At 42.9% G+C, this 144179-nt stretch overlaps 6 protein-coding genes across 20 annotated transcripts; 3 read left to right on the forward strand and 3 right to left on the reverse strand.

Annotated features, from left to right (window-relative positions):
- The first annotated feature begins 995 nt into the window (after positions 1–995).
- On the forward strand, positions 996–16921 carry rcor2 (REST corepressor 2). Of its 4 annotated transcripts, none has more exons than XM_030075656.1 (14): positions 996–1217; positions 4562–4687; positions 5734–5790; positions 6766–6843; positions 7104–7156; positions 7796–7957; positions 8168–8292; positions 8590–8656; positions 8907–9149; positions 9618–9695; positions 10577–10634; positions 12292–12359; positions 12973–13134; positions 13670–16921. In XM_030075656.1, exons 2-14 carry the CDS (start codon positions 4564–4566, stop codon positions 14063–14065), a joined length of 1671 nt encoding a protein of 556 aa, XP_029931516.1. In that variant the 5' UTR covers positions 996–1217; positions 4562–4563; the 3' UTR covers positions 14066–16921. The 4 variants fall into 4 exon arrangements, with proteins under 4 accessions (XP_029931516.1, XP_029931514.1, XP_029931515.1 ...); XM_030075654.1 differs by lacking the exon at positions 996–1217 and adding an exon at positions 2664–2684; XM_030075655.1 differs by lacking the exon at positions 996–1217 and adding an exon at positions 2664–2684 and having other exon boundaries at positions 8910–9149; positions 13670–14065.
- Positions 16922–20468: 3547 nt separating this feature from the next.
- mark2b (MAP/microtubule affinity-regulating kinase 2b) lies at positions 20469–78102 on the reverse strand. 8 transcript variants are annotated; one of them, XM_030076740.1, is made up of 21 exons: positions 77127–78102; positions 59739–59909; positions 56402–56455; positions 55618–55666; positions 55230–55295; positions 54239–54309; positions 53844–53900; positions 50831–51067; positions 49876–49995; positions 48580–48679; positions 48030–48142; positions 47194–47232; positions 46817–46868; positions 45769–45920; positions 43376–43470; positions 38390–38539; positions 32086–32352; positions 28756–28782; positions 24863–24901; positions 24054–24163; positions 20469–22788 (listed from the first exon to the last, which is right to left on the reverse strand). In XM_030076740.1, exons 1-21 carry the CDS (start codon positions 77175–77177, stop codon positions 22439–22441), a joined length of 2370 nt encoding a protein of 789 aa, XP_029932600.1. In that variant the 5' UTR covers positions 77178–78102; the 3' UTR covers positions 20469–22438. The 8 variants fall into 8 exon arrangements, with proteins under 8 accessions (XP_029932600.1, XP_029932597.1, XP_029932596.1 ...); XM_030076737.1 differs by having other exon boundaries at positions 24863–24898; positions 47158–47232; XM_030076736.1 differs by having other exon boundaries at positions 47158–47232.
- A 7236-nt stretch (positions 78103–85338) lies between these two features.
- krcp (kelch repeat-containing protein) lies at positions 85339–93385 on the reverse strand. 2 transcript variants are annotated; one of them, XM_030076746.1, is made up of 13 exons: positions 93158–93385; positions 92673–92834; positions 92486–92567; positions 91825–91884; positions 91232–91466; positions 90655–90753; positions 90077–90208; positions 89093–89280; positions 88723–88919; positions 88539–88633; positions 87601–87655; positions 87378–87475; positions 85339–86139 (listed from the first exon to the last, which is right to left on the reverse strand). In XM_030076746.1, exons 1-13 carry the CDS (start codon positions 93217–93219, stop codon positions 85904–85906), a joined length of 1701 nt encoding a protein of 566 aa, XP_029932606.1. In that variant the 5' UTR covers positions 93220–93385; the 3' UTR covers positions 85339–85903. The 2 variants fall into 2 exon arrangements, with proteins under 2 accessions (XP_029932606.1, XP_029932605.1); XM_030076745.1 differs by having other exon boundaries at positions 90655–90756.
- A 2283-nt stretch (positions 93386–95668) lies between these two features.
- cct7 (chaperonin containing TCP1, subunit 7 (eta)) lies at positions 95669–102219 on the forward strand. The gene is made up of 12 exons (XM_030075832.1): positions 95669–95764; positions 96807–96890; positions 97004–97073; positions 97615–97721; positions 98165–98343; positions 98460–98631; positions 98807–98971; positions 99210–99398; positions 99912–100009; positions 100138–100270; positions 100447–100653; positions 101201–102219. Exons 1-12 carry the CDS (start codon positions 95759–95761, stop codon positions 101429–101431), a joined length of 1641 nt encoding a protein of 546 aa, XP_029931692.1. The 5' UTR covers positions 95669–95758; the 3' UTR covers positions 101432–102219.
- A 328-nt stretch (positions 102220–102547) lies between these two features.
- Positions 102548–127595, reverse strand: hspa12b (heat shock protein 12B). Of its 3 annotated transcripts, XM_030075829.1 has the most exons (16): positions 127177–127595; positions 126150–126540; positions 122792–122874; positions 118940–119003; positions 117984–118066; positions 116752–116876; positions 116321–116507; positions 116051–116155; positions 115023–115139; positions 113146–113323; positions 108578–108664; positions 106653–106757; positions 106304–106562; positions 106068–106171; positions 105483–105673; positions 102548–104644 (listed from the first exon to the last, which is right to left on the reverse strand). In XM_030075829.1, the coding sequence occupies exons 2-16, from the start codon at positions 126307–126309 to the stop codon at positions 104177–104179; spliced, it is 2316 nt and encodes a 771-aa protein (XP_029931689.1). In that variant the 5' UTR covers positions 126310–126540; positions 127177–127595; the 3' UTR covers positions 102548–104176. The 3 variants fall into 3 exon arrangements, with proteins under 3 accessions (XP_029931689.1, XP_029931690.1, XP_029931691.1); XM_030075830.1 differs by lacking the exon at positions 127177–127595 and having other exon boundaries at positions 126150–126981; XM_030075831.1 differs by lacking the exons at positions 126150–126540; positions 127177–127595 and having other exon boundaries at positions 122792–123211.
- Positions 127596–129110: 1515 nt separating this feature from the next.
- On the forward strand, positions 129111–141312 carry paip2b (poly(A) binding protein interacting protein 2B). 2 transcript variants are annotated; one of them, XM_030075839.1, is made up of 4 exons: positions 129111–129339; positions 136872–137038; positions 138635–138817; positions 139071–141312. In XM_030075839.1, exons 2-4 carry the CDS (start codon positions 136883–136885, stop codon positions 139125–139127), a joined length of 396 nt encoding a protein of 131 aa, XP_029931699.1. In that variant the 5' UTR covers positions 129111–129339; positions 136872–136882; the 3' UTR covers positions 139128–141312. The 2 variants fall into 2 exon arrangements, with proteins under 2 accessions (XP_029931699.1, XP_029931698.1); XM_030075838.1 differs by lacking the exon at positions 129111–129339 and adding an exon at positions 131008–131168.
- The last annotated feature ends 2867 nt before the right edge of the window (positions 141313–144179 follow it).

Consider the following 144179-nt stretch of genomic DNA (forward strand, 5'->3'; position numbering starts at 1 on the left):
CAAACCATTTCCTCCTCTACTCACACACACACACACACACACACACACACACCCAACAAGCTGCACGTTCTCTCTCTCTCTCTCTCTCTCTCTCTCTCTCTCTCTCTCTCTCTCACACACACACACACACACACACACACACACACACACACACACACACACACATGCACACTTACACACAAAAAGAGCCAGGCAGATAGAGAGGCACAGAGTGAAGCATAACTCACTCTTTGAACTGTAGGCATCTTAAATAAAATATAAATAAGACAAGCACATTTGGGGCTATTTATCTGTTTATCTGAGTCACTGTCAGTTCATGGACACACACACACGCACGGGCACGCGCACGCGCACGCGATCCAATTGTACTCCACACTCTCCTGCCCTTTTCTCCACCATGCATACATCAGTGCAAGTCTGGACAGCCAGCCTCAGCACAGAGATGCACAGCTGACGAATCCCTCCGCCGACATACTGGCAAGTAGTCCTTAATTTATGGGATTTTGATAGATGGCGGATTATGAGACTAAAGAAGCCACTGTGGCCATAAAACATCGTCGCTTTGCTGCTTCAATGAAATAAACATTAAATAGCAACCACTGATGTGAATTTGTAGGTAAACGATCCATAAGGTGATTTTCTGGCTAAAGGCTTCCAATACAGCGCAATACACAAAAATGCCCCCTAACTTGTGTAATCACGTGCTGTCCGGCACGAATCGTAGTTAATTTATCCAAAATGAACAACACAATTAATAGTTTTACAGGACTACTTTTTACCAATCCAAATGGAGTAGGCTACTTGGGAGAGGCAAACGGATCGGAGCGGATGTCCACCTCTCTTTCTCGGGGTGTTGTCTGTCTCCCCGGCTCTCTCTCTCTCTCTCTCTCTCTCTCTCTCTCTCTCTCTCTCTCTCTCTCTCTCTCTCTCACACACACACACACACACACACACACACACACACACACACACACACACACACACACACACATACACACACATACACACACGCTCACACTGAGACACGGCTGCTTCCATCTATCCATGCAGTTCACTTCATTGTACACTCGAGACGGGTGAGCATCAATTAGGCAGAAATTAAACCGCTTTAGATGCCCCAATTCTCTTTTTTTTATAGTTTCGAGGAGGATTATAAGCCGCGGATAGAGCCGCAGAGAAGTTTTGAGTGCGGGGAAACGGAGAGAAACGACACGCAGGTACAGTGTGACTGTTATCTCGACTTTCAACTATTAACGTTACTAATGTAACGTTAGGTACTAGCCGCAAGCTAACCGGCTAACGTTAGCATCCCTACGACCAACTGAAAGGTCTGACTTCAGTATGCTACCGTGTGCACTTTGAGGGGGGGCATGTTACCAGATAATTCATTATTCAGCATCTGGACATTTTTATTGAACAGCAAATTCAGTTAGCGTTTGCGGCTAAAGGTCGATAATACAGAGCAACAACTTGAGTTATGATCCAGAACGAGTTTTACTTCATGCCAGCAGTCAGTCAGTAGTGTTAGTGGTAACGGCAACGTAAGCGTGGGGAAAACAAAAGGACTTCAAAGTGTGGAAACGGAAGGAGAGCACACACACAGAGGACACATAGCACTGTTCACTATGGGCTGAAATTATTGATTTGGCTATTACTACTAAAATGAATAAATACATAAATAATATAAAAAATAAAACACACACACGCGCCTGGTGCGGAGCCACGGAGGCCAGCCCTTATTTTGGATGACTGAAAGGAGCTAACCCTCAGTACTAGTTAATGGAAGGCACATACAGATGTCACAGTTAAGAAGTTTCATTTTGTTGAATATATTCCAGTGAAACCATGTCAGATAAAACACAATAATGCAGCCGTACTATAGGGTTACTATAAATTGATTTGAATACCATACTACTATACTCTATGACAATGTACTTTTATTGTATTTTTGTGAGGCGTGTGTGAGTCATGATGCTTTAATGAGAAGCCTGGAGAAAGCTTCCCTTGGCGGAAAACATTGTGAAAAGCTATTGTGCACAGCGCGCATTTAGTTGGAACTTAAACCAAAAAGGTAATATTAGCACATGTTGTTTTTTTGTGTGGCACAACACATGATGATATCAGATCCCCAAAGATGGTTTGGGGCCAACTTTACAAAGGGTTCGAGGTCGACAATCTTGTTAGGCTATGCTGTTTAAATGCTCTGAAAACTGGTTAAAATGTGTCAAATTGAACGACATTTAAGTTTAGAAATTGATCCTCTTAAGCCGGATAAGTGTTTTTGGTCTTTACTTGGTGTAGTTCATAACCATTTAGTTCGAGTTTCTTGTTGAGATCGAGGCTACCGTCACAGAGTCCGAGGCTACCACAAAACCCTTAAACTCTCCCTAAAAGTGAATGGAGCGGTATGATGTGGCTCGTCCTCGTTGATCAGCGCGAACATATTCCCGGATTGACACAAACGATCACATGTTTGTGGCGTTTAGAAGGGGTTATAGTGAGTTTCCTGTGAAGTTAGACTGTGTAGGGACAGCTGGTGGTAGTTTTGGGGGGTTTGTGGGGCCACCGGCGTAAGCGAGAGACAAAGACCCCCAGAGAGCCTCGGTCACTTTATTGTCTACCGGAGTTTGGTAGTCACGGGGCTAGTAAACACCGCCTAGCAGCCACTTAAAAAGCACAAATGGGTATGTTTCAGTTAGGGGGGAGATAATGCTATCATTTGAGGAGTGATCGGTGTGTCTCAGTAGCAGAAACAGTAGCACATACAACTTTGAAGCAAGGTGAGAGCGCTGCTTGCTTTGTTCTGGTCGCAGTTCAACTTGTTATGAAACTGTGAATCTAGCTGGTGACCCAGTAATGTTTCAGCTGCTAACTTAGCGTTTCAGCATCGGTTAGCGAAGTTGTGTGTGTTCTCTGGTGTGTGAGTGTGTTTGAGGTCTTTGTCGACACCTGTTCTTTGTAAGAGCGGCACCGTGTTGGCTGAAGAGGAGGGAGTTTGGCCGTGGCCCTCACTCCAGTTTGACTAGCTCCCGTGCAGAGCCGTGTCCTGAGTTGACCGTCTAGTCTTTTGTGCTGCCGCTAGACTCGCTGTCCCGGAGAAACCCGGAGAGAGAGAGAGGAAGAGAAAAAAAAAACCAACAGAGAGAGGGAGGAAGCTAGGCTTGGCCACGTAATAACCCAGCACGACCGTCGATGACACTTAAAACGAGAGCTCCCCTCGTGCAGGAGGGCTCTCGTGCCATCCATGGCGTGAACTCGCCACTTTGTTTTGGACGATGTCGCCACTTGTGAATTATTGAGCGCCCGTGTGTTTGTATGCATACGCGTTTATGTGGGTAAAGGGCTTTCCCTTGCTTTTAGAAGGGGGCTGATGTCCCTGTGTGTGTGTGTGTGTGTGTGTGTGCTGCTTTGAGTGCGAATCAAAGTGTTTTGGTGAGGCTGATATGATGTAAAAGGCTTATGCAAACATGATAATGTGTAGCTTACACTACAACTTGGTATCAGTAAGCCAGGGCTGCTCTTGCTTTGTTTGAGAGGATACACTTTGTCATTCTGGAGATTAGAGATTGGACATTTGAACTGAACAACTTCCCAAACAATCAAATTCAAAACATGTATACCATATTTATCTTAGAAGTAACTTATTGGCCTTTTCACATATAAAACATGTTACATCACTCAAAAATTGACTTTAATTTCTCGTACCCCAGACCAGGTCAGTATTGTGTATTGTTCAGTAAAAGTAGTACTCTGAGTTGGTTTATCAGGTTGCCTAATTCCTGTATTATTTCCTGCTCACTGTCTACAGTGTCTATCAGTGTGGGTCAGTGTTGCTTAAACAGTGGTCCAGGACACAACATAGCCCACCAGTCTGTTTCTGGTCAGTGACCATATGACAAGTGCTTTTTAATGAGGCTGAGCAATAAAACAGAGACACAAGTTATACAGTTTGGGTGACAGGAAGAACAACTTTATGTGTTGTTTTAGTTCCATGGCTGATGCTTATTTGAAGTGGATCAGACCTTTACAGAATGCTAAGCCCAGATTCTGCTTTTGGGCAGGTCCTGATGCAAGTTGAAATGTGTGTGTTTTAAAGGTGCACTTCCCCAACCAAATAGCACACGTATTATGGCACCTGCTTCACTAAATGACTTGGTAATAGTGAATGGTCAGGGTGGTTTGAGTGATTTGTGAGCTATAGAGTAACACTGAGAACTTTTTGGGTGATAGCATGTAGAGATATTGGGAGCTGTTGAGTGTGAACTTGTTCTCAGAGAGAAAACCAACCCTTGAAAAATAAGCATAGCTCATGGGAAAATAATGGGAGCGCTTCCAAGGTGGCAGCATAAGGTGTTTTTTTTTTCTCCTTTAGAAGAATGAATATGGTTTTATAGGGTTTCAAATGAAAAACAGACATCACAGCCAACTGTCTAATGAGAAAGGAAAGGCTGAACTGAATGCATTTCATTGAGATTCTATCACATTTATAGATGAAAACAGAATTGATGGTATGTGTAAGTGGTGAAATCACCTTTTATGAATCTGTGTGTCCTGATTCCAGCCATGCCCTCGGTGATGGAGCGCTCGGGGGCTGGGGTCCTGTCCAGGAGCAGAGCCAAGACTGTAACCAACGGCAACAGCCAACCACACTCTGAGGAGGAAAGCAGTGATGAGGAGCACGCTCACGGTACACACACACATACACACACACACACACACACACACACACAGAAAGGGCACTCAAACTGAAGAATATTAGACTCACTTAAACTGAGTGAAATTCATTCCCAAACTAAAATCTTGAGTCAATCTAGTGTGTAACTTTCATTTACTGGTTTTCTATTGTTGTGTGGACTTGAAATTTGTAAAGAGCAAATTTGCGATAGGTACACACATACACACTGGACTGTCTAGTTTGCACGCACTGCAGCGCTGCAGTGCTTAGCTAATCCCTGCACACCTCCCTCCTCTGTCATCCCCTCATCCTCTCCTCCACCCACCTCCCTCACTCCTACCCTTTCTTTCCATCCTTGTCATCCTCTGCCCACGTGCATCCTCCCATCCTCTATTCTCTCCTTCACCCACTGCCTTCCAATCCTCTGCTCTCTTTTCACTTTTTAACCTGTATTTAACCAGGCAAGTAGACTAGGAATCCAAATTCAAGTGCCTTGCTCAGAGGCCTTCCTGTCTCTCTTGCACCCATTGCCCTCCATCTACTCCACTTTCCGTCTGTCCTCTCATCTGTCCCTCCCTCCTCACTTCCTGCCCTCTATCCCTGAGGAAAGAGTAATCTCTCTTCCTCCTCCTCCTCCTCCTCCTTACTCCTACTCCTCCTCCTTGCCTGCTTCCCAGCTTCTCTTGCTCTCTCCCACTCCTTTTCCACACTCTCCATCTCGTTTATCTCCGTGGCTTTACCACAGCACTAATTACTTAATGTCTGCCATCCGCTCTTGCTCTTTCTTTTGCCTTCCCTCTCTATCCCCCCATTTATGACTGTCTGCATATCTCTCACTGCCTTGCAATCAGAAACTTGTCTTTGTCTGTCTTATCTGTCCTCCTCCTATCTTGTGTATCCAGCTCTTCAACTTTTGGGGAAATTTCTGCCCTGTCAACACTATACTTGTCACCCATTTTCTTCCCCTTCCCCATACCAGTCATCTGTTTCTCTTTACCCCCTCATCCAGCCCTCTTGGATGTTGAAACTCTTTTCTCTCTCTTGCTGTCTCTCCACAGACAGTATGATCAGAGTGGGAGGAGACTACCAGGCCCAGATCCCAGAGTTCAAACCAGGTAAGGCAGGGTGGAGGAAATCAAGAGACAGAGAGAGAAAACAGTGGGAAATGAAAGGGAGGGAGCCGAGGCTGAGTGTGAGGCACAGAGGTGAGGAGAAGCACGGAGAACATTTAAATGGAGGAGGAAGGAGACTACAGATAAGGAGAGTGATGAAGGTCAAATGACCTGCGTCACAATTCACATCAGGAAAATGGAAGGTACTGGCTAGGAGGAAGGACAAGGAGACAATGGTTATGGCCATTCAAATGAGCAAATGAATATGTGGAGGGTCTGAAATGAATATTTTGTCTCTTCTGCCAAGGGCTGGTTGACCCGCTAGGAATCATTTTTACCTGCCAAAATAATTCACATGTAATTTTCCTGGGAATATGTCACCTTACCTGTTTTGATGATGTTTTATGAATAGATTCGGGACAAAGAGTCATGAGCAGATTCACAGTTTAATTTAAAACTTCCTCATTAACTCATGAAATGGATCATGTTTTTAATTCAACATGAAGTCATTTGCCACATGGGAACGCTGTTTCGCAGAATGTTAATTAGATAGCCATCTAAGCAGCGGCGAAGCAGGAGGACAAGTTTGCACGCGTTTGAACGTTCCTTACAGGCAGCCAATCAGCAGCCATTTTGATACAGAGCCATATTTTTGCTTTGACTTGATTGGCTCACAGTCTACGGTGGTCAGGAGGAAAGGAAAAGAAGGAATGGTGCAAAGGAGGGTGAGGAAGAAAACGAAAAAGAAAAAATATGTGCCAACAGTGACGAGGGAGAGGAAGAGAGAGTGATAGAGGAAGAGGCAGATTAGAAAGGAGGAGAGGCAGCACACACAGAGATGGTGTGACTAGCGACTGAGAGAGAGGGCAGAGGAGTATATAAATACTTAATGTGTGTGTTTTGTGTCATAAACAGATGGTAAGGAAATGTCTCGGCCTGGGTGTTTGTGTGTGATTGTGTGTTTGTTCTCATTACCAGACAGTCCAACCCGTTATGAGAAGGACCAGAGGAGTATGTTGGTCTGGCGTCCCAACAGCCAGATCTCTGATGCTATGTGTAAGCTCACACACACACACATCTTACCATTGATTCTGTATTACACACTTAACAACTTGACCTCAATATGCCTTCATTATAACAACAATTCAAGTTTTTACTTTTTGTCTTCCTGTCCACTCTTTCTCTCTCGTCACTGCTTGAACTTTCCATTCTCCTCTTTTCTCGTTTTCTTTAAAAATCTGTACAATCTCTACCTTTCTTCTCCCTTTCTTTCTGTTAATTTCCCTCTTTGAACCCCTCTTTCTCCTTGCCTCCAGTGGATGAGTACATCCTGATGGCGAAAGAAAAACATGGATACAATATGGAGCAGGTATTGAAGACTTCAGATTAATTTACTTTAAAGAAAGTGGACTCTTTCACTCTGACTCTACACTCTCACAAATCACTTTTTTATCTTCTCATAGTTTCTCTGTGAAATTTAAGTACCCAGTACAGGCAAGTGTGCATTAGCAAAGCTCACAAAATCAACATAATGCATATACAGCAGGACCTCGATTATTCAACGCCTGATTATACAGAATAACCGGTCTATTACTCATTGAATCAGGTTGTTCCTGCCTATATGTGTGTGCGCTGCAGCCACAATAAGTGATTTCGTTCATGCTGCTGTTTGGACAACTGTAATTTTACTGCCAGGCCTACATATTTGTTATGTGGTTAAAGAGTATTTGTACCACAGAAGTGTTTGGAAACACATTAATAATATATTTCATGGTGCATTTTTATGCATGTTTCAGTTATCTGAAATGTCAACTATCCAAAATACCTTAATTCCTGACAAGTTTATATAATTTGAGCTCTGTTGTATTTATTTCTTAATCGCATTTTCTCACTTGTGCTTTCCTTTGTCTGTTTCACTTCACTCTTCCTCCTCTCTACATGCCTCTCTGTCCATTTGGCATTGCTGCATGCCTCCCTACCTCTGTCTCTTTCTTCTCGGTCCGTCCAGGCGCTGGGCATGCTGCTGTGGCACAAACACGACGTGGAACGTTCGCTGGCCGACCTGGCCAACTTCACCCCCTTCCCTGATGAGTGGACGGTGGAGGACAAAGTGCTGTTCGAACAGGCCTTCAGCTTCCATGGCAAGAGCTTCCACCGTATCCAGCAGATGGTGAGGGGATGGGAAACATGCGCATGCACACACACGTACACACACACACACCCAAAGACAGCATCCAGCACAGGAGTAGGCAGTGAAAGCGGTGTTAAAACAAGAAGAATCATGCACAGATAATTTGTGACACTTTGAATGTTTGATTTCACTTTACTAATTATGCATTTTTGTTTGTGTGTGTGTGTGTGTGTTTGTGTGTGTGTGTAGCTTCCAGATAAGCTGATCTCCAGCCTGGTGAAGTACTACTACAGCTGGAAGAAGACCAGGACCAGGACCTCAGTCATGGACAGACAGGCGAGGAGGCTGGTCAACAAGAGAGAGAAGGATGATAGGTATAAGATGAGATGAAACTTGATTTTATCGTGACATGAGCGTTAAGATTTACAAAATTGCTTGGACCTATCCCTGCGTCAGGCTAATTTTGTGACACTTGATGTCCATGTTATCCTGGGAAACAAGACTCATCAAAATGCATAATCTCCTTGTGATGTTTCTTATCTCCCAACATATTGTATTGGAAGTTTTACACTGAAATTTTAATTGTTGCCAGAGGGGGCACTGCATCAGTGGTCAAAGACATCGTGTAATGTGAGCTTGTGTCATTTGTTTCTTTTTTTTCTGGCTCACAGTAATGATGAGATCGAGGAGGGAGATCCTGGCAGTGACAGTGACTTTGAGATCGACACCAAGAAAGAGGTGAGGCAGTAAACGACTTGTTGGAGAGTATTGGGTAGTCTCAGAACAGGTGTGTGTGTGTGTATGTGTGAGCATCTCACAGGCAACTAGCTGCCAGAGAAGATCAGCCTAGCCGAATCAACCTTTTCCTTTTTCTCATATTCAATAGCTATGTTAATTAAATGTCAGTGTTGTCTTCTTAAATTGGTATGCCAGCGAAAGCTGATTGGTCTGACGTTGCTTCCTCACGCGTGTGGCTGTTTTCTTCAAGCAGGCAGTGAAGCCGAACTCCAGCAGCACCAGCTCTGAAAAAGGTCCCTCCAGTCGCTCTGGGCCGGTGAAGAAGGAGAACATCGGGGCGCAGTACCGTCACCACCCGCTGAGAGCCCGCCGCAGGCCCCCCAAAGGCATGCACCTGGACCAGTCAGACATCATGGCCCTGTCGGCCTCCCACGATGCAGGGGTGCTGTCTGTACGACAACTGGACACACACCTGGTGTCACTAAAGAGACAGGTATGGGTATATGTCTCTCTTTAATCTTAGCATGTGTTCTGGGCAATCAGATTGTAACTGTAGTTGAGTGAAAAAGTGTAACTGCACTGCAGATGCATTGAACATCTGCTCTACCAAACCAGCTCCTGAGGTGTCAGAGACACATTTTTCCATATTGACAACAAATAGTTAATGCAGCGTGTCTCCAAACCACACACAGCCACTAGAGAAGTGGATCAAACCAGGAAGCGTTTAGCCACATTACCCACAAAGCGTAAATGCAGTATCTTCACTCCACATATTGCAGCTGTGGCACACTGAAACAGGTGGCAGATAGCTTTAACAGTAACATGGTAGACAAAATTTAATTGACATGACAGGAAATACTTTCAGGGTGCGCACAAACACACACACGAACACTGTTACTGAAGAGGTAAGAGAGAAAATGTAATATGTCTCCTGATTTCCGTCTTCCTCTCCATCTCTCAGGTCCAAAGTATTAAACAGAACAACAGCAGTTTGAAACAGAGCCTGACTGATGGCGTCAGTGTTTTCAGACCCACTGAGGTAGGCTACTGTTCTCTTCACTCTTGACCTCCTCTTTTGTTCAGTTCTCTTCATTCTTCCACCTTCCACTAGAGCCTGGCGGTATGCTGAATTTTTACAGACACAGAACACTGTGCATCTTTGACCAAGTTACTTTGTAAATACATTCCGCCGGTGCAGTCTAGCATGTATCTTTAGTTATCTTTAGTTTAAAGCAGATACCAGCTGAATTTGAAAGCTGTGGAAGAGACAAATGTATTTTTGCAGATTCAAGCTCATATCGCCCAGCACTACCTTCCACTTCTCTGATCTTTGTACTCCTCATTCTTTTTTATGCTCTTTTTTTCCTGAATTCACACCAACCAGACGGTATCTTTATTCCTTATTATGAATAAGGTCACAATACAAAAAAAAATAGGGTTAGGGTTAGTGCAAGTCTCCTTCAGAATAAGCTAAGTCAAAGTGTAGTGTTTGTGCAAAATTAAGATGCCTTTATTTTACATGGCAGGATGCATTTAAATGACCCCTTTTCCTGTTCTCTCATTCCTGCTCCTTCTGTCTTTTTGTACTTCTTTCCAACTTTTCACCCCATCCTCTATCCCCTTTGTTTTCTTTCTCTGTCCTTTCCAGACTTAATTCTCCATCCTCTATTTCTGATCTCTCCTCTCTCGAGTTCAGTCCTCTGTGCTACTTTCATTCATTCACTCCGTCCTTCCTCAACTCCCACCAGATATTATTTCACTCCCTTGTGAGACTCAGATTAGTTTTAATCTGCTCTTTGCTCTCTTGCCCCACCCCACCCCCCACTTTCCTCCCTTCTCTCTTACCACCTATCTCCCCTCCCTCACACCCTAAATCTCTCCCTCTCACTTATCATTTCTCCTTTTCTCTCCATTCCCCAGCCTGCCCCTAAGATGAACTCTCGCTGGACCACAGAGGAACAGCTCCTGGCTGTGCAGGGTGAGCGAAGGCCACAGCATGATCTTTTTTCTCTCCTACCAAGCCTCCTCCTCACACCTCACAGTCACAGCCAGAGCAGCCGGCCTGTTAGACACGTTCACAGTCACATTCCCCACGCACAGGAACTGCATGTACACTGAAACTCTGTGAGTGCGTCTGTCCTGAATTATCACTACAGAGGCCACCACAGACAAGTGAATTTGAACACCTGACAGCAGAACAATCATACTGAACATTTGTGTTTGACAAATGATTATTTGCTAAATTCTTATGCTGGCCGGACAAAGGAGATTGAGTTTTTCAGTGTCCTGGATCTGTGATGCTGTGGTGAAGCAGCAAACACACAGTAAAACAATTAAAAAGTAAAAAATGTTGCTGTATTTCATGCACACCCAGACCACAGCTGGATTAGTTCCTCAACCCACTTGAAAGGGAATCGGTATCAGTGCGCTTTCAAGTACTTCATTGCACTTTTACAATGGGGAAAATCAACCAGTATTCCTCCTAGATTCTGCAGGGCACTGGTGGAATAACACATGAAATAAAAAATGAATGAAAGGAGCAGAACATGGTCTTAAAAGCATTTTGATTGGCTAATCTTCTGTTTTTATATATGCTTGTGCAGCATTGCACCTTTCAGTGTTTCACACAGATTGAAATATTGATCACAAGGACTCGAAGGGACTTGGATTCCAACTGTAATGATAATTAATTTGGCAGAGGTAAACATTCTTAATGTTGCCGCTTAATGTGCATACCACTTACTCAATTAAAGACAGTTGTTTCACAGAAAAGGAGAGGTATTCACTAGAGGAGGGTTCATGAATCACAAGGATAGTCTTTAGAGTGTTGTTGCTATGGACACTGAGCTCTGAATGCCATTGCAGACTACAGCCTTAATTGGTCCATAATTCAGAGTGACACCGTCTTGACATGTAAGTGGAATCGGAACGATTTTCAATGTACATTTTTTCAGCTTAGAATCGCACCAAGGGAGTCAGACTCCCTTGTGGAAAGAATGGAAAGAGCATGATAAATTGATGCTTGTGGAAGTTGGATTATTTAGGTTTATATTTAGTTTTTCCGTGGCTAAACACCCTGCCCTGTGAGTTTAGATCAATAATGCTATGACTTAAGCCGATTGAGTCGCATAATCAGATGATGAGTTAACATGTGGAGACAGGTTGGAGTTAAAGCAGCAGGTCTGTGGCTGGAAGCTCAGTTCAATTCCCAGACGGGAGGGTCAGCACTAATGCTCCCTGTCCCACAGCAGCTACTGCCAGGGTGCCTTTGCATCCTCTTAAATCCAGTGTCAACAGTACAAGGCTGTGGTTGCACTGTGCAGCTGCAGGGTCTGACTGTGTAACAATCTGAGCATGAAGCAGAGCGCTGCTGGAAAAGAGCAGGTGCACTCGGTCAGCTGAACTTGTATAAAGGTTAAGAAAAAAGAAATACATCAAGAGGCCCACTCTCACTCCGTCTGCATCTTCCTCTATTCCCTCTCGGACTTGCACTGAAGTGAAATAAAGCACCAAGCACTCTGTTTTTATAGCCTTTTGATGGCAATGAACTGGTCAGGCATTAACCACTTTTTTCCTTGTTTTTCTCTTTCTCCTCTTCTTTCTATTGTCTCTCCCTTCCCCCCTCCCTTCCCCAGCCATCCGTCGTTATGGAAAAGACTTTGTAGCCATTGCTGAGGTGATAGGGACGAAGACAACTGCTCAGGTGAGTTTACCTGCCTCAGCTGGTTCCTCCGCAGGTCTTGTATGCAAAAACATATTTGAAGGTACCTTTTGTTCAGATGAAACAGGCCAGATGTTCAGATTTGTGTAAAAGCATCAAAATTGATGTACATTATACAATATATAATATATTTACAATATTATACAATTCTTCAGCTGCAGATTTACAATATAATACTTTTCACCACTTTTCCCTAAATCAGAGTAATCAGTGAACATTTGGCCTGGGCTGTTCTGCTTTATGAACCACTAAACAGTGAAGTGGGACAGGAATTGATGGGAGATGGTGTGAGATAGAGACCATGAGTCAGATTCACAGCCCACAGTGTCCTGCATGGTCTCGCTTCAGACATTTTGTCAGAAATCTGTTCTTTGGATTCCTTTGTGTTTTGAAGTGAAGAAGTGATTTAAATATGTTGAAAGAACAGGCCTCCTCCTTTTCTCTCATCTCTTGACCTGACTCAAACGGCCCAGCTGAGTTGCCTCCATCTCCTCTTTCTCTCTCCATCCCTCTGTCTAGCCGAGCTTCTATAATCTCTACTATCCCTCCTTGTTTTCCTGTTCATCACTAACTCCTCATCCCTCTCTCCATCCAGGTGAGTTCTTTTTTTGTGAGCTACCGGCGTCGGTTCAACCTGGACGAGGTGCTGCGGGAGTGGGCCGCAGAGCAGGTGGCCACCAGCCGTGACCAGAGAGACCACAGGAGGAGCACTGAGGAGATGGCAGGAGCGACGGACGGCGCAGCGGAGGAGGATGAGGTGGGGATTGGTAGAAACAACACACTTTAATGTGAAGACCACTTTTTTAACATTTCACCGCATCAACCATCAGAAACCACAGCTTGTGGCTATGGGTCAAAGGGCACAGGGTAGGTGAGGGACCTGAATTTTATACAGTGTGTTGATTGGGCTGAAAAAACAGGGCAACATCGGCAGCTGGCAAGATTTTTATAACAGATCCATGTCATTATCAGGTGCATCTTGTGAATAATGACTTGCACAATCCATGCCTCAGACTCAAAGCTGAAAATCTCTCTTAGACCTTTCTCGTCCTTATCTACATGATTTAAGTGAATGTTAACGAGTAAAATCCATGAGATGGTAAAGAACAGTTGATCCTAATATTTGACTCTGTATTCTGCTATATACTAAATGGTTGAATGTTTGCATTTTTGATTTAACATGTCTTTCCCTCCTCCTCCATCTTCCCCCCTCATCCTTTATTTTTGTCTCTTCTTTATTTTCTGTCTTCCCCCTTTCTCTCCATCTCCGTATTCATCCTGCTCTCCTCCAGGTCAAAATGGAGGACTCCCCCCCTGACTCTGGTGGCAGCTCCTCTCCCCCCTCCTCCACCCAGACACCTCCCTCCCTGTCCCAGCCTCCACCGCTGCTGCGCCCCGCGCCTCCCTCTGCTCCCCCTAGCCTCCTCCGCCAGCCGCCACCCCTGCAGACGCGGCCGCTCCAGAACCGGACCCCCCACAACCACCCCCCGCCTCCACTCATACGGCCTGCCGTGTCGTCCTCTGGTCAGGGTGGGAGCGCCAGCCTGAGGGCTTCCCTGGGAGGGAGCAACGGCTCCTCCCCTCCCATCTCCTCCTCCCCCTCCTCCTCATCTTCCACTGCTGCTGCTGCAACTCAGATGCCTCCATCGCTGGTGGGGCTGAAAGTGGAGCAGCCCAACTCGCACTGACACACACAACCACATGTAGAAGCACACACACACACACTCACACAGACACACACACACACACACACTCACACAGACACACACACACACACACACTCACACAGGCATGCATTCAAATGTGCACACTCACATTAGCATGCATACAGATGCACGCAAACACATGATCCTTCCTCATTCCCCAGGCATCATTTCTTCAACCTTTAATCTGTCTTTCCTAACCTGTTTTCCTGGGACCATCACCCTTTCCCTCAGGTTTCTTAAACCATGGGTTGGGATCCAAAATAGGTCAGGTGCTCCTCTTTTGTGGGTTCTTAAGGTGAGATCACCGCTCTGACAATGTATCTGGAAGAGTTTGAGGACCCCTTTTTCTTTTTGAGGGCCCTACCCTGCTACCCCTTTACTGTACTAACAAACACCTACCTCCAAGACCATAGTTCCCTAGTGAGTGCACAAACACATACACACACACACACACACACACACACTCTAAAGACACACTAGGAACTCGAGCCAACACTACCTGAACACACCCCGCCCGCCCCTCCCTCAAAACCCACAGTTGTGAAGAGACACTGGATCGTCAAGACGATGAAGAATGCCATGACAGCAGACAGAAACCGCCCCCCATCCATCCCGCCCCCACCTGCCTGTCTCCATGGCAACTACTGAACATCTGGATTGCGGAGGAGTGTGGTGAAACACACAGATATATAGGTTTCCACTTGGCAGGTATCAAGTTGTGAGCATCCACACACAGCCTTCAGGAAAAATAAAAGGGAAAAGAAGAAAAGAGGTAGGAGGCAAGAACATATTGCCCAGGTCTGAACCAAACCCTGGTACTCGTAGATTAGAAAAACTATTGGAATGGCTCGGAATGATGTGAAGTCATTTCGATGTCAAATTGCCCCCCTTCTTTCCCTTTTCTAAGCTTTGCCTTTGATCTACTTTAAAACTTATAGCCTCAAAGAGGAGCAGACAGATACTTTGTGGAGAATTTGGACTTTGTAAATGAAGCTTTGTTTGAATTGTTATGGCTTTTGATAGTTGAGGCTGTTAATGCATCCCTTCCCATGTTTTCACAGCTTTATATTGCTGGACAGAAAGTGGAGTTGGTTCAGAATTGGGCAAGAACAAAAGATAAAAAAAAGAGGAACGAGAACAGAGATTTTCTCTCCCCCTCTTCTCTCATAGCCATGAATTACTAGTATTAACTGGAGTGATGTTTTTTTTTTTGACTAGGTCCTTTAAGGGTGAGCCCTAGATAGGCAGTTAGTTATTGTAAGTAGCTTAGATAGTACATACTTTAATATTATTATTATTGACTGAGCACTAAGGAGAAAAAGACCCTTGTAAGATACTTCACTGGACGTTCTCTCTCACATTTCACATGTTGTCACTGGACCAGTGTTGGAGGTACCACTCCTCCCTCCCTGAGCCAGACTCCCCTGCTTCATATGAAGTGATTTCCACTTTTTAGCTACAGCAGAATTAAGAAGCAACTGCAAACTTCATCTGATTTTGCTCGTGTGTAGAAGGGGGGTTTACATTTTCTGACCTTTTATAGATGTTGCGACAAAACTGAAAATGTTCTGCCAAAGTCAGATACCGCTTTTAAAGCACATTGTCCCACAGACACATTCTCTCTCAAGTTCACTGTTCTGCAGTAGATGAAGCAATTTTGACATTATACAGGGCTTTTCAGGGTGTTGGCTTGGTTCCACAGCCATGACACACTATTTACATGTCAGAGATAAAACAACTGTAAGACTACTTGTTACTTTCATCGGCATCATGTGGATTATTATGACATTATGGAACTCAATTCACAAACAAGGTGTGCTGACACGCCCCTGCAGTTGGGCTAAGGCAGTTTTCTCTCTGGTAGCTGAAAAGTCATTCCAGTCTGCATTGTTGTTTGCTGACAGATGACTGTATGGTTAAGAAAGTCTGTCAGCAAGCCTGGGCTTCAGTGAGCGGCTGGTACAGGCCTGGTGCAGAGGGCGGAGACAGCTGGGTGACTCAGAGACAACACCCCTTAAAGACAGGAGGGAAGGTGAAGGAAGCTTCTCTTGTTGAATTCAGCCATTTGATTTCTTTAGCCAACTGGCCAGTGCTTTCCTTGGCGTCACATGCAGCATCTTGCTTCTCAACCTTCCTTTGGATTTGAACTGCGGTGCTACAGCACTGTCCCTGCCAATGAACTGTTCCCCTACTTCAGTCACTTTGCTTGTGTTCAGGGCTTGTTTGTGTAGCGCTCCCTAAAATAATGAGGCCAGGCAACTTCACCAGGTAGTATGGATGAGTATTTTTTCAGCATCTGCGAACCACATTACTTTTTAACTTATTTTTGATTGTTTCACCTGAGTTTTGGATGACGTCACTTGCTTGTCCTTGCTGAAGATTGTATTGTTTATCGTCTCCAGTTGTTGCCTGTGCACTGACTCCATATAATGCAGATGTAGGATCACAGGTCTGGTCAGATGCACCTGTGCTGACTTTTCTTTAACTGTATGAACCTAACTGGTCAGCAGGTCTCCGTTCAGTGCTGCTGTTCTTAATGCGTACCGGCTGACCCCTCCTACTTTACTAATGGCAGGATTCAGCTTCACCTTGTTCCACACGGAGCTGACAGGGAATCAGTGCCATTTTAAAGTGGCGGTCCATCACTGAGTTTGGCTTTAAAGTGGCTTGCCTTTTTGACTGTGCTTGGAAAAGTGACTTTTGTTAAACTTGTTCCTTCCTCCAAAAACTACTTTAATTGTGTGTATTGTATGTGAGAAGTTGTTTACATTGTGGAAATTGTTTGTGTTTTTGTTTGAGAAATGTTTTTTTTTAGAATAAAGAAATGACCAAACAGCACTATACATCTCTCATTGTCTACCATATATAAATAATTATCCATACAAAAGGAAAAAACCTATGATATTGGGCTGGATTTACCCACACCAAATATCTTTGTTTTAGATTTTTTTCTTTCATGTTTCAGGAATTGGATATAAAGGCAGCTTTACGTGACAGAACTATAGGCAAGTGTTTTTCAGACCATGAGCATGTGATTGTCAACACACAAGTCACATTAAGCCAACTAGAGAATAATCAGCCTTTCTCTTGTCTTATTTGGACAGTTTGATATCAATGAATTAGACCCTAACCCTAACCCTCCAAAATGGCTGGTTGTCACTGTTAGTTTCATGTGCACATCATCCATTTTCAGATGCCAAGCCTTTTCAAAACACCATCTGTTGACTCCCAACAGGTTCGGCCACCTCCAGCTCTGACATTCCTGAGGACAGGCGGGGACAAGAGCAGTGGGTTTGTGTTCATGTGTGCACGAATAAACGCACCGCATTTGTCGGCTGTGAGGGAAACAGGTGTTAATATGAATGTCTGCCGTCTTCAGCCTGAACAAATGAATTCACCAGGCATCAGGAGTGTAGTTTTCTATTTATAAACCTGAAAAGGCTATTGATGGGTCAAACCTTGATTCTAGCTATTTTAATTGAGCTGCCGAGGGTTTGCTGGGCAAGAGCTGCACAGAGAGAATTACAAGCACCTGAAACAGCAGTATGGTTAGTGGTTTCAATCTGACAGAGTTTCATGCCACTGTTGTCAGATTCAGGGGTAACAGCAAAGCTCAGTGTCTGGATTCTCCATTGATACTGTCAAAGTGGAGGTTTGAAGTGGTTCTGCTCACACTGTGCCTCAGGAAGCATTTCAATAAGATGGCACTAAACACGTGCACACCAATCCTGTTGTCCGCTTTAAAGAAACATTACTGCATCTTTGGGCATCTAACTGCTAGATAAACTGGCTGCACATGGCACCTACTCTATAGATACCTTCAGGAAAAATAATATTTAGACCTGATTATGATGAAACAACATTCAGTCATCGAAACCCCTGCCTTAGACATGACTCATCAACAGTTCTGAAGCTACAACAAACAAAATTTACTCTGTAAATTGTGATACAGACACCTAACCTGAACCTTGTGCATTAACAATGAATTAATAAATATTTGTTAACTTGAAGACTATTTCTGAGGCGTTAAAAAAAAAAAAGGATGAACAACAGTGTTGGCTAATTCTGAGTCTCTGGCTGGAGATAAAAAGCTGATCAATCTTGTATGTGACAGCTGCTTCAGAGCCATTTCTTTTCAGGCCATTTGTACTTTTTGTATTAAGAGGTGATTACCAGGTAAAGAGGGAAAGGGGGAGTGACATGCAACAGATTGATGGACAGATTGGTAACTGGTCACATAACGAGGGTTTGGGGTTTCTCAGACAACTTCTATTCTGGGTTTTGGGCAGCATGATGAGTCCTTACCGGCTCCAGGGTGGCTGCTCTGTATCTGCGCCTGACCTCTGACCTCCCTAAGACAAGAGATGTCAATCAAGAATCCTCCTCCACCACAAAGTTACACTTTACATTTTCAGTTGCAATTCTAGTCTTAAATTTCCATGATCTGTCACTGGCAGGTAGAGTGGGATTGAGCATAACAAATGACAGAGGGATTAGTTCGTCGATTCTTGTTCCCCTGCCTGCTGACAGGTAAATGAATAGTCCCGTCTGAATCTCACTGAATAGCAGTGATGTGACATTATGGCGCAGCATTTCTTTGCTGAACATCAGCGATTTGCCGTCTGCTGAGTGTGACTGGTAACAGTGATGGTCTTGTCTCCTTACTGGGATTCCCTGAGAGAGGAATGTCTCCCTCCTGCCTGACTGCAGCAGCTGATCTGTTCAGGGCCGCAGGGGATGATGGGACGTTACAGAAACCTGCCGCTTTCCTACGCAAATTCCCTCAAATCTGCAAGCAACAAGGACATGACATCATTTGATATTTCTGCACGGAGAACTCACTTGCTCCCCTTGAATTGTCATGTTGCTGTTCACTGTACCAGCTTGGATGTTTCTGGAATCGTTGCTTGTTTTGTTTTGTCGGTGTTTCAGCTAAATCCTCGAGGAATACAAGGGAACAAACTCATCAATTTTCATTTTCAGGTGGTTCCAAGAGCCAATACCTTCTGCTTTGATTAGGTAAAACACAAAAAGCCCTGGCTCATGCATTCAGCTGACTAGTGGAACTCAAACTGTATTTTTCATCCCCTCTTCTTTGCCCGCTGGGCACCCGTCTGGCAAAACCAGACTGCACACCTCCCCCCGTTGAACGTGGCAAGTTTTAAAATTTTTAATGTCATCGTTTTTATTACTATCATTGTAATTTCTCATCATTTCGTCTTTGCACAAAAAAACAAACAAACAAATAATACATTTTTCAGGAGTTGATCACCCCTCCCAACCCCCAATCCCACCACTACAGTTACAGTTTGCTCAAAACACATTTAAAATCAATGTAAATTACAGCAATGTAAAACGAAATAATGTAAAATAAAATCAACCCTGAAAAGAGATAATAATATAACAGCAACAGCCAGAATAATTAGAATCCAATACCCAGCACCTTAATACAATGATCAACTTTTTAAAGAAAAAAAAAATCTTGACGTATTAAAAACTTAAAGAAAAAAAAAACGACAGTGTGTCATTGTGATAGAAAGAAAGAAACAAAAAGTGTTAAGTTAGGTACATCCTGCTTGACGGGACTTGCACTTGTGACCCATCCTTGTCCTGATCACCCCTTTCTCTAACCCCCGGTGTGTCCCGAACTTTTTTCCGTTTTGACTTTTTTTTTTTGTCATTATTTTTCCTATCTCCATAATCAGCCAGCACTTTCCACGCCGGCTTCAAGAAACTGGAGCAATGTGCATTAACACACACACACAGAGTGAGAGAGAGAGAGTGAAAGAGAGAGAGAGAGAGAGAGAGGAAGTGAGGCTCGACCTGTCCAGGTTGTGGTCTGGTTTTGTATGTGTGCTCTGATATGACAACATTTATTAAACAGCCTGAGGATAATAATGCAGAGATAAAAAAAAAAAAAAAAAAAAGTCTCTCCTTGCCTGTCCTGCTTTTCTTTCTTTCCTTCTCTGCCTCGCCAAATGTCTCTCTCTCTCTCTCTCTCTCTCTCTCTCCCTCTCAGTTTCAAGCCATTCTGGACCGGTAAGGCCTTTAAAAAAACATAAAAGTAGATAAAAATAGAAACAATGGCCAAAAGTGAACAAGCAGTAGTCATCACCGCCACCACTACCTCAACCATCATTATACATCTCCAGGTCTCCTGGGGTCACTGATCTGTGTGTGTGTGTGTGTGTTTGTGTGTGTGGGTGTTTGTGTAAAAGGTGCACTACACCAAAAGGCAGCAATGATATGATCCGACACAACCGTTTAGCCCCACCCACCCCTCCCGTTCAAATCTGTACAAACCCAAAATTTTAAGTGACACAAAAATATAATATTATCAAATCAAAAGTAGAAGAGAAAATAATTCACCATTCATTGTTGTTGCTTTTTTTTCTTCTTTTAGTTTTCCAGTGATCTGTAAGATACTCACGCACACACACTTTTTTTCTTTTTTTATAAATACTCCAAAGATAGCTTGTTGTGTGTTTTTTTTTTTTCTCTTTGGGAACACATGAGAGATGGGGGAGGAGGAAGAGGAGTGGGGGAGGGGTATGGGTGAGGAAAAGGGGATGGGGGAGGAAGGGGGGTTAGAAAGAGGAGGAGGAGGAGAAGATCTGGGAAATCCATCGTTTCCAAGCATCAGGGTTGACATTCTGTGTATGAAGGCATGATGCCACCCAAAACATAATTTAAAAAAAAAAAAAAAGACAAAAAAAAAATCAACACTTTTCATTCTCATTTCATTTATGTGCTGACGTAAGCGACGAAAACAAAAACCTAAATTTCAATTCTTCAAAAGAAAGGCAACATAAAATCCGTCGACAGCCCCATCCGTCCGTCCGTCCGTCCTTCCCTCCCTCCCTCCCTCCCCATGTCCCATATCCCCCTCTTTTCCAGTGCACAACTCTTTTTAAAAGCAATCAGCGATAAAAGAGGAAGAAAGAAAAGAAAAAGAAAAGTACAATAACCACCAGTGCGGACTAAAGGTGCAGTCCGCAGGATCGACAACATCAAGTCGAACTGGCCCGGGACTGGATGGCGGGAGCGCTGAGAGGGACAGAATTAAAAACTTAAAAAAAAAATAAAAGAGGGAGTGAAGAGGAGAGCAAGAGATGGATGTGTATGTGCTGGGTTCAGTTTGAAGTTAGCAGGAAAGGGGGGGTGGGGGAAGTGTGTGTGTGTGTGTGTGTGTGTGTGTGTGTGCATGTGTGTAGGGGGGTGGTGGAGTGTTGTGTGTGTGTGTGTGTTTGTGGGGGAGGATCTCAAACAGGTTAATTTTAGGGGGGTTGGGGGCGGAGGGTCCTTTTACCAGCAACAGCTGAACAACCGGAACCAGTTGATCATTTCCTGGAAGAGTTTGTCCTTTCAATCCATCTGGTGTGTGTGTGTGTGTGTGTGTGTGTGATATATGGGGCTTCAGCGACGACAGTCCTGGCTCAGTCCGAGTCCGCTCAGTTTAGGAAGAGAAACAACAAGCTCACAGAGACGAGAAACGTCCTCCAAATTCAACCAAAACTCCTCGGAAGGAGTTCCTCCAGCAAAATCAGGCTCCGTATTTGGGACCTTTTTACAAAGCATCCCGAAGAGACTCAGAGCAAGTTAAAGTCTTTTTTTTTGTTTGTTTTTTTAGGAGGTCCTGTGCTCTCTTTCTCTCTACCCTACATCCTCTTATCTCTCCATCCTCGCAACCCTTCCCCAAAACCCCCAGAACCCTGGTATAGCAGAACCGTGCCAAGAAACTGAATAAATAGCAGGAAGTGACAAGAGTGGTCAAAGTGATCAAAGTGTGACTCCTTTAAAACAGCGAGAGCAGGTTGGACATGCAGAGAGTGGAACGTCTAAAGTAGAACGTGACAAAAAAAAAAAAAAAACCCCGCAGGGAGAGAGAGAGAGAGAGGACCCCGGTCTCTCGTGTGTCTGCAGTACTTCACAACTCGGAGGAAACTGACGAGTTTCTGATCCCAGGGCCTCAGGAACTGAAAGAAGAAAAACTTCTAGAAAAGGAACATTTTCTAGTGAACCGACAGCCCTACTTCAGAACCTTCTGTAGACGTCACCAACTTGTTTTGTGGGTTTTTTTGTTTATGTTTTTTTTTTTTTTAAAGTGACCCCATCCCTTCTCTCATCTCCACCCCTCACCTGTGCCTACAATACTTTCCCAGACGGCCCTGCCCATCCCCCAATCCAGCCTTCCTCAATCCAGCATCATCATCCTGACAATCCCACCTGGCCAGCTGCGACCCTTACGCTCGTTCCTCTTGGTAACTCTCACTCCCTCCACCCCCCCCACCCTCCCCACCCGCTGGTCTCCACCCCTCTTAATCTCATCTCTCCCGTCTTTCTCCTCCCCTGCGCTCACAGTTTGAGCTCGTTGGCGATCTTGGAGGCGATGTTCTTGAAGGCAATTGATGTGCCCGAGATCCTCTTGAAGCGTACGCCGTTGAGGGAGAGGCGGGGCAGCTTGCACACCTCCATCTCCCACTGGACGAAGTCGTCACGCGCCGGGTTGCCCGACACGCACAGCAGCATGTAGCGCTCGCGCAGCTCGTACTCGCAGCTGTTGGAGTCGAGCACCTTGCGGATCTCACGCATCATCTCCGAGGGCTCCATGGACGACGTGGTCTTCATGGACCAGGTGAAGCGCAGAGAGCGTGGCTTGGACGAGTCCTTCTGGCCGGCAATGGCCGGAGGTGTGCCAGTACCGCCTGGGAGGGAGGAAGAGAGGGAGAGGAGAGTAATGAGAGGTTACATGATGAAAGAGTTGGAGACGACAGAAGGGAGGAGGAGAGGGGGGGCAAGGAGTGGAGAAAGGCATGAGGAAAGAGCAGGAGGAGAAAGAGTAGGATAAAAGTGGAGTGATGAGAGTTAGAAAGGAGAGAAATGAGGAAAGAGGAGGGAGAGGATGAGAGAATAATAGCAGGGAAGAGTGAGGAGAGAGAGGAGAGGAAAGGATAAAAGTGATGGTGGAGGAGCACAGGCAAAAAACGGAGTGGATCAGAAGGCAAAAGAAGGGACAAGAAAGAGGAAGGAAGGGAAGTGAATGAGGAGAAAGAACGAAACAAAAAGGAAGAAGACAGCAGACAAGTGAGGGTAGAAAAAAAGGTGAGAAAATGCATGAGCCGGGAACAACAAGAACAGAGCAACAACAGAGATAAAGTGGGGTTGAGAGGGTTTTTCCAATTCAAAACAAACAAAAAAAAAAAAAGCACAAAAACGGATGTTCGGTAATTGATTACCTTTTAACATCTTGATTAATTTTAAAAATTCACTGGTATAAAATACTTTTGAAAAAATAACATCCGGTAGCTAACCTGTCTCATGTCTTCCACTCATTTAACTCTAGTAGTGCAATACCTTAATGATGAAGCTGTAATATATGATAGGATAAAGGCAGAGGAACTGGTAGCCTATTATTTTGCTTTAGATTTAACCTGATGACACTGGTGAGGTGTGTGTATATTTACACTATTTCTGTTTGCTATTATTTGATACATTTATGTGTATGATAATTGGCTGAAAAAAAATCTCTGAGGGGCAAATAAAACGTACCCAATCCTATCCTAATTAATGTCAACTGGATAGTATAATTTTGTATAATCATGATGAACATCAGTGTGTAAGACTGATAAATGACTTCAATGCTGCTCTTAATTAATGTAAGTTTGTCTTTGTAAAAGATCCAAGGAATGGGCAAGTGTGGCAATATGTGCAACACGGCTCATGAGATACTCTTGGATGCCATTTTTATGAATGAACTCCCGCCTCGATGCCCTCCTTTTATTAATTCATTCATTTTGAATCTGACATGGCAGAATTACATCAGAATCAGAAATACTTTATTGATCCCCAAAGGGAAATTGGGTAATATGAGCCCAAGTTAAGATAAATAACACAAAACAGTTCAGAATGAGGCCCATAGTCATGTTTATTCTGCTAACTGGTCAATTTCTCCAAATTAAATGCAGCGTACCAGTGTTACCAGATCCTGGTGAGGAGTTGTTCTCGTCGTTGTTGGAGGAGGAGGAGAGAACGCCACCGGATGTCTTGTCCGACTTGTCCACTGTGCTGCTCAGCATGGACCTGGATGAAGGGATGGAGGGGATGAGGAGAGGGAGGGACCGAGCGAGGGTAAAGAGAAGGTGGGAGGGTTTGGAGAGGTGAAATGAGAGAAGATGAGAGAGTGAGGAGGAAGAGTTGAACAAAGAGAAAAAGTGTAAGAATCGAGCAGGGAGAATTTAGAAATTTTTAAAAGTAGAGAGAAGAAAAAGGAGGGGAAACAACAGAGAGGAAGAGTTGAGAGGAAGAGGGAGACGATGAGGATGTGGAAATGAAGACAAAGAGCAAAATTTTAAAGTACCCCAGTGTGTGTTTGTGAATGCATCACTTAGGTTTAGCTGTGTTTGAGCGTATGTATGCGTGTGTGCATTATGCATGTTTCAAGTCTACTTGCACACAAACACACACTTGGGTACTGGAAGATTTTTGTTCCCCACACACACCACCATGCACGTCAGCCTACCCACCGACACACTCACTCACTGGAATGCCGTCATTCGCTTCCAGTCTTATCTCCCATCCCCTGATTGGTTAAAACTTAGGCATTAGCATCAGCACCAACCAATTACATCCCAATTAAGTCCACCTCTCCCAGCCACTCACAACAAGCACGGGTCAGATATCATCTACTGATTGGGTCTGCTCTACTGATTGGCAGGCGGTATGGGTTGAGTCTGAGATTTTGTAGATTGTTTTTGTTTCAGAGTCTGGTCTGTGTCTCACCTGCTCCCCTCATCTCGACCCTCTCCCTCATACGGACTCCTCGAGAAAAATCAACACAAGTTTAGTCTTTGAGGGCTAGGGACGACATTTAACTCGACAACAGATAGTGCCACTTAATCAGCGAGCTGAGCACAGTCGTGCCACTTTCCATGCCCGCCTGACAGTTCCAATCCAAGCACATTGACTCTGATGTTGAATATCAAATGAGTTCCACTCAGGTTTTCAAGAATCTGCTCCAATTTCATTCCAGACGTCTGAACAAGGCCACCTGCTACTACACCATCCACAATGCACTGCACTGGATGGCTGCATTACTACGGCAACTGCTTCATGCCCCAGTGCCAGTCCACTCTGTGCAGCCACTTCATCACAGCTCACCCATAGAGCAGGAATTCACTGCTATACAGTCAGGTCAACACATGACTGAAGAGCAGGGTAAAATGCCATGGATCTGACAGGAGGTAATGGTCATGGAAACCACAGAATGGCTTACAACAAAATTGAACGCTCTGGACCAGAATGGAGCGGTCTGGATCAAAAGGGAGTGATTGTCAACCGTTTACAACATAATACAATAAAGTGAATAGCTCAGAGGCAAGTGGAACAATTTTTGCCAGGGATACGTTAGGAGTGGTTTGGACTGGACTGAATGGTTTAAAGAAAGAATGGAACAGCTTTGAACAATATGGAATGACATGGGCCAAAACTGAATGGCTTGAAACAGAATGGAATGGGTAGCAAAATGGAAAATGTGGAACACTGTGAAGCGACCTAAATTTAAAATGCAATAATTTGGAACACAATAGGATGGGTAATTTAGAACCATATGCAATGGCTTTGAAACAAACGAAATGAGCGTTTTGGAATCAGATGGAATAGTCTGAAACCAAACGGAATGGTCTGGACCAGAGAGAACTGATCTCGATCAAAATGGAACTGGTTACAAACCAATACAATAAAGTGAATATACAACGGAACGGCCTGGGATAAAAAGGAGCGGTTTGGAACTAAACTGAACCTTTCACTTGGACAAAAATTCAATGGCTAGGTATGGAATGGAATGGAATGGATTGTAGCAAAATAGAGTATCTGCGACAAAGTAAAGGGGCTTGAATTGAAATGCAACACTTGGAACACAATCGAATGGCTTGAATGTAACAGAATGGGCATTTAAGAACGAAATGTAATGGTTTAGAACAGAGTGGAATGGTTTGGAACAGAGTAAATATTCTGGAACAGAGTGGAATGGTTTGGAACAGAATGGAATGAGTATTTTGGAACAGAGTGGAATGGTTTGGAACAGAATGGTCAGAATGGCATGTTGAGGGCAGGTCCTGTGGCTAAAGGAGGCTAGGAACATTTATAGTCCCACCACCGGGGTTAAAGGCTGGTTTTATTAGTAACAATGGACCTACAACACAAGCTAACTGCTTATGACACACATATATACAGACACACACACACTCACTCACTCACTGACAGACCAACTCTCACAACCTGAACACAACGTACAGGCAAACACACAAATATTCTCACTCACACAGACAGATGACACAGAAAACAGACAAAAACAAACTTGAGAGAAAAGAAGCACAAAGACATGAGGACATGACAACAACAGCAACAGCTTGACAGTAACAATCAAAAGCTGACATGCAGACATTGAGGGGGAAAAAATATGACAGACATAACAAATTCAACAATTTCTACTCTTGCATTCATTCAACTGAGGGAAAACACACATTTCCAGTTTTGCCCCATAAAGAAAATAATGAGAAATAAATCCTCCTGCAACAGAAACATGGTTAACATACATCATTAAATGGCATGTGTTAAGAGATGACAAGGTAGTTTGATGAACAGGTGAAATGCTGAGTTCACTTGTGCCATTTTGCATGCCTAGTATGATTTATTTGAACATGGAGATGGGATGCAAAATGACTACCACAATATCGCCACTGAGGGACACTGTGGCATCAAGTGAAAACACTGAGAGAGTATGACCTGGTGCCACATACATATACCTTATCTACATATTTGGTGAGCATGTCTACAGTCCACTACATGAATCTCAAAGCATATGACTTCAACATAAATATATACCTATGTAAACAGCCCAACTGATTCAATTAAGTATATGTTACATTTAAATATAGAGGTAAATTACTCTCCCTCACTTCAATAATAAATCCCCCCTGTACTCACATAACAGTGCAGAAAAATTTGTGGTAGTTTATCATGGACCTGTGATATTGAGATGCTGTTACATATTCTAACCACCAGGTGGAGTAGTAATCCATGTTTAAAAGAAAAACTGCTCTACCTGCTGGTAGAAAGTAGCAAGCACACTTGATGGTGTGCCAAGGCCTTTTGTGTATGTGTGTAAAATGTGTTTTCAAGTGTGTACATACATTTAGATCATCAGCACATTTAGCATGTGCTTATATGCACATAAGTGTCAATGTGAAAAAGGCCTTCGTTTGTCTAGGTATGAGTATCTGGGTGTGCGTCAATGTATGCAAATAGGAAAGCAAGAATATGAAATGGTCCATTTGTGTGTGTGTGTGTGTGTGTGTGTGTGTGTGTGTGTGTGTGTGTGTGTGTCCACAGCATAAAGGTCTTTTCCAGCCAGAGTAGGTCAAAGCCATCCAGTACTGTTGCTGCTGCTGTTAGAGAGAGCCAGTGCCAGAGTGGAAAACAGCGATGGAAGAATGAAAAGAGTGCAGCTTCCAGAAAAAGTGCAGCCTGAGAAACACTGCAAACCCCATCCCTCCTGCATCCTGTCCTCCTCTCTACCTCCATCCAAAACAGACCAACAAAAAAAAAAAAAAAAAAACAGCCAGGCTGGTTCGTCCTCTTAAGAAATAAATGTATACTTCCCTCAAATAAAATAATTCTGTTTGTAATGCTAATGAGATTGTTTCCAGCAACCCAAGAACAAAGGTCTTGGGCCTGAAGTCTGAGAAACCAGAAGGGTGAGATGGGTAATTGTTAGGGCTTGGTAGATGGCGTTAGGCCAGAATAACGGTTAGCAATGTTATATAACCCTGGGATGTAGGTTGTCCTCAAGGTGACACAAAAAGCTGAACAGGATAATGACACTTGATCAAAACGTCTGCCCAAACTGAAAACTCCCCCCATCCTTGTGCATCATCAATAGCACCGAACACTAGGTGTTTTTCTCTGTTGCTTCCTTTCTCTCATATCCTTTCCAACTCATCTTTACTGTGACGTATGGGGGAATTATGGGACTTAGGATGAAGACATCGCCTTATGAGAAGATCTTTTAATTTTGAGAAATTCACCACCAGTGTTTAATATTAGATCAAAACATCTTGAGTCAGCTCTCAAGTAGGACATTACCTGTTTTTGAAGCTGGGGCTGCAATGGGTTAAAAGGGGGGGGGGGGAGCAGCTTGATCTATTGCACTATTAAGATTTGACCTAAATCTAGGACGCTACCGGGGTATGACCTCACACACGCTACCTGGTAAATTAATGGAAAGAGGGGGTGAGGGAGGGAGGGGGTGGGAGGGAGGAGGACTGGGATTGATGGAGGAACGGAGAGAAAGGGGGTGAGGTGTTATTGTGCCGCATCATGATGGAGTGAGTGAGCGAGTGAGTCAGTGAGTGAGGGGAAGTTAGTAAAAAAAATGGGCCAAAACACGGCACTCAAAACCAAAAGGCTCAAAAAATGGGGCCAACCACAGAAAAAAAGGGAGAGAAAAGATAGGGCATAGGGATCAAGGCACAAGGGAAGATTTCAACAAAAAGCTGCACGAAACACCAAAAAAGGAAGAAAATATATATACATATATATATATTTAAAATATATATGAAGAGAGGATATATAAATCAAGGGGTTATATATTTAACGTTGGGGATATTGCCTACCTTCTCGGAAACCTGAACGAGAGATTTCTACAAAAACAAAAAGAGGGATAAAGAAAGAAAGAAAGAAAGAGAAAAAAGAAAATGTATGCATAAACGTATATACTGATGACTGATTACTGTGAGAGACAAGCTGCCCCCATCAAGAGCAGACTTTGAAACCAAGAACCACAAAGTAAACTGCCTAGAAAACTAAGAAAAAAAAAAAAAAAAAAAGGTTCTCAGCATGAACAAACCCCACTTGGGATTCAAGCAGCATTCAAAAGTAATGACAAAAAGAAAAAGAAAAAAGAAGCTTTTCTCAGTGTTATTACAGTCCATCTTGCATAGAGTTTCAATCTGATGAATGGAGAGAGTTTACATGTGGAGAAAGTGTTTACGAGTCAGAGGAATTAATGGCCTGAATGTGTGAATAGATATCATTAGGTACACAGCAAAACACCTTGGAGGGATTTAAGAGGCTCTGTGGGGAAATTCCATTAAGAGTGCCTGAGATGGATCGCTCCATCACACACACACAACGGTCCTGGCAGACCTGAGTGATCCTGGAAAGAAGCGGAGGTTTGTGGGGTGAAATGGTCAAATGTGCCAAAATGAAAAAGCATAGTTTAATCAACACAATCTATCCTCCTCTTGCATGCGCTCACACACACACACTCACACACTTTAAAGAGTTGAGCGCAGGTTGAGAAACAACTTAATCTTTAACGCAGGTTGGGAAACTTAATCTCTCACACGGCACTGACTGCAAACACACCTATGTGTGTGAAGGACGAGAAACGTCACTCTGCAGTCCAAGCTGTGTTGAGGTTATGTGATATATTAATAAAACACTTCACTCACTGCGTGCGTGTTTGTCTTCGATCAAGCTGTACCCCTGCAATATGATCACTCTGTCTCTGCCACCTCTACTTCCTACCAGTAAGCCAGACTGGTCTGTGTGTGTGTGTGTGTGTGTGTGTGTGTGTGTGTGTGTGCATGTGTGTGTCAAGGTGTCCCCACTAGCAGTATTTATAGTTGAGGGAAAAGTGATATCTCCGGTGTAACCATGGATACTGTCGCCACGGAGCTATCTCTGAGTGGGAGGCCTGGAGAGTGACTGTCTGTGCCTGTGCCTTCTCCTCCACACACACACACACACACACACACACACACACAGCAACTATACACCAACACCCACGCATGCAGGCAGACACTTGATCATTCTCAATTTCTGCCTGTCTTCCACATAAAAACACCAAAAACATAACCGTACTTGAACATTCAGAGGCAAAAAACACACACTAAATCATTCTCTCCCTCTGTCTTTCCCTCCCTGTCTGTCTCATGTGCACAGATAAACACACACACACTTCATTGCTCGTATTCATAATGAACCCCCGGGGCTGCCCGATGAGTCAGAGGGAGTGATGCCACCAAGACTTAAACCTGATGACGAAAATCTCTACCTTACCTGCTCTCTCTCTCTCTCTCTCTGTATATGTGCGAGTGTGTCCTGTCGTTGCTCACTTGCCCGCTCCTCTCTCCCTCCCATCTTGAAAGCCTCACTTCCTGTCCTACTCCTCCACATGTCAACCTTTTGCTCTCTGTCAGCTCCGTCCTTCCTCCGTGCTCTGACCGGCGCCTCCCACCCTCTTCCTCTCATCTGGTAAACAGTCCGAGCAGCCCAGTCGGCCAGCCCGCTACACCTCTCTCCTTCTGTCCATCTCTGTCATTCCTGACTCGCCTGCTAATGGCCATGATGTGGCAGTGCCCCTCACCAGAATAGCCACCACAATGAATTTTATTCTAGTGACACTATTACTCACTGTAATTCATCATTATTATCCAGGCTAACAATTGCCTATCTGCCTATAACCTACTTAGCTATGATGATTTATGTTTGGTGATGTTACTCATCACAATGTATTTGTTTACTTTTACACGGACAATGCACATTAATCCACATTACAAAAGGAAATGTAAATGTGCCAGAGCTGGCAAAAATGGCTTGACTAATTTTCATCTGCAGTCCCTGTAAAACAATTAAAATGTCAACGTGTAAGAGCCACTGAGAATCAGTGACAAAGGCACAAGTCATCATAAACAGCTATCATAAATATGGCACATATTGAACATCTTGACTATTTTCAATACATTATGACACTTCATCTATTATCATAACCTTTATTCATTGCCTGCCATTAACATTACTGCCTGTTATAAATATTTCTCAGCAGGGTTAACCAACATAATCATCACTGTAATGCTCGTTCAGCACTGCTTCCTGCTCAAAGGCCTCGAGTGGGTGAACATGACAATAATGAAAACTCAATGGTCATTGTGGCAATATGTCTTCTATACTGACTGCATTTGTACATGAATGGAAATAATTTCCATACTTTTCTGTGAAAGTGCAGTATCAGCTGATAAAAACAGCTATCCACTCCCTTTTCCAGATGTCACCAGTTACTGATGTCAATGTGAGGTGATATGGTTGTCATGGCTTGCCATTTAAATAGCCATGATGCCCTCTACATCCTTTTTATTACTACATTTACTCAGCAATGGTAGATCATCACAGCCAGGAAATTGCCACCACTTCCAGAGAAAATTGCTTTTATTACAACCAGGTATCCATATGAAAGCTGCTTCAGTGCTGCAACCTGCACTAGACTGAAGTCTGGGACCAAAACTGGACCAGACGTGGAACCAAAACCAAAATTATTCCTCAATCACCGCTGCTCCACACAAAATTATAGGGAAGACACAGCTGTGCCCTTCCTCTCCCTTTTCTACTCTCACCAGAGTTACAGATTGGAAAGAGCCTGGTGAACTTAGTGATAGGGATGAGAGCGGCCCCTGCAGAGGAATACTTTAAAAAAAAAAGAAAAGAAAAAAAAAAAAAAAGCGATGACATGGACATATGTTGTTCCAGAGAGGGAATGAACACATAAAAGAACTTGTAATAAACAACTAGTAATTTTCTCTTTCAAGATGATGTACTTCTACAGAGAAAAACCTCACTACATGCAAAAAGTTAAATTTATTCTTGTGTTACAAAGTAGCTGGATGAATAAATGGAGCACCAGTCTCAACGTCATATCTATGATGAGCTGTTCATTACAGTTTGGGCATTTTGCTGACGTTTCTGTCCAGAATGAAAAAGAGGAGTAATTCTGAATCACTTCTCCTCCTACACCTCCCACCACCCTTGCACATGGAGGTGAACTCATAGTCTGCCATTTTTCTCCTCCTACCCACCTCCTATTACTTTTCCTAATGCTACTCCCCTTCTCTGTCTCCTTTCTATTTATTAATCCACTTTTCCTCCCTCTCCTCCCCTGCACTCACCTGCGTACAAACTTGGAGGTGAACTTGCTGAAGATTCCTGTGGCGCCGTGTGTCCTCCGGGCCTGGCTGTTGCCGTGCGAAAGCGACGGGGAGGCGGGCCCGCCAGGGTAGGCGGAGCCCTGCTGGTCCCTGGCCCCCCGCTGCTGGCCTGCGTGGAACGTGCTGCGGATACCCACCCCTCGGGAGAAGTTGGTGCGGTCCGTCACGGCGGCGCTGCTGATGTTGTGGGCCGATGGAGAGGCGCCGGGTGCCCGCTGAGGTGGAGCACTATGGGGAGGAAATGGGAGACAGAGGAGGAAAATGGAGGGAGGGATGTGGGGAAAGGAGTGGAAGGGGTACACGAAGAGAGAGGTCATTGAGAAAAAGCCCAAAGAGGGGAAAATAAGCACAGACAATTTGGGAGAAGAGGACAGGATGATTGGAAAAAGGAAGAAAAGAGAAAGGTAAAGAAAGTGAAGATGTGGGTGGGGTGGGGGTGATAAAGAAACGGAAAAAAGGATGAAGGTAGAGGGAGGAGAGACAGTGGCAGGGGAATATAGGTGATTAAACTATTAAAAGAAATGAATTCCTCCTGATGGAACTTACCTTAAAGCTAAGTCATATACATTATGAATGTTTCTTTTCAGTGCCTGCGAGCACTGATGTTTCATATAATCCCTAAAGTCATCCAAGTCAATATTTAGGGGCAGATCAGGTCAATGATACACACACGCACACACACACACACACACACACACACACACACACACACACACACACACACACACACACACACACACACACACACACACACACACACACACACAGTTAATCCTCTTAGCCTTGGCCATACTGTAAAGCATCACAGCCCGCTCATTCTCTCTCTCACACATAAAAACACAAATGCACTGTCACTCTTCGTTGCAGTATAAGCTTGCACTTGTATTTCAAGTGCATGTGTCTGTGTGTGCATGTGCATCTTTGGTGCACCTGGCGGTAGCAGACCTGCACCAAAGGAAAAAGACGAAAGCACAAACACCAAACACACACACGCACACAAACAGGCAGACAAAAGGGAGCGAATCGAGAAAAATAAAAATGTCCACATGGGCAATCCACTCAACACGCTACAAACAAAAAGAACAGAGAGGCTTTTCAATCAAGTCTCCAGTGCAACAGTGTGATGAAGAGCTTAAACATATCCCCTAATTTCAAGTGAATGCATTGAACTTGTTCACTGATGACAAAAAGGCCAGCACTGCACACACAAATCAACACAAACAGCACACACAGGCCTTCTACGGATACAGAGGCAAGGAGAGAAAAGCTGGATCAGGCAGATTAGGGGATGAGTGTGAGCATATCAAGTGTTGAATGTGATTGTCTTTTGGCAGCATGGAAACAGAGGCAGGTTTTGCCAGGGATCCATAAAACTTTTGCAAGGATTCTCAGTGTCGGCTAAAAATTTTTTAGGAAAAGGAAGAGTGACCACAAATATGGGCCCTGCCTTCTGCCCTGTCTTGCTAAAGCTCAGGTTTTGGTATTTTTCAACCAACCCAGGCTGTGCAGACATTTCAATACCTATCATTTTTCAACTGTACACACTGCTTTAGTGGCAAGACATTTACAACTTTGCTGCAGCTTCTTGCTACCCTTCAACATGACCTTTGATAACAGGAAACTCATAGTAAAGTCAAACTTCAACACTGAAATAATGGTTGCCCGCGATGCTTTCTAACAAGTCTTATGTAGGTTTTTACGAAAATACATTGCCACACACAAACACCATTTTGCTGCTAACTCAGCTAATGCTGTATTCACCTGAACTTGTGCCTTGGAATTTGTCTTGTAAATTTCTGTTTTGTGACAACATGGTATTGATGGTCTCAACTCAAAATAAATAAATGCTTACAAATACAAGAATCTGAATTTTCTGTTATGGGAAAAGAAAAGCGCATCAATCACTGTGAACACGATGTTGTTGCAGGTTAAACATACAAACATACAGGCAATGCATTATTATAAATACTATCGAACCTATTAAAAAGCACTATTTGCAGCCATTTTTTGGGTGGACAATTTCAATATGTATTTGACTGTGCTGTGAGATTCCTGTTCTCAAAAAGGACATTAATGAAGCTACAACAGTGCAGCAAGCTTCTCCTCACTCAAGTTAGCTCTGTGCACTGTAATAAATGATAGGTATCAAAATTTTTAATTTCTACAGACTAGACTGAAAAATACCAAACCTATACTTTTAAAATTTGTGTAAATTATTCTGAGGCACTGGTGTGATGAATAACGTACAGAGTATCACTGAGTCACACACAAACACGTACAACTGTGCATGAATACGAGGAGGAAGGTATTCATTTGCCTAAAATGTTGAAAATGTTTTTGAATTGGAGTTTAATTGACTTAAAGGAATTCTATAGTATTTCGGACAAAACACCCTTTTTCCAACTTACCCAGAGTGAGACAAGATGTTTGTTTTCTATGTGTAGCATTTCGGGTTAGCTTAGCATAAAGACTTAAAGTCTATAGGAGCCATTAGCCAGTTGTGTCAAAGTGAAACTACAACCTTACAGCATCTTCACAGCTGTCTCATTTACACAGTGTGTGATGTGGATTTGACACTGCAATCACTGCCATGGATGGAAGGATAAATGTGTTCAACTGCTCCAGCTCCACAATCTAACTTCCCCTGAAACTGAACTCGTTTTTTTTTTATAAAAAACAATTCCAAGATGTGTATTTCATATACACATGATACACTGTGTAAATCAGACAGCTTCAGAGTTGCTGTAAGGTTAGGGTTAGTGAAATTTCACTTGCATGGAGCTAGGCTAATGACTCCCATAGACTTCAAGTCTTTATGCTAGGCTAACACAAAATGCTACCCATAGGAACGGAGCCACCATCTTATCTCAGTCTGGGAAAGTTGGAAAAGGGGCATTTAGAGTATTTGGAATTATTTGGAAAGTGACCTTGTAAAAGGTGTTTTCAGGGGCAGGGCTACATGCTGGATAAAAGAGGGATGGACGGGGCATTAAGGGCACAGACTGTGTGCTGAGAAGAGGTGCCTGTTCCTCACTCAGGTTACAGTCTGAGAGTTGGAGCGGTACCTTCTGTCCAGCGTTCCCAACCAGGTTCTGAACAGCCCAAGCTCACTGCTGAACGACGCATGCAACAGAACAAGACTTCAACATAGAGCAGACAAAACCACATACAGGCAGAGGGCCACCTTGATATCTCCAATGGGGGAAACATTTAAATGTCATAATGGGGGAAAGTGGCACTTCAGCTCACCCTCAAAAACTAAATCACAAGACCTTGATAAAGGTAGACAGATGGGCAGTTTTTAGGGTAGCTGAAGGACGTATTTAGAAACTTTCTGCCCCATACTGTGTCAAATTACTGGCGGGAAAAGAGATGACTAAAACTCAAAATATCAAAGTAGCCCTTGAAACAGACACTGATTTAAGCAAGCAGTGGAGCGTGCCAGCAAAACAAAATATGGTAAATAACAGACCGCAAAAAAAAAACACACAGAGCCAACAGAGATCACACAGACTGCCACCAAGACTTTCAACTCAGGGCATTCACTCATTTATTCATCCACTCAGCCAGGCACACCGCAGTATAGAAAATGAAAACAGATGGAGACAGGGTTTTCCCAGGCAACATCATAACTGAGGTGGATTTTATATGGCAGGTAAAGACTCTCTAAGAGCCCTTAACAACCTTGGGGAACAAACATGAGGCTGCTGGAACCCGATCAAGACCCAAATTAGTGGAGAAAACATGACTGAAATTCGTTGAAAGAGACTGTATACAAAGCCAGGACACAAAACTGAGTTTACCAGGCAGGGAAAACCCTGAACACCATAATGTCAGAAATATAGATGGCAGACAAAAAAAAAATGTTTTAAAAAAGTAAACCCTCCCCTATTGCACAAGGCCTGCAATAGGTGACAATTTACACAGTAACATGCATTCACACAATAATCACATCAATGTTTTTTTTCCCCAAGTCTCTCCAGGGCACCCACATTTCTTTTTACATAATTTTCCCCATGATCCATACTAATAAAACATTTATAAGTTTTTCTAACACTAACCTACTTGCACTGCCTGTTACTGAGGGGACTTAGGGAGGCAAGTTTGTGCAACATAACATTGTTATTAAAAGGGACATTTCACCCTTATTGTACATGAAATCTACTGTGGCCAAACTGCTGGTGTTATCAGTTCAAGACAGACTTAGCAAGATATTTGCCTGTTAGGGATATTTTTGTTTGCGTATGAATTGCTACAAATGTTAATCATGGTACCAAATAAATAAAGAAACTTATTAAGTCCAGTATAGCTAGTATTTAACAATGACATATGAAATGTGTGTTAAAGTCAACCAAATTAAACAACTTTCAAACCAAATGCAAAAATCTCATTTTGAGATATTTCAGGAATAAGAATAATTACTGAACAGTTTTATATGAAGTTCCCTGAAAAAAGAAGAATAAAAAGAGCTTGTGTCAGCTCATCCAACTAGTTCCTCTGATGTTATTCCACTGACCTAGAAAACAGACTTACAATCAAGCGATCCTGTAAGCAGGCTACAGCAAAAGGCTGCTCTGCACTCAGAAGGTATATTGGCTAAGAAGACCCCTGCTAGTGGAAACACATATCCCTGCTGGTCCTGTACCTAACCGCCTGCCTCCCTCTCAGCCCTCTGTCTCTATAAAAGGAAACAAAGCAAGTTTACAAAAAAAAACACCTCTGATCTGTCAGAGGCATTGGGGAAAACTTGTTCATCTTGTTTGCATGCTGTAGCTGCTCGAACAACCACTGTCCCCTGGGTCATGTGATTTAGAAGCGACTGATAGGCCAGAGACAAGGTGTGTCAGCGTCACGCTAACTGGAGCCTTCTATAGATCAAGTTTGGCTAGTGCACTTTGCTGTGGTTGTCGTCTCAGCTCCACAATCCTACTTCACGGCTGTTGCTAGGTAACTGGTGAGTCAATACCAGCTGGTCTTAAAACTGTTGGGAATCTCACTATGGTAATGCTATAGTGGTGTATATATATATATATATATATATATATATATATATATATATATATATATATATATATATATATGTATAAATATGTGTGTGTGTGTGTGTGTGTTGATAGCTTTAGTTTTTATACCTTATGGGCTTCTCTAGAACAAAGTATTCACATCTATATGTGTGTGTGTGTATACACACACACATATAGATGTGAATACTTGCAGCCAACACTTCTTTGTTCTAAAGAAGCCCATAAGGTATAAAAACTAAAGCTATATCTATGGCTATGAGTTCAAGTAATGGCACGGTTTTACACTCTTTGCTAATACACTTTTGCAGAACGTCAAAATATTATTGTTATTATCATCATAATCATCATCATTATTATTGCTATTATTTCCATTTAGCATGCTGTGAGCTCAAAAAAAAAAAAACACTGAAAACACTAATTCCTATGTAGTCTGATCAATGCAGAAAAGAGAACTGGAGAGGTTTGGTATATAGACAAAGTGTCAACTTGGTGAATACATTTCATCATGCTTGATTTTTCTGCTCAGCAGCAAGCAGATGTGTTTGATAAAAACAAATAACCAAAAAGAAAATTTATAAAACGTTTGAAATATTTCATACTTTGAGTTGAAAATTGTGGAAATGTATTCTATTTGCTCATCTTCTGCTTGTGCGTGCGTGTGTGTGTGTGTGTTGAGGGGGTGGGGGTGGTGATGATGGAGGGGCGTTAGTGAGCAGAACAGCACGTGTTAAATGAGAACACCAACTGTTTGGTAAATCACCTTTTTGATCAGCTTCCCAATTTTGGGGCGAAAAATTGGTAATGAGTTCCCCGCTGTGTGTCCAATCTTCTCCTTATTCGATCAGCTGATCAAGGCGCTGCTTTTGCCAAAAAGTGGGTGCTCTCCCTTTAAAGTTAAGCTGGCTGTGGCAGAGCGTTTCAAAACAAAGGAGCCGGTCTTCTATGGTTTTTTATCTTTCTGAACATCCAGCTCTTGAAGGATGGATTCAGAAGACGTGTGCAGAGTTAAGTGGTGTGTTCAGAAAAGATGAGTGAACATATGTGTGTGTGTGTGTGTGTGTGTGTGTGTGTGTGTGTGCAAACGTGTGTGACTGTGATTACTTGTCTGTATGCATATATAGTAAGTGTTGTTAAGTGGATGTATACATAAAAATAAGTGTATTAGCATGTGCAGTTGGGTATCTGCGTGTGTATTGATTGGTGTATATGTGTGTGGGTGTGTGTGTGAGAGAGAGACTTGCCTGGGTCGCGGTGCGTGCAGGTCAGAGGGGCATGGATGATTGGAGGAGGACAAGGACTTGTGGTGGCGGGGGCGCGAGGAGGAGGAGGAGGAGGAAGAGAGGACGGCAGCGGCCGAGGCGGTGGACGCGCGGGAGCCCGGAGTGTTTAGGCTGGGAGGGAGGTGGGGAAGGGGAGGGGGAGGAGGAGGAGCGCCCCGCCCAACACACACACACACACACACACACACACACACACACAGACGCAGGACAAACAATAAAAAACCAAAGTGACATGTACACACACACAAAATGAGTCACAATCATCCATACACACACAGTGGGCGGGGTTTGTGTGTAGGTGGGCGGGGAGGTGAGGTGGAGCATGGTTAGAAGCAGCACTTATCAAACACAGTAAGGGGGGGAGTGGGAGGAGGAAGGAGGGAGAGGAGGACATTGTGAGAGAGGAGGAAGTAGAGAGAAAAAGAGAAGAAGAAAAAGAGGAAAGAGGACAGACATAAAAGTACAAGTAGGGGCCGGGACAGAGAAAGTTGCGGTGGTTTTTTCTGCTGCTGCCTTTGCTTCAACGTGGTTTGACGTGGAGGCCTATCGAGGCCAGAATCAAAAGCTGACCATCTGTTCTTGTGCTGTCATCTTTTGATATGAAAAACACTAACACTGTGGGTGAGGATGCAGCACAAAAGACCAACTCTAGCTCCCTCTCTGTCCCGGTGAATAAGGAGAACTGGAAACACCAGATTACATAAAAATAAATAAAGTCAGGTTACCAGCAGTCCAAAAATGTGCAAAGCAACGACCCTCGCATAATGAGCAACCATAAAGAATAAGGATTCCTCAAGTGCTTCACTGGTGGGCTTCTCTGCTCACCAGCAGGCCTGCATGTTGGCAAAACAAAATTCTTAACACAACTTGAGCTCACTGGCTGCAATGTCAAATGGAGAACCCTTATTGTGTTGTTTCTACAAATCCCCTTTCAGATTACAACACTTTATTAACCGAGAGCCTAAGGGTCCATTTCACCTTTCTACCCCACTTAAAAAAAAAAAAAAAAAAAAAAAACGGGGGAGACAGGGCTCATAGTTTACAATGCAAAAACTTGCAACACTAAAGATGGAGGCACCGTCAATATAAAACAGGCTTTAAGCCAGGCAAGTTTCAGATTTTGCACAGAAAACTGCTGGCCTGTTTGACACTACAGAAGTGAAATTCCAATTTCTGCATTTTTACAACAATCTCCATAGTTCGACTACCTGCCTGGCATGACTGTTTACGATTACCATGGCAACAACAAGGGATGCTGCAAAGCAGAAATCTTTATTTTCTTAGCATCGTTGACTATGTGTGCATAACAGGCCTTGCTGGCTGGAAAAAGTATTGTTTTTCTGTGGTGCTTATGTCCTTCAAAACAAATTTTAGCACTCTAGTGTACACAATTTGACAGTGTGCCTGAAATGCAAACAAATCATAATAGCATTATAGATATACAGGTTGTCCATAAAGTCTCTTTACAATTTAACAAATTTATTACAAAAGCAAATGAATAGACACATCTGTGGAAATTGTTACAAAATGAGGAGTAGATATTGAAGCTTTTGGTTTTTTTTTTTTTGCCTCATTTAATATACCTCTATATGGGCACCATTAGTTGCACGAAGCACACCAAGACAGTACTCGATTTCTTGCCATGTTCGCTGTAGCATAGCCTCATCAATGGTGGCAATGGCATCAGTGATCTTTTGCTTCAGGTTGTTGATGACCAATGTGATTAAAAACTTTGATAACCACCAGTACATAGAACAAATCTGATTAGCATATCTCATCAATTGCTTTTGTAATAGATTTTTTAAATTGTAAAGAGACTTTGTGGACACCCTGTACAATACACCCCATTCAAACAGATAGGGTCTGGTATTGGTTGGTTGCCCGGGGCGTTGCTAAGATGGCAACCCAATGTCCTGTCTCTTACTTTAAAAAGTCTCTGTTTCTGTCTTCATGCTGCCATGAACCGGCTGCCGGGCTTGTCTGGTCTCTTTTGCAGGAAGTTACCACCACGCCTAAATACTTCTCTGGGGAAAACACATTGTGGATTCTTTTTATAAATACAGGATCTATGTGGCTTGGATCTTTTAAGTTATGTTAAGCTCTTATACAGATGAGAGCGATCAGGTCAAGTGATGAGAGTCTTCCAAAGGGCAAGTAGGTAGTCAGAGTCTTCTTGCTCAAGGACACTTTGGCAGGCACTGAACCTGTGACATTGCATTATGGCGCACTCACTCTTGCCACCATACTGCCCCTGCTTGGCAGTCCTGTGGGTTTGATCTGACGTTTCAAGACTGAACTTCCCTCTCGCTCTCTCTCCACTGTACACAATCTTAACTGTCTCTGCAGTATTTGTTGCAGTATTAAAGCAAAAAATAAACTCAACTTTTTCTGACATTCTTGACATTTTAGCAAAGTTCCTATCGACGACGATGCTTTGCACATTACTGATAGCTGTAACTTGACTTTATCCACACACAAACACACACATAGTTCAGCTTGACAGAATACTGGACAGTAAGAGACAGGGGAGAGAGGCACCAGAGAGAGAAAGGGAAGGAGAGAGGCAAGAGATTGAGAGAGAGCGAGTGAAAGAGGGAGCAGAGGAGTGAGAAAAGAGAGATAAAGAGAGAGAGCACGTGGGACATTTATAGAGGTCGACCAAACAGGCTGCTAATTACACAGAAAAGGCACACATAGCTGAGAGAGAGAACATACACACACACACACACACACACTTTCTGACAGGGATTAGCATGGCTAGTGATGGAAAAATAACAGCATTCATTGGACAACCTGGTATGTGTGTGTGTGTGGCAAGAGTTTGAGCATGTATGACATGTATGTTTAAGCTTGTGCATGTGTCCGTGAGTTTGTATGTGTAGGGCCTCTGTGTGTGTGTAGATATTTTCGTCTGAGTGTGTATAAGCCTATTAAGAGGCGAGTCTGGAAACCATACAGCTAGCGCCACTAAGAGTTAATATTCCATCACAAGTCTTCCTAATCTCCTTAGAGAGATGGTGAAAAAAAGAAAGAAAAGAGATGAAAAAATAGAGATAGATGAAAAAGACAAGAAAACAAAAGAAAGCAGATGAAGAGAGAAATAAAGACAGAAAACTGTCACGTAAATGATGGGTGACTTGGTCCAGAGAGCCAGAATAAAAAGGAATAAAAAGTGAAAGGAAATCGGAAAAAGAAAGAAAGCAAAAAGGGAGAAAAAAGGGGAATGGGGAGGGGCAGGTTACAAGTACACAAGCCCAAACTTCAAAGCATTAATGGTGATCATAAAAAAAACTTCAAAATCAAAGCAGATGACAATCACTAAGTTAGCAGAGCCTACTGGAGCTAAAAGACCCACAGTGCTATAAAGGCTATGCTATCTCAAATGACCACATCGTCACCATACAGCACTTTCTGTGTCCAGAGAATTCCATTATATTAATGATTCAAGAAATACAAATAATTTTTACATGACAGAAAAAGGATGGGAGTGATAACAAAACTCCTCCCAACTGGGTCAGGCCGTGAAAAACTTTGGAAACTCCTGGTATAAATGTGGGTGAATCATAATTTTTCACTTCTTCCTCTTGGTATCGTCTTTGCTGAGGTTTGCCCTAATTTCTCAAGAGTAAGCAGACTGTGCCGCCTGGAAGTTTATTCAGGTTTGAGAAGGGCGCAGCTAGGGGACGAGGGGGTCATTTGAGACTGACACATGAACAAGTAATAAAGCAGTAATGACAATGAACAGTAAACAGTAGTAGAGGCCATGTTTGGCATTATGGTTAATGCTTATGAATAGGCGCATGAAGCGTATGGCTGGGTCAAGCATGAGTGGCGCGAACGCAAGTTTGGATGTGTGTGTGTGTGAGGGGGGTGTACTACTTCACATCAGAAGCTTCCCGGCCCAGATCAAAGAACGCCACATTATCAAGTAGAATGGACGACTAAATTGGTGCGTGTGTGTTGCCTTAAACAGAAGATAGAAAGACCACATCAAGCAAATCTAATATGAACGCAGAGGTAGAGAGCCGGAAGGATGAATTACAATTAGGAAGGAGAAAATGAGAGTGGGGAAAAGGGAGAGAGGATAACGCTCCACATGTTCTCCTCAGAGAAGAGCAAAGAAAAAATTAAGTGAAGCTTGACATTTATGGCTGAGCCTAACAGGACCTTACTGTTACTTGGCTTTGGGTCACTGAGAATCAGAAATACTGTTAAAAAATACTGTTAGTAGCTCTTTATTATTACAAGATTATTATCAAGGTTGGCACTTTGTTGGGTTAGAGCCCAGCGAAAGGTCTATTCTTTGAGCCTGGGTTCAGGTTTGATTGAAAATAAAATAAAAATCACATGCACGATTCACATGAGGACATAATATTATTTAAAGAGAAGAGTAAAGAGGGTTGATATAAGGACTACGAGTACAAATGAGGACGCTGTAACTGTGTCAGCATGTCTCAACGTGTGTGTGTATCCGTCTGTCGTTTGTGTGTATGTGGGCGTGGGCAAATGTGTCCATCAGATACTGTTGTTGCTCTGACTGGCATGTCCATCAGTCCATCAGTAATCTGTAATCTAGTGGAGGTCTGGCCTAAATTCCCGGGAGAGGCCGATTTCCTTGCCCAGGAGGGTTCGCCCCGCCCTGGAGGCCGGACGCGGGCCTCCCTTGGCCAGCTGGCAGAGCTCTGGGGAGTACCAGCCAAGGGCTGGGATTCAGTCACTGAGACAGCTGTGGGACTGGTTCATTCACAAACTAGGGTGTGTGCGCTTGTACATGCCTGCTAGTGAGAAAGGAGCACTGACTCACAATGGCTGCTTTGGTTGCCAGTGGCAGACAAAAAGTTAAGTGTGTGTAAGAATATGTGGGTGTGCTTGTCCTTGGCGGCATGAACACCCTAGCACAGCCTCTTCTGTGTGTTTATGTGTTTTTGTGTGTGTGTGTGTGTGTACCTGTCCTTGCCGTTCTGGATGCCCTGGCCCAGCGTGGCTCTCTCAGTCAGAGGAGAGTTCCTGCTGCGACCTGTACCAGTGGACAGGATGCTATTCTGAAGGGAGAAGAAGAGAGAGATTTGTTGCTGTTTCTTCTTTATTATTAGAAATACTTAAAAACAAAGTGAGTTAAGGGAGGATGAGGAAAGTTAAAGACAGACAGAGAAGGATGACAGCAGTAGAGGGGCAGACGAAAGCAAATTAGTGGCAAAGGCCAAGTGATCAACCAGTTATTCTAGGAACACCATTAATTAAACATTAATTAAACCTTCCAGTAACAGCTATAGAGGATTTCCTGTAAAGTATCAGTTGTTTTTCTGTTCATTTTCAAAATAAACTACACATAATCAAAATAAATAAAATAATTTTTATTTATTTTATTTTATTTTAAGGAACCTCTATTCAACTTGGACTTTTTTAAAAATTATTATTAGTGCAAGTAAATACTGTAGTAGCACAGCAACACATAAACTGAACTGAGTATTTTAAAATTAATTCAAAATTTTAATTCTTTTTAATTCAAAAGTGAATACAAGCCAAAGTAAGTCGAACAGTGTCTGCCACCCCTTGAATTTTTGCGATTTTTTGAGATTGTGTACAAAACAGCGTCATTTTTTATAAACAAAATAATGCTTGTAACTGTGCTTTTCTGCCTGTTTTGTCATCTCCATGCTTGTCGGTGACATCAAATATTCTATAATAATGAAGAAAGAAAAGCCAAAACACTTGTTGTCTATTAAAAAAAAAGAAACAAATTGCCTTTTCCACTGTGGCACACCGATAGAGACAATTTAAAGACACATTACCCAAGCTTGCACATTTTGGCTGCGCGCCCTCGTCAAAGTGCATTTATTTTTAAATTGATGATAGAGCACAAGTGCCTTGGGTTTTCCTTCTTCATGATTCAGTATTAAGAGCCCTTTCCAATAAGCACCTTCCAACTATTATAGCCTACTCCTTTTCAACTCAGGCAGTGCTCCAGACACTGAGTACGTTCACATGCACACCATATTCCCATTCGGGTCAATATTCTGGTTAAGGTAAAATTCCAAATAAGGTGTTTATATGCAGCAACTGGAATATTCTGTTTACATGTTACTTGGCATATTCCCGTGTTTCGGCGTATTCCACACTCTTATTTAATGCAACACCCAACCTGCGGGGTTACACACTGCGAAGCAATGTGCCTATAGGCGTCTGGTCTACCGGAAATACAGAAATACAGAAGAAGAAGAAGCTGTCGCTATTTCTGTGTTTTCTCCCATCGATATACTCCATGATATTTAAGTCTTTCATTAGCTGAAAGCAGACTGCGGTCTCCTGGCTCTTGCTGCTTTTCGCCATGCTGTTCGCCATGTCGTTCTCCCCGCTTGCAGTAACCATAGCAACAAAGAGGCCCCAGGATTTCTTGCGAATCGAGCATGCGCAGACGTAACTGAATATTCCGGTACGGGGCATTTTCCGATCAAGGTGTTTACATGGCACAATATTCTGGTTAGAACAGGCATATGCCAGGGGTCTTATTCGGAATATTCTCCAACCGGAATATGACCTTAATGTGGGTTGGTGCGTATTTAAAGAGAATACACGTGCGCAACCGGAATACTGAGGATATTCCGAATAATACAGGAATATATTGTGCATATAAATGTAGTCATTGTGTCGTTCCTGAAATAAGCTTTGATCCAGAGCTGTACCAGATAGGTGACATTACTAAACCTATGGCATTGGCTTTATGTGTGTGTGCTTCACAGGGACTAAGTGAATGATGTTACACTGGAACAATGTGTAAGAACTGGGGTTTTCATTCAAGTATTTTTGTGAGAATTTTCTGAAATAGAAAACACTGAAAGGAAATGGCAATGTGCAAAAAATTTGGCTTTGGATGATATGAAATAATGTAAAATATCTCGTCACTAGAACCTCCCACAAATGTCCCATATTTTCAATACACTTCTCTGTTTTTATTTTTGGTTAGCATAAAATATAGCTAACATTAGCTTGACACAAAAGAACAAACATGACTTCCTTGATACTGTTCATCTGGCAATCTGTTCATCTGTTCCCTCACATGCAGAAAACGTGTTTACTCACGTCAACCCATCTGACAGAAGCACACCTAATTTGCATTTTTTTTCTAGTGTTTCAAACGTTGGCTTAAAATGTACTGGACAGCTGGATGGAAACAGCCATTAGAAAGCTTGTGATTGAAGCATGTATCAGCATCTGTGTTTCAAGTGTGCAGCTTTGTGTGTGTCTGCAATTAGGAAGCACATTATATTGATCCGTTCATTTTTTCCAACCGTGACACTTAAGTGCTTAAGGTGTAATGTGAATGTTGTGTGTTGTCTCACAGTGGAGGGTGTGGCACTCTTCTTGCGGTCGGAGGAGACCAGTGGACTGGCCGGCACCTTGGTGGTGGAGCTGCCCGATGAACCCTTCCTCCCAGAATCCTCCACTGCACTCCGGTTATCGCTCTGACCCCCTCTCTTAGAGTAGGAGGAGCCTAAAGAGAGAGAGAGCAGGAGAAAGACAAAGAGAGAGAGAGAGAGAGAGAGAGAGATGCACAAAGCAAAGGAATGAGGAGGAGGAGAGAGATGGAAAATGGAGACAGAAAAAGACAAAGAAAGAGCATCAGACATGCTATCATTTAATGGCCATGGAGCTTTGACTTTTTCCTCCCTTGCTGTCTCGTCCATCATCTTCTGCTCAGCTTCTCATTTGTCAACGTTCCTTTCATCACTCCATTCTAATAAAAATCATTCTTTGCCCTCACTTGTGGCTTTCCTCTTTTCAGTCCCCTCTCCCAACTGTCCAACCTCAACTAAATCTTGTCCTCCCTCCCCTCCACAGGCCCCCCTCCCTTTTATTCCAACAATATATCACGTCCGCCCTGCTCCCCCTTACATCGTTCTTTGGTCAAATACTTGGTTCCTTGTACTTTCCTCTCGCCTCTTTCCAAAGGGCAACTACTGGTTTCTACACATTTAAGGCTGTTGCAAGACCTATTTCACACCAAAACCAACCAGAAAAGCCTAAAAAATACTATTATAGCATAAACCTGTGCAACCAAAAAAAGTGTACTTTAACAGCAAAATGTAAAAAAATTTTACAGCCCCTTCTCCTCATGCTTAATTCTTTCTTTTGGGATGGTGGAGGACTACTGTTAAGCCCAGCATACACTGAGGCAGAAATCAGATTATCTGAAAACATGTCGAGACTTTTTACAGCTTGTTTCTAATCCCTCTGCTCCTGATACAAGGCCAATCCGGTGTAACACCCATCATCTCATGCTCCCTGCTGCCTGCTTTCTCTCAACCCTCTCCCAATACACAGAGCCTCAGCTCTGCTCCCCTCCCCACTCCCCCTCACTCCCTCCCTTCCAAAACACACCAGTCTCACCTTGGTCAGTGGCTCTGCGAGGCTTCTGGTTGGATGACACACTGCGCTGTACCTGAGAGATACGACAGACAAACAGGTGAGTGTGTGAAATCTGTGCATCTTGAAACCACAGAGCAAGGGAGTGAGTCACCAGCAGGCACGCAATGTGTGTTAAAGCGTGTGGTTGACGCTGCATGTGTTTAAAATACGTATTTGGGGGCAGGGTCAGTGTTTCCGCCTCCTGTCAGAGGCACAAGGCAATGGGACCGTAGAGTTTTCTGCGGGTGTTTGAGGGAGAGCGCTACAAGAGAAGGTGGGGGTGTGAGTGTGTGCGTGAGTGAGAGTCTGTGTTCTCGCTGTACCTTGTGAGGCGGGGAGGGAGCGTTTATGTTGCTTACATCACTTCCTGGGCGGGGCTTGATTGAACCTTCATCCAGCTGTGAGAAAACAAGACATCAAAAAAAAACAAACAAACAAACAAAAAAAAAACATTTGAACCAGGGTGTTATCAGAGTTAAAGGTGATGCATTTTAAGACAGAATTTTAAGAAAAACCAGAACAAATCCTGGCTTTCTTACACAAAAAAGGAAGTTTAAAGGTAAATAGTATACATTTAGACTAGAGCAAAGATAAGTTTTAAGTGATGTTATATGTTAGTTATTACCTAGATGATTCTATGAAATGTTATATGAAATGCTTCAAGTTTTATAAATATTAGAATTTTCTTTGTTTTTCTCTCCACAGGTACGTATGACTTTTAAGTGGAAAAAAAAAAAAGAAAACTGTTAATCTATCAATAGGTATTTTCCCAACGGGCAAGTATAAAGGCAAATATTAGGTTCTGTGGCAAGCTTCTAAGAAGATTACTGTTATTTAAATGTAAACCTACAACATCAAAATCCTAATCATAAATATTATAATGTTGTTTGATGTAGAATACCCTGACTACTTTTGGCAAAACAAGTAAAAGTAATTACATTTTTTGTAAATAAGACCTAATATATTCAAACTTAAAGCTATTTAATGACTTTAAAGACTTGATATGTATAAAATTGAGTTTAAGGCATTTCAAGACGTTAAGGCCCTGCAGACACCATGTGAATGTGAATGTGTGTGTAAAAATTAGATATAAAGAGCTGATGAAGATATAAAGAGTGCAAATATTGTTACACAGTACTTTAAGCATTTGTGAATGTGTATATGTGTGTGTAAAGAAGAAGGAGAGACAGTGTACCTCAGAGTTCCTGTAGTCCAGCAGCAGGTATGTGGCCATCACATCGTTGTACTTCTGGTTCACCAGAGAGTCCTGAATCTCATCCTGAGTGAAGCCCATCTGCAGCATGATGTCTGTGCACACGCACGCACACACACAACCAATCTGTGATTAGCATGAAGGGCAACTTACTCTGTCAAGACATAATACCTGTAAACAACTTAACTTGTCCTTGTGTGTGAATGTCAGGGAACAAGAGCAGCTGCATGCGCGCGCGTTTGTGTATTGATGATTGCGCCTGTCACGGACGGAAATAAACACCAGCCAGCAGCAAGAATGCATCATCTTTGAATACTTAGTAAGTAGTAATTTGTAAATGCCACCACCCACTTGGTAGGTGTAGTGGAAGTCTATGGAAGATCCATTATAATCAAGCACCCATTCTTAAGAAATCATAATGAGTAAGGAGAAGTCACCCTTCCCCTCTAGCAGCTATAAATGCTGTGTGTGTGTGTGTGTGTGTGTGTGTGTGTGTGTGTGTGTGTGTGTGTGTGTGTGTGTGTGTCTCAACCTGTTCTCTTAGGGTCCTTGTAGTCTGGCTGGGGTTCAATGTAGGGTTTGAGCTCCTCCTCCTCATGGCCCACATTCATCCACCGGTCCCTCATTATCTGCTGCTGGGACCAAGTCATGGACAGGGGGAGAGGAGATGGAAAAAGAGGAGGTAGGAGAGGAAAGTAAGATTGGAGAGGTGTGGAGAGATAACACAATAAAATCAGAGAGAAGCTATAGAGGTGAGGAGATGCATGGAGCAGGGACAGTTTGCTTAATAGTTGAAAAGAATGAGTTTCAACAGCCTAGCTGTAACATTAATAACTTGGATGTCTCGATTTACACACTGCTAAAATACAACAGGCTATGCCACTAATCAAATTGTTACTGCCTAAGTGTAAGTAAAATCTACATACTTGTAGAAACCCTAAGGCAGGTTTAAATGAAACAAAGTCAAGTGATTCACAGCAGCAATCCCAATTGCAAAGCTTGTAGCTTATAGTGTTTAACAATGCTGCTGTGCCATTTTGCCACTCATGCAGCGAGTGGATCACACAGAAATCCTGTTTATCAATCTGAAATAATGATGGAGATCTAGTTTAATCAAGTGCTAAGAGCCAGCTGCAGCTTGGCAAGGCAAAACAAGCGGTTGGTATGATGACAGAGCAATCTCGCTGATTGCTGCTTTGCTATCTATCTAGGTAATAACTTTCTGTCCAAACTAATTAGCATCTGACTAATTCTGGTGCAACCAAATTTAGTAGCTTCTAAATCACAAACTAGCAAGTATCTACTATGCCTCTGGTAAGGACTTAACACCTCAGCAACAAACTCACACGTAGCTGCTGAAACCAAACCCAGGTGTATACTGTGCAGCTGCGTGCTGCACTCTCCATTACCTTAGGACTGTTAAAAGTCACTGGTATTACTACAGGGACAACGGAGCTAAGACTGGCCAACTTCAGAGTCTCTTTAAATTTGTCAAATTAAATGTAAGCTTTTTAAGGCGTTATTTGTCAGATTAGAATCTAAGACCATTTTCACAACTGAAATAAATGTCAAAATGCAAACTGTAGACTCATCTAAATTTAGAGTTAACTGCTAACTGTGTGACTGGGCTGATTTCTCCCCTGATAAGCAGAGACAAAAATAAAACAACATTTTAATGATGAGCTCATCTCTACCTAAGACTTATTAGCGCCTTGCGTTTTTGTGAATGCTTTGAGATTTATGATTCTCAAGACCACAGGACCTGCAGTCACCCTGTCAATATGTTTAACAGCATGATTTGTGTGTGTGTGTGAGACTGTATGTGTACCTCGAGGCTGCCTCTCTTGGAGGGGTTCAGGATGAGGAACTTCTTGAGCAGGTTCTCACAGTCAGTGGACATGTAGAAGGGAATCCTGTATTTGCCACGCAGCACGCGCTCCCTTAGTTCCTGGAGACAAACACGAGTGTAGAGAGTTAGGCTCCTGACATCCATCACCAAACACACAGATACAGACACACAAACACTCCTCTCTTACAACTTTAGATTCTGTCAATCAAATGAACTAGATACTATATAAAACTTGTTTTATGTACTCTATTCCTTTATTCAAATAAATTGTTAAATTGTTTTGATCATTCTTTTGTGTATATATAGTAACTATTTAGGCTGTACTTTTGCGACTGTTTCAAGTAGCTATCTTAGTATCTCATCTTTCCTCAGACACTCTCGCTCTAGGTCTAATGAGGCTTACATTAGGCAAGCTGCTGCTGTGACATTAGCTGACCATTAGAGTGCCACCTGATTGCTAGCTTTGTTAAGCAACTACAACATACACCTAATTACAAGAGGACTGTCTTCTCAACATAATGTGCAGGCTACATTTCAAACCTGACCTCTCTGTTCAGTGTGTCTCTGCTCTCCTAGTGTGACTTGAGTGAGCATTAGCTGTGTGCTGCATGATAGCTGCTGTGAATAATGGATAACAGTCATTGCAGTTCACTAACCTGCTTTCAGTAACTGACAGCATTAAATCTTTGCTACTTGAGAACAGCGTTTGCCAAGTTTGAATACCTGATCAGTGCGTCACAACATCCGAAACACACAAAAAGCGAAAGGTGACTCACGCAGGCTGCCCAGAGACATTCGCAAAACAGGAAACACAACCAACACATGCTATCAACTTGAGGTACTGCCTTTGGTGGGGTTGATGGAGGGCAAAGAAACCAGCATGAGTCTGAATACCACCAAAATCCAAACATCCACACACACTCCTCTTTCTGACCTTGAGGTTCTGTCCGTCAAAAGGCAGAGAGCCGCTGACCAGTGTGTAGAGGATCACCCCCAGGCTCCATACATCCACCTCAGGCCCATCGTACTTCTTGCCCTGGAAGAGCTCAGGGGCGGCGTAGGGTGGGGAGCCACAGAACGTGTCCAGCTTGTTCCCCAGGGTAAACTCATTACTGAAGCCAAAGTCGGCGATCTTGATGTTCATGTCTGCATCCAGCAGCAGGTTCTCCGCCTAGAGACGGGGGAGGGGGAGAGAGAGAGAGAGAGAGAGAGAGAGAGAGAGAGAGAGAGAGAGAGAGAGAGAGAGAGAGAGAGAGAGGGATCGTGGGATGGAGGTAGGGAGAGGGATGAAAAGAAATACAGGGGGACAAAGGGTGTGGTGAGGTACAAGAGGACATGGGCAGCAATATATATTAAGAGGCAAATGAGACTGAATTCATGACTTCACTACTGATAAACATGTTTTTCCTGAACACTTCAATTGTTAGAAAATTAGAAAGATTAATGCTCAGAAGCTAAAATGTGAAAGAAAACGTGTGATTTTTCATAAACTGACATAAGGCACCCCCAATCGTCCCCCAACCTTCAGGGAGGTCAGAGGTCAGGCTCAGCTACAGAAGGATTCAGGTCTTGCTAAAGGACACTTCAGCATAGCAGATGCTTGCAACATGGGATAAAAACCAGGTTCTCCAGCTGAAGGCTAGGCTCGAACCACTGGGCCTGCCGTCAGCCTGTAATACTGTGAGCATCAAGATTTTCTCCAATGTGCTGCTACTTGTGTGGGCCAGAGATTCTATCACATTTCAGAAGGCTCTTTCGCTTGGATTAAAAAAAACCTGCAAGGTGAGAACGGGGATTTTCAAAGTAATGTCTTGGGTTTTGCAGGTAGCAGACTACAGGCAAAGTGGGCGAACACAGTTTATTCTTGTGTGTGTGCATGTGTGCATCCTTATTCGTAAACTGAGCCACTGAGCAGGGAGGCTGGGGTTGCCTAGCAACAGGTGCGCTCTCCTTTTCACTTGCTCCGAATGCACACTCTGCAGCTGTGTGTGCTTCTGTTAAATAGAACACTATGACATCATCTCCCGGCTCTGACCTAAGAAATCAAAGTGCATGGGTATGCATGACACTGAGACACATGAAATGGCAACACACTCTAAAGGCATGTAATTCTAGCTAACAGAACACTCTCCACCTTTGCTATATGGCAAAAAAAAAAAACACCAATTTAAGAACTAACCAATGATGTTGTACATGCCAAGAATCTATATCAGTGCATTATATATTCCAAATTAGCAATGCATATACATATGTCTGATAACAGCAGTGTATGCTTCATACTGACCCATGTAGCTATCAGCTGCTGTACGTTATCAGTAGGGTTGGGTATCGGTTGGGTTTTATCCGATACCGGTGACTACTCGGTATTTTTTAAACGGTTCCGGTGCTTAAATGGTTCTCGAACCGGTACTTAAAAAAACGAAAACGCACACACTTTGTCAAAAAACAATACCCTTTTATTTCCAGGGCCAAATTGAACACAATATTAACTTAAATATTTAAACAATATAAATACAAGTAACATATGCTACTAATAAACTCATGCCATTTGTGCGCAACCGCGGGGGAGGGAGGGTTACAGTTGGGGTTGGGGACCGCTGACGTAGATTATCAAACACGGTGCATTGTTCGGCTTTTAAATAAACTGCATGTGTCGCCAGATGTTTCATTAAATTCGACGTGTTACCTCCCTTGCATGACGTTGCTTTAAGGCATCTGTTGCATGTCGCAGAGTCTGCATCCTCCTTAGATGTGAAATGTAGCCAAACCTTGGAGCGTTTTGCCTGCGGCATCTTTACTGATCTGATCGACAAGTGTGCAGAGTAGCGGCACTGACGTCATGTTCAACAACCGCAAGTTGACGCCGGAACACCAGCGGCCGGCACCGAAATGAGGCACCGAAATTTTCGTTCTTATTCGGTCTCGTTACTACCGTTTACGTCGGAACCAGTGCCCTATTGGCACCGCGTTTCGGTACCCAACCCTAACTATCAGTGACTCTTTAGCTTTTTCAGCCTGAGAAAAGACTCAGTTCAGCCTCACTGTGAAACCCAGGCACATTAGAACATACTCTGGCAGTTCATGACCTACTAGAGATACGCCTGTGACTGATTTCAAATTCCAGCCAACAGATTAAGAGTGATTATAATAATGTCCATGATGGTACACATTACAGTAATGAGCATTGTATGCCCTGCACAAACCTCCTATCTCAATTATTGCCCTTTTTCTGGAAACTGAAAGCTGTCATTATCCCCAAAGTGTAGAATATGTTTCAAGACCTTGATCCTGAACCATAAATGCGTGGGCTTCGACAGGGAAAGCCGATCAGATTTTTAAGACTTCTTGGAGATGAGGTTTCCGTACAGTTACTGTGGCAGTAATCATGATAATGTCCTGTCTACAGGTCAGCCTGCTGGCACAATAAGAGGATTTACAACTTCACATAATGCTGTGAGACAAACTGACCCGGAAGCATTAGATTTTAGTGTCTGTGCTATAAAATTTGATGCCAACAAATCCAAATAAAAGCAAGGGAGTAAAATAAATGTGAGGCAAACAAAGACAACAGAACATTAGAGTTCTGACAAAACAGGACAACACAGACACAAAGATATACATCAATGTGTGTGTGTGTGTGTGTGTGTGTGTGTGTGTGTGTGTGCGTGTGTGTGTGTGTGTGTGTGTAAGCCCTGACCCCAGACAAGAAGCATTAAATCATCTTTGTGATTAACCTCAAAGTCACCCATTCAGCACTCATGGAGGCAGGATTTCATCTCAGAGGAGTCAAATCATATGAAGATTAATGCAGGGAGAGAGATAAAGCAAACCTTCTGTGTGATGAAAAACACGCACAAGAAGGGCACAAATGGAGCACGTCTGTGTATCTAGCACAGAGTCAGGCTTCAATGCCGGAATAACTGAGCAGCGTTTGTGTGTGTTCTCACCTTGAGGTCTCTGTGTACTATACATTTCTGATGACAATACTGCACCGCTGACACAATCTGAAGAGAGAGAGAGAGAGAGAGAGAGAAAAAGAGATAATCAGCAGAGGGACGATGAATGAAAGGCAATGAGACCTTCATTAGGATTTAATCAGGAAACAACCATGAGCGCACCTGCAAAGAAAAAAGTACACTTAAGACATGTAACAAAAGCACACACATACACACACACAATAGTCTCTTGATCTCTTCCAAACATTCCTGCAAACATACAGGCACCACTTTCTTATCACAAAAACACATGAAAAAATACACTCTCATTCAGGTCATGTATCCCCTGACACACCAGGTATACACACACAGAAAAAAAAAGCCATCACATTCTCTAATGCACATACCTGTCTGAATTTGGCACGGGCCTCCTTCTCCTTCATCCTGCCATGGGCCACCAGGTAATCAAAGACTTCACCTGGTCAAAGACAGAAATTCAGAAGGGGAGATTTAGTTTTGCCACCTAAACTTAAAACCACATTGAGACAGTAAACGAAATATTGCCTTTTTACAACTAAAAACACTGGTACACTGAGGTTAATCTTTCAAAAAAAAAAAAAAAAAAAAAAAAAAATGAAATTATTGAAACAGTTGGTCTTTTTAAAACAAGCACTGTAACAGGGAGCTAAAGCTGGTCATTTAAAAGCTTAGGGACTATGACACTGAGCTTAAGTTGGCCTTTGTAAAACCTACATAAGTGTTGAAACAGCTGGTCTTGTACTGGAACAATGAGCTTAAGCTGATCTTTTTAAAGTACTGGGACGGTGAGCTTAAGTTGGTGTTTTTTGACGGTGTCATTGTGTCTGACACAGAGGCCAATTAACACCCATACCGGAAAGCTGAAGGTCTATTATTTTCCTCATCCTCCATTTCTGAGGCAAAATCCATTCTGCATTGCTAATCTGCTGACAGAAAAATTGACTTCCCATGCGACTGCATCAATGTATTTATCAAGAGCTTCAGATGAATATAAAATGTATAAAGGGCAGCGGCAGCTGATGGTTTATTTGATATTTATGTGTGCATTTGGGGTATTTTTTACATTAATATCAATGCTTTGGCTTACTTCCACAGCCATGCAAAATATTCTACACATGTAAGAAACTGACTGGAACTAGAAAAGCAGCAGCAGCAAAAAAAAAACAAAAAAACATAAAAAATCTGACAACAACCTTATGGACAATTCATTTTCAACAGGCTGAAGAAAGGGGCATTTTTTAGTGGTGGGGAAACACCTGTGTTGCCAACAACCTCTTCGCCCCACACACACACACACACACACACACACACACACTCAAACCCCTCAAGGGGAATGATTTCACAGCGACACGCACTTACCTCCACTAGCGTACTCCATTACCAGGTACAAAGTCTTGTCTGTCTCTATCACCTCAAACAGCTTGACTGTAGGGGGGAGAAAAGAAAAGGAAAGGCGGGGGATTGAAGGATAAGGGGTGGAGACAGTAAGAGGGAGAGGTGGAGGGAGGTGGAGTAAAAGAGGGAATAAGAGGGTGAGTTAGAGAGGAGTGAAAGCAAAACGAGGCAGAAAGAGAGAGATACAGAGGCTTTATTATCATTCAACTTGAGCGCTTGACCTTGAAACGACTAATTCACGTACTTTGTAATTTCACCAGACCTGACGAGTCTGGGTGGACTTGTGTCAGGCTGGAGTTGACGCTCAGTGACTGATGATAGAGTGGAAACTGCCGCTTTCACACTGACTCACCTATATTGGGATGATTCAACAGCTTCATGATCCTCACCTCCCGGAAGAGCTGGGAGAAGGAAGGCATATGGAGAGCACGTCAAATTCTAAACCCAGTGTGCATGTGTGTTGCTGTGAGAGTCTGTCCGTATTTATATTACATGTCGCTGTGTGAGAATGAATATAATTTGCGTTTGCATGCTCTTTGTAAGGGTGTGTGTGCGTCTGTCAGTAGTTAAATTACATTCATGTGGTGGCACTGCATGTGCAAATGGTTTTGCATTTGCTGGTGCCCGCTCTATCCAAGTGTGTGTGTATTCATCCACGGTTATGTTTATATAGTAGAGACACCTTCCAATAGGTCGTTTGAATGCGTGCCCAAATTTATCATTACATTTATGTTGTGGCTCTGTGTGTGTGTGTGTGTGTCTGTATGTGAACGCCTGTGCTACGTCGTTGTTTTCTCAGTGTGTGTGTGCATCCGTACAAAACTGTGTATTCTGCATTAAGAGTGTGTGTTCGACGTGCGTGCATGGTTAGAGTGTGCGTGTAAGTGGACAGACCCCACCCTGCCACGATGAAAGGAAGTAATTGCAGCTTGTTTCCTGTAATTAAAACTCTCTCCGAAAACTAGACCACTTCAGAGAGAGGGAGAGAGAGAGGGAGAGAGAGAGAGAGAGAGAGAGAGAAGTGGGGGAGGAACAGAGACTTGAAAATGACTTCTGAGAAAAAGGCTATGAGGGATTGAGGCCTGAATGCTGTGTGAGAGAAAGAGAGAGAGAAACAAAGAGAGGGAGAGACTCACCTTCTGCAAACTGGAGGAGTTGAGCTGTGTCTTATCAATGATCTTTACAGCCACCTGAAAGCAAAACAGCCACATATCGATTTATTATTACACATCTCTTCATTTATTACATGCCCTGGCTTGCATCTGGCACACACAGACCTGCCCTCAGTCACTGACATGTGACAACACTTTCAGCTTATTGGAGATATCACACACACACAAATGCATGGGCACAGAGTGTGGCAATGACACATACACAGACACACAAACAGAACGCTACAATCTCAGCAGCATTAAGTGATAAAACACACAATCGCAGCAGGCAAGAGTTGCATAATAGGGTAGAATGCAGACACACACACCAACACAGAGCTAAAGCATGGCTTATACCCATGCCATAATGAGGTCTACGATTCATAATCCAGCCGTGGACACAGCAAGGGAGGCAGAAAGAGAGAGAGAGATAAAAACAGAGAGGGATAACAGAGACATAAAGAAACAGAAAAAAGAAACAGTGTGGGAGAGAGAGATTGAGAAAAAGAAAGAAAAGACAAACATGAGAAAGAAAAAAGAATGAGACAGAAACTAAGACAGAAAAATAAATGTTTCCCTCCTCCCATTTTTGTCTTTCACTCAACTAACTCTCCTTTCTTTCACTCCTCTTTCTGTTTGTGCTTCTCTGTCTGACTCCTTCATGCCCTCTGACTCTTCCTTGTTTTCCCTATGAGTGTGTGTGTGCCAAAGAGTCACGTGGCGTGTTATCAGCGTGTCAGGCACAGAGCTGTCGCACACTGACAGAGCCCGCCCACTGGTCTCTCTCTACCTCTCTCTCTCTCACACACACTCACACTCACACACACACACACACACACACACACACACACACACACACACACACACACACACACACACACACACACACACACACACACACACACACACACACACACACACACACACACACACCCTGACCAAGAGTTGACTTGACTGGGCCCCAGACAGAGCCCCGCACAGGCTCACTGCAGACACAGCTTTTTCCCTTGAAGAAACAACCCAAAAAAGTTACGTCACATGTGGAACCCACAGTAGGCCAGAGACATTTAGGCTTCACTATTCAAGACAATGGTGATCTAATCTCCTAAGGCAGATGTACCGTCTATGAAGGTCTGTGGATGGTCTAGACCTGCCAGGTGATTCACAACGTGAGCCCTCTGACAACCAGAGTGGCAGGTTAACTCAAATGGATGCTGACTGGTAAAAACTGAGGACTGAAAACTTTCTACTTTCTGTCCCATTGGACAGTAAGGAAGCGTGTGCTTCTTTTCTACCCTAAGTGTTTACAATTGTATATGAGGAACAGAGCATTGATGAAAAAGGGCATGTGTGTTTCATCCAACCAATACTGATCAAAAAATACTAATAATGATAGAGTAAAAACACTCTTAATATATATGTTAGGGGATGACAACCTGCAGACTTGTCAAAAATTCAAATTCACCAAAGTCCACACTAATCTGGAAAAATCTTTTCCTGTCAAAATGTTTTCTGACCCTACTAGCATTTTCACACAGGTTTTAAGAATCTGGATGCACACCAACATCCTGAAAACGCTTAAATTTCTGTAATAGGTGTGCGCAGAGCAACTCTTGAATTCCTCTGCTTGCCATGTTGATTGTTTTGGCTCCAGCCAGGATCACATGACGATTTTGTCATATGCCATGAAACCCTCCGTTTTCTGTGTTTTAGCATACCGCAGCACAACATTAAATCAGCGTTTTCAAACTGACCCACTAAGGCACTTTTTAAAAGTTCTGCGTTTGGTGGACAAAAACACCATTTTAGTGTGGATGGAAGGGTAACAGGGAAATAAAACTCCATTATCACACTTCTCCAGGCTAGTGTGTTCTGAAAAAACAACTTTAAGACATTTTTTAACATGGGCTCTAACTTGTGATGGGCATTTCCCATTATTTTTGACATTTTATAGACTAAGTGATTAATCAATTAATCAAATAATTTTATTTGTCATATAGTTCTTCCTTGGTAACATCCATCCACCTAAAACTCTAACCAAGGTAACACACCCTACCCCAGAATTAAAAATGGCCCACTGAAGAACATGTCCTTTCTTTTATTTCTGCAGAGACAAAAAAAGCTGCAGGCTACAACAGGTAATGTAAAAGCTGCTTTATCAGCAATTACACTTCCTAAGATGAGTCAAACGTTGGGAACTGGGACAAAATGGGAGGTGATAATATTAGGCTACTCTGGGAGCACAGTCTTTGCTCCTGCAAAAGAGGATGGCTGAGTCTGGGACAAAGGGTCAATTGACTACACTAAATCAACCAGTTATGTATCACATTTCCCTGGCTCTAACACTTTTCAAATATCAATTCCAGCCAAACCCAAATTCATTTTGTGTTTCAGCATATTACCTGCATATTTTGCAGTACAGCTGCTGTGTTGTGTGATATAGTTCTGAGGTACAACATTGCTCACCCTGTTCTTTGTGTGATCCAAATTTATAACCACAAATCCTCACAACTCTCAGCATCACAGAAGACAACAACTGTGGAATCAATCGATACCAAGAAAGCAACAGCAAAAAAAAAAAAAAAAAAAAGGAAAATTGTGGAGAGGAGAGTCAGCATCAAGGGGAAAGTTAAAGGAGTGTATCGTCAATCACAAATGGAACATGCACAGTGGACTTGGTGAAAGAGAGCCAATCAAAGCCAATCAAAGGCTGACAGATTAAGCTCTTCTTACACTTTGATGCAATCGTCCCCCATTCACTTCGGTCCTCCTCTAAAACACACATACCACCCGACTAAAAACTAAACAGATGCGCAAACTGCAAGAACAACCTATTTCTATTTATATAGGTGATGAGTTTGCAGCTCTGGGTCATTGGCTACATAGTGAGTGGCGTACTCTGGAGTCCATCAGTCACTAAAACTGGTGGACAAGAAGATAAAGTTTCCACACCTGCTGACAATTTCACTTGGAGTGTCGCCTCCTTGTGTATAAGAATTGAATTAAAATTAAACATCTAAGTTTAATTCTTATCTTACTTCACTGTACAAGGGGTTAAATTTTCTACATTTGTCTTCCTACTTCCTTAAGGCTCACCTTAGTGCTGCTGGTGTTGGTCATTGAAACAACAACACTGACGAGCCGGTTTCTAGTTAAATAAAGTGTCAATGGAAAAGCATTTGTCCAGAGCGTGACAAGTGCTTAATAACTAAAAATAAAACACAAAAGTTCAGAATGTCAGGGTGGCTGTAAGTGGAACCGATGGATAAGTTAAGGCTTTCTGGCATGACGTGCATCTGTGTGTGTGTGTGTATTTGCTTACCTCTTTCCCGGTGAGGACATGTCGTGCCAGCTTGACCTTGGCGAAGTTGCCCTTGCCGATGGTTTTCAGTAACCGATAATTGCCAATGTGTGGCTGCTCGTCTGCTGTGGTCGTGGCGACAGAGTTCCGACATCGAGGCATGCTGGAGCGGCCGGACAAGGGCTTAGAGTCCTGAGGAGGAAGGAGGAAAGATAGAACCATGAGAGGATGACTCTTATTCTCTTGTTTTTTTTATTGCGCAAAGAGACAACAGTGCAGGAAAGATCAGAGCAAAAGAAAAGATGACATGGTACAATTTAATCATAATGCTCTTTTTAAAACAATGTTACAAGGAGAATAAAATGAAAAGGCGCTGATACACTGCTACTTGTAACGATGATATGTGAAAATAAAAAATAAAACAAGTATTACAGTATATAATGGATTGAGGCTGATCCCAAGTAAAGACTGATACTCGTTACCCCAGTATTACGCTTTAGACCTAATGCTGCAGTTGCCAGTAAGGTGTTAAAAGATATACAATGTAATCTGGTGCCAAGATTAAGATGAAGATTTAGATTTTTTGGAATTACCAACCAACACTGACTGGAATTTCCCTGGCCTCTGAAGAGGTTCAGATAGCTAAATTACAAGTTGGCTGGATTTTATACAAGCATAGAGAGGTGAGGAATCTATTATCACTCAAACTGTGACAAAAATACAGCTACTGGAACCAAATCTGAAGCTTAAATAGGAAGAAAAGATACAATTGGAACTCATTCAACAGCCATCAACAGAGAGCAGATACAAAAATGAGCAGCATTTTGAGGGGGGGAAATGAACTCAGGTGTACTGCCTTGTGCAGTGAAAACTTTGAAGTAAATACTGCCTTGCCTTATGCAGAAAAAGCTTTGAAGTAAAGGCAGTGACTACAAATTACTGATGCATACTTTTATTGGAGCAGCATGAAAAAAACTTCAGTTTCCATCTATGATCTCTTATTTAGCTCTCAGTAAAAATTAGCACCACCAGATGCTCTGATGGCTTGTATTTTCCCATTTTTTTTCCTTCATGTTTCTTCCGACTATTCCAATTTATATTTTCCTTATTGCACTGACCATGATCTAGTAACACATGATATCTGGATATGAGTAGACGTCAAATGCTAATGCTAAGCAATCACTGTCCGATAACATCGGGTCCTTGTTACAGTAGCTTGGCTTGTCTCTTGTCATCGTTTTACTGTGGTTTAGCACAGAAGCCTCACACAACAGTTGACCATCTGCATTCTCACATTCATCCTTTGATGAGAAATTCATCTTGGGCTGGAGATGAATCAACAGAAAAGTAATACTTTCCTGCTCTGCCCAAATACTTCAGCTGACTCTCAGTTTGACCTTAATTTGAACTCACAGTGCACACACATTACTGCAGTGGTCCTTCACACGGTGCCATTCAAGGCCAGTAATGTGTAAAATTATTCAATAGGCCATTAATACAGCAGAAAGGAGTAAAATTGCCTCAATACATCTTAGAGCTGACACTAGGTCTTTCGAGACACACATGCACACCCACGAAAAGCAAACAAAACTTTGCTGTGTTGGCAGGTTTTGCATGGTTGGCGACCGTGGTAGGGTTTCAACTCTAGGACAGGGTCACAGCAATTGTGTGTGTGTGTGTGTGTGCGTGATCTGAGAGGACAGGTGACAGGGATCAGGGTCAGAGGAGAGGACTACTGGCTCCAGGGTGACGAGACGTAAACACACTTACATGCACGCACCGGCAACTTAACACACACACACACAGAGGCGTGTGCACAAAGGTGTGGGTAAGGCAGGGGGCGCGCAAAACCCAATGGCGCAAATCACACACACCTCTTGGAGATTTGACACCAGAGAGAGACAGGCTGGTGAAATACAAACTGTTGGTGCAGAGTGAAGAGGTTTGCACACATTATCCCTTTCTCTTATTCCCCTCTTCCTTCTCTCCCCTCTCACATCTTCTGCTGATTTTATTCAGGCAATTATCTCGCTTGAGCTTGAGCAAATTAGAGAGTCCCCTCCATGGTGCGCATAAAACACAGAAACCACAACTTTATCAGTGCCTTCCTCCCTTTACCATCCCTTGGGTCACGGGGAACAAGAAAAACCATGATTATTTCATTGTGTGTTTGCGCATTTCTTGCTCCATATGGTATGATCTAACATTTCTGGCCCTGCCCCCCTCCCATGCTGACAGTGCAGACCTGCCCACAGTGTAACAGGCCAGATTAGGTTTTTATATGGGTGGGTAAGAAAGTGGGATTAGGAAGGAATGACAGTTAAATTTGGAAGTCAAGGGGATTGGGGAAGGGCCTTTCAGCACACTAAGGCCCTATGTTGCACTGCGAGAGAGAGATAAAAATAAATGAATTTCCGCTCTGGATCATGTAATGCAGAGAGAGGGGCAGACAGACACAGACAGTGGGTAATATGAGGATACTGTTTAAGACAATGAGGCCTAATCTGGCTGTACAAAAGCTGATTTCTCAAACTGCTTGGCTGTCCTCACAGAAGTCTGTGTTCTCTCTCTCCCTCAGCTCTTGCTCACCCCACTTCACATTCAGCTCTCTAAAGCACTGCTGTCCAAGATTTTTGCCCTCCACAGACCGTTTTCGTCTTCCAAGGGGTTCCAGAGGGTGATAAGATATTGTATTTGCTCTGTGTTGATGCAATTAAAAAACATCTGAGAGGGGATTGTGATTAATGAGATGATAAGCCTGGTAATGAATAAGACAACATTTCGACTTTAAAGGGGCCCTAATAAAGGTAATGTGTCTCTTCTTAAGTCTTTATGTTTAATGTTAGTTTACTGTTGTTTGTGAAATGTTTATTGTTATATTTTAAATTTTTAATATTGCTCACTGTATGCAAGACAAATTCCCTTTGGGGCAATGAAGTTTTTCATTTGTAAACAGTGTCCTCTACATATGAGAAACTGTGTTTTACACAAACACTGTATAACCTGAGTGGTTAAATTTAAAAACAAGATACTGAAGAAACATACATCCTGTTTTACAGGCTGGTTTGCACTGCAGTCACAACATGACAATTACACTTGACTTAACAATTACTGAAATCCTTCCAATCAGGCAGGATTGCAGCATTTGAAGTAACATACCCTCCAATTAGCACATTCGACTAATTTTAATTAGAGCAGCCGGCATTGGCAGCCAATCAAGGTCCAAGACTGTGACTGCTGCGCCTGCAAGGAGTCTTCAAATTTATTCAATTAATACCCTAAAGTGTTTGTATGTACAAAACATTATGAAGAAACAGCATTCTCATCCCAGTCATCTGACAACAAAAGCAAGAGAACTGAATAATATGGCATGTTTAAAAGGTAATGGCAAAATTTTAAAGCCCGTTTCTAAGTAATTCAAGTTCTTCAATCTACCTTGCCATCTTCAGTATTTGAAAGTAAACACTACTTCTAAAGCAGCGTGTTAGTGAACTATACACCATGATTTATAACTAGGTCTTCATCAGGTGTCAAATGTTTTAGAGGGATGCCTTGACAATTCCGGCACTTGTCATGGTGAAAACTGGGGTTCCGCTCTTGGACTGACTGAAAACAGCTTCTTAGATTGCAGCTGGTGGGACGAGGTGGTTTTTCCTGACAAGTGCTCTGCAGGCAGGGTGACGTATTGAGAAGGAAGAACTGTCTACAACCGGAGAAACTGGGCTCAATCTCCGGAACTGGCAAACATCCACCCTGCTCAAGTGTCCATAGGCCAGACACTGAATCCCTACCAGCTCCGGGTGCCGCTCTGTAGCTGACCCTCTGCTCTGACCCCACAGAGGAGGGTGGGGGCAAGCAAAAAGAAGGTCACCCTGGAGGGATCATATATTATAAACAATGAAATGAATCCATATTAACGCAGCTGAAGGGCAAATGCATCAACTAATTCTTCCTTGAACAACAAGCTAAAATTGAGGATGACCAACTGTAAAAAACGGGATTTAAAATTTTGTGGTAAATTTTATTTACATGGCAGTATCATAGGAGGTGTGCAAAACGTCAGTAATTGTCAGTTAACATCTTCAACTCCAGCTACTAGATGTAGTTAGCTTCTTTTTCCTATCCTTTCTGGTGGTCTCTTTCATCTTTTATCCCCTCTAATCCAGACCTACAAAGTAGTACTTCCAACATTTTCATGTAAACACAAGACAGTATGTGCAATTTGTCAAAAGTATAAGTGTCAGGATGATGAGATATAATTGTCTTTTACTGGTGGTGTCACTGTTTTCACATGAAAGACTCAATGAAAAACAACTGCCTAAACAAATGAATACATAAAATGAAAAAGGGCGGCAGGAGGGTGGGTAGATCGTCCATCAACCAGATGGTCTGGGTTCAAGCCCCTATGTCAGCGAGTGTATTTGCGCAAGACACTGAATCTCTACCTTCCTTCTCCAGGCCAGCTGTTCTGTAGCTGACATTGCCCTTTGACCTTAATGTGAAGGAGGCAAAAAAAATTCATATATATATTATCCAATTATCAAGCTATATTTGTACAAAAGCTAAACATTTTGTGGTTTTTGTTAGTATTTTTATGTTGTTAAGAGGTGAAACTGTGTTGAAGCAGCAGCATTGACCTTTTATTACATCCTGCCATGGCCTCACTGTGGTAAACACAGCCGACATTCTCCAAGTTATTGAAATAGTTACAGTTTTGAATTGAGCTTGATATCACCCTTCCACAATTCAAAGTGTTTTATCTGTTTGTATTACCTTCATCTATGATATTGAGAAAGTGATAAAATTGGTGGAAAAAAATGCTCAGACTCAAGGTTCGTACCAAACCTTGTGCTTATTGGACGGCTCCCCAACTCGTCGGCAGACTGTCTTCTATTTCATTTTGTGGGGCGCTGACTTTATCTTATCTTTTAAGCTCTGTTTGATGCTGCTGAAACACAAAACATGTTTAAAAAAAAAAAATCAAGCGTCCTTCTTCTCCAAAATCCTCTTTCACTCTTCAAGCCTCTCTTCAACTCTTTCATATGCAACTATTTTTGTCTTCTGATTCTTCCTTCATTTTTAGGCAGCTGCAGGCCGACACCCCCCTCTAACACACATACACACACACACACCTCACCCCCAATCACACATGCAGATAGAAACACAGCTCTCCTCTCTCCTCTCAGTTATAATTATAGATGTGTCAGAGGACAATAAGTGACATCATTGTTTTGTTCTCACGTTACTCTCTGATGCTGCAACTGACTCATGCAGTCCAACTTAGAACCACTCACACACACACACACACACACACACACACACACACACAGAGTGCAATGAAGCATGTACTAAGTTAGGCTGGTGTTCATAACTGCTGTGTCTAGTCAGAAGACCCCCCACATGAATGTGCAAACACACAGCCAACGCTCACCGACACACATTAACATTTACGGCTAAGAGCCATTTAATGCTGCACTGCAAACACAAACATGCACACGACTGACACACATTCAGACACATAGACTTAAACACAAAGCAGCAGCAATGTTAATCCAAGGCAGTTGTGGTTGCGTTTTGACTCGAGCCTCATTATCACTGACCTTTACTAATCTGGATTCTAGAGGGAGCTGCTCACCATGGGTACTACCAGATGGAACTTTACACACCATGTTCAGAAAGTGACAAAAAGGCAAGCTAGTTCATGCCTCAACCACAATTATTCTCACAGACTCAGTCCTACAAGCTGTATAATGCCTATATATTGATTAAGTTTTACTATGCTATTTAAAACAGAGCATCACAGTTTGGAGTACAAACTAACTATACTGTCTGATTTGTATGAAGCTAATCAATGTTACGTGCGTACAGGAATCTGCAGTGGCGTGTGGCTAATGTAAATACAGCAAAGACAGCCACCAAGCCATCCTTCCACACCATCCTCATACAACAGGTTGAGTGGTATTGCAGTATGATGAACACACTGCAGTAACATTTGCCCGATGATGATGTTGAATGAATTTACGACCTTCAATGACGTTCGTAAAGTCTAAAGTTTTCATGGCTACGAGGCAATCTTTTAATTCTGATTTGAATGGAGCAGGAAGCTCAATTACTTTACCCATTGGCACATCATTTCAGCTCATTACTTCCAGCTCAATATAAGACTGGAACACAAGAAACACCGCTAAACTAACTTACCAGGTGAGTGAAGAGAGTGCTACATCCACACTGGCACAAAATGGTTGCTCTAATTTCACTTTTCTCCACAAACCAAATGCTTCTCCAGCATTAATACCATTGTCTCCTTAAATCCACAAGATTTCTCCAATCAATCATGCTCCTTCTTATACCACAACGCTAAGTGTTTTTGTTGCTTGTTGGGGACTTGCCTACTAGCACAAATAATGACTGAAAGCTCCACTGGTCATCTTTAGTAACTGAATACTATTTCCCTCATTTGCAATCAAAAGATTTTATCCCTTCCTGTGCAAGAGCATCTTATGTATAGTTTCAGCCAAGCGGACTGACACAACATGGAAGGTAACAGGCAATCACCTATGTGCAGCCAATGTCAGAGTATAAGCTAAACTGTGTAAAAATGGAAGATAATATCCTTAACCCCCTGAACCCCAAACCCGTGGGCGGGATGGAAAGACATGTATTTTTTAAAAAATCGCCAAAATTCAACCGTTTATCATAGCTGGAAGCTTTAAAAACCTATTTTTTCGTCGGAATTTGAATTTTCCGACGGTACCTGAATGCAACATGTCCGACTTCGGTTTAGCGGTAGAAAAAAGGACGAAACTAAGGCTAAAAAAGCGATTTTCATTCGAATAATTTTATTATACATGCTTCATTCAACAATTCGCCAAAAAATAGTCGTTTACTCAATCCAGATCATTCAAAAAACAGAAAATTCTGCGGTCTTCAGCGGATCTGAGACATCTTGATTGATTCAGGTGAGCCCAACAGTCGCGTTACAAAAATTCACTGAATTTCAGTGTGTTGGTAACAGTAGTAATATGGAAGGGCACCAGGCAGTAAAAACGCCTAAGTTTATACAGGTTGGAAAAATGTTAATATTTCAGAAAATACATCATGTGAAGCCCTACTTTTTTTTTCCTGGATCAGTGACACTTGTGGGCACCTGAAAAAATGTTGTGTACACTTATTCCAGTTTTTCTCGATTTTTGTAAAATAAATTATCCAAAAAAATCAGTTTGCCCTTTTTATTTTTTTATTATTTATGGCACTATAACTCTTTCATACTGTGTGAAAGACATTTTTGAATGGCTTCAGGTGATAGCCACAGCTGTGCTGTTTCCATAGAGGTGCAGCACTTGTAGTTGCAGTGAAAAACAAGCCCACAGTGAGCCAAAATGTAAGGGGAGCAGAAAACGTCCCAAAACTGCTTGGGGTTCAGAGGGTTAAGGGTAACAAAATGCCCAAATTAATTACGCTTAAGAGTGACGAGGCACAAACCATTTATGAAGATAAATGGGAGGCCTTGGGGACACTTGTGCACTCCAAGAAATAATTTCTCCGCGTTTTCAGATAGAGAATTTGATACTACATCTTTATTTGGCATTTCATATCCAGCCAACCTAAAATAAGAGTCAAAAACATCAATACTTGATCTACTGACACAATATTGTGAGAGAACATACTCCAATGTTATAAATTTCTCCCTCAGCCTGACTTATCAGTTGAAGCTATATGTGGAACAAACAGGCTGAGAACAAAGAGGGTTTTATTGAAAGCATAACACAACCGCAAACAAAAGCTCCTACATTACACTGAAATTTGTGGGTGGGAACACATACACACACACCTCCTGACTCCAGGTCGTGATGGCTGTGTTGCCATGGAGATTTGTCGCTCGCTGAATGCTGCCCTCTCTCCAGACGTTGCTTCCTATCACCTCCATCCCTCCTTCATTTTCTCTTGCTCCCTCCCTCCTCTCCCCTCTACCATTCTCTGGCTAGCCTTTCTATAGTGAGACAGTTGTGTTTCTATTCAAACTCCATTTTAATACAAAGAGGAGCTAAGATGGGTTTCCAGCAAACATTTCTGGGACAATAAAGATACAAGTGCATTGTCCCCAAACATGAACATGAAGAGAAATAATGTCATCCTAGAGTTGGGCTGTATCCTAGTATTATCATATACCAGCGTATTTGAAAACGATCAAGGAATCAGATTTAACACCACATCAATATTCATGTTGTTTCCTATTAAAACCACCCCACTGGGTCTGCTGTGACTCATCGGTACAACACCCAACAGTTACAGCTTGCGCTTTTGACTGGAACTACTGGTTAATTACACTTTTATCCCCACAAGTAATAACTTTGATGAGAAGGAAATTAAAAAAAGAAGGAAGTTAAAAAGCAGGAAAGTGCCATGGAGAAATGCCACTGCACTTGTCTCACAGTTTATGTAACACACGGATGATGGAAAGCCAGCTGGACTGGACCTGGGTGTATGTGAACTCTGCATGAAATGTTTTAGCAAGGGTTGGAAATGGAGCCGTAAAATGAAAAGTTCCTTGCACTAATGACCAAGGCCATACAAAATACTCATGGACATGTGTATGTTTATAGACCTAGGTTCGACACAATTTCAACAAGATAAGGTAAAATTCTAGTCTTTTTAGCCTGAACTCTGCAAATTGAGTGGCCGTGATTAGACTTATTTTACTTTGTTATTTTGCTGCACTCCTTGAATAGAACCCTTTTATATTTGGGGATGTTAAGATTTACATGGCCTATTCCATGTTTATGGTTGGCAAATTCCCCCAACTTTGACATCTCTGTAATCTCTGTGATCTTTCATCAAACCTTGCTTAGCTGACAAGACTAAAAACATCTGATTTTATTTCTGTTGCAGTGGAGTGTTTTAGGCAGTGTTATTTGTTGTTGGATTCATCGATTTTTTAAAATTCATGACTTTCATGAAGAGCAGAAACTCCACAACACTTTTTTTCTGTGATGGGAATGGAGTGATTACTTATTAAAAAGGACCACAGTGGTTGTATCACAAACATCAGATGCACAACAGTGTACAGAAGCGCTTTGGCAGCTTACAAGCCAAAGCTAACATACTTCTCCCATCTCTCTACTCACTGCAGTATCTTTTCCTGAATCTGCGTTTCACCAGCTTGCCAAAACCATGATGATTTATTAAAATGAGTCCAGAGTAGTGTGTCATAACTTTTGTCTCCAATAAACGGTTCTATGAGCGCCTCAACAGTATGTGCTTCAATCTGCCTATCAAAGAATGATGAACGCCACTCAATTCTCAAAAGAACAGAACTTAGAAATACCTCAGCAACTCTTGTGCCCCATCATAACCCAAAACATAGGGGCATTTTTCTCATTGTTTATGTTTTTGTGTACACTTGACATAAAAAAAAAAATTAGACTAAAGACAGGCATTTAAAAGTAATGCATTAATTCTCATTAGTCTTGGCATGAAGCTGAGGGTTTCTTCCTTAACATTAATAAATAATGTAATGTGCCCTCCCTTTAACAATTTGACAAAGGATCTTTAAGTAACCATTAGTGCCAAAACATATTTGGTATTAATATGAATGTTAAGTTATTAATATAGACTAGACTAAGAGTTACATGATCTAATCAAGATGAAGGACTCCTGGTGAAATCCTTCATTTTCAAACTGTTGCAAGAGAGACAGAGCTGAGCCATATTTGTGAGTTGCAGTGCTAAATTTTAAAAAGCCATCAAGTGCTTTCATGGCAGTCCACTCATTTCAAGACACCTTTAAGGCAGAAATCCAACAACTTTCGAGATTTAAAGCCTGTGGGGAGAAAAACGTCAAGTCTCTTGCCATTTGCAGTGGTCATGATTAGAATTTCAATATATTTTTTGATAGTCTATTTCTTGCTGGTGTGCTTTCCTTTGTGTGCAGTATCTCTCAAACACTGCAGGCCAGTCTCCATGCACACACACATCAACTCAATCTCTGCCCCCCTCTCCCAAAGTGTGCACGCAGACACACACGCACACACACGGCTAAGCAAACTTGTAAGAGGCCCTTTACTTTTGCGAGGTGGTGCCACGCTGGGTCTCAGTTTGCTGTGAATGCAGTGTCCTGAGTGTGTGGTGTGTGTGTGTGTGTGTGTGTAAGAGAGAGAGTGGGAGAGAGGGAGAGTGTTCTTGCACTGGATTACCCTAACTCCCCAGGGTATGTGTATATAGTGTGTGTATGTGCGAGCTTTGTGTGTGTGTGCATGTCAAACCAATTCAGGGCTCTGTTTGCTCTGTTGCTGTCACAGTTGGGACCCACTGCACAGCAGTTACTTCCCTGCATGCCCTCATTCTGCTGCTACGCAACTATGAGTGTGAGAGTGTCTGTGTGTGTGCGCGCACGCACCCAGCTGCATGTGAACCATACCAGTAAACACATCTGCGTAGCTTTCAGAGGGTGGCTGATTTAAAAAGCTGGTGAATAAATGGATGAATAGGATGGATGGAATGACAGTTTTGAGAATGAATGGATACATGGTATGACAGATTCAGAGCACAAGTATTAAACTCAACACCGCTCCAGCCAAGACACAACAAAAAATGTTCAGTGCCTTAGCTTTGTATTCCATTCCAACAACCCAGTGAAAGTAATGAAAACTTATCTCTAAATAAGTAAAATGCTAATGTGGTAAAGGAATACTGCCAATGATACTACATTGTTACATGAATAAAACGGTTCATTTTTCTATGGGTTTACACATGATTTGACTTCAAGGGATACATGTAATTAGTAGGGTCATTCCATGTGAAAGATTTTAACATGTTTGGGTGTGTACGCCGCTGATCCCGGCCCAAATATGGCGTCTTATTTATTCCAGCTTTGCAATAAGTGACTTTTAGCCCAAAAAGCCCAATTTTACCATTGTGACTAGATTTCAAGATCAGGCTGAGTCTTTGTGACTCAGTAGGTCGGCGAGTTGGCACTGAGATTTGGCATAGCTAATCCTGTAGTGTGAGAGGGGTTGAAAGGTCTGTTGCCTCCTGATCAAGTTGCAGACCAGTGGGTGCAACTGACAGTATTTCAAAGTCATTTAATTCCCAAGACTGGAAACTGGACGAATCCTCATGAACTCTTGTAGTATGAGCCAAACAACAACATACTCGGACAGAAGCAGTCTTAAATTTGGGCAGAAAGTCTTGGATGGGAAGATAATAATCTTGCCACCACTTTGAGTTGGGCGTAGCACTAAGAGCACTCAATAGAGCAAAATACTGACATACTATTTGCCGCCACTTAAATCCAACTTTCAGACAAAATTAACATTCTCAAACACCATGTGCTTAATACAAAGACCAGTTTGCTGATATAGCATTTTATGTGTAGTTTTGCGCTGTCTCGCATTCATAAACTAATATTTTTCTCCAAATAAGTGAAAAAGTGCCAGTGTGCCTTGTATGGAATCCATTTTGCAGTTTGATAACAAGCTATTCCTTGAGCCATTTTATCACTTTTCTAAATTAAAAAAAAAAATCCTGAATGCAAAATTAAATATCATGTGGAGCGGGTGACAGGAAAAAGAAAGACAAGTGGGTAGGACAGCGAAGAATTCCATACTCTTGCACCTGAATGACGTCAAACCTTTCAAATCGGAGGTCTTCAGTTAGCAGCCACACCCACCACCCAGCTTGACTGGAAAGGCCTGTTCTGCCCCACCTCCTCAGACACTCCAACACACACACACACACACACACACACACACACACACACACACACACACACTACATCAAGGTGGCACTTAACTCCACTGCACTATTGGCTGAACTAAGCAGCAGTGTGCCTTTCTGTCCATACACACAAACTCACCCACATACAAAGACAATAATAAGGCAGAAAGACTTTTTCGTAGCCTTACTACATGTCTATTTACTGAAACCTGTGGTCTAATATAGCTGTGAACCCAATAAATTAGCAATTTACTGTCTTGTCAGCTCTCAAGCTGTGTACGTCTGTGTGTGTGAGAAAGAGGGAGTGATTGTATGAATGTGTATGACTGTAAATGATGCACTGTGAGAGTGTGTATCTCAGGCAGGTTCTCTGTTGCTAGGGCCCTAGCTAGCTTTGTCTTTCTGTTCATCTGCCTAGTGACTGGCCTGGTATGGAGAGAGCCATAATTTATGGTTTCCTGGGCGGAACGGCAACGTGTGTGTGCGCGTGTGAGTGAGTGTGCGCGCTATAGATTGCTGATTCGATGACTCATTCTGGAGGAGCATGGATGGAGACGGGCAAAAAGGTGAACACTGGAATATTAAAAGGCATCTCTTCTCCAACATGCCTTTGTGTGCACACACATACACACACATTCAGTTTGGCACTCCTAGCTCATCTATATTGAATTTCCAGCTCCACAGCTTGCTGTAAGATTTTGTGCTGTGCTTTCACACTCTGGAGGTGTCAGGTGAATTGATAGCAACCTGTTCCCAACCACAGTCATATTTTCAAGCCTGTGTTTCCCCTGTAGGTTTTTGTAGCTGTGGTGGCTGGTGGAAATTTTGAATGTGATTCTGTAACTGACCCTGATTGTTTGAACGGTGAATACTTTATTTATAATAGTACTAATTCAGCCGGTGCGACCATGTGGAAATCTGTCTTGTAAACTGTTCAGTTTCTCTTTCTGAATAACATCGTTAACTTGGACAAAATTATACATCAAATCCTGCACACTTCAATATGAAGGAAACAGCGTGCCTCATCCAAACAATAAAATGGAGGATGGCATGACAACTAATGAGGCAGACCAGTATTTCTAGTTGTCTTTTCAATGGAAGTGGGTGAATGAAAAAAAAAATAACATTGTACAACAGGAAATCGACATAATTACTCTTGCCAATGGAAGAGGACATGGTCTGAAAGAACAATCCAACAGAAAACATGGTGCCAACCATATATGATGTAGCAGTTCATTTTGGGCAATAACTGAATATCCCAATATATGGGATGGCAAAATACCTATTTTCTTTGAGAGATGTGCCTCATCACTGTATACATACCTACACAGTCTGTGATAATTTGTCATACCTTTATTTAACAATAACTTAGAGCTCATTTTGCCAGCAATACGTAAAAAATGTTAATTGGCCCTGGAGCCAAGTTAGATCAGTCACTTAACTCATTGTAAAATGACAAAAAGACCCAATGTCTCTCTCTTTCTCTACTGCAGATACAGGGTTTCTACATGGAATATCTGCTGATAGTGATTGGCAGATCAATCGCTCACATCTAAATATAGGCATTGTTCCAGTCTTTGCCTCACACACATACACACACAGGCTGTGCGATGTGTCAACACTCTGGGTGCCTTAATGTTTGGTGCCATCTTGTCCTGCATCTTAGACTCGACACCATTGGCTATCTATACATGACCTTTTAGACAGACAGTATGTGTGTGTGTATGTGGGTGGGTACATCCATCCGTGACCTTTCACCTACAAAGCCAGTTGAGGCCTAGCTAGCTGTGACCCAAACCCCATCTCTTTCACACCTAAAACCTCACCATGTGCTATCAGTGTGTGTGACAAAAAGAGTGAGTAAGTACTGTGTGTTATTCATATCTATGTCATCAACTTCTGGCAGAAAAGGGAAGGCTGTCCATGTGTGTGTCAGCTACAGTAGGCTTATATAATCAACTGCTTTGTCACTGACCTCTGTTCCAGGTAAGGGTGCAGCCATGTGAGAGCGTGTGTGTTCTTACACCTACCCACATACTAGTCTAGCTGCCAATCTACTTCCCTGTACGCTCTAATTTTACTTATTCTCTCTGTTCCGAAGTGTGACGGACTTAGGCACACATACATCTGCGCACCTTTTTACGGCAGCAGTGATCCATTGTCTGAGACAAGCCAGTACACACAAACACACACACACACACACACACACTGAGATCATGGTATCAACAGACAACTTCCGTCAGCAGTTTGTTTGTACAAGAACCACAAGACAGGCAGAATCTTAACAGTTTAGACCTTTGTGTCCGCACGACCCAGAGGTGTTCCTACTGGCTGAGAGCAGACCTGAAGCCTGACTGGCTGTAAAGCTGCCATTTACACATGTGGGTTGGGCTTTTAATGTTTTATATTATTAAAAAAAAAAAAAAAAAAAAAAAGACCCATCATCAACAGAGGAAGCAGTCCACAGGTGTGTTAGTGAAATGCTTGTGGTTTTGATAAAGACCATGAAAAAAACAAAACCCATTAAGCACTACTTCCTTTATACGTCAAATACTGGGCATCTGTTTCTTGGTCAGCCCACTGCCATTTCCTGGGAATTAAGTTGTTACATTTGTCCTCCTAACTAGCAAATGTGATGCTATACTTGGTACATGTAATAAGAAATGCTAACAAATGTGTCTAATGATTGGTTTGCTGCAAGAAAATTGTTCACCACAATATGCCAACTGTCTGAGAGAAAAAACTCAAGATGTATGCTTAGGCACATGATACAAGAACATGTCCCCAATTTGTTCAAAGCACGGAGAAAAGCATGTTTCTGTATGCGTGTGTTGTCTGTGTCTGCATTTGCTGTATTTATGCTACTCCAGCCGTCAAAACCACTGACCAGTTACACAAACATTACACCTAAGCCTGACCGCAGTTACACTCAGGTACCTGCACCTATCCAAGGGACACAAACACTTACATGCTGACATCACCCTTGACAACACTGTCAACATCAAGAGACACAAACATAGATTTTTTTCCACCTGAGGCTCACACGCCGCCCAACGATTTCTCAACTTAAAACACAAGCACACACAGCAGAAGGCTCATCAGCTGCTGAACAAGTAATGCAAGGCATGGTCAGAAAGTTGAAGTCACTTCATTTGAGTGTGGGTGGCTCTTTAAAAATCGCAATGAATCTGGGAGGTATGACTGTGTGGAGGATTAAGACAGATGAAGTGGACTTAGAAGCCAGGGCCTCGATCCAGCCTTCTAATGATTTACAGAGCAGCACCAGGGGTTTCCTTGTGTTTTAAACTCTTAAGCAGACCACCAAAGTGTTTCCTCCAGCCAAATTATTGAGATGTGAAATGTATGATCTTTTATTGAGGTTAAACAAGCTTTAGCATCATTATTTGATGTCTTTATTGATGAAGGATCTCCAGTGTTTCCCCTGACATAGGCATGCACCACTAGGACAGCGCCGCCCACCACTAAATCTGGGCATTTGGTGCAGAGTATCAGAAAATTAGTGGCATAAAATTTGTATCATCCAAATCTAGGGTTGCCAACCACCCCGTAAAATTCTAAATCAGTCCCTGATTGGAAGGTTATGCCACGTCTAGACTCCAAGCATCAGGTCAGCATCAGGCTCATGACGCAACATTGTTCACACGAGACCAAGGCAGCTCTCTATACCGGTTCCGTCAGGTTGTCATGCACATTTCAAAGTGTAAATTGAGCAGCAATGGAGCAGTCAGGTGACAGCTTGTTGCTGTTGTTCTGTTCAATCCAATGGGATTGTTACCATGCACCCCCAACTACCCAGCAACGGCCATTAATCGACTATTTAACTGTGAGTGAAGGTGGTATTAATTCTAGTCAGCACTATTTCCTTTCAATATTGGAAAAGGAGCCATGTTATACTCTCTACCTCTATGAACCCAGTTTTGACCAGGGCAGCACAGTTTGTGTTACAGTGTCTCCTCTCTCCTCATCATCTGCCCACTATCAGCAAATATATAGTACTGTAAATTGTAGTGAAACCATTAAGTCTTAAATAACTAATAGCCTATAGATTTCAAAATGTAAAGGAATAAACTGAATGGATTAACACTTCTTTTCCACCCACCACTAAAATATTTCTAGGGGGAAAAACTGCTGTAATAATATCTTTTCCTATTCTCTGGCTTCTGGTTAGGTGCCAATAGACTTATCTTAGCTCAAAATGTGTTATGTTTTGTTTGTGTGTTGCTAGAGACCCTTCAAGCACACCCACCGTTCCACTTTAAAACCCACTCTAATGGTGACATTATCAGCTAAGCCTCTGTAAAAGCCAGGGGGGTGGGGGGCCTGTGAACCGACCACCACACTACTACTGGTTTTAAGTCCACCAGCATTTGAATGGAGCTCAACTGGTGTGCCATGGCTGTGAAGGATGCTCTCACAAGTGCTGCGATTTATGAGAGTAATTTAATATTATTTAAAGGAAAGTCGTCCCCTCTGGCCCTGGTGAATGACCCCGCAGGGCTTTGTGTGTCATTTCTAAGCAATCAATGAGTCTATGTCTCTTGGAATTTCATTGTTTAGCCCAATTGTGCTTTGCACACCACAAACCTTGGAGACCGTTTTCCTATTCACCATATAGACACTAATTTCTCTTTTTTAAAACAACTAACTGCAAGTATTTACACTCTTGGCTGCTCAAGGTTTCCACATTATCACTATTTTGTTCAGTGCTTACTACAGGGTTTTAAACAGATCTATTTTACTTCCAACAGAACATCATAACAAAATAACCTAACATCTAACTTGATTCAAAACGTTAGCCATCACCAGCACGTCAATTTATGTATGACACACTGAAATTCTGACCTTATAAAAGTTTTTCATTGTGATATTTTAGATAATACTTGCAGCTGTATAAATTCAGCTGTCAGTCAGATACCTGCTTGCCGGTATTATCAAGTTAAAAATAAATAAGAATACAAAATTAAGTCATCATAGCTGCAGAAATACACAATGTTTACTTTCATGTTCATTTCTGTCCACACAATTTGATTCTCAACTATGGGTTGCAGATTTTGTAACCTTATTACAACTTCCTTTTACGATTACAGTTGATTTCACCAAAAACATTACACAAACACAGTGGTTTCCTCAGTCAGGAATTTTGAAAAATAGGTTAATTCTCACCACTGACACTGGGTTGATTCTGACACCAATGGATTATTGTTTTGGCTGGCTAAAAGGGCATAAAGTACATGTGATGTAAAGCAGAGAATGCTATAAAGAAAAACAATAAGGCTTCCCAGTTCATACGCAACTGCTGCCTTAACATCAACTATCTAGAAATTGCATGACAACTTAGATCTATAAAATGTCAAGTAGGAGGACATGCCCTGACACACAGTCTAAACAGAAACCTAAATTTGTGTCTGCCCAGCTAGGAGTGGGAAGCCCGATGTAATTGCGTAGGCAAGCTGGTGAATCACTGCTGCTGGAATAGCAAAGACAACAGAGAGGAGAGAGAAGAAAAATGCAAAGACAGCTAGACAATGTACAAGGCCAAACAGGGGCTGACATTGTCTTTGAAAGCAATGTAGACAATCCAGGAGCACACCAAGTGTAATAAAAAATTAGTGCAATTATAAGTAAACTAAAAAAACAGAATAATAGAGTAGGTTAAATGTGTCGTAAATCTTACCTGGCCAGCCGAATTTTCAATGACTTGCACCAGTGGGGTTCTTGTTGACATTTTTAAAGACTTAGATTTGCCAAAAAGGGGAAAAGGAGGAGTCGAGCAGGAAAAGATTCCTCAGTGTCTATTGTGCATTTAAACCTTGTGACAACGGTGGCCCCTTTTGTGCGGCTCAATTTTCCAATAGCTGTCCGGCGCTAGCCAGCTAGCAGCACGACAGATAGCCCGTGAAATCAACAAGTTGAATCCCACATCAGCGGCTAGCTCAAGTTAGCCAGCTAGCTAGCAACTAGCTAGCGACAGCCACACGTCCCATGTCTGTCAACAGGCACAAAACACGAAAAACTGATATCCTCTTTCGCTTCTGTCGGAGTATGAGAACATTCAATAGTCAATTCAGCATTCAACAGCGTCGAAAGTGGCTAGTGAAATTAGCAGGCTAACGCAATGACGTTTTTGGCCAGCTAGCTGGGGGGGATGCTAGCTTGAAGAAAAGTTGGGCAACGGCTGGAGTGAACAAGACGAGGTTGAATTAGGTGGCTAGCATGCTAACTAATGAGACTGCTAGGACTTCTGTCACTCAATCTGCAATAAATGTTTAACCAACATGGGTGTCATTGCGCTGTGTCGGAGGCTGCTTTTTTCCTCTTCTTGTTGCAGAGGTGTGAAATCAAGTCCGAGGTCTACAAACTTTCAGGCCAAAGTTATCCCCCGGTGAGGTCTCGACCTTCCCAAATCCGCACAAAACAAGTCAAAAATGTCCCCAACAGATATCCGGGATCGGGTATCCTAAAAGTTAAAAGCAACACCATGTAAAACAGTCACATGGCAGATGAGGAAAATCTAATTTATTTGACGAGCTAGCTAGCGGGCTAGCCGACGTTAGCCCGCCGTGGCTAGCTTAGTTCGGTGTTTCTTTTCGAGGGAAAGCTAGCTGGTTAGCTTATCTTCCAGCGGCACTGCCACCGAGCAATCCACAAAACTCAAAATCCACGGAAATCAGCCCGTCGCTCTTCCTTGTGTTGCGTGATTCGAATAAGGTCGTTCACAAGTGCTGCACTGCAGTGTGACGATAGACCATTTTCGTCCCGTCGGTACACCGACTCCTATTATTCCCGTGACGAGCCGACTAAAGAAAGAATCATCAAGTTGTAAAATCCATTATCGGCAAACTGGGGTTTTCTTGTTAGGAGGTGCGTGTCAGCGGGCGGCGGAGGGGGAGCGAGAGGCGAGAAGCTGCGCCCGAATGCAGCCTATGCGCACGATCCAGCCCTGATACCGGAACAAGCTCGCGGCAACATGGCTGCTTGCACCACGACTGAAAGAGGAGGTTGGGAAGGAGAGGGAGGGAGGAGGGAGGAGGTAGAGGGGGGGGTGATCCAAGTTCGGCTGCACTCGGTTCTTTCCGGAAAGCTTACAGGTGTGTAGGTGACCGCTCGCATTCCTCCAGCCCGGTAAATGGCAGGTGCACGGCAGGGGGAGGAGGTCGTGCTGCTCCTCAGGTGTGAAGTCAAATTCACCTTCTCTCAGTTTAAACACATTTTTCATTTGGGAAACTGGGTTTGCCCAACTTGATAAGCCGATATCAACATTTATGATGCAGATAGATACAGAATGAGAGTAAGGGTGTAAAACTGAATTGTAAAAGAACTGCACCGCCCAGTACACAATACACCCTGCAAACACACCCACTGTATGAGAGCCATCTAATCACACAGGTAGCTGATGGATTTATGAATAAACTGGAAGTATTTTTATGATCATTTAAAGGTGTTTATTGAAAGAATATTTGCTGCTTTCATGTTGTTATTCAAAATCTCGGAATAAAAAAAAAATAATACTTTATTTTTGGAAATAAGGCAAAATACAAAGACCAATGGAAGCTGTGTTGTTTTGCTCTCCCTCAGGGCCAAAACCACCATTTCAACATTGGGGGGGACCGATATTGAATTTGCTATTGAATTGCTAATATATTCCAGCAATATTGGGGGGGGCATTATTGGAGTGTCTAAACATTGGGGGGGACTTGTCCCCCCCAATGTATATGGACGTTTGGTCCCAGCTCTCCCTCATCTACAAAACAAACCAAACTGAAACTGAAAGGAAACTGTGGCTCCAAAACAGCAATACAAACCGCACCGTGGGTTTATTGAACCATTACACCACTAACAGATCGACAGATAGATGTGCTCTATTGATCACAAATTGGGAAATTCCTCTGTTACAGCAACAGGTAGTCCAGACATCACACAGGGGCAACACTTGGAGAAATACATATCTTTGGAAAAATTGTTAAACACAAATGACAACATAAATAAAGTGGATCAGTACAAAAAAACAAGAAAAAAAATATGCATACCCTATAAGAAAAATAAAAAATAAAATACACTTAAATATATCTATAGAGTATCTATACCTTTATATCTAAACCTTTCACCCCTGAGCCTTTGCACCTTTGCATCAACTATATGTATAATGAAATATATCAGCAAAATTTAATAATACCCATTTGGCAATCATTGATGCCCGGAAATTGTACTTATAATAATACATGAGTCTACATCTATTTTATGGATACATATTCCATTCTATTGATATTTTCCACTGTGGAATTTGGTAGGTTAATTCCTTTGGCACTGAAATTCAAAGTACTTGTCATTGAATTTAATTTTCTCTGTGCTAGAGTCAAACCCCCATTTTCTTTCACCCATTATGCTCAGTTATGTCCCCACATTTCAGAGGGAGGCCACAGTCCTTTTTACATAATCTGAAACAGTCTACAGGCATGTCAGAGAAGAAAAAAAAAACAAAAAAAACTAGCCCCCAGCTCACCACTTTCTGTTTTAAATCAGCACTTTATGTAATAACAGTTTATGCAAATAAAACAGTTTTGGTATATGCAACCTAGGCACCAGGTACAGATATGAAACCCAATCTATCTCTGATGGAATTAGATGGAAATGTGAGACAAAGAAAATGTTTTCCCATAGAGAATTGATGTTGACCCTAGGTATATGATACAAATGAGAATGTGATACTGTCTTGATGCCCAAGAGGAAACTCTCTTTTCTTTTTCCTCCCTCCACCAGGAGGTCAGGGGTCAGCTGTGGAAGAGCAGAGCTGGCAAAGATTCAGTGGATTGCACAAGGACACATCAGGGGATTTTCTGGGTGAAGGCCAGTCCCCCTACTCACTACGCCACCACTGCTTTCCTGCCCATATAGTGTCTCATGTTACACTAATAAATCATGAATTGCACAGCGGAAACCTACCAGCAAGATATTTAGCCTTACAATGTGATAGGCAGGCTATCCCGGCACTGTCAGCCCCTTCTGACGTGGAGGAAAACTTGGAGTTTGGTGACAGACTGTATCCAGCCATTACTGCACTACTAAGGAAAGGTGGATTTTAGTTTTAATTGTAAATGTGAATTGAAACATGCAATGACGCCCATGCCCATACGTGTGACTGAGACAAGGCAACAGCTGGCACAGACTTTCCAAGTTCCCTAGCAACAGAGCATGATCATAGAGCTGACATGGCTACCACATGGCAGCACCCAAACTCTGATGACCAACGGCTCTGCTGGTACCAGCCACAACAACACAAGATTTTCAACATTCACACAATACAAGGATGTTATGAAGAAAACAATAAATCAGGAAATAAAGGGCCTACGACGGGCTAATGGGAGACCTCGTTAGTAATGACCGGGACAGTGTCCAACTGGCAGGATTTCCTGATGAATCAGGGGAAAATCACATCCCCGATGATGGCAAAAGTGCAGTCAAGAGTATCCAGCGTTATATGGAGCATGCACACTTCTGTTTCTGTGCATATTGGGGTTTTGCTAACTATCAGTCTAGTTACCACTGACCTACATTGACTAGTTCTGAGGCCAGCCAGAGTCTCCACTGGGCAGAACAGAGCATAAACCTGATTATCACTGACAGTATACCCGCTTAAATCAATGGGCTTGGTAGATTAAATGGGTGTAATTGAGCAAACCCCTAATACTAGATGGTGGCTCCCATGGGTGACTTGAGAAGGGATGTCACTGCTATTGCTAAGAGCCATTTTTCCCCTCCTCCACACTACAATACCTGAACTAGAATCTCACTCGGCCTGTTGTATAAGCTCACTCCAGTTTGGTGCAATCTAAAGAAAATATGCTTTAGTGTCGCCATCTGCAGGACGCTCATGTGTATTGCAAGGAAAGATTTGAGGTTACAAGTTTTTCCAGGGACAATGAGGTTGAATTGCTTCTTATCTATCTATCTATCTATCTATCTATCTATCTATTCATTCTTTTAATGCCTTTTTGAAAGCATTTATAGTGTTAAATATAAATATGTGGACTGTGATTTTTTTTCCTCCTGGCTGCAGTGCTTCTATTAGTTTGCATGAGAAATAACACACTGAGTAGGAGGTTAAACTACACGCTGTTAATTGCAGTTGATCTGTATTTTGAGCCACACTGGATGAACATTTAAACAACAACAAGTCTTTAATCTGTCCATTTCAGGGTGCCAAAAAGTATCTGGGCAGATTGAGACAGTAAGAATGAATACGTTTTGATATATAGCCAATCATTTTCTGTGTGCAATTGCCTGTAGAGGTTGGCAACCTCTGAGCATTACTAGACTTTTGATATATTATCGTCAGGTTCTCTGTCAAGCCATTTTTCAGTCAGCCTGGTTATATATATATAACACTGAGGCAGTGGGCAAAATAAGCATAAATGAACAAGGGTCTCAGTTATTTAATTATGTTTGAATTTTCACGCCCCTGAGCCCTGATACAGGCGTGAACAATTGACATAAGTTAATTTGATGGTCATTTCTCTCTAATTTCATCTTCATAAAGTGCAATAACAAAAAGCAGAGAGAGAGTATTCCTAAAGCAGCCTCTGTTGCAGCAGCCTCATTAATCAAAGCTGATTTGATTGTGAAGATCCTTTAATTGTTCTCATTTACCCCCCCATGTTCTTCATTCTGTCTCCGCCAAGTGTACTCCCAGCCAAATGTGCAGATCCAGAAACATTAAACAATGCTAGGGAGAGAAGCTCACAGTGAGATACTATTGCTCATTAGCATTTTTTAACTTCCTGTGAAAAATGCCTAATTATATTCTGTCCTCCTATTGCTAGTGTGAAAATCTTCCTGAGAAAATAATATCACAAAGAACAGGGGTTTGATCAAAATGTAATGTAGCTGTCAAATCAACCATTGTGCTTTAACTCCACACAGGAATGAGGCATCCAAACTCAGGACATTTTAATACTGAACGAATTCTGAACTGGCACCAAGAGCACCAAATGCATAATGAGAAGTTTAATTTGTACTTTCTAAGAACATGTTCATGAAACCAAAGACCATTGAGAAGATTGAGCTCCAACAATTTAAATGAATCAACACAATTAAAACGACATATGAAGGTCTGGAGGTATTCTCTGTCTGTTGTTTTAAATTACAGTGTTCCCTTGGTTTTGATCTTGGCACCATGAAAGCAAGTGAAGCCAAAAATATAAAAATGATTGTTTGTGTGCCCAGCTAGTGCCAAAAAGTCTTGATGCTGAGATATAGCCATGTAGTGCAACGTGAGAACAGAGAGCGAAAGAATATAAATGACAAGACACCATTAGAGGAGAAATGACAAGCAAGGGATGTGTAAATATCTTGGACTACATACATAAATACAGAACAGAAATTGTGCGGAAATAAGGACCATCTTGGTTTTGCCCAACATGTAATAACCTTAATAATCCAGTGCAGCATAAGAGCTTCACTGGTTGGAGAAGTTACTTGGAAACAATAACAGTGGTAAAATTAATTCCATTTGCTAATGACAAGCGATGAAGACCAGCTTTCCAGTCCATAACGTCAATGTTTCATGTGGTTACGTTTCATGTGGCTACGTTTTACACAAGAGGTGTGGTTACGTGATTTATAGCGCCACATGAGACAATCAGAGATACCAAACAGAAGAACATTTTGGCAGGAGGCCAGAGAAAACTGAAGCCGCCGACGAGGTGGAAATAAAAAAGGATTATAATTAACCCGATCAGTCCACTTTCAAGAAAGTCTGGTTCTCACACTCGGTTTAAAGTCAGCTCCTGTGGTTTTACTGCAGAGTGTGTGTCAAGTGCTGCTGCTGTTGCCCCAAATGTTGGAGTTAGAATTAGATTATGACAACTTTGTTTTCCAGGAGGGGGAAGTATGGAGTTTGCTGTGATTCTTGCGCATCTGTGTGATTTACATGTACACGAACCCTGAGTGTGAAGCCCTCGCCACAGCTATGACCCTGGTCTGAAACCTGTCGGCCATCAGGTTTCATACACACCGCATGAGCAGGAGGACTCATCTGAATGCGACGCCATGTTGTAACCATTATTCAAATGAGCGTATGATATATTCAGTCTCGTGTCGAGGTCAGTTTCAGGTAGGAATAAGTTTGATTATTGACAACAAGCAAGCTGCCTGTGTAAAACATCAAATCAGGATTTTTTTTTTTTTTTTTTTTGTAACAAAACTTAGAACAGTTAAGTCCAAGAATATTTGTGGATTTCTCTCTACAGATGCAAGCAAATAATCTGTTGTCTTATGTTCATGAGCAAGTATATGAGAGTGAGTACAAAGTGATCTACAACAGGCATTCTCCCAGCAGGTTAGGTGTAGCATGTCAGTATAAATAAATTATAGGCTTCAGCAGGAGGTTTAGAGTTTTGTAACATCACAAATGGTCACTTTCGTGCAGAAGAGCTCGACCATTTTAGTCCATTTCATTTAAGACTTTCTGACGACCTGCAGACACCCTGTTTGCAGTCAGCGTGGTGAGTGTAATTTCTCTTTCTGCATGTGATGAGCTTTGCTGTTGAAGCGTTTGCCAGCAGAAGCTGCAGGCACACTGCTCCTCTCCTGTGTGGGCCCTCCAGTTGCATTTCAGGCCAAAATTTCTTCTGCAGACGACAAAAATAACCGTGTGTTCGCCTGGTTGGTTGTTTGTACGACTCTTTGTCTGTCTGAACTTCACTTGCGCCTTCGTCCAGAGCTCTTCTGCCCCTCCTCTCATCTCTGTCTCTCTCTTCACTGTTGACTCCGGAGGTCTTTGAGGTGAAGGAGGTCAGGGGGTCACAGTCACCATCTGGCATCAGGGCCCCCCGCGCCCCCTCATTTCTATACTCTGTCATTTCTACGCCAAACTCAACTGAGGGTTTGGTCTTTGTGATCTACACTCTTGTTATCATCACCATTATTGTCAAGATTATCATCTTCAGCACAGAGCAGAGAAAAATATGATCGGCTTCATTTCTCTGCCAACTATCATTTTGGAATCAAGAGGACTTAAAAGAACATGATCACAGTTTAAGAAAGAAGTAGTATGCTTAAGCCATCTTGCAATTTCATTCTCCCAAAACATAAATGTAACTCTAGTCCTTGTGTAAAGAAAAATGCATGACTTATGATGGGCTGTCATAACATGTATTTTTCTCCTCCTTAATAGATCACAAGTGTTGCACTGATGGTGTCAAAAAATTAAAAATGAAACTAATAACATAGCATTAGGATGTCAAGAGTCATTCTACAATTAAGTTACATTACTTAATAGTGAGCTGTCTGGCAATTTTTTTTTTTTTTTTTTTTTTTTTTTTTTAAGTAAGCATTGTAAGCATTCCTAAACGTGTATTTAAAGTTGGATTAAAATTGCATTACTTAAGATAAGATGGTGACAAACTAGCCAACACGAGACAAACAGATGCTGGTAGTGCTGCAGCCATCCATCTGGACTTTACTGTGCAAGAAAACAGAGGCATCCATTGATTTTCTATTTTCAGTGGCGGGGCCTTTTCTCTCTGGTGCTGATTAGCTCATTACTGCCACCACGAGGCCACTGAATGCATCACAGATGAATCCTGAAGATGAAAATCCTCACTCAAGCAATTTAAAAAAAAAAAAAAAAAAAAAAAAAAAAAAAAAAAAAAACAGTGGAAAAAAATATACAAAAGGTATTAATAATTTCGTGGTCATTTAAAAAGGTGGGTTAAATGATAATCTTCCATAAATGATCATAAGGTATGGACCAATATAAACAAATATCAATTACATAGTCAGATAAGTTTAATTGGTGACTCTGTTACTTGAAAATACCCTTCCCTCTCGTACACTGGATTAGAAATTCAGTGGAGGTTAACTTGTCAAAGAGAGGACAACTATAAAAATGCAAGTGTTTATTGAGTAAAAAAAAACAGCACAAATGCAACTGAGGAATCAAAATTAGGATTTTCCAAGCAGACAACACGAAGCAGATGCAGCACAATTTGGAGAACATGACAGCTATTAACAAATACGCTTCTGAAACCAATAAAACAAATGCAATACCTCCTGCAGTGGCAATGTATTCAAGTAACAGTGGCTATTGAAAACCCTTATACTTGCTACATAATCCATCATTCCCTTAGAGGATAATGAGAAACGCAGTTTTATGTATAAAAATACAATTAAAATTTTACCTGAGAAGTAACTATTTACATAAAACCCAACAACTAACTAGTCTCGGATCCATGATGAGAGACTGGGGATTTTTAATTTCCAACAAAAAAGCATGTTATATAAAATATAAACCTTATGTACATAACTTCAAAACAATGAAATTAAATAATATAAACTCTTTAATAGAAGGAAAGTAAACACTTAAAAAGAGAGGAAAACATCACATATACATAAAAATAAGGGGTGGTTTCACATGTCATCGGGGAGTGAGGGTTCACCTCTGAGACGTCATCGTTACATTTCACGGAGCAGCTCCTCCACGGAAACGGTCGTCAGGTCGGAGTAGAAGTCGCCCTCGTTGTCTCCGCCTCCAAACATGAGCAGGCATCTGCCGGTGCGACCTGCACCTTCATCGCCGTCTTCCTCCTCTGCCGAAGGGCGAGGGCGGCCGGTCTCCATGGTGATGATGGAGTGGCCCGCCCGCGGCACCGAGAGCTCAGGGTGGGTCACCTCGGTCCAGCTGTTGGTGTCTGAGTGAGCGAATGAAATGTAAGATTAGACGACAGCGCGATGATCACTGTGGGGAAAACTGAGTTGTTGAGGCAGCAAATAGTTTAAGAAATACAATAAGATACAGCTAGAAGACTGCAGGGAGAAAAAAACAAAATGGCGCATAAAAGACACAAGAAATAACTGCTTTTATAATGCTAATCTACATGTAGCAATACTTAATTCACATATATCCAATCTAATCTAAAGTGATGTAAACACACATTTGCTTCTGTAGTTTACATCTCTCTACACAGACTCATATTCCTGCAGCTGCATACCTACAGTAATGTACATTTCTTTTAATAACCTATATCAGTGGTGCATTATTATATTTATGGGAAATTCCAGTAAATATTATAACTGAATTCATGCATGTCAGTCATCCTCAATTTATCCATAGAAAGCCTGTCCTTAATTTATCCACATGTTAAGGCCGAGTGAGATCGCAGTGGCCTGGGTTCATATCTGACCTCAGGCCGTTTGCTGCATGTGATCCCCTCTCTATCCCCTGCCTCTCCTGTCAGCAGAAATGCCAAAAAACATAATCTTCAGGGGGAAAAAAATTGACACAACTATCATGTTTAGAGGCCCAACACTGTTTACAGTTCATTTAATCAAATTACTGCTGCTGTTTTTCCATTAATACTGCTTATTTTATATTGTATTTACATGTTTATATTTTATCTCTTTCTCCCTGCTGAGCTCTATTACTTTTGCTGCCATAATGACCTCCTTTTAGGGGTGGGGGAAACAACAATAGATTCCGTATAATGATTTATTTTGTATTATATTAAACTAGATAACCTAAGTACAAGCACAAATTTTGCCGATGGGAAAACAAGTGTGGCTATTTTGACCTTTGACCTCTAGATATCTGAGTGAAAATGGGTTCTCTGGGCAGCCATGGGTCTCCCCTTTGCAGACACGCCCACCTCATGCTAACCCCATGCAGTCTGGGCCACAACCCATGTGTTTTAAACCCAGTCTTCTTAACAAATTATGTTCAGCTTCCATATGCAATTATATTTCTTACAATTAGAGCTAAACTGATGTTCTGTGATCTGTTCTTGACAACACGATGAGTGTACGAGTGGAACAAGAATTTATTTTCAGCTAATCCGTATTAACACCCAGACAATAATGAAGCTCCAATCTCTCCCCTTGGCAGGCGTGTGTGTGTGTGTGTGTGTGCGCGTGTGTAAAAGCTTTCTCTCACCTGTGTCGAAGATGAAGGTGTCGTTGAGAGCGTTGTTTCCGTTGTAACCGCCATGGATCAGAAACTTGGTGTCTGAGAGCACCGCGCTACCGTGCCAGCTAGAACACACACACACACACACACACACACACACACACACACACACACACACACACACATAAATAACAATGCAAAGTCTAACACATGAGTGAAATGTTGTAATTTCATGTTATTGTGTGTGTACCTGCGAGGAGAGGGGGCTTTTCCTGTTGTTTTCACTGCAGAAAACTCCATCAGGCCTGAGAAACAAAGAAACACAGAACTGATACATATGTAGACCTTTGTAGAGATTGCTTCCATGTATGACTCTTATGTGTGTGTGTCAGGGATATGATTACGACAAAACATAACACAAACAAGCAGCAATTATGTGGAAAGTGATCACAGGCCCATAAATCTGCATCAAAAATGAACCCAAAGGCTCTGGAGGTATCAGATTTAAATTGAAAGCTTTTTAAAAGACCCTTTCAAGACAAATCTTAACCAAATTTAAGACTCATTTCTGGGGAGAAAAAAATCACTGTTTTGTTATTCAAATTTGCACAGCAGTTCAATATAAAGATAACTAGGCCTACTGTACATTTGGCCTTGTGCTATGTCAGTTTTAGTAGTTTGCTTGCTGACAACAGGAGCAGCTAATTATTTCAGCAACAGCTGCTGCTGGAATAAATCTAACCAGGACTTTTTTGTTTGTTTGTTTTAGACAGAACTTGATAGATTTCTCTTTACATGAATAATCTGATTTTTTTTTCTTTTTTTTTTGTACATGTAAATGTAGTGTATGGGAGTATGTATGAAGTGTAGGTTTAGAGTTTTGTAGAAAGAAGAAATTTTGACTTTCATACAGAAAAACTTGACTAATTTTGACAGCAAGACATTAAATGACAGATACATTCAATTTGATAAAATGTTTATGTGGAAATTAAGACCTTATAAATTCAAATTTAAGACTATTTAATAATCTTTAAGACCGAGTGTTGATAAAATTGAGTTTAAGACATTTGACATTAAAAAGGACCTACAGACATCCTGGAACAGCAAATGAAAAATCTGAGAAAGAGACCAATCAGAAACATGGTATGTGTGTGTGTGTGTGTGTGTGTGTGTGTGTGTGCGTCTTACCCAGGTCCAACATGTACATGTCGTTGTAGCAGACAGGAAAGTCCCATCCACCAAACACATAGATCTTCCTCTCCTGCATCACACACGCTGAGTGTCTGCAGGACAGAAAGTGAGAGTGTCAGACCAAAGCCAAACTGAGAGTGTGTGTTTGGGCTCAGACACGCACTCAGATCAAACGACTCACCCTGAGCGGGGGGAGAGCTTGTCACCCGTGACGATGGGCTGGTACCAAATGGAGAGGTGCGGGTCGAAGATGTACAGGGAGTCGCTGCAGCCGTCCGGCTCCGGGTTGGGACAGGGAAACACCCCTCCCAGCACGAACAGTTCGCCCCGGAACAAACTACAGCTGTGGTAGGCCAGGGGGGGCACTTTCCCCTGAGCCTGAGGGAGAGGAGACGAGAAGCAGGACATGAAGAGAGGGGGGGAGATGTGTAAGTTCAGAAAACAGGATCTGAAAGAGGCAATTCAAGCCAAACAGTGAAGGTCCTCTCTGGTGATCATACTGTATTTGTGAGGAGTCAAACTGCAGCACACACACACACACACACACACACCTCAACCATGGTCCACTTCCAGCTCTGGGTGTCCAGGATGTGAACGTCATTGAACCACTTCTTGTTCTTGGAGCCGCCGAACACAAAGATCCGTTTGGAGTCGGGGTCATAGACCGCCGTGTGACCGATCCTGGCCTCAGGGGTGGGACCCTCCGCCAGCGTCTCCGCCGCAACCCAGGACAGGTCCTCTGGCGGACGGACAAAGAAGACGGGATGTCATGCACACCTAGTCTCGTAAGGTAGGGCCGAATGATATGTAAAAAAAATCTGCCATTATTTTGAAAGATACAGTGATTGTGATATGAATCACAATTTTAGTGGTAATGATCATTTTTGCATCATAGTTTTCATTTTCACTGAAAAGGCTATTAAAATGAGTTTGATTTTAACTAATATCTACACCAAGCAAACATGTTTCATTACATTTGGAAAATGCAATTTATGGGCCAGGGTGTCTCTGTAGCACCACAATAAAAATGATATTATGTCACACACTTTAAATTTAACCAAAAAATACTTGCTCCATGTGATTTGGATACTGCACTTGGAAATGTGTGATTTCTATAATATTATAATATTAATTGTTCAGCTCTAATAAAGGCAGCCAAATCTTGATGGGTTTCATATGGCATTTCATATGTCTGGCTACCCACTGCTCCCTCTGCATTTTGGCCAAGTCCCCAAGGAAACATTTGCTTTACACAGCTTACAAAACAATGATCAATTCTGTGATTTATGAATGGAAATGAATTTGTTGGCCACAGAAGCAGAACATTCAACAAAAAATCTATATTTGAAAGTGGAGGGATTTTGATCATATGTGGTGAAATCTTCAGTGCCGCCACATGATTTACTAAATGGTTTGTTGCCGTGTAAAATGTAAATGTGGGGAAATTGAAGTGAATGGGCCAAACATTCAAAATCACTGGTTGGTTCTTTAAGCCCTCCCTGCTCTTTAACTGTCTCTCTCCAGGTGTGACTGACCTGTGCAGAGCTTCCACATGGGGTCTTTGCAGAACTGCATCCTGGCTCCCTGCCCTCCAATCAGAATTGCCGTCTGAGCGTCGATGGGACACATGGTCTGACCCCAGCGACCTGACGGGCTGACGAGTGGGGCTGCAGGGGAGGTGACAGGAGAGGTGTCGTTTAAATGTGTTGAATATGACACACACACACACACACACGTTTGAGACAGCTATCTGAACCTCGTGGTGTAATGATTGACCACCTCAGTTTACAAGCAAGAGCAAGAACTGATAACTGGCTGGATTTTCAGTTTTGCACATCCAAGTTCATGTTACATTTCTGCATTAATCACTACTTTGTTCTATAGAGGAGCACAGAGAAAAAAAAAACTGGCCAAAGTCTGCCAGCGTCTGCAGTTGGAAGAGATAGAAAAGACGACCAGGAGAAAATACAGGTTGAGTTCACTCTGTGCCCTCAGGTGGGCGATTTGCATCGACACGCCAGCTGGAATACAGCGGAGTGAATAAATATGGCAAACAAAACGACGACAACAACAAAAAGTGGTAAAGTTTATGCACAAGCTCGCTGAGACTCACCGGCCTGTGTGGGAGTCTTGGCCTGTCTACCCTTCGTCCTGGTTGTGCTGTGCGGAGGCGTCCTTCCCACAATCCCCTGCGCCTCTCCCGCTCCATCAGCTGTAGGAAGAAGAGTTTCTGAAAACAGGACACAATACTGCAACGAGAATAAATGCCTATAAACCCACACACACCAAGTCATGGGAGTTTACACACACTCTCACAAGCATTTTGGTCACAGTCAGTGGCTAGTTTGATTTGATAAAGGTTTACTGCTTGCCAAAAGCTACAACTACATGAACATCAAAGAGAAAAGATGCTAAATAAAATTCATTAAACAGGGCAGGATTCCCACTGCAGTCGTGACGTTCAATTTGATTACTTTTCCATGACTTTCCATAGCTGAGAGTGTTTCCATGATGTAAAATGTCATTAAATGTAATTCAATTCTAAGTTTTTTTCCAGTGTTGTGAGCAATCTGGGCTGAAAACCACCAGCTAATATGATAAATATGTGAAAAATTCCTGCAAAATGACCCGTTGATAAAATTCCCTGATGTCCCTAAACATTCCTGCGGTCCTTTAAGTCTCCGTCTCACCTGCCGCTGTCGTCTTGGCAGCGTCTCCCTCGCTGGCAAACAGCCTCTGGCCTCCTCTGCCTTGACCTCTGACCTTTCTCACAGGGGTCGTCTTCTCCACAGCGCCGTTAGGACGCACGTTGTCCTCCTGCTCTCCTCTCCTCGCCGCCTTCTCCACATCTTCCTCCTCCTCCGCCGTTCGCTCTCTCTTCCTCTTGCCGTTGAGCTCTCGGGGTGCAGGAGGCGCCATGGCGTCCTGGGATGGTACAACAGGGACAGGGCATCAACAAGCTATTTCAGTTTTTACTACAGGCAAAATGAAAATAAATGTGTAGCCCTTCTTGAAAAAATGGCTTACAGAGAACAACAAACCTACAATTTCCCACCACTTCAATGTATGTCTTTTTTCATGTGTGGGAAAAAAAAGAAAGAAAAAGAAAATCAAGTCTACTTGCTTTGATTTCTGAATTGTTGACTGTGGCGCATGGGATTTTAATAGTGAAGTAGTTCTCCAACACGAATACAGTATTTTACTTCATTTATTTATTTATTTACTTAAAATCAGCCCAGTATCTAATATCAATACTGCTAATTTTACATCTCTTAAAAGTTACCTTTGGAGTGTATTCCTTCATGGCGAGCATGAGCTCTGGTTCTGACCAGTCCGCTTTTACCTGGGGAAAAAAAAGGTTTACACAACATACATAAGGCTGCATCACTGTGCATCTTCAGAGTTGAAAGTAAACTTATCAGTGGTGATCAGGAGGGAAAATTTATCCACTAACAGCCAAATTTAGTGTCCTGCGGTTTAACAGATTAAGCTCTCCTTATTGCATTATTGTAAGTTTTCTAGCATTTTGCTGCTGGTAATCCCTTTGCCTCTGCAGTCTTCATGATTGAATAATGGACTTCTATCAGTTCACAGCAGGGCAACAGTGTCTCTTAAGGCCATTTTACTGCTGTTGAACTCTGATATTTGCATTTAACTTCCCCTTGAGTAGTTCTGAAGTTTTTTTTTTATACAGCTGGTTTCAATTCTTCATTGAAGCAACAGCTCTGAATCAACTATTCAAATCCAAGATGCCACTGTTTTATGACTATGGCGTTGCATCAAATAGAAAATACCTAAATGTTTTGTGTATAATTTTATACACATTTCCCTGTAATTCAACAGGACATATTTGGCCTCTTTGGAAAGACAAAGACGAGGTTAAGAACCAGCAAGCAGAAGTTAAATGCAGCCGAGCTGACAGTGTGGGTTCATCTGATATTCACCAGGTTTCCTCCCTCTAGGGTGACAGTGAGTGTGACCCCGTCTGTCCAGGTCTCCTCCTCCCACTGCTCCCAGGACAGGCACCTGATGGAGGCAACAGTCAAGTTGCATTGAGGAGGTTAATTCACTGCCCTGCACTTGAAAATAACTGAAGAGCTGATATCCATGTTTCAGGCAGTGTGGGCCTACTTGTTGTATGGCGTCAGCTTGCCGATAGTGATTGGGATCCTGTCAGCGTCGTTGAGGTCTGCATTCACGCAGATCCGCTCCCCCCACGGCCCGCTGCTGAACAGCACCACCTGGCGGGCGGCCGGCGGTACTGCAAGAGACACCCGACACGACCCGCTGGTACTGAAAATGAGAAGGAAACACAAATAAATGACTAAAAGCACTATACTAGACGCAAAATCTCACCAGCGACGTAATGCATATGTGTTGTGCTGTTAGGTAGCTGCAAAAAAGCAAATTGTGGTGCATTTCCTTCCCCCAAACTCAGATTATTTAAAGGCGCGCCAACTGTCAAGCAATGAATGTCGTTTTTCACGGGCTACTGGTTAGTGTTTACAACAGCTTTATAGTGAGTATCTACTTGCCATTCAAAGAAAGTAAGGCTAAAAAATAAAAGTGAAGCAATGACGGTGAGTCATTTGAAGTTTGGAGTTGATCTTTCTTACCACAGGAGCCTCTGAGGCGGACTGTTTACTCCGAAAACTGCATAAACTCCGAAATCATCCATCTTGCGTCCCCCTTCAGCAAAGACAATTATTTTATTAAAAGTAACTAGCGCTATCTGTTGCGCCTTGTTGCTGCTAATATCTGAAAATCAAAACTAAAAAAATAAACAGTCAGCGTATCGCCACTATCCTGCTCAGTGCTCCGTCTCCCGCCACCGATTTATACAACTTCTGAAACTCCGCGCCGGCGCAGCAAGACACTATGTGCGCATGTTTTGTAGTGCGCAATGTCCCGGAGGGCGGGGTCTAACGCTAAAAACATTGAAGGAACGTGGAGCGCTCGTGATGCGGGACACAGAGATACAGACATCGAGCGCCCAGCAGACACACAGGCCAATCAGAGGCCGGCATCCGCCAGCGCTGTGAGGTTTCCTGGAGGGTGCGTTCAGGAGCACTGCGCTGTAGCATGGAGTTATGAAACATAAACGTCAGAAATATGATGTTATACTCCAATAACAACCCCAACAATCACAATATTACTGCAATACCGTTACTACGACTCATTGCTACTACTATGTTCTACCACTTATGTTCTACCGCTCAAAAGTTCAAATATATATTACAAAAAAACGTTTTCCATAAGGCTCAACCAAGTCTTACAGTCTCTGCCACCTGGCATCAGGGACAGCCACTTGGAAATTATTCTTAAAATCATACAGTATGAATATACATCTATTTTATATATACATTTTCTATCAAATTTTTGTAGATATATGTCATTATGCATATACTCAATGCAAAAGTTTAAAGGTAAAATGTCAGTATTCTATAGATGTAATTTAACAGGCCTTTTTTTTATTGCGCTTACAGGGTATGAATAGTTTTTTGTTTTTTCTTATATTTTCTGCACTTTGTTTATTTTGTTTCTTGTGTTTAATATTTTTTCTAAAGATATATGCATATTTCTCATAATGCTGAGAGGTATATTTTGTGTGGTCTACTATTGTCCCTGTGCAGGTTCTGGACAACATACCTCTATCTGTCATTAAAACACACAAAACAATATCACAGATCATATGGAGACACTATCCCTCAGGTGTGTCTGGTGGGGTCACACCTTTCACACAGCTGAGTGATGTTGTGTTCATGTCATCTGTCATGTCACACCTTTTTCATTTTAACACTAAACGCTGAGTGAAGCCAGCAGCCTCCACCGAACAAGGTCTGTCACTACTACATTTATTCTAATTCGTAACTTAGAAACAAAAAATGTCAGTGCAATGCATAACTGCAGTATTTTGGGTTTGCGGGTAACTATTAAAGGCATACTATGTAGTTTGAGATAGGAGAGTGTGCCACTTTGTTATGATATGATAAAGATGAATGCAAATTAATGCTCAAAGAATTTAACATTTAAAAGTGTTGCATTGATGCCACCAGTGATCAAAGTTCAGTTTATGAACTTTTATTGTATTTTCTGGTTTGAATTATTCAGGCAGACTGCCATTGGCTCTGTCCTTCTATTTAGTGTCCCCTCTAATCCCCAGTATGAATACATCAGATTACTTCTGGGAGGAGTGTGATCCCTACTAGGATGATGCTGATGATGACGGCGGCGGTAGTGGTGATGGAGGACCTTCGGCTGGCCTCATCATCCTCCTGACTGCCAGCATCTTAGAAGTCCTCACCGGCTTCCCGTCCAGCCTCTGGCTCGTCTGTCACATCCTGAGGCGAAGGTCACCCAAATCAAAATAAAATCAAAGTTGAACTTGCTTATGTTGCACATTTCGAAACCTCATCTAGATATTTCAAAGCTTCATTTCATGTGTGAACACTTTTGTCCCAAAATGTAATGCAAACTGCAGATTTTAATTATCATTTTTAAGGATAATAAGTAGCTTAAGTCCATTTTTGACACAGGTGTAACAATTCAAACTACTGAGTCCTTTATGTTTTGTTGATATTGAATGATGACACTTGGCATTTTGGAATAGAGCTGTTCCCTTGTTTTCATTTAAAAGGTCACAGCTCACTGGCGTCTTAGTGGTTCGACCCTTGGTCTACTTCATGTGATACAAACTGTGTATGTAGCTGTGTACATCCCAAAAACGCATAGAAAAGTGATATTTATGCTTTGATTACACAATTTATATATCAATAGGTCAACAGGGGAGACCAGGGCAAGTCGTCACACTGTTAACCACTATTAGAGGCTGCTGATTTAATATATTGATGCTGATTTAAGTCATTTCCTCACTGCCTTACCATTAGTTACCCACCATTTCTGAAGAGTCACAAAACACTGAGGTGAGAACATTTTCCTTGCAAAACTGCATTAATCATGTGCTGCGACAAAATGTTATCTTCATAGATCATTAGAAAGACCAACATCTCAGCTGCTTTGATTTTTGCAGTAGGAGGTAATGCTGGTCTATGCTTGTGATGCAGTTAAAGTTAACTTAAAACTATTATATTCCTCTGCACAGTCTCAACCCGTTGCTGAATGCTGCACGCTCTTGAACACACCCCCCGCAGCTCCATTTGTCGAAAGGCATTGTGGGATTGGATGCCGGTGCAAAGCTTCTCGAAGGAACTGCAAAGATGATGGTGAGGATTTAGCCTTCATGTCCCCGTATCAAATTTAAAATCCATCTCCATCCTGCGGTTCGGCACGCAACATCCACACCTGGGCCACTCGTACAGTCGAGGAGTAGCCCTGAGCCTCCTTGGGAAGCGAATATTTTAGCGAAATGGAGTTTTAAAGGATTTTATTGTTGTTGTGAAGCTAGTTAGCCTTGTAGCATTGACAGTCAATGGGCGTAACAGTAACGGTAACATTTAGCTAGCATGCAGTTACCGGCGACAATGGCTCACCGTCGCTCAATGAGAGTTAAAAGGGAATTATTTTATTAATCTATTTTAAATTATATTTGTCGAAAAAGTTGAATTATAATTGAACTCGTCTTTACCTGCAGTGTCACCCAGGCTGGCGTTAGCTCCAGTTAATGAGTGCCGGTGGCCCCTTTGACAGTCCTTGCAACTAATACTAGAAGATTAATTGTACTTAATTATATTCATATGGTGACTGAGTCGTTTTTGTACTTGTTAGTGTAAAGATGCACATCGCTGGACTGGGCGGCGGATTGATACAGAGCAGTTTGCAAACAAAGCAAGAGGAGGCTAACCGTAGCAAACAAGTGCTAGTCATGATGTACTGTGGTTACTAGTGGGCACAACAAGGGCTAATTAAGATGAATTACCATGTACATTCAAGCTTATTAGTTAATGAATACAATTTGGTATAGTGATTGTGTATAAGCAAGTGACAGGTTTGACAGCATCACAGTCTTGCTGCTCACTAACTGGGCGTCACACCCAAACCTGGGAGGCTGGGACACCAGTGTGTGTGTGTTTGTGTGTGGTAGTGATTTATATGGCTTAGACGTTTACAATTTGTTTTGCTGATGAATTTAAACAATTAGTGCCAAGCCATAATTTTAATAGTTAATCTTGGATTTATTTGTGGTTACTTGGTTTGGCTGGTTTGACATGTTTCCTCATTTTCTTTCATTGTTTCATGTTGCCCCCTCTCCTTCCTCTATTACTGTCTTGTCTCTACTTTTCAACTTTATCCGTCTCCTCTCCCCAGCCCACACCGGTTATCCTGCTGAAGGAGGGGACAGACACGTCTCAGGGCATCCCCCAGCTCATCAGCAACATCAATGCCTGCCAGGTCAGAGAAGCACCTGTTTGCTGTGTGGATTAATTGTGTGTTTGTCTATGTTTTACTCTGAATATGGGACATCTGCCTCGGTGTTTTCTCATCGGATGTACATTTTCTCCCAGGTGATTGCTGAGGCTGTGCGGACCACCCTGGGGCCCAGAGGGATGGACAAACTCATGGTGGACAGCAGAGGTGAGGAGGGATGGAGGGCCAGCGATAGAGGAATAAATGGGTCGGGTGAACGAGGGATGAAATGATTATAGCTGAACATTAAGGTTTTGGACTGGAGCGAGTAGAAAGGCTTTCACACCCATGTTTTTGTCTCTGATTGACAATATTTTCATTTTGAGAATTGGTCGCAGTGCGAGTGCAAGTTGATTAGGACTGGCATGATTTTTCAGCATTATTCTCTTAGCTATTGTAATTGTTCAATGGAGGAAGTAGTAGAAATGTTTGATAGAACTTGAATCCAGTATTGTTGGAGATAGTTTTCCTTCTCCATGGATGTGAAGTTTGAAGTAGCATGGAGTAACATTGGGCTTGATAAATATTTACTAGGATGGGCCTCAGAAATTAATTCCTGTCAACCCTTGAGGGTAAGGAAGCACAGACATACAGTAGGACAATAGATGTGGGGAGAGACGGTGCAGCAGCATAGAGCGGTGATATTCATGAGGAGATCTGTGTGTTTATTACTGTGCAATATAATTAATTGTATGTATGTGTTTACTAGGTAAGGCCACAATTTCAAACGATGGAGCGACAATCCTGAAGCTCCTGGATGTGGTTCACCCTGCCGCCAAGACCCTGGTGGACATTGCTCGCTCCCAGGATGCCGAGGTGAGATGTGTGTGTGTGTGTGTGTGTGTGTGTGTGTGTGTGTGTGTGTGTGTGTGTGTGTGTGTGTGTGTGTGTGTGTTAGGTTTGAAGCCAGTTTGAAGTCAGCATGAAAAATTCTATATCTAGTCTGTCACAAAAAGAACATGAGCAGAGGTGCTAAAGGTTTTGTGTTGGTCTCCAGAAATGAAAATGTAAATTGTTAGAGCAGTTGCATTAGAGCTGGGCGATATGGCCAAAAATATTATCAAGATACAATTTATCAAGTCAGTCAATATCAGTAATTATTTCAATGGATATCTAGTAATTTTGATATCGCAATATAATTACGGTGAAATCTATCAACACATTAGTGAATGTTTTTTGTATTGCTGCTATTGTAGGAAAGTCTATTGCAATAATAATTGTTTTATTGCCTAGCCCTGAGTTGTGTTCTTTATCTCCAGGTTGGAGATGGCACCACCTCCGTCACTCTCCTGGCAGCCGAGTTCCTGAAGCAGCTGAAGCCGTATGTGGAGGAGGGCCTGCACCCGCAGACCATCATCAGAGCTTTCCGCATCGCCACTGGCCTCGCCGTCAAGAAGATCAAGGAGATCTCAGTCACAGTCAAGAAGGACAACAAACAGTGAGTGCCCATTCACATTTCCTCCTCCTTCCTCCTCCCAGACGAACTTCATGCTAATGGAATGAAAGAGCAGTTTTATTTGACTAACCTACGTTCTTCTCTCTCCGTCGTCTCAGAGAGCAGAGGCAGCTTTTGGAGAAGTGTGCGGCCACGGCCCTGAATTCCAAACTGATCGCTGGCCAGAAGGACTTCTTCTCCAAAATGGTGGTGGATGCTGTCATGTCTCTGGACGAGCTGCTGCCTCTGAAAATGATCGGCATCAAGAAGGTCCAGGGAGGAGCTCTGGAGGTTGGTTTTCTTAAGTCCAGTATTTAGAGATTTGATATATCTTGCAGAACTTTTTTTCCGCATCAAAAATCCTGTCTCTGAACATCTCATTTCATCTCAATACAGTAGAAGAACTGAAGGAGTTTACAGTAGCTGAGTTAACTGGCCTTTTGTTTCCTCTGTTCCACGCCTCCAGGATTCCCAGTTGGTGGCTGGGGTTGCGTTCAAGAAGACCTTCTCCTATGCTGGGTTTGAGATGCAGCCCAAACGCTATGAGAACCCAAAAATCGCCTTGCTCAACGTGGAGCTGGAGCTGAAGGCAGAGAAGGACAATGCAGAGGTGCGCGTGAGCTCTGTTGAGGTATGGAAACTGCAGAATCACATGCACACACACACACATTTTCTGTCAGCATTTATGAAGCAGAAAAGGCACTTTATATTGGGTGGTAGTGTAGGCTTGTGGTTAGAGGGATCATTCCCACAACAGCTGTACTGTATGTCCTGTTGCTCTCTTATGTTAAAATGTCATGCATAAAAGCATCAACTAAATGTAAATACTAAATCATTCTCTCTCCTCCCTGCTGTCTCTCTTTCTGCAGGACTACCAGGCCGTGGTCGATGCTGAGTGGAACATCTTGTACGACAAACTGGAGAAGATCTACCAGTCAGGAGCCAAGGTGGTTCTGTCTAAGTTGCCCATCGGTGACGTGGCAACCCAGTACTTTGCCGACAGAGACTTGTTCTGTGCTGGCAGGGTGCAGGAGGAGGATCTCAAGAGGACCATGATGGTAGGACACACACGGACACACACACACACACACACACACACACACATGAGAGAGAGAGATAAACATTCAGTACTCCATACCACTATTCCATCCATGTCCCTTCAGAGCAAACATTGATGACTAGTACTTCTGTCAGTGCATTATGGCACTCAGAGTTCAAAATTGTAACAATTTTTGTCATATGTTATGTAGGTGTAACAAGTAGAGGGCCCTGCAAACAAAACAAAAAATAAATGCTTATATATTATTTACTGAAAATCAGAAAATGAAACTCTGGATGTACAAGCTATAGACAGAATGGTGTTCAGGGCACTCTTGTATATTGCACAGTTACTTTATTTCTTTGTATGCACAATTACATTTTTATCTCACTAATATTAAGATTTTACATTTGTTCAGAATTTAGGCTACCTTTCTGAAAAATGTACATACAATTTTCCTCTTGCTATATGAGACAGATGAGTACATAGAAATGTTGCTGAGTGAGATCATTGTGTGTAATGTGACCTCCAGGCCTGCGGTGGCTCCATCCAGACCTCTGTAGGAAACATGACAGACAATGTCCTGGGACACTGTGAACTCTTCGAGGAGGTCCAGGTCGGAGGAGAGAGGTAAGAGGAACGAGTTCTCTTGTTGGCACTCATGTTTGCCTCCACATTTGGCCATCCTCTTCAGAGAATAATCTCTTATGTGCCACTCCTCTTAATGTGACTGCTCTCGCCATCGTCTCTCCGTCCAGGTATAACTTTTTTAAGGGCTGCCCCAAGGCGAAGACTTGCACCATCATCTTGAGGGGTGGAGCAGAACAGTTCATGGAGGAGACAGAGCGTTCGCTGCATGATGCCATCATGATTGTACGCAGGGCCATTAAGGTCAGTTGACACAACATAGAAATGCATCTATGATGTGTGTATGTCAGTGTCCGAGAGGGAGAGAAAACTCATTGTGTATAATCAATATGAATTTGTACAGAGTTATCATTTAACAGCCATGGATAACACTGTTGAATGCTTGACGCACCTGTGTACTGTATTTGATCTGTTTGTAGAATGACTCCATCGTGGCAGGCGGAGGAGCCATAGAGATGGAGCTGTCCAAGTACCTGAGGGATTATTCCAGGACCATCCCTGGGAAACAGCAGCTGCTGATCGGAGCGTACGCCAAGGCCCTGGAGATCATTCCCAGACAGCTGTGTGACAACGCAGGCTTCGACGCCACCAACATTCTGAACAAGCTTCGTGCCAAGCACGCACAGGTGGGCAGTGGACACACATGCACACGCAAATGATTTGAGTCAGACTAGTATTGCCTCGTGTACCTGCACACATGATGCCTTGGGGGATTCAGTTTGGGATATTTTGCTATTGGAAACTGAAATTATGTCTTGCACTGAAGGACTTATGTGTGCAGAATGTTTTTCAGAACAGCTCAATCTGACAATCTTAAGTCAGACTTACAATACTCATTCTGTAGCTAAGGATATGGTCAAATTATGCCAAGCTTGATCATATGTGTTCAATTAAAGCTTTTATTTACAAATGAAGTTTATGCAATTATGTTTGAGTATTGCAGTTGATAATTCATAAGGATATATCAAGCAGTTACAGACTTGTTTTTATGTATGTAAAATAGATAAAAACAATTCATGGTTCCATTTTAATTTTCCATTTCTTTACATCTGTATACTTTTCTGTTCCCTTTGAAACAACTATATTCAGTAATTGTGAATGTGTGCCTTTATTGTAGTCTTTGCATGCACAATAGTAGAAAGACTGAATGTTTCACATGGCACCTCTCTCCAGGGCGGCATGTGGTACGGCGTGGACATCAACAACGAAGACATCGCAGACAACTTTGCTGCCTGTGTGTGGGAGCCGTCCATCGTTCGGATCAACGCCTTGACAGCAGCATCAGAGGCAGCTTGCCTCATCCTGTCAGTCGATGAGACGATCAAGAACCCCCGCAGCTCTGTGGATGGACCTCCAGGGGGCGCTGGCAGGGGCCGGGGCCGTGGGCGACCTCATGCTCACTAGACAGAGTAGGGACTCAAGCCTCATTTTAAAACTGGCATTAAATCCCCGTGCAGATTTAAGATTGTGTAGCATCCCAAGTCATATTTTCAACAAAGATGTAAACACATGCAGAAACGTGTTGTAATTTGATTTTTCCTAAACTATTTTCCGAAGGTGGTCAGACAGAACAAGTTGTGACCTTTTTGTATGTAAACCTGTGTGGAAATATGACTTGGCACTATGGCTGCATGTTTTTTTCTTTTACCTGCACAGGGATTTGATACAGTGCATGAATTGGCCTGATGAAAGCAGTTGTTGGGAAACACACATTGCAGATAGCAGATGGAAACACAGGCACACAAATAAAAAGGAGGACAGGAGGAGATCACTGTGCAGTTTCAAGAAAGGTTCTTTGGACTTTGGCAAAGATAGTTGACATTTCTTTGTTTCACTGTTTTCTTTTCCTTGTCTCTGATTTGTAGTGTTTTGTTACTGAGGCGTTGGCATCCCTGTAACCACCCTGTCATTTTAGTTTCTTCGTGTCTGTTGCAGATTGATTCTGTGACTGTATTGTCAAGCACTGCATCTTTACAGCTGTAACGGAGAAAGAGAGAAAGCCCCCTTTGTTTTGAAGCACACACACTCCTGTGCCCTTACCCTTCTGACCTGTGGGAGCCATTCTCTAATTCGTAACTTGAGGGAAAGCAAAGCACTGATAGGTCGAGCAGTTCTGAACCATTTCTTATTGGTTACGCTGTGGGAAACTATTTATTGGACCATTCTCATCAATAAATTCACAGCTGAAACAATATGGCTGTGTGTGTGTGTTTTTTGTTTTTTTTACTCTTGTTAGGGTTGGTTAAAAAAATACTGATCCTGCAATATGATGCTTCATGAAAGTGATTTGATAAACACAATAGTTAGCATCGCATCACTTGCATCCCATTCTACTGTGGATCAGATGAAAAATATTGTTTTGTTGTAGACTGATGCAGGTGAATATATTGCATTATTTAAATTAACCTATTTTATATTGATGTCTTGGTAAGACCTCTGATTGGTGAAACAAACCTTGCAGACTTAATTGTAAATGAACTAGGAGGGGAAAAAGGTCATGAAAGGTGCAGACACACTACATATGTCAGCAAAGTGCAACTTTAATATGGTACAATGGTTGGCAGCTTTAGACAGAAACATGGATACAGTATATTACAGCATACATAACCGTGAACTAGGCTAGAGAGTGATACATTGAGTTTTTCTGTCTAAAATAAGTTTTCTATGACAAGATAGACTATTTACTACATTTACAACAGCTGGACATCAGAGCTTGACATTCATGCTCAACTAGCAGGACATCACTCCAGTCCTGCTCAGATTTGTGTAGTCAAAAATACCAAGGTGTAAATATTGAAATTTTAAGTCAAGCTTTTCAACTCTTACATACAACATGAACATACTTTAATGTTACATCATACACTGTTAGTTGATGTGAGATCAAAGATAGCTGCTTTCATAACTGTACTTCAAAACATACTGTACATATTATTCCTGAAAAGGTTTAAATAAGGTAACCAAATCGGGTTAAAATATTGATTGCAAGTGATTTTACGATTGAACCTAGACTTATACTGTGTCAGCTGGTAGATAATTTGGACAAATGGGAAGACATTCAAAAGTAGTTCACTCTGTTTTATGGGGTGGCTTTCTTTGTAGATTTCTGTGCTATCTAGATTTGGTATACCCCACCCAACCTAACTCTAACCCTAAACACAAACCTAGAAATGTGTAAGAGAAACATTGAGCAAATTATGCACTGATTTCTTTCTGATGCTATTTCACGCCAGAGCCATACTGGGTTAAGACTTTAGAGGTATCCACAGAGAGTTTATATTTCCAGAAGCTTGTTCAGCTGGTAGTTCAGTCTTTAAGCCACTAGGTGGAGCTGAATCGTAACCGTACTTAGATGAACAGAAACCAGAGAAACACTAGCTGCTGCACAGGTGGTAGTAACAACACGTCATGAATGCATGGTGAGATAGGATTTAAAATGAAGTATCAACCCAGATCTTTGGGATAATGGATTTAATCACAGCACAGAACATGAGAGATTCTCAGTCTAAGTGGTGTATTTATGTGTGGAATCTCTTAAAGGTTACGTGTTCGAGACAAACCGGAGACTCTGAAGTGTAAATACCCCTTGGCTGGGATAGTTGCTAGAGGGCTCGGTTCGCATGAAAGATTTGAATCCTGTTTCCAATTTGCATTAGGGTTCACGGAGTTCATCAGAGTATTTTTAAGTTCTTAATATTTTCTTGGCAGGGAAAGCTTCTGACAGCATATAGATGGTATGACGTGACGAACTCCACTGACACCAATCGTGTGATAAACTCTCTCTTGTGGTGAAGTGACTTGTTCTGTTACAGGGATTGGAGCGAGGACACCCTGCTTGTTCAAGTGGTTAAGGTTACACTGATAGAGTTTGAACTTCTGAGGAATATGCATGTTTGAAGACATCAAGAGAGTTGGGAAAAAAATGTTCCTATCATGTTCTTATTCTACCCTGCCAAAGAGTAAATGCAAAAACATCTGAATTCCAGGAAGTGAACTGTCCTAGGGAAGGAATTCCCTTTGAAAATACAAAGCTCCCATTCTTGACAAAAAGATCTAGGGCCTTTTTCCCTTATATCAATTTTCAATGTCGTTCTGAGCACATCCCCGGAATCAGATCGTTCTGTTTGATTAATGCTTATGTCCGCTTCCACCTCAGTTGGACAGGAAGTCTATGGAAGCTCGAACGGACCGGTTGGACATGACGTCTACGGCCATGACTTTGATCTCTGTATCTCCAAACTGCATGGTCGCTCTGATCTCCCTCCTCTCCACTCCTCCTGCTCCTCCCACTGCTCCCGGTACCGGTAAAGGTTCTGGTAGGTCCAGGGTTATCGTCCCGCACTTCCTGACTCCAGGGTCAGAGATGTATGTGACGTCATCCGTTGCGCTGCAGTAGATATTGATGATGATTTTCCGCTGGCCAAGACGAGCTGGCGTGTAGCTCCGCCTCACGACCTCACCAAGCGCCACTGATTGGTCAACGGAGACGAAGCGGTCGAGGATGTCGGTGCACCATTCGCGGCCATCTTTGATGAGGAGTTTGTTGTGTGGATGGCGTCCCTCAACGAAGCGATTCAGAACGCCTACGCCGTAGGTGAGGGGGCATCGACGGACTCGAACCTGTGGAAAAAAGATCCGTAAGATTCTATCTCACCGGTATTCAAGACTAGAGATTTTCAAACTATTTGATGTCAGGGAACCCCAAGTAGTTTTTGGACCATGGGCCTAGACGTACACTGATTGTATCTGTAATATTGCAATTGGTGCCGATCCAGCTCCCAAGAACCCATATTTGAATTGGCAAAAGAGGCTGCCCTGACATCAATAGACGACTTTAATGACCTGCAGTTTAGCACAACATAACTTTTCTGGCAGGAAGACAAATGTCTCCGAGCGTGTGAAAATGCTTAAATGCTGCGGGTGGTGAAGCTGATTGGCACCGCTATTGCTTAGAAGAGGAACCACAGCTATGCAGGCTACCCGCCAGTCTGTTTCATTACATTTAACTGTTCTATGTCTGACAGCATTTTCTGCACAAGCTGGTTTTTAGAGTCTGTCAAGTTTGGCACGTGTGAACAAAACAATGGAAGGTTATATATGATCACATGAATGCATAAAAGCAAATATTTGTCCCTTTAATTATTTCTTAATGTGCAAGAACTTGGGTAAATACCAAAAAAAGGTATCAGTGCACTTCAATATGAACCCTCTATTTGACAATAATTTCATTCCAGATGCCCTAGTATGAGATGATCTTTGTTGTAAATCCATAATGTAGGAGGGGAAATAAAATAGAGTGAAACATCTAATCTCATCACTCATTGTACACTCACTTCTAGTGCTAACTTCAAGTGATCAAAATAAAAGAAAAGACCTCCAAACCACAGTTTGCAATGGAACCTGAAACTCTCTGAGAGACCCATCGTCCCAGGGCGGACAGATACTCGCGTGTCCTCACCACTGTGGGATCCAGCCCGAAAAGCACCGCTCCCTTCAGGATGGTCAGACCGACGTCCTGGGGGATGATGATGCGGCACGTCCGCCCCAGTGCATTCTGGACTGCTCTCTGCAGCATGGGCGACTCGGCGAAACCCCCGACCAGGAAGAGGAAACGCACGCCGCGCACCTCCGGCTTCGCCATCAGCTCCTCTGTCAGGGCAGGAGAGGAGAGAGGGAGAGGAGAAGGAAAAATGATATGTGCTTTCACTCAAATACACATGATCTAAGTGGAAAGTTAGGGGAGGGGAACGACTGAATGGAGATAGGAGAGGGAGACTGAATTGGAGGAAAGTTAAGTATTGATTTCTATTGATACTGACGGCCAGCTGTGATTGGTTTTTCCTCTATTCCTTTGCTATAATGAAAACTCTTCCTTGTCCATCAACCCTGTAGTTTATTTGGCATTGGGTTTGATGGATTATGCATCTGTGTGTATGTATGCATGAACATGTATGTGTGTCAACATCAGTTTTTACATGTCAGTATCTGGAAATTTAAATATATAACTTTCTTGCCTGTGTGTGTGTGTGTGTGCGCGCCTCACCGATGTGCTTGACAATGTTGCTGATTGTGGGCTGGAAGAGCTCGTTCATGGCCTCCTGAGTCAACCGCAACATTCCCTGGGACGACCACTTCACTATGTTCATACTGACACACACACACACAAATACACTCATTTTTCAGCAGATACACCAAAATGACTTCTTCCTTCACCATGCTCCCATTCTCTCTCTCTCTCTGTACCCTCCCACACACACACCTCCGGCGTCACACACTCACTTGCTCCTCCTCAGCGCGGTCTCCACGCTCTGCCCCCTGTGTCTCTTGTAGTAGTCGATGAAGGAGAAGGGCAGGGAGATGTTGAGGGCGTTGGCTCTGCCCGGCGTGGCCGTCCTCTTGCGGGCCTCGAAGGCGATGGTGAGGTCCACCCAGGCCGCCGGGCGCTTGGCCTTGAAGCTCTGGATGAAGTCCTCGCCGAAGATCTGGCACAGCATGGCTTCAAAGGCCAGGTCCACACCCACGGCACCATAGGGACCGCCTGAGAGGAAGATGATTCCACATGAAAACAGCTCCGATTATTTTTATTGTTATTATATTTTAGCCTTACAGAGTGTGAAAGGCATCATACCTGAAGCCTTGTAGAGCTCCTTCAGTGTTCCCTGTGGCTGCTCTATCTGATGGACAGTCAGATCCACTGTTCCTCCTCCACAGTCTGCCACAATGTACCTGTCACCTACACGCAGGAGAACACACACACACACACACACACACACACACACACACACACACACACACACACACACACACACACACAATTTGTTAACCATTCTTGCCATGACCCTATGTAGGCTTTACTTCCAGGCAACACACACTCAAACATGCACAATTTAAAGGTACACTGCATTTCAACACCATAATAACAATAATAACACCACAGTTTAGTTTTAGTTTAGTTTTTATTAGTTTCAGTGTTAGTTTTCTTTTTTGTAAGATGGGGTGTTTGTTAGGATGAGATTCAAAAAGGTCAGAGAAACTGTTGTGCAATAAAAACATTTACAAAAATGGTACAAAATAAATTGACAAAGGCAAAAGTTAAAGACATTTTCTCTGGAATTTTAGTTTATTTCAGTTATTTTGCAAACACACAATATAGTTTCACTTTAGTTATTGATAATAACTGTGATTGAGTCTACATGGATCTCATCGTTGGACTGACTCATTGATAGATTATGTGCTTATTTCACATTTTATGTCGGCCCTCCCAATGCAATTTTTCAAAGTGCGCCTTTAAAACCTATCCACATCCGGAAAAGGTTTTGCTTTTACACCCAATTGGTTTTTGAGGAATTTTAAAAAACTGAACTTGAACTTGGAGTTTGGATCCAGGGTCATGAAACATTTCCTACATGTACAAGATAACGGAAGCAGGCGAGAGCAGTAAGAACTTGTTGTTTTTTTCTGAAACTGTCAGAGGAAACTGTGGCTGATAATGAGCTACATGTCTTCATTTTGTGGAATGCCAGATTATCATGTTCCTGGGTTGTTTGTATGTATGTATGTGTGTGTGTGTGTGTGTGTGTGTGTGTGTGTGTTGTCCCCCTTGAAAACATCCAGCCAGCAGCCTCCCAAACATAAACAACCTCCAGGCATTGGTGGTAGCTGTGTGTGTGTGTGTGTGTGTGTGTGTGTGTGTGTGCGTTCATGTTTGACTTGCGTGTGTGTTTATGATATCTCAAGTGATAAGCGCTGGTCTTGGCTGAGTTCCCCTGAGTTTGCGTTCAACTGGGCCTGACCACACCCTAACAACGAGAGAGAGAGAGGGAGAGAGAGAGAGAGAAAGAGAGAGAGAGAGAGAGAGAGAGAGAGAGAGAGAGAGAGAGAGAGAGAGAGAGAGAGAGACATAAAAAGGAGAAGAAGAGCAAAAAAGTGAAGCCAGAGGGAGATAGAAATCCGGGAGAGAACAAGAAGAAAGGAAGAGGGTTTCTTTCCCTTTGGTTTATTTACAGTGAAGAGGCAGTGAGTCCCATGGGCTGGGTCCTTCCTGTGTGCATGTGTGTGTGTGTGTGTGTGTGTGTGTGTGTGTGTGCCAGGGACACAAAAGGTCAGCAGGGGCACGTGGCTCCTCAGATTGTTGTCATGGCTGAACAGAGAGAAAAGCCTTTAACCATCTCTGTTTAGAAGAGACAGGGTTTCATGGCACTGAGGCTGCTGACGATTTAACAACCGGGCTGAAAGTGGAAAAATGTTGGTGGAGTCGGTGCGTTGTGGCGGTTTGTGCTTGGTGTGTGAAAGCTGGACATGAGTTGTTTTCTTGCGGACAGTGTTAACCGCTGGAGCCAGATGTTAGGTTTACAGAAACACAAAGAGAGAAAGCAGCTAAGAAGAGGTTCTGTTTGAGAGTGAGGAGTGAACACATGAACGAGAGTGAGTGTGTCTGCTTCCCACAGTGGGCCTTCTGAGGTTAAAGGTCAGAATCATCAATATCTCAGACGGGTGTGCTCTCTCATTCACACACACACACACACACACACACAAATACACAAACAGCCTTACCGGTCTGCATCTCTGACCACAACTCGCCGGTCCCACTCTCTACCAGGAAGGTCCTGCTGTGTCTGGATCGTCTCAGCTGCTCCCGCGCTGTAACGCACACACACACACACACACACACACACACACACACACACACACACACACACACACACACACACACACACACACACACACACACACAGAGTATACTTTACTTTATAATTCTAATTACTTTATAATTTCAGCAGATTTCTGGCTCATTTATGTCATTAATTTGACATGGAGGGGTGTAACAGACACTGGGATGGAATATATGGAGGAAACCTGTTGATTTATTTTTATGTAAAAAATCATTTCAGGTAGGGAGAGAGGTGACATTTCACTTTGCTTTGTTGAGAAGAGTTTGATGGTTTGCATGAAAAATGAGCTGTTAAACTGGCGTGATGACTTCTGATGACGCAAAACAGAGAACAGCCCTTATGATCAGTGGTTTTGATTGACATTTTCATTTGACATCATTTTGGAAATACAGGTCAGTGTACATTATATGAAACTTGTCATTTGAAGATGTTACTGTAACAATGCATAATCAGTGCATTACTATACATACTTCAAACCCTTTCCCAGCATCATACTCTTCACTCTGTTCCAGGTAGTTTCACATATTTTCTGCAGGCTTGGTGTCTTCAGGGAATCACGATTTATTAACATTTTATGCAGGTGTCGTCGGCGTTATTGGCCACAATAGCCCAAAGGACATTTTTCCCGCTGCGAGTACGATAAGCGGGGAGAAATTTCCTGCTTGAGGCAGATTGGCTTTGGCGTCTCTGCATTATTTCCCGCACAAGTTATATCAACTCGAGCGTACATGTTTTTAATTTATATCACCGAGGGCTTGAATGGGTTTCATGAGCCATGGAGTCATGACATTTACCCAGCATTATGAAGGATCATGTAGTTTTTCAGTCCAAGCAAAACAAGGGGAAAAAAAGCACCAAAATGGGAGTCATAATGTTTTTACATGACTGGAGCAATTTGTTGGACCGGGCGAACAATCTCGCATTTCAACTTGCCATCGGTTCTTGACATGTACACGGTCTGACTGGCAGCTATAGGGCTTTGGACGGCGCCCAACAGAAACAGAGAAGGCTCAAACACGGCTGACAGAAACACAAAATACCTGTCGGCCTGTTTGACATAACAGACACACGCACGGCCCCATTCAGGGAGCACATAAAACAAACGGTAATGGCCTTTATCTGAGAAAGATGTGAGAGCAAGAAGCTGCAATAACAAAGAATCTCTCTCTCCCTCTTGATTAAATGGGCTTTTTGGCAAAGCTGTGGCACAGGGGAAGCTGTGGCCTTGATGTAAAAGTGTGTGAGTGTAATAACTGACAGTCTGGAGTGAAGTGTTTGTATAATTTAGGTGAAAGTGTTTTTTTTTTTTTTGTTTTTTTTTTACCAGGTGCCTCAAACCACATGGGAACATGGTGCAGAAGAAAGAGGAAAGAGGGAGGAATGGGATGAAAAATGTGGATTGTGAGTGAAAGAAAGAAAGAAAGAAAGAAAGAAAGAAAGAAAGAAAGAAAGAAAAGGTTATCTACCACTTATTGAGACACAATGACCTGACCTGGATTATTCTGAAAACAAAGTAGCCTTCGAGTTGCTCTAAAGCTGAATGCATATGGGCCATGGATGATGCAGAAGGTAAATGCCTGTGTGTGTGTGTGAGTGTGTGTGTGTGTGTGTGCGCAAGTGCATAGTAAATTAAGCTGCAAAAAGAATAACACAGTCACATGCCTTTATTTCAGCCGTGTGTGTACGGGGTGATAAGTGGAACCCAAATCTGGAAGCCATTTACATGAAACAGCACAAAAGAAAAGAAAATTTGTATGTGTGTGTGTGTGTCTGTGTCTGTGAGTGTGTGGGTGTGTGTACATGTGTGTGTGTGTGTGTGTGTGTGTGTTAATGACTCCCCAGTGCTATCTTTGGAGGAGAAATGAGGTGGAAGAAACGCTAAAGATAGTAAAAACCACGACCGTGATGCCAAGTGTGTGTGTGTGTGTGTGTTTATGTGCGAGCGAGTGTGTAGAGAGTCGTTGCAAAGTGCAGGACCTTGCAAAAGAAAGTTGGAACGAGAGAGAGAGAGAGAGAGAGAGAAAGAAAGGGAGAGAGAGAATACTCAGACCGCATTAGAAAGAGAGAAGAAAGCGAGAAAAAATTAGAGCGAGCGAGCAACAGAAAGACAGAGAGAGAGAGAGAGAGAATGACAGGCCAGGAGGGGGTGAGATCATGATCTCACTGCACCTTGTTCCAATTACAATATCCTGTGTTTTGTGTGTGTGTGCGTGTATGAAAGTCCTTTGTGTGTGCCAGCAGCTTCATATGTATAAGTGGGCCTGTGCAGAGTTTTTGTGCTGCATGTTCGCCTGCTGAATTATGCATCCCTCTCTTTTCCAGCCTCAACTTGCTCTTTGTTCTTCGGCCCTTCCAAGGTTTTGCGGCGTTTTCCTCCGGACCATCGCAGGCACAAACGCCAGATTTTGGCAAAGCTTTACTGTAAAAATGCCGGGGAATTAACAACGACTTCTATCTGTTTTAACCTGTGATCCAACCTGCAGGTCAAAAGGCACATGTGCACCCAGAAGCTTTCTGATCCGCTCACTGTTGTGCAGCGAGACTTCCACAAAAAAGATACATTTCACATTTACTGCAGAACATTTTTTGAAGTACGTTTCAAGTTATGTAAAAGCTGCAAAAACATATTTCGACACGTTCATTCAAAACATCTGGCAACTAGAAATATGCTGTCCTCCTGTGCACAGTATAAATCGGACTTAATTTATTTAGTGGGATTTGGACGCACTAACTGTGTAAAGAACACACACTGTGTAAAAAAAAGCAATATAGGCTGCAGAGGTCATGTCGTTTGTCTCAAAACTTAGGGATGAAAAAAATCTGTCATTTAGAGGTGAAAACAATGGGATTATCCTAATTCTTTCCAAGTAATTTATGACACTTGGATGTTTATTTGCAAATCTAAAAGAACCTTTCCTCATATTTTCATACATGGTCGATGTGGTCCTTGTAGAAAGAGAGCAGACTGACCCAAGAAACCTGTTACTGCAGCTAACCAGGTATTTTCTATGGCTCGGGAGAAAGATAGAATGGCTCTAATTGTAAATCTATCAGGCAAAGCCCTTAACACAACAGCCTGCTTGGCAGTGTCGACTCTTTGTTAACAAAATAATGATTCCAGTTAGAAAGAGGCAGCGAGCTGAGTGGATCCAGCGCCGCTGAGGGGAAACATGCAGATTGAAACGTCCAGTTCCTAATCACCAGGCTGCAAACGGGATAATGATGTGAAAACAACATGGATTTTCCCCACAGACAAAATGCGTTGGATGTGGAATTCCATATTTGGACAAAGGTTTGGAGTCAACATTACACCAGACTTCTGAGGCCTGTAGTACGTAAAGTAATGGATTTAAATATGCACATAAAATAACGTCATGTTAAGAAGAAAGAAGAAAGAAGGTGCATCCAAACATGTACGTTATACATAGTCTTGCCGCTCATTTTTTCTATTTTTGTTTATTGTTTTTAATTCTACAATCAGTTTTGTGAGCAATGCAGTTTCATTGTCCTTTTTGCAGCCTAAATAAATGCTGCGCTCACAGAAATGCAGCCGCTGCCCGTCACTTTGTGTATTCCTTTAAAGGATTTAGGAATTTGCAGCACTGGAAGCTGCTGGTTGTTTTTGCAAATCTGTGAATGTTGTGTTGTTTTCTTTGCTCTTTGTGTGAATCCTGTGGTCTGGACTGCAGCTCTCCTCTCCCTCTCTCCCTCTCTCCCTCCCTCTCTCTCTTTCTCTCTCTGTCCATCTTTGCCATCTTTCTCTCCCACTAAGTCTGTCTCTCAGTTTCTTTGTCTGTCTGCTTTACACAAAACATATGGCTCCTCCAGAGCTCCTCCAGAGCCATATGTATTGATGCATCCCCCCTGAACCACACACACACACACACACACACACACACACACACACACACACACACACACACACACATCTGAGTCATTTGAGGCAAAACCACGAGTGCTATCTGAACTCAGATCTCTACCCTCAGCTCTTTCTCTCTCTCCCTCTCTCTCTCTCTCTCTCTCTCACACACACACACACACACACACACACACACAAACACACACACCGAGGCATCCCTCACAAAGCCACAATGCCCAAAAGAAATCAAAGCCCAACATTTCCAGGAACACAGTGTGGTTTCATGCTTACGCTAATGACATACAAGAGAGGACACACACAGACAAATACACACACATTTGATTACCCCCTCTCTCTCTCTCTCTCTCTCTCTTTCCTTCCTGCTTGAAGTGTTCAAGTCAGGCTTCAGGTGTTTTCATTCCACTGAAACTGTGGGTGACAAACGATCTCTTCGTAGAGATGCATGCTGGTGCGACCTCGATACTTATATCACATCAGCATTCATGCACACTGGGCAGGTGTGCGCTGAGACTGTGAATTTGACAGTGATTTGAGGCTCTAAATGAAACTTAGCTTGAATTTTAACTCACCTTGTCTGAAGCTGGAGTCAAAGGGGCGGGAGCCGTCAGAATCCAGGCCATTCGTCACTGGCCGCAGGCTGAGGTCAATCACCTGGTGGAGGCGGAGCTTGCGGCAGTAAATAGAGGCAGCTTCTGGCTCGAGAGCGATGAGGAGCTGCTCGGGACAATCTGGAGACACGAGACCGGCCTGCAGAGAGAAAATGAGACAGGGTGTGTGTGTGTGTGTGTGTGTGTGTGTGTGTGTGTGTGTGTGAGAGAGAGAGAGAGAGAGAGAGAGAGAGATTTACTGTGCAGTTCATTATTTATCATAGTCATAGTTATCATTTTTTAAACCATCACCTTACAAAACAAAGCAACAAAGCTAAAATGTGATGTGAATGGATTCGGATGGAAGGCTGGACAAATCATGGAGGTAAAAAAAAAAAAAGTGGAGGAGGGAAAGAAAGAGGACACATGGGGTCATGAGGACACACACACACATATACACACACACACATACACACTGAAGGACAGCTGCACGGCACAAACACGTAGAGGAACATAAACAAAGAGAGAAAGCGGGAGAAGGGAGAAAGTCTGATTCAAGTTGATGTTTCTCCACGGGGATGAAAGAGAGGAGAGGAAATGAAAAGAGGGGATAAAAACGACAGGAGGAGAGGATAATGGGAGGTGACTCTGGCAACAGTCCTGACGGAGTGGAAGCAAAGCTGAAAGAGTAGCTGGGACTTGTTATGTGTCTATGTGTGTGTGTGTGTGTGTGTGTGTGTGTGTGTGTGTGTGTGTGTGTGTGTGTGTGTGTGTGTGTGTGTGTGTGTGCGTGTGTGTGAGTGTGTGTGCGTGTGTGTGAGTGTGTGTGTGTGCGTGTGTGTAGGGCGGGGGTCTGGACTGGACTTCCTGTGTTTGTACGCCGGTCTCCCTCATTGTTCACCCTCCTGATGACATCATCACCAGCAGGAAGCACACACACCCCGACTGCCTCGACTCGGAGCCAGGCCAGGGTGTGTGTGTGTGTGTGTGTGTGTGTGTGTGCGTGTCTGAATGTGTGTGTGAAAGTGTGTGTGTATGATAGAGTGAGCAAATTCTTGTGAGCTTGGGTGAGTGAATGGCAGATGGCAGATAGTGATTCAAAACTTGATCTAGGTGTGTGTGTGTGTGTGTGTGTGTGTGTGAGAGAGAGAGAGAGAGAGCGAGAGAGAGAGAGAGAGCGGGGGAAGTGTAGCATGAGGTAAAAGGTAAAAGGCTCTCACAAAGGTTCCCATGGAAGATTATAAACTGCAATGGGGACACACACACACACACACACACACACACCAGGTTTCTCCTTTCTCATTGATGTGTATTATGATAGGACCCCCTGCATTCCTGTCCATGTACGCACACTTCCTACAAGTCATTGTAATGCAGACAGAAGCCTGAGGAGGGGTGTGTGTGTGTTTTGGGGCTGGGACAGGGTGAGGAGGGCAGACATATTAGGAGAATGGAGGTGAACGTGCAGCATTATGATGTGTGTGTGTGTGTGTGTGTGTGTGTGTGTGTGTGTGACCTTGCATGGGAACATTTATGAGACAGCCATTCACCCTTTTACCTCACGTTTCTACCCTTCCAGCTATTGCACATTCTCTCTGTCTCTCTCTCGCTCACACACACACACACACACACACACACACACGCAAACACACAGAATTACTTCCTATATGCTCAGTGCGAGTGTGTGTATGTGTTTAAAGATTCTTTATAGCCTCAGGAATGATGGGAGAGAGAAAGGAAGGAAGATGTGGAAAAAGGACGATTAGACTATATTGGACCTTTGACAATTCTACTTAAACCTTTAAATATGTATTGATATAATGCTCTATTCATGGATGTGTGTGTGTGTGTGTTGCTACCAGGTACGCGGCCTCTCTCATGAACTGCTTGGCGGGTTGTCTCCAGACGGCAGGGACAGTGATCACCCATCTGATCTCCTCCCCCTCCAGCACCGACGACGACTGGTCCTTCACCTCCTAAAACAGGAGAAATGTAACAAATTTCACGCAGCATCTCGACCCAGTCTGGAGATTTGGCCACATAGATTCTAAAGTTCAATATAATCTCAGTAATATATATATATTTATTTATGAAATATTTTCTGTGATGAAAACAAAACACAACATGGACCACTGCGATGCGGCGATGTGGGAAATAGGAAGTGGTTTATACAATACGGTTACGTTTTTGACTGATTTTTGATTTTGTAAAGATTTAAATATCTTCTCGACAGAGATAATGCATTTGGTCTGTGTGTGTGTCTGCAGCTAATCTTGCAAACTCTTGTGTATATGGGTCTAAAATATTGAGTGTAGCCTACTGTATTATATTTGAATCATACAGTAATTTCACTTGTCACTTGGAAAGCCTTTGGCACTGCAATTAGTGTCCCTCCCTTACAAAACAAAAATATATTACAGTATATTGGAAAATATCATGTGATATATTAGATAATACATTTCCATATATGGGAACTAGTCTTTATATTTTCCAATATATTGCAATAACTGAAATGCGCAATTACTTATGTATTATTCCATATATTCAAATATATTGATGCAATATATATAAAAATATATTGCATTATATATGTTTCACCAACATATTATTCCATGTTTTGCTAAGACATTTTCAAATACATAACATATAAATTTATTGTTATTCCATATAGGTAATATATTGTAATATATTTCATGTAATATATTGGTAAATATATTTTTTTTCCGTAAGGGCTCCCACGTTTTGCTCAGCCCATAAGGTAGCCTAAGGGGCGATAAACCTGGCAGAGAGTGCACTCTTCTAGTTTAGATTAGTATTTTTTAATGTATATATGAAACACTAATAAAAAACGTCATATAATCATCACCATATTTAATATATAATGAACCTTGAGCGCGTGCTCCCTGAAGAAGTGCAGGGCATGGGCGAACACCTCGATGGCCCTGACCCTCTGGCCGTTGACCGCCTCCAGCTCCGTCTCCATGGTGAGGTCCTGCAGCAAACACAGACACAGCTGCTGAAAAACTGCTGCAGGGGAGAATTCAGCTCTGTGCCGCTCGAAGGTGCACCATCATGTGCCATACTGTCTATCACTTTCTCTGAGTGTCACATCCCACCGTCTGAATGTGACTCCTCCCTCCCTCTCTCTGGCTCTTACACTGGCGCTGTGGATCTTCATCTTGAACTTGTCGAAGTAGAGCCAGTGCTGCGCCTCCTCTGGGTCCAGGTCGTGGTAACTGTCCCGGGCCGCAAACCCAAAACTGTGGAACCGCAGCTCAGGAGTCAGCAGCAGACATGTAGGGCTCTTCTGATTGGCCACACCCGGGTCCCCGCCCTCCCAGCGCCTGCAGGGATTGGAGGAGGAAATAAAATCAGCTGGAGATCTGAGGAGTGAAGTGAACAGAAACTAAGAGACACACATACGAATACAACAGAGCAACAGAATGGACTAGAATAGAATGGAAGCCCAAATAACTTCCCTTGGCTGATTGCGAGATCTTGGGTGTATCTTTTCCAAGCATCCTGGGTTCAAACACAGACACACAGACACACACACACACGCACACACACGCACACACACAACCTTACTTCATCATGTGTATGGCCTCTGGGTCCTGTGTGAAGCTGAAAGCGTAGCCGCTGGAGGTTGTCCCAAAGTCTATCGCCACGACAACCAAGAAGGGACATGCCATCTTGGGCCTGAGCTCCACCCTCTGGGAGAGAGAGAGAGAGAGAGAGAGAGAGAGAGAGAGAGAGAGAGAGAGAGAGAGAGAGAGAGAGAGAGAAAGGGAGAGGATCGAAATAATTGCCAAAGATGATAGAGATTAAAGGTGCATCAAGCGAATTACCAAGGAACTCTGTAGATTCAAATGATTAAAAAACATGGAATAAACGCTTCATTAATCAGCGGGTTCGGCCGCTGATGAGAACCACGTAGGCTCAGCCACCACGTTACGTGCTTACTCACGCGCTTTCTCTGTTTTTGTTGGTGGAGTCTGAACGTTCTCGCTTAAATCAAACCATGGCAGTTTTGCATAGCACACGTTTAAGAGTTGAGTGTATATGCATGTGCACTGGCCTTGGCAGGGGTGTATGTGCATGTGCGTGCGTGTGTGTGTGTGTGTGTGTGTGTGTGTGTGTGTGCTCTAGCTGGTACAGACAGGAGCAAAACTCCTCCTCCTCTGACATTCCTGTGTTCATTCATCTCTCACTTGAATCTTTGTACTGCAGCGCTATAAGGAAGAAACAAGTCTTATTATGAGTGACTTGACCATGACTCTTATGAATTTGACAGTGAAGAAATATTGTGATGACATGAATACGCTTGCTGAAATTGGTGGCTGCTGTGCATGGTTTATCCTGGCTAAAACTATATCTTATATCCTATAATATCCTTTTAGCATGAAACTAGACAAGTTCCACAATTGAAACTAAGTACCATTTCAGCTCTGCACACATTTCTCTCTATTGTAATAAAGTCCAAAATGTTTTCTGGCACTAACAGACCCCCCAAAAGACTCCTACAATACTTACTGTTTTCATAATTTCTTGATTTTTTCAGAACTAGTCTACCCACAAGTGCTAATACACATGTTTCTTTGCCACAGGTCGCAGTCGAGGGTTGGCTTCTGTTTTAAATTTAATGTCACGTTAAACTTTAAGTGCAGGTTTGATAGTAAACCACTAATAACACCGAGGAGTGGATGTGGGTGTAGAGGTGCTCTTTAAGAACACTATATAAAGTAGCATAAGTAGAGAGGGGAAAGGGTGTGTGGAAGGAAGGAGTGTCTGTGGAAGTGTGTGTGTGTGTGTGTGGTTACCGGCGAGGGAGAGGGTGTGAGGGGGGCGATGCTGCAGTCATTTCTAGCTGTGGCCGGAGAAGACGGCACTGATAAATTATCACCTGAGAAGAGAAGAAAAGACAAGAGAGAGAGAGAATCAACATGAGAAAAGCAAAAAATGAACGTTAACTGACATCCGGTGGTGGTTATGATTTAACAAGACCTTGGAAAAGCCTTTTAGCAGATTGGAAAAGTCGTTAATCCAACTGGAAGAATGCCACACGTACTCCACCAGCACGTAAAGAGAGGCCAAATAAATGTGTTTGTGTGAAATGATATGAAGGCATGGGAAAACTTTCTTATCACTAGGAAAGAGGCATCAGTGAGCTGTCATCAGCCTCTGATACGTGCGTGCACACACACACACACACACACACACACACACACACACACACACACACACACACACACACGGGTCTGGCTATGTTTGGAATGACTTTCCCATGACAACATTCATCTGTGAAACCCAATCCTAAAAACGAAAAAGTCCTCGTTTAGAAAGGTCTTCCTCATCTTCATTCAGCCTCACAAGAACACACACACACACACACACACACACACACAGAGAGACACTGCAGTTCACTTATGGTGCATAGACAAAAAGTAGAAGCCCAACCCTTCCCAGAAGTCCAACACTCAAATGTTCCTGTTCACTCTGTCCATCTGAGAGCATGTGTGTCTTTTCCAACACCTTATTTATTTTATTTTTTTTTTTCCATCAGAGCCATAGTGTTAATGTGTGCACACACTGGGTCTCCTGATGGTTGGAACAAATAGGAATAGCCAGAATCATATGAGTAATATTCCAGAGTGGGGGGGGGACATGGGAAGGTCAGTCTGTTCACGCTCCAAAAGATAAAGAAGAGCAAGTGAGTCACACTGACCAGGTTGCTATAGTAATTCAGCTTGTGTGTGTGTGTGTGTGTGTGTGTTACCCGGTATCTGCAGGCTGTTGGAGTCTGGCTGCTCTACGTCAGCCATCTTTACAGGAGCCACGGTCTGCAGAGAAACACATCAAAGATCAACGTAAGAGGGGAAACTCGAGTTTCATGCTGAAGTGTGTGAAGTTACCATTTCAGTGAGTTCACTTTCCTCCAACCTGCCCGAGTCTATCACAGTTTGTCCTCTCTTACATCTCCCAGAATGCCTTTTGACAACCGAGGAGAAGGGATGCAGGAGTGTGAATTTGTTGCATTCAGCTGTGGGTCTTGTGTGTAGGTGGAGTGCCTCACAAGAAAAGATGAGTGTTTCCCAAGCAGAAAAGGTGAACATGACACATGTCTGCCTGTAGCTGCATTGCATTCTGGTCATTTGAGACCAGAAGCCTCTTCTGCAGTGGATTCATTTCATATATGGATGTTTAGCGTGCATGCAAAATGTTTTAGACAGATGGGCATTTTTTCTGCGAGCACAATCCATTGCAGCTGCATTATTTCAACATTTCCTCATGTTATCCATGTTTAACCAGTTTATCCACGGGAGGAAAAACAAACAAACACCAAAATGGACCCCAAGATGAATGATGCATCACAATTGCTATAATAGTGTTAGTGTGTGAGTTTTCTGGGGGGGATTTTGCCTTCAAGCAAAGTATTGCCCAACCCAAAATAAATAACCAGCATAACAAACTGAATGCCAAACTTCAACAATCAGCTTTCAAAGTTCACCAGCCAGAGCCGTGGTTTATTGCACTGCACACAATATGCACTCAGCACTGGGCTGAACACGCAGAACGACAATCAAACTTCACACTAAGTGCAGAGATATGACCTAAAGGTGCACCAGGCATAACTACAATCATTTGGATGGCAGGCGTCACAGGCTTGTAATGACATCACTGGCCAAAGCAAAGCTACAAGTCATCATATTCAACATGTTTACGGCAATGCAATAAAATGGAGGAGCTTGTAATGCAAATAAAAGCATGAGGAATTGTTATGATGGCAAAAAAAAAAGAGATGGAGCCACTAGAATCAGCCAGTCGCCAGGAAAAACTGTTGGAATTTTACATTTCTGCAAACCAAGGATAAGGTGAAATGCCACTTTTAAAGTTTAAAGTGGATGAAGCTGGCAGGACAGCGGGTGGCACAGTCAACAGGACTTTGCTTCTGCCAAATCTGCTGGGACTTTAAATCTGTTCAGCAGCCAAATAATAACCAACAACCTCTGAGCTTCCAGCAGCTTCCAGATTGTGCAGCTGCATGGCGGGAAACAACTGGGTGCACAGCCCTCAGGTGTGAGTGTGTGCGTACGTATGAAACCCCTTTTGCTTCCTGAGGTCTTTGTTGTGTAATATGAGCCTGGCCCGAGCCCATCATGATAGACAACAAGACACACTGAGTCTGTTAAAAATAACTGGACGATTCATATCACATCCCCATCTGACACGGTTTATGATCACGAGCACATATCTGCTGGAGAGGCCAGTAATAAAAGACAGCCCGGCCAACAAAATAGAAAAAATATGTACATGAAAAGTGCAGTGTGTTTATCTGTGTGTGTGTGTGTGTGTGTGTGTGTGTGTGTGTGTGTGTGTGTGTGAGGGGAAGAGAGACTCTGTATTGTTGCATTGCATAATCCCTACACACAGAGCTAGCGGTCTCCGTCTTGGGTTTCAAATCCACTGGGTACCACTGTGTGTATGTCTTCCTGTATATGCATCTCCTGTGTGTGTGTGTGTGTGTGTGTGTGTGTTTGTGTGTGCATTAGCTTACAGTGGCTTGAGTGTGTGTGTGCATGCATGAGCATACATAAGATTAAATGTATGTGTGTCCATGTTTGCACAGATGTCTGTATTTGCATCTGTGTGCCCCTGAGAGAGCATGAGTGTGTGTGTGAGTGTGTGCAAGTGTGTGTGTGTGTGTGTGTGTGTGTGTGTATTGGGTTGCAGTGCTGGGAATCATTGGATCAGTCAGTGTGCGATGTGAGCCCCACTCCAAGAACAAACTAAACAGATGACTGCAATGAAACAAAGATGTGTTTGTTTGACTCTCTCTCTCCTTCTGTGTGTGTGTGTGTGTGTGTGTGAAAGAGAGAGAGAGAGAGAGAGAGAGAGAGAGAGAGAGAGAGAGAGGAGAGCGAGAGAGAGAGAGAGAGAGAGAGAAGGTGCCCAGGTCCATGCATGTATTCAAGTGTGTGTTTTCCTGAAATGCTCTGATATTGTGTGTTTTTGTGCTTGTGCGTGTGTGTGTGACACTGGATTCCCTTTCCCATGGCTCTCCTCGTGAATTGATGATAAAACCAGAGAGAGAGAAAGAGAGGGGAGAGAGAGAGAGAGAGAGAGAGAGAGAGGATGAAACCTCAAGTTGATTGTCACTCTTTCCCCTTTCTCTCTCTTCCTTACACACATTCTCGTCTTTTCTTTTTTTTTTCTGCTCACTCATTCTACACACACTCTTCCTTTTCACTGGTAATGAGAGCTCACCCTCTCTCTTTCTCAGAGGCCACTCACACTGGCAAGTTTGATCCGCGCCCAAGCACGATTGCCCTTAAAATCCGGATTCTTTGACCAGTGTGATCGCTCCGTATCGTGCTTGAATACAGTACACTTCCCCCGCTCTGGCACGGTTGGAAGGGGTGTGCTTCTGCACGGTACGGGCGCGTACACGAGCACATGCACGGTCACGCACGCAGTGCGCGGATGTAAATCATGCAACTTTCCTCCTGCCTCTGCAAAATTGTTTAATGTGCGCAGCGCGATTACCGGCGAATGGCGGCGTTGCGCAATCAATAATCAACCATGTTGTCTGTGTCACTGTCTGTTGTGCTGCTGCAACCGCGTATAAACAAAAGTCGGTTAATAATGACAGTACAGCAGTCTGTGTGCGGAGATCCGGCAGACCTGGTGCTGGCCGGCACCGCGTCGGCACCAGCCGGCACTGGCCGCGGCACCGCGCAGTGTGCGGTCACCCGGTCACCCGGTCTGCCGGATCTGACAGGTGCCGCTCCGGCTGTCAGTTGGACCTTTCTGAAGAAGGAGGAAGTTACCTCCGAAACTGTCAAGGTAAATAAACATCCCATGTCTGATTAAAAGGACCAAAAACGTTTTTTTAGTTAAAAGGAAGACATGATGTATTTGAACTACATTTATTTATAATGACGTCGGGTCATGCCTGTTGTTGTCGTATTTCAACGTGATGACGTGCACACCGGGGGCAATCGTGCTTGGGCGCGTTTGGGAAATGTGAGTGCAGGCCAGCCGGGGACTGGGGAGGGGGGGATTTTGACTTTAGCACGATACGGGCTCAAACTTGCCAATGTGAGTGGGCCCTCAGACACGCGACAGAGAACAAGCAGGGGATCAGCAGAATAAGCAACTCGACTCCCCAGAGAGAGAGAGAAAGAGAGAGAGAGAGAGAGAGAGAGTTCTTTTAAACATTATGGACAGATTGTGCAACAGTGTACCACTTTTACGCACCATTAACAATACAGCACTCTCTCTCTCTCTCTCTCTCACACACACACACACACACACACCTCCAGCTGCCCCCACCTCCCTTACTCCGAAGTTAAACGGCACATCTTGCAAGTCTTAACAGAGAGAGAACTACAGAAGGAAGTGTCTCTCACAGATTCATTCAGATTTGTGAGACATTATTAGATATAAGAGCTCCCTGCAGTCACGTTTGACACTCTGCAGCTTCATCACTGATAACTAATAGCACGAGCAATATGCCAAAATATAATTCAATAAAGCAACACGCTTTTGTTCTCACAGGCAAAAGAAAAGTGATCCAATTCAAGAAGCCAAGCAAAAGTCAGATTTAAGTTTGTAAATGTTAACTCACCCCTTTTTTTTTTGCTGCAACAACGTTACGCTGCCGTGTTCCTCCACCTCCCCCTGGCTGGAGCACAAAACTCTTCCCAAACTCTGGAATACCACAGTCCGAAGTTTGGAACCCGCCCCCAGGGAGGGCGAGAGAGAGAGAGAGAGAGAGAGAGAGGGAGAGAGAGAGAGAGAGAGAGATGAGGAGGGGTGGGGTGCAGATCGGGCGTAAGAGGATGCTTTTCGAGGAATCCCTCGATGGGAATGTTGAGCCACCTGGTTGGCTTGCAGAGAACTTCCCAAAAAAAAAAAAAAAAAAAATCTGAATTCCCTGGCTCAAAAGAGACAAGGAAAAGGGCTGAGAGAGACGACGGATTGGATGGAGAAGTGAGCAAGAGGCTAGAGGAACTACTTTCTGTGTTCTCAAATTCCACTTTGTGGCTTTCCCCGGTTTTCCCCGCTATTCCCAGTCAAGGTCCGAGGTGGATTTGTGTGTAGTCCTGTCTGTCTCTCTCTCTCTCTCTCAGCCGAGTGCACGGTCTCTCCACTCTGCGGTGGAATGTCAGGGAGAGGAAAGGGGTGACACACACACACACACACACATGCACACGCATACACACACATGCAGCAGGAGTGGGAGGGCTGTGACAGCGCATAGAGGGGGAATACTGGGGGATTTACCTCACTGGGAAATAACTGTGCCTGTGTGTTTGTGTGTGTGCGTGTTGGAGACTAAGGGTGGGGTGTTCTTCATATCCCACTTCAGTCATCTTGCCCTCGCTCTCCCCTCTTCTTCCTCTTCCTCCCACTCCTCCATATCTCTCCTTCCTCCCCTCCTCTTTTTAATTAGCGCTTCCCGTCGTCCTCGTTGCTTCTCCTTTCATCTTGTCCTCTCTCCCATTTCTCTATCGTGCATTCCCTGTCCCACGCTTTTGTCCTTCCTCTCCTCCTGCCCTTTCTCTCTCTCATTTCAACTCTTTCTTTCCTATACACCTGCACCAAACACTTCACGAGATTTATGCACAGGTTCGCAACATGTCCAAGACAAAGGCAGGAAACAATCAGGTGTGCGCGCTCCATCTACATGGGGGGGAAATAAAAGGTTTCATGCAGGTACGACTGAAGAGTCTCATAAAAATACCTCATCCTTCTGCTCTGTTTCTCCCTTTAATGCGTGCTTTCTTGCACATTTCATCTCATTAAGATGATAAATGGTGCAAAAGAAATGCAATGACTCACATAAAAGTTTCATTCCACTTTCATCCAAAATATGAGTAATAGCTCAAACTTTGGATAAATACATTCGGTGCGCTCTTACCCTAAATCTGTAAGTGGTTTAGTATGCCGTGCATGTGTGTGTGTGTGTATTTGTGTGTGTGTGTGTGAGTCTTGGGGGTCCACATCTACACCACAGGGATCTGATTTCTCCTCACTAGAGCTGTGATTGAAAGCATACATTAACCCCCAGTGCTTGCTCTCTCTCTCTCTCTTTCTCTCTCTCTCTCTTGCACACACACACACACACACTTAGACAAGCTGGCCCCACTCCCAATGGACAGAGGAAGTCAGATCTCTGGAGTGAGCGAGAGAAAGGCCCCTGGTATATACACACACATACATACACACACTCAGTCTCCCTGTCCTGTCAGATTTCCAAATCAAATTAGAGTGTGTGTGTGTGTATGTGTGTGTGTGTGTGTGTGTCTGGAAGCCATTACCTGGCATGTCTCCCCTCACTGCCCAAGCACCGAGAGGCCCCATACGGACCCTGCCATCACCTCTCTCTCTCTTTCTGCCATTCTCTTACTCGCTTTACCACCTCTCTCACTGCTCCTGCCTCTTTTCTTGCTCCCTTTGTTTAGCTATTCCTCGCTCTTTTCTTTTGCATCTGTCTCTGTCTTATCTTCTTTATTTCCTCACACATATAGCCCACGTTCATACACTCCCATGTAGTAAAATAATGCATGTATCTGTACTATGAATAATTGGGCATTGAATCACTTACCTTAATTGTTTTGAGTCATGTTTAAGAAGAAAGTTTCCAAATTCTCTGATTCCATCTTGTCAAATGTGATTATTTTATGATTTCTTTATTTGTCAGTGACATTAAACCAAATCTCTTTGGGTTGTGGACTGTTGGCTGAGACAAAACAAGACATTATGTGGAAATTGTGATCAATATTTTTCACTGTTTGCTGAAATTTTATGGACCAAACAACTAATCAATTGATTGAGAAAGTAATTGACAGAATAACTGATAATGAAAATAATTGTTACTGTAGTGTACTGTACTATTAACTCTCTCAGGAGGTTTATCATGGATGAAAATATGGGGACAAGCTTCTCCATCAGCTTTCCTGACCTTTACCATCAGTGATGCAACACTAAAACAGATCCCAGATCACTGTCTTGTAGCAAGTTCACCTTTCAGACAAAGGAGAGCATATAGCACAGGAAGTGATGGAGTCAGGTGACAGGAAGGAACCCCCCGCGGCGTTCCTCTCCTGAATTGCACATTATCTCCGGGACCCCTGGAAGTCCTCGACGGACGGAAACACGCCCATAACACAAATGCACGCACGCCAACACTCAGCCACTGTTCTTCTTCCAAGAGCTTTAAATAGTCCACACAAGCTCAACAGACCCGACTGAGAACCTGTTACTTCCACGCCAGATGGCTTGGTATAGCACCACGCATCAAATATAGCACTAGTGATGCAAAGAGAAAAAAAAAAGCCACATGGCTACAATGCTGGCGCTTTTTGTCAACTCGGGCCTTTTGACACCTGTTTAAACTTCGTCATTCAAAAAAAAAATAAATCAGCATCCATATGCATTATTTGTTCATTTGCAGATGACTAGATTCATCCTACATCAGCGGTTCTCAACCAAACACGGATGCACAGAGTTGTGAATGTATAATAGCCAAAGTGTAGTGCAGCATTAGAGCAAGAACGAAGAGGGGGATGGCATTAGCACAAACATCTACATGCATATGTTTTCTTGAAGGTTTTTAGGACAAAATGTGCAGGGGGAGTGTTTCCATATTCCATGTTCACTGTAGTGCCTGTTAAAATTTAATATATTGCTTACATTGGCTGAGTGTTAACAGCATGTCGGTGGTGAGCATGAGCAGGAGCAGCGGGCCTGATGTATGTGCGTGCAGGAATATCGACTGTGTGCAGGCGTGTGTGCGATAATAAAGGCAACGCTGCACCTTTTGACTGCCTACGTGTGCGCTAACGTGCGAGTTCCTGTTCATGTGCAAGCGCGTGCATGCGAGGGTGTGTCGTATGTTCCAGTTCATGTGTGTGTGTGTGTTTATGAGTATGCGTATTGTGTATGCGTGTGTATGTGTGAGTGGCAGTGGACGAACTTACCGGCACAGTCAGGGGTGGGGACCCAGGGCCACAGGAAAGGCTGGGGCGGAAGATAATACACACACACACACACACACACACACACACACACACACACACACACACACACACACACACACACATTAAACATGACTGCCCTCTGACATAAAGTCTGGGCCATTGTGCAAGAGAAAAGAGAGGGAGAGAGCTACAGAGAGGTACAGGAAGGGAATTTATGATTTATGATTCAATAGCAAACTTGCAGGGAGGAAAATTTACAGCAGAAAGGGACTGAAGGGGGGTGGGGGGTGGGGGTGGGGGAGTCAGAGCAGAATTAGGGAGAGGGGAGAAAGGAATATGGAATGAAAGTGGAATTCCTCCTCTTGTTTCCAACTTGGCTGAACCGACAGGCCTGAGAAGTGCAAAGAGGGAATAAGATACATACGAGTTATAGCCCAGTGCCAGTGTAGGTGTGTGTGTGTGTGTGTGTGTGTGTATGCGCACGTGACATTGTTCCTTTGCATCCCCATAGTGATACATGTGACTCATTTACTAAGCCTCTGCGATGTGAGCCAATTCAAATCAAAATTTGTCTCACCCAGAGACCGAGGCTAATTGGCTTCACCATATGGCAAGCTAGCAGAGACACCAGCCCATAAACACAGTGATGTGCTGTATATGGTTTATGATTCTGTGTGGACATAGCATTTATTTGCATGGTGTGTGTGTGTGTGTGTGTGTGTGTGTCTGCGTGACATCAAGGAGAACCAAGCAATTTGTACTGGGTTTTATGAGCTTCCCATGGAGAGGTATAACAGGTCAGCACAGTGAGGACAAATCAGCTGCAGGCACACAAACACACACACATGCACGCATGCACACACACACATGCGCACACTCACACAACACACACAGATTTGAGCTGACACACAGCCACCCTTGGGGACCATCTGCTGTTGTAGAACATTATTACTAATTTAATGTCCTCATCTCTCTCTCTCTCTCTCCCACACAGACATAATGCACACATACACACACGCATACACACCTCTTGCATCCACTCGAGACAATGCAGAAATGGCATGCTGGAAATCCATTACCGTGAGGATTTACCATGACTCCTCGGACCTGTGATGCTGTCATACTGAAGGGGCTGCCAAAGCCAAACCTCCTCGTCACTGGATACATCCCCACATATCAAATCAAGGTCACGGTCCCAAGTTAATGCAGTCAAGATTCAAGAGATTTATCTATCACATGCATAACTGTACATACACAACAGCAGTGAAATAGAATTGCAACAACTCAGACAACAGTGCAAATAGCAAACATAAAGATGCAACAACTATAGCTAAGTTACAGAAAAAAGTAAAGGCATTAACAGTGTTTTAATGATATAAGGTATATCTAGTGAATAATGGCAGAATATCACAGAAACTATATATATGTAATAAAAATAAAAGAATAAAATACGTAAAAAAAAAAAAAGGGTGCCGTGTGTAAACAAAAAGGTGCTGAGCAGCAAAACTTATTTTATATTATTCTAAAGTATAGAATAATACACACTCCTCTCTGCTCCAAAATCACTGTGTTACAGGCGCCCTCCTCTGTGTTTGAGGGGTAATACATCTTTTTATTTTAAGCGGAGTGAGGGTGTCCATCCTCTTTCAACTGATTTGTACTGAGCTCACCAAACACAGGACCACCCAAAAGACTGTCACAGTCAATCAAGGTGAGAAAGCTGGAATCCTGAAATGGTTTCCCCTGCCAACTCCTTTGATTTTACCTGATTTTTAAGGGGAAAAAACAGACTGCAGAAGTATTTTGAGGCCATGGGACAAATTTGATTGGGTGCAAATAGAGGATGCAAATCATTGTCAGAAAAGTGGAAGCTAAACTGATCATGAGGCATGGTTTAAATTATCAGGTGCCTCTTATGAGCATGGGGCTGTAAGCTTGTGGAACTGGCCAAAGGACATGTTGAAAGATGTTTTATTGTTTATAGTATGTCAGTATCTTTATTATATTTAGAATTAGAAGATGTCAGACATTTGGGCCAATTCGTTCACACACATGTCAAAGAGATCAATTTCCGTAGACCCCATGGCAGAGTTTCAGGTTGCACTGTATGTCAGCTGTCAGCACACACACATCATTCATACACAACAGCTACGCCAAACCTGAGTGTTAAAAGGAATGTGGTGGAGCTGACTTTTGGATTGACCAATAACACAACACACTGACCAGCTGACAGGCTCTGATGCAAATGAGGCAGCTGCTCTGACTGATCTGATTGGATGAGATGCACGCTTTGTGTTAGATGGTGGTACATAGTGCCCTTTCAATTTCCTACTGTCTGTACTTGAATCAGTAACATTGCAAATAAATTTGACAGAGATGTCTCAAATATCATAGTTTAGTTTCCTAAATAATGGCCATCCATACAGCTTTTACTGTGGCTTTAACTGTAGATGTGTGTAGTGAATTGAAATAATGATTATTCCCTCGAAAGCAACAAGAATTTGTTAAGAAAAATCTCCTCCAGTCTGCCTGATGGTCCTGCTCACATGGCAGGAATAGTGTCACTTTTCCACCCTCGCCTCTGAAGAAGCGTGTGTCCGCGGCTCCTCTCACTCATAAATTCATGCATCCTCTTTGCTTCTCATCTCCTCCTGTTGCTTTTTCCTCGCCCTTCAGCTTCACGACATGAAGGTGAGTCTTCATCTGCTTCCGGACCCAGCCGACAAACTGACTGTCAAATATTAACGTGGCATATGGACTGTACAAAAGCGGCAGGTAGAAAATGGGTTATATTTTTGTTTACTTGCATGAATGGGGAGGAGGGGCGGGGCGTGTTCCAAGGCTCCGCCAATGGCGTCGGTGGTAATCTCTAACTGACGTAGACGCCCACCAATGACGAAGCTGTACAGCTGGACAAACGGGACACGTAACAACGTTTTTTTTTTTCTTCACCGTTAGGCAGTGAAACCGTGAATTTCTCCGTTCTGTGGTCACTAAGGACAGGAAAGGCACAAAGGAGACATATGTTTTCTTAGTGTAACGGAGGTTATTCAAAGTATTTCCTCAGCGCAAGGTTTCTGGTGGCGTCCGGGGCGGAAAAGGAGCCGTTTCCTCAACAGCTGGCTTGCATATTTGCGACGGATTCGCCCCTTTTCGCACTTGAACTTGTCTGGTCAGTCTGTTGTTATTGGTGAGTAATGGGGGTAGCTAGCTGGTTAGCTAACAAAAACACTCACGTCGCTCTCAGCAGCAAGCGAGGGACTTTAATTTGGTCGGTTCTCTCTGAGTTATGTTGAGCTGAATAATTAAAAGGCGGGTAAACTATGACCTCCAGTGTGTGCTCACTAGAAGCCCAACAGCCACCAATATAAACAAAAAGCAGTGAATTTATGCTGTGGTCTTCATAAGAACCTGTCTCCTTATAACTTATATCAGTTTGCTATCACCTACCATGATGCATCCTGTGGATTTACCTCATCAACATATGTTAAGGTGAAAGGTGTGTAAACTCTCCCCTGCAAATAAAAATGGTGGGCAAACTGAGTTGAGATATGTGCACCCCCCATTTCATGTCGACTCTATCTTTACATACAGCGTTAGTTACGTTGTTATGGGATAACACCGTCAAGTTAACCAAAGTATGTAGTCTTGGGGTATAATTCACATATTGTGGCTGAGAATATCATTTAGTTCAGACTAGGCCCATGTAAGGGAAGGCTATGCACACTTGTTTGAACAACAAACCTAATCATCTTTATGATGGATTGTTCTCACATATTCCGCGTCCCAAAACATGCCTATCATTGGATCTGACCTGCCGGATCATTTGTGGTTCATCAACACATTAGTTTGATCCCCAAAGCCACGCAGGCATTTGTGTTTTGGAAGAGACCAGAGATAGTAGTGGTGGTGGTGGGGCTGGTAGGATGTTTGTTCACATGGTGCCTTCGAGTACACTTCGTAAAACTCGTTTTCCAATCCCAGTTTGCGTTTCGGTAAGGTCACAAGTAGTGGTAGAGCGGCCCCTGTAATATGTCATATTTTGCTATTTCGTTTAGAAAATCAATCAGCACAGAGCTAGGTTTTGCTGCGGTGGCAGAGTGAAAGACAAACTAATGCGAGTCAGTGATGTGTTTGAAGTTTTTATCGGCTTGTGGCACCTATTGCATATAAAGCAGGAAGATAAAACCCATTGTCTCTTCAACATCAGAGCTACGGCTTTTAAGTATGCATAACAATGTGTGACAAAATACCGCACATATTGCCACATAATAAGTAAAGACATATTATTTACCATTAACTATTAGAGGAATGTCCGTGCTTAACACTCTCAAATATCAGCTCACCTGTTAACTCAGGTATTATTGGAAGTTCCTATTTTCCCAGTTATAATTTTGCACGACTTTGTTATTTTACTACAGCTTTATTTATATAGCACTTTTCATGCAGCCCACATTGCTTCACATTGGAAGATTAACAAACACAGGCAAAAAATAAAAACGATGATAAAATTACAAAATGACAATACAATATGCTCGACGAGAAATTACAAAATAAAATGTAAAAACACATAAAAAGTCAATAAAATAAATAAACTAAAGTATGAACATAAACATGAAAACCAGTGATTAAACTGAGGCTGTAACATTACTCCAAAATGAAAGCCAGATTAAACTGACAGGTCTTCATTTTCCCTTCATTTTGCCAAGCGAGTTTGTCATTATGTGCTACTTTTGTTGCAGGACTGTGTTATGTCGGTGTTTTGCATTTGTACTAATAATTCCGATATTTGTTGCGCACTTAAAGGCACCAGTAGGCCACGTGACCGACCCAGCTCTCTAACGTTAACAAGGTGGCTAACGGGATTTAGCTAATGTGAGCTACGTACCATCGCAGAGAGAGAGAGAGAGGGAGGGAGAGAGAGATCCCCATTGCAAAACCACGAACACGCACTCGTCGCTGTGCTGTCGAAATAAGTTTGTGCTACGTCGTACTTTGAAGAGACACCGACAATGCCAGGTAATTTTTTATCTAAACATATACGAGCTACGTCCGTTCGTCTTTTCCGTGCGCTTTCTTGGCCGAGAAGTTGCCGTGGTCCATCGACCGCAGGATTGTTTTGTTGACCTGGTTCCGTGCATATTCACTGAGACCTGCCATGCTGTAGCAGCGTGCTAGCCGTGGCTAAACAGACTACTTTGTTTGGCCTGACGCATCAGCGCTGAAAGAGAATGGAGTTTGACCTCACCGCACAGCTTCACGTTAGAGATCCTAGCACTTCTTAGATTATCGCATTTTATCCGCTCTTACGCATATACACTTCGCGGCTTTGGTGAAAATACTTGTTTTAAGCTAACCAGCCACCAGTCCTTTGTTGCTTGGATAGTTTTCTCCCCGGGCCCTCCATTGATCGGAAAGCTACCTATCTGTGGCTATTTGCAGCACCGCAGAGAGCCAACTAGCCACTTAGCATGACCTCCTCTAAGCCCGTCCAATCCCATTTACCAACTTTTCAGGTGGGCCTGCTACCTGGCCGTGCCTGTTAGCCTCCTGAAAAATGTTAGCAGGCTATAAGCCACGACGACGCAGCTCCTATTCGCTGCACATTACATAATCCGTTATGAATCAGTTTAATCTGAGCATTTCAAAGTACGTACGCACGAATTAATGTCGTTAACCAAGGGCCAACACGTCCGCCCGTTCGTGTTCACACGGCCTTCAGCATTTAGCGATCGGTAGACGCGACCTCCTTTGCGTTTGAGATTGAATTAGAGTCTTCACTTGTCAGATTCGTTGCTGAATATATTTCTTGAAGTGTTTGTGAGTATCGGATGATACTATAAACAACACAGCTAACAACTTTACCTTTTTATCATATAGTAAGACCTAACACACTGGGCATTTTCACTTATGGAATTTCATATTTTAATCTCTTCAGTGTCATCAATCATCAGATAACTTCTTTTATGTGACATTTCCAGTGTTGCCGTCACCCCCAAAGCTATTTTGTGTGCTTTATCCTTGTTATATCAGTGGTTACACTACTGTTGGCAGTTTGTAAGAGGATGAGTCCGTCCAGGGGGAGATATGATAATGAAAAGCTATACTATTCTCTTGGTTCATTCTAAATTTGTAATTCAGGTCTGCCTTGTAGCCCTAAATATTGTCATTGCTGTGGAGACATGGCAATAAATCACCACCGTTGTTAACTTTTCATTTTAGGGATGAAAATGGGGATTGTGTTTAATTCTCTCCCTTTTCTTTCTTCTGTTCACTTCTAAATGAAAACTGCTCTTTTCCTCTTCATGTTTTGTGTTGGAATGATTGTATTCCTGTGCATAATTCATCTTCATATAAAACTGCAAAATGTGTAATGAAGGCCCAGATAACACTAGAGGCAAGTGAATGCAAAATGGAGTTTGCTAATGCATAGAATTCATTTTAGCTGTGCATAATGAAAGAATGCAAGATCACACAATCACTAAGGATGGGGATTTTCTAAAATGAATTTTTATGGTGCACACAGTCTGCAAGTGTTGTAGTGTCAGTGAGAAACATCTTGTGGAGTTGGAGCTTATCAATTAGTTAAATAGCAGTATGTGTTGACAGGATTTTGGTGCCATGCCGATCGTGGAGTCAAAGTGCTGAACATGATTGAGCCGTTGTCCTTTCCCCTCATTGAATTTCACCGTACTATGCTTGCAGGCGTAGAGGATGGGCTGTGCTAGTTTCTACTAACTAAATATTACATGGTGACCAACACATAGGTTATGCAACACGAACATATAAGTGCTAACATGCAGTACATTATGGTACAGTGCACACTGTCCCTGCTCTCTTTATTTATGCGCGCTCACCCACCATGCACCCTCATGCAGTGGAGAGGCTGTGTTTTCTACGACCTTTTGAAACTGTTGTGAAATTGATGTTTTAGGGTTAGGATTCAAGGTTCACACACTGAACCTTTTGTTTTGATGTTTTTCTCTTAGACTTATAACTCCCATGCAATGACATGTTGCTGATGGACATTTCTCATCAACATTCATTGCTATTTGTTTTGTGTTTTCCTACCCACGCACCTGATTTATTGATTTTTACACGAGATCCATTTGAGTGCTATGCATTTGTCAAAGATAGTGTGATAGTTTACTGTGGAGCTAGGTGTTAAAAATGTGTGTTGTTCCACAACACTTGCAGTGTAATCAGTTTATAGGCCACAGTAAAAATACACACTCACACCTCAGTGCCTCAGTCTACTGATGGGGCATAAGACTGCATAGCAACAAATTTTGGCTCACAGTACTCTGTTGCAAAACTTCTCCCCACCTTCCAACTCTCTCTCACCATTCCCTGCTTATTATTTGGCTTAAAGGCTAACATCCCAACGTTGTGTAACTTGCTGTGCTATGCAATTACATCGTCATTGCCCAGAGACAGACACACACACACACAGATCTAAAGGCCAGGCAGACACACCTCTTTTTAGTCTAGTAACCTACTTTGATTGTACATGTTTACTTTTACTGTTTTGAAAGACAGTGGGCCCATACTGTCTCTCTGTGCAGCCATCAGCAGTCTGCCTTCGGTTAAACTCTGTTTGCATATGTCGATTTTGTTTTGTCAACCAGGCCAGAAAAGTCAGGAAAATTTCTCAAAGTAACATCCTGTTCTGAATTTGAAACAGGGTCATTGCAGGGGTGAAGCATTTAGTGGCCTGGAGCTGGAGCTTGGGAATGAATGTAAGTCAGTGCTGTGGCCTCACATGGCGTGCATTACAGACGTGTGTCTGTGTCAGGCACACCTCCGGGGTTTGTGGGGGGCTAAATTGAGGTCATTAATATTTTTGCATTTTTTTTTTTAAAACTGCACCTCCACAAGGCCAGAGTTTAGTCATGGCAAGTCTATTTGAGCTGTCTGACTTCGAGGATTATGTCACTGTTGCATGCATGTCTCACTGCAGTGGGAACACTAAGTCTCTGCTGCAGGAGCAGGGCTGCACAATTAATCATGTCAAGTCATGTATTAATGTAATCATTTTTAGTTTCCATAATTAATCATAGCATATCTGCAATATGGAAGCATTTCACTTCACTTGGAACATAAATTGCAGCTGAGCTGAGCTTAAGCTTTTGTGCGGGGGGAAATGTGCAGTAATGTAATTTTGTCTCAATTCATGAAGACTAATTACCGTAATGTGATCATAAAGTCTAGCAGAACAATCAGTTATCATTTCATCCATAGTTGAGTGGCCTTAAGTAAGAGGGTTGTCTACTAGAAGAGGACCATTTTCCATTTTGGAAGACTGTCATTCTGTCTTAGCACATAAAAAATGTAAATAAAACTATATACACTATATAAAGACTGTTTCTCTGCCTGCAGCTAAACTAGTCAGTTAAGTGCAACTTATATCCTCTGATAAGGCCCAGTTGTATGAAGTGACAAGTCTGGAATCGGAAAAATCAATATTTTGTTATTGGTTCTCAACGAGCAGATAGAGAGTGATCAGGCTTGTGTTGTGATTGGAAATCCTCCAAAGTCAAATTCCAGCTACACAAGAAATGCAGAGAGAGGAGAAGGGGGAGATGGAGAGAAAGAAAATGTTCTGCACACATAAGGGATGCATAAGTCATTTTCAGGCCAGGTGCAGATATGCAGCGGTGTGGTCTCATAAAATCCGATATTTGAAGTCAGACCCTAAAAATCACATGGAAATGGTAAATGTAAACACAGTTATGGAAGTGGACTGTCCTGCTGGTGTAGGCGGACTGTCTGAGCAGCTGGATGAAGGCACTTTGATAGTCACTGTGGAGGCAGGGGGGATTCACATGCCCACTTCTCCAGGGCTGTCCTCGAGGATTTCTTTCAGTGACCAAATCTCATACTGCACAGTTAATTTGTAAATGAAATTGAATGTTTTACAGCTCTCACTTCACACAACCACAGTACCTTTTAAATAAAATGTAAAAAAGTGTGGGGTCTGGAGACTCCCAGGGGTCTGTGAGGGGCTTCCAGCAGCAGGGTCAATGCTACTGTATAATCAGCAAACCTGAATCTTGATTGTCCACGACACCTCTAACTGACAAATTGACTGATCAACCAACAGGGGTCAGCCCTACACCTTTCCACCTGTCAGTCTATACTGGAGATTGCTTTTTTCATCCGGTCAGGAAAAAAAAAAACACAAGTTCACTGGCTAAAAGTTTAATAGAGGAAACTTTGCAGCCCAAACTGATAAGTCAACTGCACTTGCTGTTCCTTTGTTGTGATCTGCTCCGCTCTTCATTTTATTCAGTGTGTTATGCTGTACCTTAATGCCCTCTGCTGTATTCCACTGTGATTTTTCACCGGTGCTTTTGCATTCAGCTGCTTCTGGTATGCTATCCATTCTCCACTGCACTCACCCTGGTAGGGAAATGAGGAAGGTGTCATCCCACGGTGTTTCTGATTTATGGTCCCCGGCCAAATTATTTTACTGTAGTTGTTGGTAAGGCTTGTGAACAGTACTCTATCTGTGTCACATTTATCTGGGCCAGCGTGTATGTTCCAGGTTAATAATTACAGACTGTGGCCTTCTACTGCAGCGCTGCCATTCACAAGCATGATAAACCCGTCTGATTGACCGTAAAGTGCCATCCACTTGGTTAAAGCAACAGGGAAATTTAGTAACACATTAGCTTGCATATATTCTTGAGGTCAATATAAATCTATATTCTGACACTCGGTGGGAGCTCCGCTTTAGGACACGGATACTGTTTTTTTGCCTCCCCATTCATGTGAACTGCATTAACAAAATTTCTCTCAAACATAGTTGAAACTAAAATATGAACAAGTTACTAACATGACTCAGAGGATCCATGTAAGGAAGCAGTGGTTATGTATATTTTTTATGCTGACTTGATGAATTTTCAAAATATAACTGATTGAGAAAGTTGAGCTGGTGATCTGGAAAGCCCTGAAATGCAAATTTAGTGAACTGGATCCACCTTCTCATCCAGTTAATTAGTTCAGGCTTAGGGTTAGAATACAGTGTCAGAATATAAACTGACATTGAGCTCAAGGAGATATACAGGCTGTGTTGCTAAACCTCTGTGTTGCTTTAAGACCTGAATCTGATTTTAGTGTTTCCTTTAGAAAAATAATTGTCATGGTTGCAGGGTCAGAGTGATTTTTAAGTTCGGTTTTGGAGACCTGCCTTCGCTCCTGGGCCCAATCCAGGAGCAATTTGAATAGGTGTTTAGATTTAAGATATGCAAAACTGCGTTGTAAATGCATTCGCAATTGTTATGTGGGTTCTGGTTTATGAGCAGTGAGGCCTGATGAAGACTGTTTTACTGTCTTGACATAAAACTAATACTGCTAATTTGCTTAGTTTGAATCCTGGGCCCAGCTGTAGGGTAGGGAATAGGAAACGAACATGTGCCAAAAGTTTTGTGGCTTCAAGCGAGGACTTGTGCAAAATGGATGAAGATTACGAGGAAGTACACATGGTGTGTCTCTGTGTTGTCTTGGTACCATCTGTGTCTGATTTGAACAGTCCTTGCAGGGTGTGTCTTTTGTAGACTTTAATACAATGATCGTTTCCTTCTCTCTTTTAAATTTTAGCTTCAGCACACACATTTAATGCAAATTCCAGTTTCTTTGCTTTATGCTGTATATCCTGCTTTTTTTCTAACGGTCCGACCAGTTTTCTACCGATAACACAAAACTGTCGTCCTCATCCAGAGCCGGCTGAGATGAGCGGTCCTGAGGTGGCCAAGACACCGGGAGGCGGGGCTCCGGGGAAGGAAGGAAAGGAGCCGGTGGCCAATGGGCACACAGGAGAGGGCAGTGACCCCAACCCATTCGCCGAGTACATGTGGATGGAGAATGAAGAGGAGTACAACAGACAGGTGTGTGTTGTGCTATTTCTTATCTTGCACTTAGGATATTACAAAACTGCCTCCATCGCCCACAGTTGAAATTATACATTTAGGTGGCAGACGGAGAGTTTTGCTTCTGTGCTTGGTGCCATTCCTGCTTTGATGTGGATTTTATTAGTCCAGCTGATCCTAGCCCTTCCCGCCACATTACCAAGATAAAGCCCAGACACACAGTTTTATCAAGAGGAAGCCTGTCAGTGGCGGGGTGTAACGACTTGATATATCAGCAGCCCTCATCCCTCATCCACTTTCTACCACCATCTTTTCTCTCTGTCTTCTCTTTTCATATTCCTCTTCTCCACTGCTGCTTTATCTCTCAATCCCCCATCCGCTCACTCCTTCCAACTCTGGCTATGAAAATCTGGCCGGAGTTTGATGATCAGTTAATTTTGTCACGATACCAGAGCTCCGACTTTGATATCTTGACTAAGTTCAATATGTAAAACTCAGGGATACTGCTGACTTAGTTGGGTGTCCCTCTTTTCTGTTTATGTAAGCCAAATGGTACCATATGTTGCTCCTGGCACCGGTTTTGTCAACTAGTTGAAGTGGATTGGGATTCAAGTGAAGAGCCAGATAGCAGCACTGCTTATTTCCAATCCGCCCTGTTCGCTTAACTGTTCCAGGCCACACTTAGATGTCCTTTGGAGGTCTTGTTGAAGTGCGATTTCACATTCGGTGGAAGAATAAAATATGATATTCGAGTCTGTCTTATGTAACTGCACTCAGGTTGTACTGAAAGTTTGATTATTGTGACAACATTACGGCTAACTCTCTCCTTCCTTGAGAGCAGCTTAAAAGCTTGGCCCCTACATCGTCTGAGCCCCCATCATCTTTCACTCTTTCTATTATAAGTGTTGATCTTACTTTTTTCCACCTGTCCTTGCTTTTCCTACCAACCCCCTTACCATCTCCCATTGTACCCCTCCCTTTTTCCCGTCCCATTACCATGTCTCTCTACCCTCATTGAAATCCCTCATGTATCCAACTCCGCTATTGATCTTGCTTTCTCCTCTCACCCTCTCCCCCATCTTCTGTCTCGTTTCCTGTCATGCAGGCCTGTTCTCAGGGTAACTGATGACTGATAACCATCCACAGCTTAACAGACCTTTTATCTCGCTTACTCCTGCCATCCTTTGTCCTTCATTCCCCCCTCTCTCTCTCTATACACCCATACAGCATCTCTGCCCTTTATTTTGACCTTAGTTTTCACCTCTCACCACCTCCTTTATTCCATGACTCCCATGTTTTTCCTCAGTGTTTGAACACAATCTCAGTCAGTTCTGTTGAGTTATAGAAACTGTAATGTTACTGGTTGAAATGCACCAGTGTGTGATGGGTGTGTCCTCTCTGTGTCCTGTCTGGATTTTTTTTTAATGTATGTCTTGCACTCTACTTTTCTCTTGCTTGGTCTGATGAGTTGCGTGTTTTAATGCCACATCCTCTTGAGATGACCTTTGTGTTGGTTTCCTGGAAATCTTCGCCATCTTTCTCTCTGTGCACCTCTCCCATGCCTCTATATCTGCTCATCTTTCTCTTTTTGTTTATTTTTTTGTTGTCTCCCAGGTGGAGGAGGAGCTGTTGGAGCAGGAGTTCCTGGAGCGCTGCTTCCAGGAAATGCTGGAGGAAGAGGACCAGGATTGGTTCATTCCATCACGTGACCTCAACAACCAGGGGGTGGGACAGCTGCAGCAGCAACTCAACGGCCTGTCTGTCAGCGATCACCACAACAACCTGGAGGAAGTGGCGGTAAGCTGGACATACGCTTAGCTCAGCAGTTTAGAATATTCAACCCAGCGTAGATGCTGTTTTACTCTGATTTCTGACCTTTGCTTGCTTTTATCATGACATTTCCTTCTTTAGACTTACCAAATTAGATTTGGGCAATGACAAGATCAGTTGCGCTTTAACCACTGTTTTCTTTTTTCTTCTTTTTTTTATTTTTATTTTTATTTTAAATGTGTTCTTATTCTTCTTTTTCCTCTCTCTCTGTCCCCTCCAGAGGAAGAGCATCTTGAATCCTGAAGCGAAGGAGTTTGTCCCGGGGAAGAAATACTAGGAGTCCCCCTCACCCCCATGGGGCCTCCACACCCGCACACACACATACGCAGACACACAGCCACACACCAGTCCTCAGATATTCTCAGAGACTCTAGCGGCCTCGACCGCACACATGCACACACACATGCGCACACACACACACACACACACTTCAAGCCAAGGTGTGCTGGTGGGCCCAGTTGGGGGGTGGGGGGATTTCTTTTTTTCTCTCTTTGGTTCTTTACTCTTTTTATTTCCTGTTCGTTTCTTGTAAACTGAGGGACATGGGGAATGGGGTGGGGAGGGGTATAATACCAGCAGTGCCCTGCTGCAGGCACTAGCTCAGCATTGCAGTTTGGATTACATTGATGACGTATACAGAGTACGGCAGATCGCATCAGCAACCCCTTGGAAATAAGGCAGCTACCAAGGAAAGATGCCAGGACTTGACGTCAAATCAGTTTCAACAAAAACTGACTTCAAGCATTAATGTGCATCGCACTTTTGTTGAAGTGCTATCAAATAACAAAAAAATTCAATTTCTATGCCAAGTGCATTGTGGAATTCTCTAAGGGTTTCCAATGTAGTGAGATTAGACGGTGACTAATATTTCAGGGGACCAAATGGGTTTCTGTTGCTACTCTGTAGAATCATCGTCCTGTTCAGTCAGACCCGTTAGCATTCCTCCGATAATGTCATAATTAACCTCTCTGTGGCATCACAGCTCTTGTGCATCTAGAGATGCAGATTTGTATTTGTATCTGGTGCGGCTATGTTGCAAACTAAATACAATCCCACCCTCCATACACCCAAGTTCTCAAGTACCTGGACCTGAACATACCTGGACTCACATAAACATGGAAGAAAAATGATTATTTTCCCATTTCATGTGGAAACCCATGTCTATCTGTTGTTCAGGTGTGATATTTCAGGTTAGCTTCCCAGTCATACATAAACCTAGTTAAATGACTTAAAAGAAATCTTGGAAAACTTAATTCCAGAGCTACATTCACTGGTTTTGGAAGGAAACTTTGAAAAATATCTATAAACCTGCGGCTGTAGAGCCGATGATGTTACCAGCTTAATTTCCCTGTTCCATTTGCGGCGATGGGCCAAGTGAACAAGCATGTTGGGGGGAGTATTCAGTTTGGAGCACGCCCACCTTCTCTTTCTGCGGGAACAGCTTGGTTTGTCCAGCATCAGATCAAGTGACCATATCCAAATCAGGTTCTCAAATAGCCTCTCCTCCTTTTTCTTTGTGTTTTCTTTTGTTCTCTTTTTTTCATGTTTTTGAGGAGGAGGCGTTTTGTGTCTCTACTGGGTTGCCGTAGCCTGTGGTGTCCATTCAGTCCTGTTGGTTGGAGGGGGAAAAGGAGGAGATGATGTTGTTTAGCCCATGTGCGGCTGACAGTATCACCTCCTCGCCGTTCTTCCTTACCTTGTTGGAGGAAGTAGGTCAATGTTTGAGGAAGTTCTTATTAACCATCAACCATCTCCGTTGTGGACCAGCTTTCCCTTAAGCATCTCTATTCCAAGTATCATGTCTGTTTGGCGGTGGTGCAAAGATGCTGTTTGGGAACGTCCCAGTCCTCACCACAGTAATCATGTACTAACGATACAAACTTTGCAAAATAGGCAGTTTTTCCTCCCGTCCTCCACTGTCTTGGCATCAGTATGTTGTCACAGGCAAGGATTGGAGTTGACATAGGACCATTAACCCTCATCCCACGGGGCAAAATATGCCACTGTTGATGTGTGGCTCTGACAGTGATATCGTCTTGTGCATCATACCTTTAAGCATAGACACTTGTGCGCTTGTAGTCAGTCGGATTTAAGTATCAGACGGGTAAAAGCGTATGTCCGTTAATGACATTTTTGCCTCGTAATGTTAAAAGTAATAAGGTGGAAATCAGTGTTGAAGAGACTGTGAAGAATTATTCCGTATTCTTGTTGGTTAAGAGTGAACTTCCTCACAAGATATGGGGGGAGATAGGGCGCTTGGACCACAGCTGTTGAATGGCACCCTGGTTAAGCCAATAGGAATGTCCGCCAGGTGGATTGTACAACATGAAATCATTTTTGGTGATTTTGTTTGAGTTGGATGACAAAGGTCATTTAAAAGAGGTCCAGAAGACACAAAAATTATGAATTTCAATACAAAGAAAAAATTCTGAAAAAAGACGAATAAAGATGTTAAAGGCAAATGTCGGCTCAGCGTTTTTGTTGCACTCTGATACTGCAGACTGGGAGGGATCTGATCGCTCGACATGGATGTTTCAATTGATATTGATGATCTGGAGGGTTCTTTTGACATTTCATATTTGCAGTATTTTCCTCTCACATGCACACTCAAAACCTCTTTCCCATCAGGGAGATGACAGGCTGGACACACACACACTCATTTGACTGTCTCCTTTGGGTGCTTGCCAGCAGATGATTTACTGCTGTGGTATGACTCATCCTCAGCTGCTGTATCCTGAGGGAAGATAGCGGCCTGTGAGAGATGAAGCTATGACCGCTACCTCCTTGAGGAAAGATTTTTTTGTGCATGTGTTTTTTTTTTTTCAGCTGACCCCCCTTTGGCCTGCTATGTGCTTAGGTTTGGGCTTTCAGGTAGCACCCCTGCAGCATTTTAATGCATTTCTTAGCAGGATACTCTGGCATTTTACGGGGGAAAAGCATATACACTCAGCAAACACTGCTTCCTGGAAGATGAATTGGTGCATCATATCCAGAAATGAGAGTAGTCAGAGTACATTTTTTGATAAATGCTTTCTCCTCCATTTAGAATTTTAATGAAAAGGAGGCATCCAGTGACCAAAAGGAGGAGGACGAAGGTCACTGAGCTGTTCTCAAGTATGTTGGACACATCTTGGGGCGGGACATCTAGGAGGGTGACACCACAGAGGATCAATACAGGACATACCGATACTGACAATTGCCTAGAATGTATAGTGCAACCAAAAAGGCCTGTGCCCTCTGCTCACCTTGCCCGTGTAGGAAGCCTGGTACTCGGAGCGCAGTGTCTTCCCGCTGGGCACGCTGTAGCAGACACTGGGCTGGGGGTGAGCCTTGGGAAGGGTGGTGCCTCGTGGGATGCGGGGAGGGAAGGTTTGCTCCACAAAACCATAATTATCACTGTACTCAGTCTTCCATGCATGGCTTATGGAGAAGACAGTAGAAATTGTGTGAGAATCAAGACAGGAAATGACACAGGATGATAAAAGAGAAAGACAGACAGGCTGGTGGGTGGGGGGTGTGTGTATGAGTGTGAGTGTCTCACCATTTGCGCTGCTTGGGAACATCCCGAGAGTAGGTGTTATCTTTATGTCCAGCAGTCCTTGTGAAGGTCTTCTTACAGGTGGTGCTGCCCGCGCTTTGGGCTTCTAACACACACAATTTAAAATCAAATGAGTAGTACCAGGAAATTATTCCACTGGTCCAAACTTGCAGCTAGCCTATTAGTTTAAATGGGGAATGCTAACCGTGCTACTGACTCTTTTAAGGGAAAGTGAGCAAACTTTTCCCTGGTGGCAGAAACTAACCAGGCTAAACTGAAGGTGTCATGTTGGGCTACTCCTTCATAGGTGGAGGTAGTGTGCTGTTATTACCTTGTGAGATCCAAATGACCCAGAAAACCTTGAACCTTGAAAACATTCATTTTTTGGTGACAAGTAGCCACAGAGTTCCTCTTACCATTATTTATCGTAAGGTCGATGGGGATGAGACGATGCTTCAGCTTGTACCGCAGCTGGGCTGCTCTAGACAGAGAACTGACAGAGTCCTCTGGAATAACACAGAATGACAACACAAATGCACGCTGCTATCTGCAACTGAAGTGCAGGGAGACTAGATGATGAACATCACACACTCGAGTGAAAACTGAGCTCTGTACTCTAACCTTTCTCTTGGTGACCTTCAACCTTCTGCTGTGCCTTCTCGTTTGCCTGCAGATGTTCCAAAATACTTCCTGCACATACAGGAGTAAATATGATTGCAAGTGAATGTCACTTAGGTGTATGTTTTGGATACAGAACGAGAGAGAGATCCTAACCTTCTCCACCTCCGATGCAGGGCAGCTGGCTTTTGCTTTCTCCTGTTGTATCCTTACTAACTACAGGTACGCTCTCCTTGTGATCTGTCCCCTCCTGGGTCTGGGCCTCTTTCGGGGTGGAGCTTAAAACCCCAGTTGCCTTGGAAGCAGAAGAAGCAGGGGAACCAGAGGGAGGTGAGGAGGCAGGTTTGAACAAGCGAGAGGGGGGCTTGGAGACAGATGGAGGAGATGGGACCAGGGAGAAAGACACCTGCTTGACATCTTTTTGTTTCAGTGAGGGCTCCTGTGGCTGTGTGGTGCCTGAGCAGGAGGCCCCGAGAGGTGGGACTACGCTCACCGAGGCCCCCGCATCTCCCTGGAGGTCATTCTTTGCCTCCAGCAGAGACGCAGCCAGAGACTTCCCTTTCTGTGAAGGAGAAAGAAGAGTAACAGAAAGAAACTGGTCTTTGCAAATGCAGGTTTCTGTGAACTTGCTATGAACGCAAAGGTGCATTTATTATCATTCACCTGTGTGAAGGTGGAGGAGCCGTAGACACTGTTGGTTGTTGTGTAGCAGTATTTACGAAATACAGCCCAAGGGTCATTGTCAATCTGTGGGAGAACACACACACATACACATCATAGTCAACATGATATTCTGCCATCAAGTGTGGTAAGGAGATGGACAGAGGGAGATACATATGTCTATCATACGTCAGGTGGGGTGATGACTGGAGGTTCACGATTAGGTTTGCGTAGTATGTTCAGCTCTTTGACCTGAGGGGGGCGTTCGTTCAGGGGCTTGTAGTCACTCCTGTAAGTGGTCTGGAAACTGTTCCGAGGCCTCAGGCCCGGAATCTGCAGGGGAGACGGAGACATCACTGAACAAAATAATGTATAATAACTCATAATGTGTGTGTGTGTGTGTGTGTGTGTGTGTGTGTGAGAGAGAGAGAGAGAGAGAGAGAGAATGGTTTTGTGGCCTAAAGACAGGATTCACTCCCTGTTAGGAACAGAAAAATTCATTTTGTAACTTTT

Source organism: Myripristis murdjan, chromosome 18 (assembly GCF_902150065.1).
Source record: "Myripristis murdjan chromosome 18, fMyrMur1.1, whole genome shotgun sequence".
NCBI classification, from domain to species: Eukaryota; Metazoa; Chordata; class Actinopteri; order Holocentriformes; family Holocentridae; genus Myripristis; species Myripristis murdjan.

Coding starts and splice junctions, on each gene's coding strand:
- paip2b (XM_030075838.1), top strand. Junction 137,039..138,634: donor AAGAGGAGTACAACAGACAG/GTGTGTGTTGTG, acceptor GTTGTCTCCCAG/GTGGAGGAGGAGCTGTTGGA. Junction 138,818..139,070: donor ACAACCTGGAGGAAGTGGCG/GTAAGCTGGACA, acceptor TGTCCCCTCCAG/AGGAAGAGCATCTTGAATCC.
- krcp (XM_030076745.1), bottom strand. CDS start 93,219: ATGGATGATTTCGGAGTTTATGCAGTTTTCGGAGTAAACAGTCCGCCT. Junction 91,885..92,485: donor CCCTAGAGGGAGGAAACCTG/GTGAATATCAGA, acceptor TTTTTTCCCCAG/GTAAAAGCGGACTGGTCAGA. Junction 91,467..91,824: donor TGAAGGAATACACTCCAAAG/GTAACTTTTAAG, acceptor GTACCATCCCAG/GACGCCATGGCGCCTCCTGC.
- rcor2 (XM_030075654.1), top strand. Junction 4,688..5,733: donor TGATGAGGAGCACGCTCACG/GTACACACACAC, acceptor GTCTCTCCACAG/ACAGTATGATCAGAGTGGGA. Junction 8,293..8,589: donor AAGAGAGAGAAGGATGATAG/GTATAAGATGAG, acceptor TCTGGCTCACAG/TAATGATGAGATCGAGGAGG.
- mark2b (XM_030076736.1), bottom strand. CDS start 77,177: ATGTCAACAAGAACCCCACTGGTGCAAGTCATTGAAAATTCGGCTGGC. Junction 56,456..59,738: donor ATGTCCTCACCGGGAAAGAG/GTAAGCAAATAC, acceptor TTTTGCTTTCAG/GTGGCTGTAAAGATCATTGA. Junction 43,471..45,768: donor AGAGTGCCACACCCTCCACT/GTGAGACAACAC, acceptor TTCTCCCTTCAG/AATAGCATCCTGTCCACTGG.
- cct7 (XM_030075832.1), top strand. Junction 98,972..99,209: donor TGCGCGTGAGCTCTGTTGAG/GTATGGAAACTG, acceptor CTCTTTCTGCAG/GACTACCAGGCCGTGGTCGA. Junction 100,271..100,446: donor TTGTACGCAGGGCCATTAAG/GTCAGTTGACAC, acceptor ATCTGTTTGTAG/AATGACTCCATCGTGGCAGG.
- hspa12b (XM_030075829.1), bottom strand. CDS start 126,309: ATGGCCCAGACTTTATGTCAGAGGGCAGTCATGTTTAATGTGTGTGTG. Junction 119,004..122,791: donor TTGCAGCAAAAAAAAAAGGG/GTGAGTTAACAT, acceptor GTTTCTCTGCAG/ACCGTGGCTCCTGTAAAGAT. Junction 104,645..105,482: donor TCGGGCTGGATCCCACAGTG/GTGAGGACACGC, acceptor TTTTTTCCACAG/GTTCGAGTCCGTCGATGCCC.